Source organism: Pseudomassariella vexata (genome assembly GCF_002105095.1).
Source record: "Pseudomassariella vexata strain CBS 129021 chromosome Unknown BCR38scaffold_7, whole genome shotgun sequence".
NCBI lineage: Eukaryota > Fungi > Ascomycota > Sordariomycetes > Amphisphaeriales > Pseudomassariaceae > Pseudomassariella > Pseudomassariella vexata.
The window spans coordinates 2,394,774-2,529,893 of NW_024467962.1; the positions used below are offsets into that span (position 1 = coordinate 2,394,774).

The 135,120-nt window shown below is 50.4% G+C and overlaps 34 protein-coding genes and 1 non-coding gene across 35 annotated transcripts in view; 18 read left to right on the forward strand and 17 right to left on the reverse strand.

Moving 5' to 3' along the window:
* Positions 1–1,272: 1,272 nt before the first annotated feature.
* BCR38DRAFT_215758 (uncharacterized protein) lies at positions 1,273–2,499 on the reverse strand. The gene has a single exon (XM_040854196.1). It carries the CDS (start codon positions 2,256–2,258, stop codon positions 1,434–1,436), a length of 825 nt encoding a protein of 274 aa, XP_040715892.1. The 5' UTR covers positions 2,259–2,499; the 3' UTR covers positions 1,273–1,433.
* A 12,413-nt stretch (positions 2,500–14,912) lies between these two features.
* Positions 14,913–17,144, reverse strand: BCR38DRAFT_344050 (amino acid permease-domain-containing protein; the record flags this gene model as incomplete). Its single annotated transcript, XM_040856076.1, has 9 exons — positions 14,913–15,162; positions 15,236–15,488; positions 15,546–15,682; positions 15,737–15,911; positions 15,985–16,078; positions 16,136–16,392; positions 16,451–16,546; positions 16,597–16,836; positions 16,892–17,144. 9 exons carry the CDS (start codon positions 17,142–17,144, stop codon positions 14,913–14,915), a joined length of 1,755 nt encoding a protein of 584 aa, XP_040715893.1.
* Positions 17,145–25,803: 8,659 nt separating this feature from the next.
* BCR38DRAFT_393249 (hsp60 mitochondrial precursor-like protein) lies at positions 25,804–28,103 on the forward strand. The gene is made up of 3 exons (XM_040857597.1): positions 25,804–26,049; positions 26,127–26,268; positions 26,328–28,103. The coding sequence occupies exons 1-3, from the start codon at positions 25,939–25,941 to the stop codon at positions 27,833–27,835; spliced, it is 1,761 nt and encodes a 586-aa protein (XP_040715894.1). The 5' UTR covers positions 25,804–25,938; the 3' UTR covers positions 27,836–28,103.
* Positions 28,104–29,029: 926 nt separating this feature from the next.
* BCR38DRAFT_343762 (cofilin/tropomyosin-type actin-binding protein) lies at positions 29,030–29,689 on the forward strand (the record flags this gene model as incomplete). Its single annotated transcript, XM_040856061.1, has 5 exons — positions 29,030–29,146; positions 29,189–29,270; positions 29,312–29,375; positions 29,424–29,472; positions 29,543–29,689. Coding segments are annotated over 5 exons (459 nt in total), but the record flags the coding sequence as incomplete, so codon positions are not given.
* A 343-nt stretch (positions 29,690–30,032) lies between these two features.
* On the reverse strand, positions 30,033–30,709 carry BCR38DRAFT_458140 (cell-cycle control medial ring component-domain-containing protein; the record flags this gene model as incomplete). The annotated part of the gene is made up of 2 exons (XM_040862122.1): positions 30,033–30,545; positions 30,599–30,709. The coding sequence occupies 2 exons, from the start codon at positions 30,707–30,709 to the stop codon at positions 30,033–30,035; spliced, it is 624 nt and encodes a 207-aa protein (XP_040715896.1).
* A 255-nt stretch (positions 30,710–30,964) lies between these two features.
* Positions 30,965–33,994, forward strand: BCR38DRAFT_215908 (NOL1/NOP2/sun family-domain-containing protein). Its single transcript, XM_040854197.1, has 6 exons — positions 30,965–32,169; positions 32,311–32,391; positions 32,484–32,603; positions 32,743–32,850; positions 32,905–32,956; positions 33,082–33,994. The coding sequence occupies exons 1-6, from the start codon at positions 31,101–31,103 to the stop codon at positions 33,896–33,898; spliced, it is 2,247 nt and encodes a 748-aa protein (XP_040715897.1). The 5' UTR covers positions 30,965–31,100; the 3' UTR covers positions 33,899–33,994.
* A 369-nt stretch (positions 33,995–34,363) lies between these two features.
* On the reverse strand, positions 34,364–34,669 carry BCR38DRAFT_297005 (uncharacterized protein; the record flags this gene model as incomplete). The annotated part of the gene is made up of 1 exon (XM_040854508.1): positions 34,364–34,669. A coding segment is annotated over one exon (306 nt), but the record flags the coding sequence as incomplete, so codon positions are not given.
* A 2,120-nt stretch (positions 34,670–36,789) lies between these two features.
* Positions 36,790–37,815, forward strand: BCR38DRAFT_343436 (pectinesterase; the record flags this gene model as incomplete). The annotated part of the gene is made up of 1 exon (XM_040856033.1): positions 36,790–37,815. One exon carries the CDS (start codon positions 36,790–36,792, stop codon positions 37,813–37,815), a length of 1,026 nt encoding a protein of 341 aa, XP_040715899.1.
* Positions 37,816–38,469: 654 nt separating this feature from the next.
* Positions 38,470–38,572, forward strand: BCR38DRAFT_t182. Its single transcript has one exon. It is a non-coding gene; the product is annotated as a tRNA-Thr (tRNA).
* Positions 38,573–40,307: 1,735 nt separating this feature from the next.
* Positions 40,308–41,823, forward strand: BCR38DRAFT_435264 (CVNH domain-containing protein). Its single transcript, XM_040860359.1, has one exon. The coding sequence runs from the start codon at positions 40,400–40,402 to the stop codon at positions 41,363–41,365; it is 966 nt and encodes a 321-aa protein (XP_040715900.1). The 5' UTR covers positions 40,308–40,399; the 3' UTR covers positions 41,366–41,823.
* Positions 41,824–45,003: 3,180 nt separating this feature from the next.
* On the reverse strand, positions 45,004–46,647 carry BCR38DRAFT_370176 (uncharacterized protein). The gene is made up of 3 exons (XM_040857271.1): positions 46,151–46,647; positions 45,917–45,975; positions 45,004–45,862 (listed from the first exon to the last, which is right to left on the reverse strand). Exons 1-3 carry the CDS (start codon positions 46,379–46,381, stop codon positions 45,322–45,324), a joined length of 831 nt encoding a protein of 276 aa, XP_040715901.1. The 5' UTR covers positions 46,382–46,647; the 3' UTR covers positions 45,004–45,321.
* A 1,129-nt stretch (positions 46,648–47,776) lies between these two features.
* Positions 47,777–49,541, forward strand: BCR38DRAFT_435275 (polynucleotide kinase 3 phosphatase-domain-containing protein). The gene is made up of 3 exons (XM_040860360.1): positions 47,777–47,993; positions 48,045–49,028; positions 49,083–49,541. The coding sequence occupies exons 1-3, from the start codon at positions 47,798–47,800 to the stop codon at positions 49,391–49,393; spliced, it is 1,491 nt and encodes a 496-aa protein (XP_040715902.1). The 5' UTR covers positions 47,777–47,797; the 3' UTR covers positions 49,394–49,541.
* Positions 49,542–50,023: 482 nt separating this feature from the next.
* BCR38DRAFT_485637 (uncharacterized protein) lies at positions 50,024–50,461 on the reverse strand (the record flags this gene model as incomplete). The annotated part of the gene is made up of 2 exons (XM_040863922.1): positions 50,024–50,319; positions 50,374–50,461. 2 exons carry the CDS (start codon positions 50,459–50,461, stop codon positions 50,024–50,026), a joined length of 384 nt encoding a protein of 127 aa, XP_040715903.1.
* A 2,623-nt stretch (positions 50,462–53,084) lies between these two features.
* BCR38DRAFT_485638 (argininosuccinate lyase) lies at positions 53,085–54,698 on the reverse strand (the record flags this gene model as incomplete). The annotated part of the gene is made up of 2 exons (XM_040863923.1): positions 53,085–54,433; positions 54,650–54,698. 2 exons carry the CDS (start codon positions 54,696–54,698, stop codon positions 53,085–53,087), a joined length of 1,398 nt encoding a protein of 465 aa, XP_040715904.1.
* Positions 54,699–55,759: 1,061 nt separating this feature from the next.
* BCR38DRAFT_343887 (acyl-CoA N-acyltransferase) lies at positions 55,760–57,379 on the forward strand (the record flags this gene model as incomplete). The annotated part of the gene is made up of 2 exons (XM_040856069.1): positions 55,760–57,207; positions 57,262–57,379. The coding sequence occupies 2 exons, from the start codon at positions 55,760–55,762 to the stop codon at positions 57,377–57,379; spliced, it is 1,566 nt and encodes a 521-aa protein (XP_040715905.1).
* A 1,709-nt stretch (positions 57,380–59,088) lies between these two features.
* BCR38DRAFT_435285 (uncharacterized protein) lies at positions 59,089–60,294 on the forward strand. Its single transcript, XM_040860361.1, has one exon. The coding sequence runs from the start codon at positions 59,235–59,237 to the stop codon at positions 60,159–60,161; it is 927 nt and encodes a 308-aa protein (XP_040715906.1). The 5' UTR covers positions 59,089–59,234; the 3' UTR covers positions 60,162–60,294.
* A 1,573-nt stretch (positions 60,295–61,867) lies between these two features.
* BCR38DRAFT_474945 (uncharacterized protein) lies at positions 61,868–63,596 on the forward strand (the record flags this gene model as incomplete). Its single annotated transcript, XM_040862990.1, has 1 exon — positions 61,868–63,596. The coding sequence occupies one exon, from the start codon at positions 61,868–61,870 to the stop codon at positions 63,572–63,574; it is 1,707 nt and encodes a 568-aa protein (XP_040715907.1). The 3' UTR covers positions 63,575–63,596.
* Positions 63,597–64,392: 796 nt separating this feature from the next.
* BCR38DRAFT_435288 (diphosphomevalonate decarboxylase) lies at positions 64,393–66,087 on the forward strand. The gene has a single exon (XM_040860362.1). The coding sequence runs from the start codon at positions 64,524–64,526 to the stop codon at positions 65,700–65,702; it is 1,179 nt and encodes a 392-aa protein (XP_040715908.1). The 5' UTR covers positions 64,393–64,523; the 3' UTR covers positions 65,703–66,087.
* Positions 66,088–67,005: 918 nt separating this feature from the next.
* BCR38DRAFT_435291 (uncharacterized protein) lies at positions 67,006–68,668 on the reverse strand. Its single transcript, XM_040860363.1, has one exon. The coding sequence runs from the start codon at positions 68,330–68,332 to the stop codon at positions 67,169–67,171; it is 1,164 nt and encodes a 387-aa protein (XP_040715909.1). The 5' UTR covers positions 68,333–68,668; the 3' UTR covers positions 67,006–67,168.
* Positions 68,669–69,046: 378 nt separating this feature from the next.
* On the forward strand, positions 69,047–70,250 carry BCR38DRAFT_343502 (cytochrome c/c1 heme-lyase; the record flags this gene model as incomplete). The annotated part of the gene is made up of 2 exons (XM_040856038.1): positions 69,047–69,690; positions 69,974–70,250. The coding sequence occupies 2 exons, from the start codon at positions 69,047–69,049 to the stop codon at positions 70,248–70,250; spliced, it is 921 nt and encodes a 306-aa protein (XP_040715910.1).
* Positions 70,251–70,823: 573 nt separating this feature from the next.
* Positions 70,824–71,799, reverse strand: BCR38DRAFT_309099 (root UVB sensitive family; the record flags this gene model as incomplete). The annotated part of the gene is made up of 3 exons (XM_040854641.1): positions 70,824–71,489; positions 71,554–71,652; positions 71,731–71,799. Coding segments are annotated over 3 exons (834 nt in total), but the record flags the coding sequence as incomplete, so codon positions are not given.
* Positions 71,800–74,318: 2,519 nt separating this feature from the next.
* On the reverse strand, positions 74,319–75,821 carry BCR38DRAFT_342782 (uncharacterized protein; the record flags this gene model as incomplete). Its single annotated transcript, XM_040855970.1, has 2 exons — positions 74,319–75,409; positions 75,482–75,821. 2 exons carry the CDS (start codon positions 75,819–75,821, stop codon positions 74,319–74,321), a joined length of 1,431 nt encoding a protein of 476 aa, XP_040715912.1.
* Positions 75,822–77,138: 1,317 nt separating this feature from the next.
* Positions 77,139–77,621, forward strand: BCR38DRAFT_485647 (uncharacterized protein; the record flags this gene model as incomplete). Its single annotated transcript, XM_040863924.1, has 2 exons — positions 77,139–77,163; positions 77,236–77,621. 2 exons carry the CDS (start codon positions 77,139–77,141, stop codon positions 77,619–77,621), a joined length of 411 nt encoding a protein of 136 aa, XP_040715913.1.
* Positions 77,622–79,584: 1,963 nt separating this feature from the next.
* Positions 79,585–80,823, reverse strand: BCR38DRAFT_343268 (aspartic peptidase domain-containing protein; the record flags this gene model as incomplete). The annotated part of the gene is made up of 5 exons (XM_040856018.1): positions 79,585–79,679; positions 79,737–80,113; positions 80,174–80,267; positions 80,324–80,515; positions 80,571–80,823. Coding segments are annotated over 5 exons (1,011 nt in total), but the record flags the coding sequence as incomplete, so codon positions are not given.
* A 3,773-nt stretch (positions 80,824–84,596) lies between these two features.
* On the reverse strand, positions 84,597–85,521 carry BCR38DRAFT_458152 (mediator complex, subunit Med18; the record flags this gene model as incomplete). Its single annotated transcript, XM_040862123.1, has 2 exons — positions 84,597–84,945; positions 85,007–85,521. 2 exons carry the CDS (start codon positions 85,519–85,521, stop codon positions 84,597–84,599), a joined length of 864 nt encoding a protein of 287 aa, XP_040715915.1.
* Positions 85,522–107,853: 22,332 nt separating this feature from the next.
* Positions 107,854–109,813, forward strand: BCR38DRAFT_458158 (uncharacterized protein; the record flags this gene model as incomplete). The annotated part of the gene is made up of 3 exons (XM_040862124.1): positions 107,854–108,113; positions 108,174–109,262; positions 109,363–109,813. The coding sequence occupies 3 exons, from the start codon at positions 107,854–107,856 to the stop codon at positions 109,811–109,813; spliced, it is 1,800 nt and encodes a 599-aa protein (XP_040715916.1).
* A 1,730-nt stretch (positions 109,814–111,543) lies between these two features.
* On the forward strand, positions 111,544–112,724 carry BCR38DRAFT_458159 (protein-tyrosine phosphatase-like protein; the record flags this gene model as incomplete). The annotated part of the gene is made up of 2 exons (XM_040862125.1): positions 111,544–111,590; positions 111,647–112,724. 2 exons carry the CDS (start codon positions 111,544–111,546, stop codon positions 112,722–112,724), a joined length of 1,125 nt encoding a protein of 374 aa, XP_040715917.1.
* Positions 112,725–115,076: 2,352 nt separating this feature from the next.
* BCR38DRAFT_435320 (uncharacterized protein) lies at positions 115,077–115,630 on the forward strand. Its single transcript, XM_040860364.1, has one exon. The coding sequence runs from the start codon at positions 115,351–115,353 to the stop codon at positions 115,621–115,623; it is 273 nt and encodes a 90-aa protein (XP_040715918.1). The 5' UTR covers positions 115,077–115,350; the 3' UTR covers positions 115,624–115,630.
* Positions 115,631–118,175: 2,545 nt separating this feature from the next.
* On the reverse strand, positions 118,176–118,863 carry BCR38DRAFT_343144 (VPS4-associated protein 1; the record flags this gene model as incomplete). Its single annotated transcript, XM_040856007.1, has 3 exons — positions 118,176–118,296; positions 118,352–118,404; positions 118,465–118,863. 3 exons carry the CDS (start codon positions 118,861–118,863, stop codon positions 118,176–118,178), a joined length of 573 nt encoding a protein of 190 aa, XP_040715919.1.
* A 593-nt stretch (positions 118,864–119,456) lies between these two features.
* BCR38DRAFT_342747 (uncharacterized protein) lies at positions 119,457–120,797 on the forward strand (the record flags this gene model as incomplete). Its single annotated transcript, XM_040855968.1, has 1 exon — positions 119,457–120,797. One exon carries the CDS (start codon positions 119,457–119,459, stop codon positions 120,795–120,797), a length of 1,341 nt encoding a protein of 446 aa, XP_040715920.1.
* Positions 120,798–122,685: 1,888 nt separating this feature from the next.
* Positions 122,686–123,567, reverse strand: BCR38DRAFT_409864 (uncharacterized protein; the record flags this gene model as incomplete). The annotated part of the gene is made up of 3 exons (XM_040858407.1): positions 122,686–122,712; positions 122,911–123,073; positions 123,158–123,567. 3 exons carry the CDS (start codon positions 123,565–123,567, stop codon positions 122,686–122,688), a joined length of 600 nt encoding a protein of 199 aa, XP_040715921.1.
* Positions 123,568–126,698: 3,131 nt separating this feature from the next.
* On the reverse strand, positions 126,699–128,598 carry BCR38DRAFT_485657 (siderophore iron transporter; the record flags this gene model as incomplete). The annotated part of the gene is made up of 3 exons (XM_040863925.1): positions 126,699–127,965; positions 128,016–128,303; positions 128,357–128,598. 3 exons carry the CDS (start codon positions 128,596–128,598, stop codon positions 126,699–126,701), a joined length of 1,797 nt encoding a protein of 598 aa, XP_040715922.1.
* A 1,714-nt stretch (positions 128,599–130,312) lies between these two features.
* On the forward strand, positions 130,313–130,662 carry BCR38DRAFT_343209 (uncharacterized protein; the record flags this gene model as incomplete). Its single annotated transcript, XM_040856011.1, has 2 exons — positions 130,313–130,424; positions 130,493–130,662. The coding sequence occupies 2 exons, from the start codon at positions 130,313–130,315 to the stop codon at positions 130,660–130,662; spliced, it is 282 nt and encodes a 93-aa protein (XP_040715923.1).
* A 659-nt stretch (positions 130,663–131,321) lies between these two features.
* On the reverse strand, positions 131,322–132,430 carry BCR38DRAFT_474960 (uncharacterized protein). Its single transcript, XM_040862991.1, has 3 exons — positions 132,010–132,430; positions 131,649–131,858; positions 131,322–131,567 (listed from the first exon to the last, which is right to left on the reverse strand). The coding sequence occupies exons 1-3, from the start codon at positions 132,134–132,136 to the stop codon at positions 131,440–131,442; spliced, it is 465 nt and encodes a 154-aa protein (XP_040715924.1). The 5' UTR covers positions 132,137–132,430; the 3' UTR covers positions 131,322–131,439.
* A 1,022-nt stretch (positions 132,431–133,452) lies between these two features.
* The window catches only part of BCR38DRAFT_343191 (Pleckstrin homology domain-containing protein), a gene marked incomplete at both ends in the record, with an annotated part of 3,161 nt that continues 1,493 nt past the window's right edge, over positions 133,453–135,120 (reverse strand). Inside the window, one exon of the mRNA XM_040856008.1 lies at positions 133,453–135,120. This exon is cut by the window's right edge and continues 39 nt beyond it. Coding sequence (XP_040715925.1) covers positions 133,453–135,120 — 1,668 coding nt within the window.

Here is a 135,120-nt window from a genome sequence, read left to right on the forward strand (position 1 = left end):
TCTTTTGTCCGAAACACCCCTCCGGCGCCCCACCGGTGTCTTGCGTTCAGTGTCCTGACACCCACTGGTGCCTATGGCATTCTGTTCTCTGACAATGCCAGCATTAACTTCGGGTTGCCCTTGTTGATATCCGTTGTTCGGAGGCTAACCTGCTCCACGATGCTCCTCGTTGCTTTGTGGTCTGTCAATACCACTACAGGATCTTCGCATGATTGTATGTGAATACGCAGTTGTCGACAGATCCACACCAAACAGGCTACTTCGTTTTCCGTGGAGCCGTAATGTCTCTCGGCTCTTGAGAGTCGTTTGCTGTGGAACATAATGGGTTGTACATCCTCGGTGTGTACTATGTTGCCGTCCCATTCATTTCTGAGGTGAAATATCATTACGCCGTAGCCTCTTTCTTGAGAGGCGTCGATCTTGAAGAATGTTTGCTGCCTATAATTCCAATGAATCAGATTGTCTGGATCACATAATTGATCTTGTAGGATTTCAAAGCTGCTTTGTTCCAAAGCCGTGGGCTCGAAGCGTCGCTTTGAGGTGTATTTCTTCCTTGCTGCCGGCTTGGAAGGGATTTCTTTCGCTTTGCGGCCTTCTGCAAGCATCGCTGTCTTGCGGTCTTGCAATGGTTTGATCTTTTGTGCGTAGTAGGGGATGTAATGAGAGAGGTAGCTTGTCATGCCGATGTATGTTTCGAGGGCGCCCAGTGTTTCTGGCATTTTCAGCTTACGGATCGCCTCAACGCGTTCCTCCGTGATAGCTTTACCGTATCCGTTGATAGTGAAACCAAGCAGATTGATGGATGGGTATCCGACAAATGTTTTCTTAGGGTTCACGGCAAGACCAACTTTGTCGAATAACTCCAGGATCTGTTTCAAGTGTTCCAGATGTTCCTCCCGGGTGTCGGAAAAGATGACTACATCATCAATGTATGCTGCCGCAAACTTGGCATGGTCGCGCAAAAGCCTATTCATAAACCTTTGCGCATATGCAGGGCTGTTGACGTAACCCATGAGACATACGTTCGACTGTTCCAGACGCCTTGGAGAACATATGACCATTCTATCGCGGTGCGGTGGGTAGACTGGCAATTGGTAGAAGAATTGTGCCATGTCCGCAATTGTGAAATATCTCTTGTCTTGACATTTCTCCACGATTTCGTCGACTGGGCATTGGTTGCCTATCCGGCACTGCGAGTCTGTTTAGTGGTCTGAGATCCACGACAACTCGTCCTTCACGGACACCTGCCACAGTGCGGTATGTGACAAAGGCTGGGCAGCCAAATGGGGTTGGTCCCTTGCGAAATTGAAGCTTGCCTTCGGCATGCATAGGGTCAAATGTGTTGTCGAGAATCTCCTTGTCTTTGGTGCCTAGGGGATAGTGTTTTGCGCCCAATTTCTGATTCTGCCAGCCTTCGACAAGGTCGATTCTTATCATGTCTTCCTCCGGCATCTTGATGATACCTCGTTGCCGAATACAGCTTTGTGAGCGCGAATAGCCTTCCTGGCTTCCGCACTCCATTTTTCATTTGTCCCACATATGTGTATGCCTTCTTCCGTGATAACTTCCTCGATGTTTGTGGGTGGCTTCGGTTTATGGGCATTTTCGGACATTTCTTTTTTCTTGATTTTCTTCCAAAGGTCGTCTGGTGTACAGTCTTCTGATTGCAACATTGCCATCATGTCATCCGTCAGAGTGAATTCCTGAGATATCCATACGTCGTTGTCTTCGTCGTTGTCCGTTGGTGCCGGCTTGTTGGACATCTCCTCTGTCCGTTGTTCGTCTTGGATGATGCACGCAGTCTGTACCATGTTGGCTCGTTCCCAAGATGTCGCAATGAATCCGTCTTCGCCTATGTCGGTAAGGTGCCCCACTTTTTGCTTTCTTGTCAAACGAATGGCTTTATCGGACAGGTTGGTGTATGGCACGACCTTTGCTGACCTTGCATCGGTCACGCAATTGCTGAATCCTTTGGCGGATGCTATAAATTGGTAGTCTCGTCTTGAGCCGTAGTCATCGAACTCGTCCACATCTGCATAGCAGACGTGTATGAGTGTTCGCGAGTTCGCTGGCACAACCGTTGCGGCTTCAACCAACACTCTGCGACGTATTGTATTTCGCTTCCGATATACCGTGATATCGGTTTCCATGCCGTTACAAGAGCTGAAGGTAGCTTTGTTGCGCCCGTAATCGATTGTCACTCCGTGCTCTGCCAGGAAGCTAGAGCCTAGAAGGATGTTTGGCTTGAGGTTGTCCATGATCCACACCTCCGCTGTAATAAGGCAATGTGTCGGTTTGCCCCGCTTGTTGCCTCGCAGAACAAATGTGAGTATTGCTCGTTCTGTCAAAGTCAGTGTTCCTCCTATGCCTCGTATGCGTAGAGTGTCGTTAGTCAGTATTTCCGCTTCTGGTGCGTACTTTTGCACCCACTTACGATCCGCTAATGTGTTAGTAGCTCCGGTATCTAAACATCCGGTTGTTGGTTCGTGGCCTTCGTATTCTATGTTCACCTGACAGTACGTAATACTTGCGATGCCTTTGTCGATCTTCCCAATCTTCTTGGGCTTCGCTTTCATGATGATCTCGCCGGATTCCGGAATTTTGTAGGCTACATGTATCTGTGCTGATTGCTTTTTTGGTTCGTTGTGTTTAGTTGATTTGCAAGTGTTTGATAGCTCGTGTACGAACCATGCTTGTTCTGTTGGGAATGGCTTTGCGCATTTCGAACATGCGAACTTGTGTGTCTCATCACTTTCATTATCTTTGCGGTTTTGCGGCTGCGAAGGTGCCTCCTCGGCATGGCCTTCATATCCATCATCAGAGTGGTCGATATCAGAGTTTATTGAGCTGCTATCATTCTCGCATCCGACAAAACGTCCGTCATCCTCCTCTTCACCAACGTAGATGAAACCCTCTTTGTTCAGGGTTTGTTCTTGTTCGTCAAATTCGCTATCATTAGGGTCCAAGTAATGATTTTCTTCGGCAATGTAGGCTCTGCCTTCGTATCTTGCTGTGCGGTGATACTTGCGGAATCGGCGGTTGCGTCCTTGCCTTCTGTTTCGGAAATCGCTGCGCCCACGTCTGCGAAATCCTAATCTTCTGTTTGAACGGCGGTAAAAGGGCCTTCTGTCGCCGCGTTCGTCACGGTTGTCACGGTTGTGACGGGGTTCGGCGTGACCTTTGAAGCGGTCACTGGGACCGTAGTTGTCGTTTCCACGCCAATTCCTTCGGTTTGGGTTGAAATAGTTTGCGTGTTCGTCATCACCGATTGTGATGTTTTCGTCGTTGTTGAGATGGTACGTTGCGTTAGCTGCTTGCAGCATCCTTTGTGGCTTCGCCGCATCAATGAGAGCTGGCGCCATCGGAAGCTGGCCTCGCACCACCATCTGACTGATTGTGGGCTTCTTATCTTTGTGTCCGCTGTACACCAGTTCGTCCCGATGTGATCGGACCTTTCTTTCGATATAGTCCAGATAGTCGTCGACTTCCAGACCTTCGGCATCTTCGGGGATGTGTACTTTCAGTCCTGGGTACAGACGATTGTATATATTATTCAAGGGCCTGTTGAGGTTCCTTTTCTTCCCTAGCCTGCTGAGGCTCTAGTTGTTCGTACCTGTTGAGGTACTTGTTGTTCTGATCAGAGCTAGAAGAGCTCTTGATCTTGTTATTTCTTTCCACCTCCCGGATAGTAAGGTCTTGTTGAGGATCTTGTTGTCCGTTGCCATCATCTTACACCTTAACCTGCGGGTGGTTTCACTGCCCGTCGTCAATATAGAACACGCTAGCTCTATAAACATTACAGTTAACGCCTTAAATTACCTAGCTCCCCTGTTTCCTAGGACATCGATTCTATTTGTTTAAGGAAAAAGTCCCGTGTAATATTATTTTTATTATTATTAAATACGCCGTAGGCTCGAAGCCCCCGGTACCTCTACCAGTACTCCCGTATGTCAAACCGTGCCCTAATGGCTGGACTAAATACATACGCTGCGTCGTCGGTTCGCTCTATTGGCGACTGCGTTGCGTTCACTACCATACTACGTTGGTTCTCAACCTACCAACTAAGTCCCCCCTGAGAAGCCGTGTAATATATAAGCTTCATCATTAGTCTTACTCAAATCTATCACCGGCAATAACATGTGTGATACGAAAAGGTAGGGGGATCTACTAGTTAGGTGAATCCCTTCAATTAGATACTATAACTTCGCGCACTGCTGCATTATAGCATCCTCCCCCCTAGGTGCACGTATTAAGTGCCGGGGTCTGGTTAATTGAAACTATTATCCATAATAGGCTTATAGCTCGCAGGTCTTATTGCTAGAGTAGGTCCGTAATCCTCCCTAAGTGGTTTAGTGCTTCCGCCGGGAATTGAACCCGGTACTACCCCTATAGTGGTCTATTCGTCAGGGCGCGACAGCCATTCGCCGGATGCGTTGCGGACTTGGTAGCCATACGTCCTAAACCCTACTAAATCGTCTATACGACCGTTTGACTAAATAACGGAAGAGATGCTACCATTTGATACGAAAAGGTAGGGGGACCTACTGGTTAGATGAATCCCTTCAATTAGATACTATAACGTTGCGCACTTCTGTATTATAGCATCCTCCCCCCTAGATGCACGCATCAATATGCTTCTAGAAACTAGTACACCACAGTAACTTCTATTTACTTTCGACGGTTATATGTAATTTCAGAGGAAGAGCTAACTCTGGAGTAATAAGGTTAAACCCTACTATTATGTGACCTATTAGAGCCTATGTCTTAGTTCATAAGTTTTACAGGGTAATTTCGATTTATTCAGGCTGGTTTACAGTTAAATAATACATCAAGTTAATACTTTCAGAATAACGTAGTCCACGGTCCAATTGCACACTTCGGCAGATTTTCGTACGCTACCACTTTGACCTGCGGTTTTTCACCACATAACTATGGTTGGTTCTTGGAATGAAAGTGATATGATTCTAGCATTACATGCGCTTCAATCTGATCCAAAATTAAGTGTACGTCGGGCTGGTCAGATCTATAACGTACCTTTTAGAACGCTTGCGTATCGACGCGACGGTAAAACCGCTCGAGCGATTACGCGATCGCCAACGCAAAAGTTGACTCCTTCCGAAGAAGATACAATCGTACGACATATAACCGACCTAGGTTCGCGAGAATTCCCTCCCCGATTGAGTGGTGTTGAAGATATGGCCAACCGATTATTCGAAGTCGCGTCGGCGTCAACTGGGCCTCGAGCTTCGTAAGACGACAACCAGACCTCCGGACGCGTTTAAATCGAAGGATCGACTATCAGAGAGTCCTCTGCGAAGACCCCGACGCGTATCGCGCGTGGTTTGACCTGGTACGGAATACAATTGCGAAATATGCGATCCAGGAGGAGGATATCTACAACTTCGACGAGACCGGTTTTGTGATGGGCCAAAGCTCGTCCGAAATGGTCGTGACGACTTCTGATCGGCGCGGAAGGCCTAGAGAATCTCAGCAAGGAAATCGGGAATGGGTTACAGTTATTCAAGGCGTTGGGTCGTCCGGTTATGCCCTCCCTCCGTACATCATTTTCGCCGGCAAAACCCACCTCTCGTCATGGTACGAAAACAGCCCATTACCGCCTGATTGGGTTATCGCAGTTACTAAAAATGGCTGGAATACGAACGAGAGAGGCGAAGATTGGATAAAACACTTCGATAATCACACCAAGTCTCGTACGAAAGGTACTCATCACCTATTGATCCTCGACGGTCACGAAAGCCATCACTCGACCGATTTCGTGGTATATTGCAAAGCGAACAATATCATCACGCTTTGTATGCCTCCTTATTCGTCGCATAAGCTCCAGCCTCTTGATGTTGGTTGTTTTCGCGGGTTAAAAAGAGCGTACGGAAAAGAAATCGAAGATCTCATGCGAGCACATATAAGTCATATCTCGAAAGAAGACTTTTTACCGGCGTTTTTAAACGCGTACAACGCAACTTTCACGGTTTCAAATATCCAAGGAGGTTTCCGAGGGGTAGTAATAGTTCCGTACGATGCAGATTATGTCATATCACAGCTCGATGTGAGATTACATACGCCAACACCTCCGGGTAGCTCGGCTGGTCTCCCTGTCCCTTGGGAATCAAAGACTCCGAACAACCCAACCGAAGCCCAATCACAAAGCGATTATGTGAAAAATAGGATTGTACAACATCAAAATAGCTCACCAACGTCAATTTTTGCTGGAATAGATCAGATTGCGCGAGGTACAACAAAGGTTATGCATCGGCTTGCCCTTTTAGAAGGCGAGGTCGAATCACTTCGAAAGGCAAATGAGACCTTAAGTCGACGTCGCCGTGCGAAGAAAAAACAGCTACAGAGTGGAGGGTCACTTCGTATACAAGCTGGACAGGACCTACAGTCTCAACGAGAGGTTGATGGGCAGTTACATGACGAATTTCGTCAAATTGGTGGTCGTACGAGGCGGCGAATTGCGCGTGTACTGCGCTGTAGAATCTGCGGCGAGCCCGGACATAATGCGCGCACTTGTGGAAATGATGTAGAGACGTCTGAAGATAATGATTCTGAGTAGTTTCAATTGATGATAGGCGTTGTGGTTGAATTAACTTATACATTGTCGTATAAGGTCTGCCAAAGTGTGCAATTGGACCGTGGACTACGTTATTCCATACAACAGTAGCTGATAGTGTTAGGTGTGTTTAATTATATGGTCAAGAAAGTATTTCCGCGTCTACACCTAGCAACCACAAGTGTGTTTTACAAGTCTGTCCGTCGCGACTCCCCGCGAAGGCAGCCTTTTCTTCAACCCGTCCAATAATGTTGACCTACCATTTCTAGTTCCCTCAAACAAGCAAATCAGAAAATTCAGTCGGCCAGAGCTACAAGCTACAAAACCTTTGACCAACCATCCACTCTAAGTAAGTTGAGCATTAAAGCAATCTTCCTTACGTGATTCTTTCCTTCAAAATCGACAGCAAAATGACTCTCTAGCAGCTCTTACTACAAAGTTCTACCGCCACGATCTTGCCCTCTGATCCAGGCCAGTCAATCCTCTGTCCAGGAGAAGAAGCCTTGATTATCCCCTCCCTCTATCACGCCTTGTCTCTTCCCTTCTCTTACCTTGGCGTCATTCACAGATTGACTGTTCGGTAAGTTGCAACAGCATTCACATTCTTGCCCTGGATTGTGGGTACTCTGCATCAATAACACTGCCAAACACGAAAAACGCAACTCTGCGAAAACCCCGGATCAATGTCGCGATCTCGGGTTAATCTGCGGAATTTTGTTGTCTCTTCAAGTCGCCTGTGTCCCCTCCTCCACTCTCTATTCTTATCGCGTCCATTCTCACAGTCAAGGCTTTCTATATTCGCAATATTTCATGCACGCGGGCTAACACAACTTTCAGCAGTAAGGTTTCTTCTCCCAGCAGATATACACATGGGCTCTGTCCTAGCCCTTCTCCCGGCCACGGTCGACCCGTCCAACGAAACAACAGATAATCCGTTTCCAGTACAAACTAACTCCCGCGATTGATACAAATCCATCCCTCACAATACCAGCTTCACACCATCCATTCAATCAGTCAACACTCTCCGCTTGACTTTCGACCATTAGCTGATTCATCACAGCAAAGCCCTCGAGGCTTGCCTCGCCAACAATTATACGTACGTCAAAGTTTATCTTCCATTTTTCGCGGTTTGTCCAACTGCCCTGCTGTCACTGCCCGCGTTACCCTGGAGGTTCATGCCATTTTTTTTCTTTCCGTTGCCCAGTCAGCCCCCTCTGGAGCGGATGACGCACGGATCACTATAGTGTCCCACTCCCACATTTTCAAGGTTGAACAACGCTGTAACACGGACCACCTGAATAGTCACCCCACCATCCATCTGACAACCAACAACGCCTTCCGCACCCAATTCATACACACATCCGAATTTAATCTCATCCCATCAACCAACAGAATTTTCTCGAGGAAACACTTGAAAATTTTGTTGGCTATTGTTCGCTTCAGTCAAGGTACGTACTACGTTTCTTCTGCTTGGAAATTGGTCTTGAGTTTCTCCCGCACCTATCTCATTTTCAGAAACAGCAAGTTAACCTGTTTAAATTGGACAGCTCACTCTTGTCGGCTTGTTTCGCCTGAAACATCGCGACCGTCTACGATCTCTTGTTTGTCTCCACTGGTAGGTATTCATATTCTTATCGCGCTCCATCAAAACCTTCGTTGTCATCCAAAGTCCCTTCCGATCCGGGCACTTCCACTTGATCGCGGGTGCTGGGTCGCGTCGCGGTCAATCAACTACCGCGCCCCACTTTCTTGCTCATACCCTTTCTGCTTCACTTGCACCCATTTCCCCCGCGCCAAGCAAATGATACCTTCCAATCTGATAGCATGCTTACGAAACCCCTTGGCTGTTAGTAACTGCAAGCACGCGTCAACTCACATGCGATGGCTCCCCACAAGATGTCTGGTCGCGGCAAGTACGCCGGCAAGAGTCTACCCACATCTTCTGTTTCGTCGGATGCTTCAACCACTTCCAGCGATAACAATGAGCACTCCGCTGATGTGCCCCACGTTTTGAAAGCGAAGCGTGCCGTTGGAGTCACGAAGCCAAAGGCTACCTTCACGAAGGCCAAAGCCAATGCTGACGTAGACGACTGGCCCTGGACCCACGAGCTGCCTAAGACCACCAGTCCCCATGGCCGTGTGCGCGGTCGAAAGACCAATTGCAACAAACGTGAGAATTTATGAGTTCCTGTCATCATTTGATCATCTCTTCAGACGAATTGACTTACCTGTGCAGGCCTCATCGCGGAGAGAATTCTGCTCAACCTGGAATACGAGTGTAGCCGCCGGGGCATTGAGCTTCCTTGGGATCATGTTGCCCATCGATACACGCCCGGAACTACCGCAAGCGCAGTCACGCAGAAGCTTGGACGTATGAGAAAGCAACTTGCTGTAGCAGGTCACATTGTGCCCCCGCCCGTCACCGACAACCAGAAAGGTCTGGATGGTGTCAAAGTTCGCGGCTTCGTACGAATGTACCCGGAAGTGCCGGACCGGAGCAAGCTCTGCATTCTCCGTCAACTTCGGTACGACGAGCCATTTGAGCACAGCGACAAAGATGACTCGACCGCCAAACTATTCCATTTTAACCCCAGAAATGGCGAGGGACCCACCCCAATTCAATACATCCGCGATCCTGCCAACCAAGATTCCTCCGATGAGGTCGCTAATGATGTTGAAATAGAGCATGACGAGGAGGAGGAAGATGAGCAGGAAGTCGATGAGCAGCAGGGGCCCGTAAGTTGATATGTAAATCCCAACATTTACATTGACTCAAGACAGCTGACTGATACACAGATGACGCCCACGAACACCCCGCGATCCCGTGTTACCAGTGCCTCTCGTTCCAGTGCAATGGGTCGTTTTGCTTGCAGTTTCGTGTCTGACTCTCCCGCTGCGAGTGTTGAAGGTGGAGAGTGCCGCGTGGATTCCGCTCTCTATGACGCTCAGGGTGAACGAGTCGACCCCTTTGTCCACGTATTCAGTACCATGGGTCGTTCTGTCTCTGAACACTACCAAAAGCATGGCAGCTTGGACCCCCGCTTCATCAGCTCAATGTTCATGCCCATAATGCAAGCTTCCGCTCCGGTCGACCCCTTCATCGCATCCAACTATACCCAGGATGCATCTTCGCCTATTCACAATGACTCAATGAAACCGATGGACGCTCAGCAGAAGCCTCCCGTTCACCATTCCATGAAGCCTCGCGAGCAGAGCGGTTTTGACCAACCTCATGTCACCGATTTTAAGCAAGTTTCTCCGTTCCAAATGGCAGTCGATCCTGGATTCCCGGCGGGTTACACAGCAGCTGATTTGCCCGAGGACCACAGGGTAGGTCTGCACGCGCACTTTGGTTCTTCATCCTATGTTAACATTTGATGACAGCAGCTGGGGCAGACCTCCAGATTCTTCGAGAACAACTACCACTTGCGTATGTACGACAACGACAATGTTGGTAATAACTCTCTGATGGGTACCAATATCCCCGCTGGCGAGAACATGGCTGGCGGCATCAACGTCAATGCTGCTCTTCACAAGGACAAGAACGCTTTGCGCAACCCCGCTGTTAACCCTGTTCTCTACAATAATGACATGTACCATGATGACGCTGTCTCTGGAAGTGGTGGAGAGGGTCTTTCTGACTCCTCCAACTAGATCCGTCTCACTTCTCCGCCAGTGGTTCACAATCTCATCTGCTTTCTTCTTGCTAGGGCAATACGAATCACTCGGCCCAGGTCCATTATGGAATGGAGACATAGGCTCACACACCAACCTTTCCAGCAGTATTGGCACAAAATCATTGTATCAATGGATCTTTGATTCACAAGTGGAGTGATTCCTGCTTCGGCATTGAAATCGCTTGGCATATGAGAATTTCAGACACATTGGTTCTCTTACCAGTACTTCCAGCTTATTACATTTCACTACGTCGACTCGGCAGTTCCACCATTACAAATATCCGACTGCATCATAAATTTCTGGCCCACCATACCAGCTCTTCATGTCTTACGGACCCATTGGTCTTTGGCTGACTCTTACTGGTTCCGACCGAGCATCACCGAATGTCGACAACCTCGGAGTAGCTAGTGACTACACGGCAACCTTCGGCACACCGCTTTCACACAAGAAGGCCTCAGTAGGGCTCAGTTTCTCGACCGACTTTCTTCATGATCCAAGGTGATTCTGCCCAAACCTTATGGTTTCGCTCATCTAGAGGTCTTCAAGTATTCCAACCCGCTGGTTGACTATCGACGAGCTCATTTCTTCGATTGCCCGCCCTTTGGGAACCTCAAGCAGACGATTTCTCGCAACATTGTTTTTCATTTCCTTGCATCTCGACATTGGAGCGTTTCTGAGAGCTTTTAGCATCACGACTCACGACGTTGCCATTCTCTCGACAGTTGATCATTGAGAGAGCCTTTTGCGTCATAATATACGACGTTACGACATAGCGATTGATATCCGGTTTCGCGAACCCTTCATTCCCATTTGCACTTTGACATGCATTTTCATTCTTGTACATCGCCACTTCCGACGATACCTCATGGGTTTCTAGCATTGCCTACTCAGCCCGCACCCCGCCTAGCCCTACAGCCGCCAAAAAGGGAGGAGGATAAGTCAGATGAACGACCCCGCAGTTTCTGGTTGCTTGTTTGATGACACCACAGTGGCTCATCATGCTTCTAGGAAGGGGCTAGCATATGAATGTACGAGAAGACTAGATGGATGGCCGGCTTCCCTTGATCTAGTAGACACTTGGATGATGTCCTTCATTGGACATGGAAAAAGGACGAAGGCCTCTGGCATTGGACTAGAGGATGGATTGCGAGACGGTGGGTATACCCTTTGGCTTTTCTTGCACATTGATGACCTGGTAGGGTCGGTACTACCTGACTTCTGAAGAGAAGAATGACCTTGGCAGGGTCGATTCTGTCATGACCTCTGAACAGAAGACTTTAATTGTATTTTGATACGTCCATAGTCTAATGGACTCAAGAATAGTCCAACCTACCTGATAATCTGACGCAAGTGAATATTTGAGTGTTATCTTGTACAGTTGAACTGTCTGACTCTGAGATGCATACTTCTGCAAGGGGTGGAAAATCGCAAAGAAGAGAAAGGCACCAACCGTACTTATCCCCTCATTTACAACAATGTTAAACCCCAAACCCCAAACACAACAACTTTCTCAACCAATTTCTTCATAACCACTCCTTGTTTTGTAATGCAATCAGAGAAGGACCCGACGATTTTAAGTAGCGCGTGACGGACGCCGTTTCTTTCATTAAAAAAGGTAATGTGGAATCGGTGACCTGAGGTCGTGGTGAGATACACCTGAGATACTTTAGTGCCCCCTTGTGTGGCTTGGACACCCGTACCTCCCACCCCCAGCACTCCCCTTCTTTACCTTTATATGTAGTCGGAATACCAATTTTAATCCGATCCCACTTGTAATATAAAAGCCGCTATGTCCTTACGCTATGGTATTTACCCTTCTGCAACGCTTGTCACATGGAAGATAGACAGGGATACCCCTGGATAGGCTGTCCCACCTATATATACTCGTAGCCCTTTCTCTCTTTTCTTTGGTATCGGACTTATTGCAAGCTACAACAAGGCATGTGACTGAATATGTCTCTAATCTCCTCAACTCCAAAGAATTGAAGGTGGTTATAAGGGCCTTAAATACAGAAAAGTGTGCCTCTTAGCTGCTAGTAATAGAACTTTAAATTAGCTGCCGAGTACGAAAGAGCAAAGAAAGAGCTGGAAAAGAAAACGTTGAAGCTAGAAAGGCCGGTGCAGTCCGACATTCGGTTTAGTCTGCTTTACTACAGATAGACTAATATCGTAACTGTGGAATTGGTAGCCTACGGTCACGTGGGATACGGGCAAGATACTTAAGTGCCTTTGTGCGGCTTAGACCCCTCACCTGTACTTCCCTTCTTCACCTTCGTATGTAGCTGGAATACTAGTACCAGTGCGATCCCACAGTAACTTCATTATAGAATGCTGCATTTTAAAACATAGCCTAAAGAAACCTATAACTATGTCGAAACAATAACGAACAAATTACTTCGTCAGCTATCCACCTCCGATTATTGTATCGACGTAAACCTAACTTAAGAGGTAATTTCAGAGTGTATAATTACCAAGTTTATAATCGTAGTCCCTATAGAGAGAACTTTAAATCGGATTAGAAATAATTAGCTAATATACACTAAGAATCTCTAAACATAAAACTTCTCCAGGATAATCAAGACTCTGTCGATTCGATTGGAAATTGTACGAAGCGCACCTTCAATGATACTGGGCCTCATGGGACACTAAGCCTCCCGTATATATTGTGAAGGCGGTATGGTTGGTCAAATTTGTGCCAGTCAGCGGTTCGATTTGCGACCAGAGCCAGGTAGCATGGGAACTCACACTTGAAATAGCCGAACAAAGGGGCGAGCATCTTGATTGCGGCGAACCTACCTACTGATGTGGCCGTAGTGTGGCCACAGCACAAGCCAGAGACGCAACTACCTTCATATCCAGCTTCGTATTGAGGATCTGCAGGAAGCTTTTAATTACGAGTACTTGGTTTTGATGTCACGTTGCGATATACCTAAAGGCAAGTCAGACAAGTGCAAGACCTCAACACCCTCTCCACTGAGTTGCAGTTTGTTCGCATTGGCCGACTTCAGCTTGGGAAACGTAGCCTTGCACGGAGCAAGAACAGGCGCATCTTCAAGATACGTCGGTGCCAACATTGTTGTCATCTAGCCTACCACTAATACAGCGACGCACATGGAGCAGTTGGATGATACCGTCAGAGGATCCGACAGGTTCAGTGAAAATGTTATATACAATACTAGGCTGAAAAGAGCTGGTTGAGGTTCATTAGTGGGCTTTATTTTGATTATTTACTTCAATTCCCACTTGCAGCCTCTAGTCCGCATGAACATCGCCGGCATCATGCCTAAACTCGAAACATCTGCGCTTCTAGATCGAAAATTGTCGAAAAGCGTTGTTTCCGAGGCTCATCATACACATGGGTTAAGAGAAGGACCGAGAGCTTTTACCGGCATTTTCAGTATCGTACTTATTGTGCGCAAATAGAGTTGCATTTGCATTGAAGTGGTCTCTGTCCCACCAAAAGGTCAAAGGAGTGAAGGTGGCCGGCCATAAGAGCCTCGAGTAAAGAATAACATGCCTCTCAGCTGCCTTGTGAGGGCTAATCATGTCTGAGCATATCAGAGGTGCTATTCCTAAAGGTCCAACGTTTAGAGACCCGCTTTCAATTGACTTGCTCGCTAAGCCGAGGCGATTCCTCGCTATCCTGCTGGTATACCTGCTCACAAATTTAAGGGTTGTCACATGAAGAATCTCTGAGCTCCCGGTCGAAGACGTTATACTTGAGGTAGTGGAATGGCTCTATGACGTAGAAGTGTGACATGTCAGGCCCCCGTTTCCTTTGCGTCACACAAGCGAAGTGATACAATTGAATAATCGCATTGGTTTGTGACGGTGACTGATGAAGTGGCTGATCACGAACTTGACATCGTGTTGCTTGGTAGAGACTTGTTATAGAATAAAGGAAAGACTTATCAAGGATACGCCAATAGCCAGAGGAACTTGCATACAAATTTGAGCACACCAGAACATTCGCATCATGAACTATGATATCTTCTACGGGCAAAGCATTCGATTATCTGAAGCCTTCGGTCACTCCTGTCCAAACATTTCCGGATGTAGACAGCATAGTGCCGGCCATTATTCACCAAAAGCAGTGTGACCTCGTAAGAGACGCACAATATTACCCCATGGACAAATGTTTACTACCAAGCATTCTTCATAGACCACGCTTTTCCTTACCGGATGATGGATAGCATTAACGACCTCACTAAGACAGATCATATGGCTTAGTATGGAGAGATGTAGATAGTGTCAGATATATATTATGCCAGCAGTCAACATATTGGACCCACTTGCAAGCGCAAAGATTGAGCCTCTGTGAACTGAGCGCTCCTGGGTAGCTCTAGGGTGGGGATGTAGTATGGACGAGCAAGGAAGGACAACACAAGAGAGCAGTCTGATAACCAGCGTTCATTGCATACAACCAAAACTATCCAATGGGCCATCATGCGATGCATTATGTCTAGGGTCGGGTATGAGGGATTCGTAGAATACAGAAGCATACCACTTCAGTATGAAGACTGTTCCCCTCGGCACGGTAGACGACGTTAGTATCCAGGCTAAGTTGCATCACCAAATGAAGTTGGCCACAAAGTAATGCTAAGCCAAGTCCATCCCATCGCAACGCAATGGCAGGCTGCGTCCCCAGCCTACTTACAGAGGGTTAGTTCTCTGAAGATGCACGTGCAGCCTTCTCTTCATCATGTGGACTATTCGTGACCCCTCGATCCAGAGGCCGGCCGACCGCATCATGGGTCGAATCCCACTCCACTACATCATCAACGGGTACTTTCACAATTTTATGACTCTGCGCACCATTGCCGAGATTGAGAACCTCCTGTCGAAGTTCGTAACAGCGTAGCTTGGGAAGAGCCTTGGACCAGACGAAGTAGTAAACACCGCAGGCAATCAGACTATACGTTTTGAGAGTCTAATCAGCATGATGTACGGGAGCCGTTCGTATTAGCTAGAGGTGGTGGAACTCACATTCCAATCCCACTGACAACGTAAGTTCCATACCAGAAACTGACATCACCTGCATACTGTCCACCATTCGGTGGCCACCAGGGCATAACGAGGAGATACAACTGGACAAGAATGTTGAAGATTACAACTGGGTCCCAAGCTCGGAATTGAGGACGGGGCAGGTTGGCTTTTCTCCGTCGCCAGCGTACGACATATAGTCCCACAGCCATGGCGAGGGAGAAGGCGGCGGTCGGATAGACGGACAAATCACTGACTGCAGCCATGTCAGCACTATCCCTAAGATTTTACACTTTTTATTCCAAAGACTTACCAAAGTTGAAAGCATCTCCTGTCGGCAGCGCGAGAATCATCAATGCTGTGAGAAACCACTTAACAAAGTACGGGCCCAACGGAGTGCCGAAAGGTCTAGTGGAGGCCCAGAAACTGGTAAACGGCAAGACTCCTTGTCTGTTCAATGTGTCAGCGTCATGCGTGTCTTGGCACCGTCAATTATTTACTGACCGCCCACACTCCCGAATCATGCGAGACGAGCCCAAGAGAACAGCAATCAGGTTTCCGAACGAGCTCAAGGCAATGAGAAAGTTGAGTCCTCGCACGGCACCGCTGGAGCCAAACACGGCTCGAAAGAACAGGCTAGCTGCGATGGTGCCGGAACTCTGCAACTCTTCTTTCGAGACTAAGTAGTGAGCGTTAGCAATCTCTCTGTCTCATGAGTTGAGAATCGGACATGTGCTGGATTATTCACTAACCTGAAGCGAAAAATGCTATATTTGTCAAGAGATACAGCACGGTGACAATCATTAGAGCGATGAATCCATGTTTACGGATTGTTTTGATCGGGTTCTGTGACACTGTCAGACTCCTGTGATGGAAACAGATGGGTCAGACTTAACAACATACCTTGACTTCATTGACAACATTGAAAGCGTTCTCATAGCCAGCATAGGAAAATATGATCCTGTATAGGGCGTTGGTGAGCCCATAGGGGGTGGGCGACCCTTCCCACGCGGTCCGAAAGTTCGCCTGAGGATCGGCCACTGAGGTATGGCCACCTAGGACAACCAGGCCAGTAATGGCAACAAAGGCCAGTGTCAGAACTTTTACTACACCGATGCCGTTTGAGAGCAGATATGAAAACCTGGTGTGAAAAGACACAGCTGAGTATAGTCAGCTATTTCGTGTATCTTCTTCGACTGGAGAAACAGTATTACTTACCAAGCACGGCAACAGTGTATCCAGCAAGGGCAACTCCTTTTACTTGCCAATCTGTGCCTTTCGTGTCGGCGCACTGAAAGAGGTAGTTGGCGAGAACTGATAAAGATATCAGAAATGGTGACTTCTAGGGAATTGGGGATATTTACCAATAGCATTGCTACTACTAAAAGACAGAAGAACAGATTGAACTGCAAACGTCGTGGGGAAGAAATATAACGGGCGCGGGTAGGCTTGTTCAAGGAAGACTACTTCAGACCCTGATCTGCTGGGGAAGTACGAAGCGAATTCTAGATAGACAGAACCTGACGAGATGGAGGTCAAGAAACCGATGGCCCAGTAGATCATGCTCAACCCAATGGAGCCGGTGCCAGCTAGAATGGCCGATGCTGCAAACGAAATCAGTCGACTGGTAGCCTGCACGGAGCTCGTCGGCTTTCTTACGAGTTGAGTAGATGCCTGTGCCAACCATCTTACTGATGTTGAGAAAAATGATGGTAATGGGTCCGACCGAGTAACCCAGGGGAGAGTTGTTCTCGACCGGGGCACCGGTCGCTTCTTGACATGTGGCCGGGGCATCGTTGCCGCCCTTCTCGAAGACATACTTGATGCTCCCATCGGAGATCTCTCCCTCCTCTTGCTCAAAGACTGTACTTGTGCTGTGACTTGTGCTGAACGGGCGTCGCCATATCGCCATGATGAGTTAGAGTTGCACCACTGAGGGCGACTGCAATTGCAGGATACCGAACCAAACGATTGTTGTTGTGAGTTGGTACATGAGACAAACTGTCCAGCAAAACGAGCGTTGTTCGAAAGCTATATAACCACTGCATTGGCCCCCTGCCGTCGATCAACCAAATGACCCCAAACACAGCCAAGCAGGACGCCATTGGCCCAGACACGCAAGGTAGGATCCATTGCGAGAAGTTGAATACGGCTGCGGCCAGCAGATCTGCCAACGCTGGCGCACTCACCCCTTGTGTGACTACCGGTTGGGGGTCATAACAGGGATTAGGCGATGACGGGACTTGCGCGAAAATGGTATAATCCTAGTACCACCGTCCACGGCGTCTAAAATATCGAAACCCCCAACAAGACCAGTAGATAATGTTCTTGACCTCTTTTCTGTTCCACTGCAGGGAATACGAAACCCGGCATCTGAATATGCTGCATTGTAACCCAAAAGGGACTGGAGACGTGCCGTGGAGTGATAACCACAAATGACCGTTGAACGAGCTACCGGTCCGACTTCTTTCTCTTGGCATCTGTGACTGCTCAAATGCCAGGCATGGAATCTCCCGTGCTCGTCAAGTAGGATTTGAACTACGCGACAAAAATGCTGCTGCTTCTGCAAAACACTAATTCACCAGGAAAGAAGTATCTGTCGACAGACCATCTAGCTAGTCTGCCACAGCATATTGGAATTCGATATGGTTCATCAGCAAAGGTGGACAAGAAAGGAAAACATTGGGTAATACTTTCTTTACAATTGGATTAGATTGCCCAGTCTTTACAAAAGGGGAAATCGACCCAGTCTGGCGGGAACTGTCGTGGGGAGCTGACCCCTGGAGCACCCTTGCAATGCCAGCATTGGTATTGATCACGACATCTGAGGCCGGACAAACGCCTTGCGGGATTGCATTATGTCCAATACCTGAATTTCATTTGCGAGGAACAGTTCGATCGTATATCGCGCAAATGACACTTGAGGAAAGATTAAACCGTAAGCAAGGCATTATAAAGCAGCTGAATAACAGGAGATGCACGAAAAAGCTTTACGTAACCATAACAATTAGGATGCCCGAGCTGAGAGACGACAGAATAGGAAGGAAACAGCTTTCTGAGTCTAAGCGCAAAGACGGGCTGATTTCTCATGATATATTATGTCTAGCCAAGCCTCGAGACCACCCAACCACTTCAATCTGGTTGCCCAGGGGTTTGAAATCCCATGAATGTTGGCTTCGAAGCACCACGTTGTTTCTTGAGTTCTTCGGGAAGGTTCCTACTCCCCGGATAAAATTCTGTTCCTGGAACCGATACTCATTTAAATTATAGGGCTATTTGTGAGAATGGTAGCTTTTATCATAAATACGCTGCTTGTGACTAGGATCTTCCATTGCTTAGGTCAAGCTGGTGTGGAGCCTTACCGGGTTTTCTTTGTCTTTACTTCGAACAGGTCAGTGTCGAGAACGTCCAATGGCTTCTAACTAAGGTCTGAATTATTTCCATATATCGCGGCTTTGTTTTCACTGGCTATTGTAGATATACGAGAACTGTGATGCCACAATTCAGCCTGTTGACAGCAGTTTAAATAGAAAGCTGGAGGACACGGGCTCGAATTCAGTTAGAACAAAAATTCTTTGTAATCAGAGACCAGCATCACAGTCACCCTCCGTTTCAACAGAAGCATTTCCGCGTTTGGGATTGTGATTAATCTCTTCTTCAAGCTTGTTTGGTTACGGGATGGGTTAGGTGGATGACCGAGAGTAGGCGGCGTTGCAGGGCGGTTGCAAGTCTTCCAAGCAGTAAACATCAATACCGTATCCGCAGGCGTTTCTGATGATTCTGTCGTGTCCTACCCTCACGTCCATAAGGGTCGCTTTAACAATAAGTGTTCACACTTCATGATCGCATGCTATTGCAGTGAGCATACGAGAATATACCCTGCTACCGAAGTACGCTAACCCCTATGGAGCCTCCATTTCCAAGCCACACGATGCTGCATTTAGGTACGGTACCAAATTGACCGCGAGATTTAGCGAGGAATGAATACTTTTGCTCGTATGCTATGGGAATGGTTTCTTCGATTTTCTCCACTAAATATCACATTTGTGCGAACGCAAAATGTGCCAGATAACATACGAAATTTTAATGAATTACTTTTCTGATCTGTTTATTGACGGAAAAACTACTTCCAGCTGAATGATTCATGCTCAATTTGACACCGGATGGCATTTTCCCAGTTATTTCCACATGCTATCGTGGTTGAGGCCTAGTTGTGACACTTGTCGGGCGTTTGATATCGCATGAGCCCAAGCAGCCTGTTTCAATCATTTACTGGTAGCATTTTATTTTGAGATTTACTACTTATCAACCACGCTGGTAATTGCTAAAATAAATAATTGATTTGGCAGAAATTATACCAGCAACGATAGGGATTTCTTTTGAGCCGAGACAATATCGATAGTCCTGAAGTTCAAGGCCGTTACAGAGTTTGGCCACAGAATTTATCTTTACTTGAAGACAAATCTAGTCCCCACCAATATGTGCGACTACCGCGACACTCTCCAGTCCCACGAGTTAGAACTTGGAAGAGTGCTAGGGATGAGGCAGCGCGGTCACGGACATTTCTAATAGACATAGTACCTTCCGGCAGCAAAACGACATCCGGTACCTCACGGCTATGGAAGCAATGTCACCGTCGACCTCTCGAATTTCAGCGCTGTACCCATTTCTTTCAGTGGCTCGGCCGTTGCTCAGTATACCAGAGACCATTGAAACAGAAGATGTCACCACGAAATCGAACTTCTCATAGACTATTAGGAACATTGGAAAACTGCTATTGCGCATTCTTCACTCCATTATCCTCAGTTTCTACCTGTCCGGAACTCGGAAACTTTGTCTGCATGTTTTGTGGGAAAAGTCAAGCTTCGGAACCACATCAACCAAGATCAACATATTGATGTTGAGAGACAACAGATTGACATTTCCCAGTCTACTAAGGGGGCTTGGTGGATTGAAATAATAGCTGTAACCAGAGTGGTACGGAATCCGTTCTTGTACTTCCAATTTATGGTTGTTAGCATGAGCCATGCTTCCAGTCAATAAAAGGAGCTGGCCCACCACCATCTCCCGTCGTACAGCCCTTGAACGTGATAATAGCAGATTCGACTCGCCCATTTTCCTGATCGATCAAATTAATTTTAATGTCGGGCCGGCGAGGAGTAAGCGGGCCTCGCCACTACTCCGACCGGCGGGGTACACTATGGAGAAGGAGGCCCAGGGCTCGGAGTGGATGGGCGAGGAAAAGGAGGTCCCGGTTGCCCTCCTCGGCCACTGAAGAGGTGGCTCGCCGAAGCAGCGCAGCATGATTATCAGCGCCGCGCTATCGCTGAGGAACCGGAGGGCCCTTTGATGCGGATACCACAAAGTGGCATTCCGGACTGGACCGACTGGAGGCGACTACCCCGTGCCAGAATAGGTCCGGCAAAATAGGATTAGCAGCCTTCTTATTCAAGATAGGGGCTTTTGGCGTGTACTCGCCGCTATGCCTCTGCAGTAACGTCCCGAAGACGGCAGAGCACGTAATCCTCTTTTACGGATTGTTGGAAGGACCGAGGGAACGGCTACGGCTCACTGTCACACCGCGGCTGCTATACTCTCGCAAAGACTTCGTAACAGCAACAGGAAAACCAGTAGTTAGTGGGACTATTGTAAGGTGGCTTCTAGGGACGGGTTGGACAGATTTAGGGCCTCGATAGCATCGATCTTCTCAGGGGGACTTTTCGTGGGTTGGGAACCAACGCAGCATAGCAGTGAACGCAACGCAGTAGGTACAAGGGCGAACCGACCAAGCAGCGTATATATTTTTACCAGCCATTAGGGTACGGTTTAACATACTTGAGTACTAGTAGAGGTACCCAGGGCCTCGAGCCTACGGCGTATTTAATGATAATAATAATATTAACGTTTTCGATATGCATGGGTGTTTCACTGTCCCAGGAAGTGATAACTCGGTTTACACAACCATTGAAAATAGCCCAAATCCAAGTGGGTGCACGATATTGCACCGAACGGCGACATCCAGAATCATCCGCTTTCCATCCATCCCAAACTCAACGGGAGATTCCTTTGAAAGTGTCCAGCGTAGTCCTCTTCGCCTAAATTCCGGGATGATTGTTCGTCTATGGCGGCAAATGCAATCAGCTTGTCTTTTGATGGATAGGACAGGGCAAGAGTAGAATTCTGCGTGACAAGGGGCTATAGTTCCAAGGTGTTGCCGTCATATACTGTACGGGGGATGAACGTTAGGAAACAAGTTACATTTCTAGTGAAGGTCTGGAACTGGAACGGGTGGTACATCCTCTGAAGATGTTTCATATACTCGCTGACAGTTGGATCGTGTCCACATGACCACCCAATTTGGTCGTGGCAGAACATGAGCCTCCTGGGAGAGCAATCGCTCTTGGAAGAACCAATCACGGCCCCCTAGAGGCTGTCCTCTTCATGAGCCGGAGGTATCCGCAAGTGTATTAATGGCAAACATCGTTCTAAATCGTTTAGCTGGGGTTTTTGGTTTGCCCGAGGATGTGTGGGGGACGGAGGGGGGAAAGGAGATCGTCCACGCGACTCCAGTCTCCAATTTAGCAATACTGAATGAAGTTGGTGTTTCATGAAACAAAAGCTACAGCGTGGGGTTATCGGCATGCTCAAACGAATATATTGAGTACGCAGTTAAGATAGAGAACTTGCATTTCTGTTGAGTGCATCAGCTAGTCGCCCGTAAAGCTGTCGCTAGATTGAAGAATATATAACGTTAAGCTATTGATTTATATGTAATATATACCAAGCTGTCGACAAACTCGGATTCAAGGTTCAGACTAACCTCACTAACCTCACTATCCCCCTTTGGTTGGTTAGTGATCAGATTAGTAAGGAAGTCGCTGTGGTAGGATTTACTGCTAAGAGATGAAGCCAACGCTAACCTCGCCGGCACGGTCACCCAGGAATATGCTAGCGGAGTTGGCTATAGCCTCCTCTATGCCTCGTCCGATTCATCCAGCTAGTTATTTTCCATATCTACCCGGAGTGGGTTCAGGAGTGGGTACGCAGCTTCGTGGAGGATAGGACGGTACGCCTCCGGTTCGATGGCAAGGAGTCAGAGCCAATCCCCCTACGAGCTGGCGTCCCCCAGGGGTCACCGCTATCCCCGATACTGTTTATATTATACATTTCAACGCTGTACGAGGAGCTAGCGGAGCAGCACCCACTACTTTTAGTAGTCGGGTTCGCGGACGACACGAACCTGCTAAGCGTCGGCACCGATCCAGACACGACCTGCCGCCGGTTGGAGGGCGCATGGGCTACGTGTCAGCGGTGGGCAGTGAGGCACGGGATGGAGTTCGCCCCTGACAAGAGTGAGCTAATGCACTTTACTAGGGCCCGAGAGCCCTTGCCGCAAAGTATTCGCCTTGGGGACGCCACAGTGTCGCCGGTAGTCTCAGCGAGGTTCCTAGGAGTCTGGTTCGACCGCAAACTGACGTGGCACGCCCATGTTGAGCGTGTTAAAACAAAAATGGCAACTCAAAAGCTAGCCCTGACAAAGCTAGTCAATATGTCGTGGGGCTGCGATCTTATACGAGCGAGGCTGTTATATACGGTGGTTATCCGTAGCGCGATCGCCTTCGGGGCGACTGCGTGGCATACTATAAGTGAGGAACCGGCAGGGCCAGCTAAGAGCCTGATGGGGATACAGAACGAGTGCCTCCGGGTAGTCTGTGGCGCCCACAAAGCGACGTCGGTTCGCCACCTGGAAGCAGAAGCAGCAATCCCGCCACTAGACCTCTATCTTAGTGCCCGGGCTGCTAAGTTTGAAGAACGGCTACGGCTTAGCGGGAAGAGAAATCTACTTCGCAGCGCGAGCGCTAAAGCGTCACATATACTCCGGCAGGATAGGCCGGCGAAGAGGAAGCAGACGTCGCAGCTACTCCGACCGGCAGGGTACACTATGGAGAAGGAGGCCCGGGGCTCCGAGTGGATGAGTGAGGAGAAGGAGGTCCCGGCTGCCCTCCTCGGCCACTGGAGGAAGAGATGGCTCACCGGAGCAGAGCATCACGATCGCCAGCGACGCGCTATCGCTGAGGAACCGGAGGGCCCTTCGATGCAGATATCGAAAGGAGGCAAGTATTTCGGCCTCAACCGACTGGAGGCGTCCACGCTGTGCCAGATCAGGACGGAAAAAATAGGACTAGCAGCCTTCTTATTCAAGACAGGGGCTTTTGGCGTGTACTCGCCGCTATGCCGCTGTGGCGACGCCCCTGAGACGGCAGAACACGTAATCCTCTTTTGCGGGCTGTTGGAAGGACCGAGGGAACGATTACGGGCCGCTATCGCACCAGGGCCACTATACTCTCGCAGAGACCTCGCAACGGCAACAGGAGAACCAGTAGTCAGTGGGACTATTGTAAGGTGGCTGCTAGGGACGGGTCGGACAGCTTCAAGGCCCAGATAGCATCGATCTTCTCAGGGGGACTTCGTTGGTAGGTTGAGAACCAACGTAGTATGGTAGTGAACGCAACGCAGTCGCCAATAGGGCGAACCGACGACGCAGCGTATGTATTTAGTCCAGCAATTAGGGCACGGTTTAACATACGGGAGTACTGGTAGAGGGGGTGCCGGAGCAGCCTTAGCCGAGGCCTAGCGAGATAGAGATACTACCGGAGTCGGCGTTATATGGGCAATTAGACCCTCTAAAGTATGAAGGCAGCGGCTTAAGCGTTAGAGGATGTGACAGGCTGTGCCTGAAATGGGATCCGGAGCTGCAAGAACCTTGCGTCCGGATCCAACAAAGGAACCATCGAGGGCATATAAAAACATAGTTTGTGTTCTCGGAAAACTCGCTTATTTTACTTTCCTCCTCAGTTAGATAATTAACAGTATTTGGCCATGTTGAGCTGTATAGTTTCGCAGTGAGCCCGTCACAGAGGAATTCCAAGATAACAGCCAAGTTTCAAAGTGCTAGATATTTTCCAGAGATTCGTGAGCTAATAAGTCTTATAGGGGGTCTTACAAGGCTAGTAGGGACCTTAGCACCTTCAGTTACCCAAAACTACGGCTATTAGGGACCGCTAGCACGGTCAAAATAGCTATTTAAGCCTTAGCAATCATACCCCAACTAGGTTGCCCAACCAGGGCCTCCGGTGAGGTTACCATTAGCAACCAAAGTCTGGAGAATAGTGAGGGTATTAGTGTAAATACACGCCAACCCTAGCTCACCAGGTTAGCACGTTGAGGTTATTACGACCCTCGCTCGGATTGCATCATGGACATCATGGAACCTTCGCGGTAGCTCAGCAAGGTGAATTTCCCTCTGAAACGCGGCTGACCTGTCAATGGAGAACATTAAGGATGGTAGCGTTCCCCAGCAATGACTCAAAGATGCATAGGCTTAGCCATGGGCTTCATCCACCCCGAAGCACCAGTGGGGTGTCATAGTTTTCAACGTGAATAAGACGTTGGGAGCACCAATTGTTGTCTGTTAGTCTGCATGAAAAACCTGAAGACTCATTCATAGTCGTCCTTACAACTTTCAAGCCACCTTCTGGCGGTTTCGTGGACGGTCGAGTGACCAGTTTTGCTGGGCAATTCCCGCAACAGAAAAGAAGTCTCGTCAGAATCGAGATCAGTCATCAAAAGTTGCACAAATCGAGAATATATTTCCGGTGTAGCAGTATCGTAGCGGTGTCGGTGACCTCGAAGGTGACTTCGTCTCCATCCATAGGGAGACCGTCTCCGTGATCTACCTCTCTCAAACCATTATGCCTAGCTTTCCTTCAAACGCCACCCAACCACCATTTCGGCTGACTCTTTCATTTGCCCCAATCTGAAAGGTCAGGTAGAAGGATAGGTGCGTGACAGTACCACCCCTGAATTTCCAATTCGCCGGTACTCTATTGTTCAGGTGATAACATATCTTGAATACTTGTTTGGCGGCCTCGCTTAGGTCCTCGAGGCTGGGATGATATCAACAGTTTTCCCTTCCGCAGTTCATTGTTCAAACTTGAAACATTGACACACAATTTCCGCAAAGTATGTCGAGGCCACTAGAAGAAGATAGGCGTCGCAAGCTGTTGACGAAGGTTAAGCAATCAGGGTGGGATATTCAGTGGAACATGAATGTGTAGATGGATCGCGCATGTAGGCGACAATATCTTATATCATCGTGAAGTACGACGAAGCAGAGAAAGAGAATACGATGCCCATGAGTCATAACCTTGCAAACAGGGGTCATGATGAGTGCTTGTTCAACGTTGCGGTGCAATCTGAATTGCCCTGGCGGCTATTGACTGCTAGAAAATCGTGGCCTTGTCATTTTGACTTGTTCATCATGTAACTCGCCGCTACTGATGATCAATCTACATGATACTTGAATAGGGACTAATAAGCACCCTTCTACCTACCCACAGTATCCAGTATATTGATGTATACAGGTGTTGCACCCCGCAGGAGCGCGCACAGTGGATTGACGTTCCACGGTTTTCCACCCGGAGAACACTATCCCGTATTTAGCCTAGTGCAGCTACCTCGGCTTTGGAATTGATTCCATGGAAGCTTCAGCCGAAATTTTTGAAGCTTTCCCCCAGATTCGATGTTGAATTCGACGTTTTTCTCCTCCCAAACCACACCAACCCTCCTCTCCGTTTCCATTACTGCCATTCAATTCCTCTTTGGTCTCGGTCCCGGAGTCTCTCAGTCCTCATAATCAGCCCATTATGCAGCGTGCTCTGTCATCCCGAGCAAGGGCCTCGGTCCTCTCGTCTGCTGCTGCTTCTAAGTTTAGGCCTGGTGCAGGTCTTTCGCAACAGCTTCGATTTGCGCACAAGGTATTTCAGGCCGCTGCAGATCACTTCATAGGTACCATTGACGCACAAGGACTTGTTTACTGACAGGCTTACTCCAGGAATTGAAGTTCGGTGTCGAAGCGCGCGCCTCGCTATTGGCCGGCGTTGAGACTTTGGCCAAAGCTGTTGCCACAACACTCGGCCCCAAAGGACGAAATGTCCTCATTGAGTCAAGTTATGGCTCACCTAAGATTACAAAGGGTATGTGTTCGAAACTAGGCGTCTCCGAGCCGTGCTGCGGAATAGCTGACTCGATCTAGACGGTGTCACGGTTGCACGAGCAATCAGCTTACAGGACAAGTTTGAAAACCTCGGTGCCAAGTTGTTACAAGACGTTGCATCGAAAACGAACGAATCTGCCGGTGATGGCACCACCAGTGCTACAGTCCTCGCACGAGCTATCTTCTCAGAGACCGTTAAGAATGTGGCTGCAGGATGCAATCCCATGGACTTGCGCCGCGGCACTCAAGCGGCCGTCGAGGCTGTGGTCGAGTATCTACAGAAGAACAAGAGAGTCATCACGACCAGCGCTGAGATTGCCCAGGTTGCTACCATCAGTGCCAATGGCGATACTCACATCGGTAAGCTGATCGCCAACGCCATGGAGAAGGTCGGCAAGGAGGGTGTCATTACAGTTAAGGAGGGCAAGACCATGAGTGATGAGTTAGAGGTTACTGAGGGCATGCGCTTCGACCGTGGCTTTGTGTCACCATACTTCATCACAGACGCCAAGTCGCAAAAGGTCGAGTTTGAAAAGCCCTTGATTCTCCTGTCCGAGAAGAAGATCTCTGCCGTCCAAGACATCATTCCAGCTCTCGAGGCCTCTACCCAACTGCGACGGCCTCTGGTCATCATTGCTGAGGATATTGACGGCGAGGCTCTGGCGGTCTGCATTCTGAACAAGCTCCGCGGACAGCTGCAAGTTGCCGCTGTGAAGGCTCCCGGATTTGGTGACAACCGAAAGTCCATCCTCGGCGACATCGCTGTCCTTACAAACGGCACCGTTTTTACAGATGAGTTGGACATCAAGCTCGAGAAGGCCACTCCCGACATGCTTGGCACGACCGGCTCTATTACTATCACCAAGGAGGACACCATCATTCTTAACGGAGAGGGAAGCAAAGATTCTATTGCGCAGCGTTGTGAGCAGATCCGCGGTGTTATGAGCGACCCTACCACATCAGACTACGAGAAGGAAAAGCTCCAAGAGCGTCTGGCCAAGCTGTCTGGTGGTGTTGCCGTCATCAAAGTCGGTGGCTCCTCTGAAGTCGAGGTCGGCGAGAAGAAGGACCGCTTTGTGGATGCTCTGAACGCCACCCGTGCTGCTGTCGAGGAAGGTATCCTGCCTGGTGGTGGCACAGCTCTCCTCAAGGCGGCTAGCAACGCCCTCAAGGACATCAAGTCTGCCAACTTTGACCAACAGCTCGGTGTCAGCATCGTCAAGAACGCCATCACCCGCCCCGCAAGGACCATTGTTGAGAACGCCGGCCTTGAAGGCTCAGTTGTTGTGGGCAAGCTTATGGACGAGTTCGGCAACGACTTCCACAAGGGCTTCGACAGCGCTAAGGGCGAGTACGTGGACATGATCGAGGCCGGTATCCTTGACCCTCTCAAGGTTGTCCGCACCGGCCTTGTCGATGCGAGCGGTGTTGCCTCACTACTTGGCACAACCGAGGTGGCGATTGTTGAGGCTCCCGAGGAGAAGGGCCCTGCCCCTGGTGGCATGGGGGGTATGGGAGGTATGGGAGGTATGGGCGGCATGATGTAAAACAACGGTAAAGCCTGATTCTTAATTTCCTTGTACCAAAACTTTGGGCTAGGGGTATTCGGCTTCGGTGTTACGACGTACGGATACATATGTGGCCATGTAATCTCTCCTCTCTGCTCTCCCGTACACATGTACCTCGTTGTTGTTTTGATATCCCGAGAGGCGTTGCAAGAGTTGTATAATAGTCTAGAGCCACAAAATCACGCAATAGATTCTCTATGTCGATATGATTTTGACACAATCATACGTCTTGCACCTTCAGGCATGAAGAAACCCTTGACTGCCTAACATTGTACTTTTACCTTGTCCGCTTGTCCGCGTGCTCATCAACCAATTAGTCCCGCGGCGGTGATTTGAGACACGGCCGTGCTTCCTCAGGTAGGTGGGAAATTCTTTGATGCCTAGCAAGGTCATTAGAAATTGCCACGTCCCGTCTTTTCGAAGGCGAAGGCTGCAGCAATGAGGGCCATTGCCGATTGGTGAAAATTACTTGAGTACTTGGACGATGCAGCAACTCGGAATCAATTTGCAGCACTAGAGGTTGCGCAAGCCAATCACGTGCCCGGGCATGATCTCACCAGCAACCCGCGCCTGCCAAGTGGGTAAAAATCATAGCAACCCCACCAAGGCTCCTTCCTGTGTTGTGTTGATTGACCCTCTTCAGCCCGACCTTCGTTCCTTCCCCTCCATTTGAGAAACACTCCGCCCATCTCTCTTGTGCGCAATAATTCAACTCTTGCAAATCAGCCTTCCCCTTTTCCGACTCTCAACCCCAGAGCTGGAAGCCCATAGAGACGCATCTTCGTCATTGTTAGTCTCCTGCCCAAATCGCACTTACCACACCACCCCACATCCTCAAAATCGTCGCCTCTTACTCCCTGCTACCAGCTCTGCTGACCGCTTGCCATCGCAGCTCATACCCAAATTGTTTGCTTCTGCAATCTAGCATTTACCACCACAATGGTGAGAATCGAGCCCGGAAACGCATGAGGAAGCTCTACTGATAGTCATTTCTGAACACAGTCTCAATCAGGGTTCGTGCCTCTCTCTTACCGTACTCGAAGCCTCGCTGTCTCGGTTCTTGCATCGCGATCCGCATACCCCATACTCGCCCGAAGAAGACCATTTACTTGCATGTCGTGATGAGTCGACGGGGATTTCTGCTGACCTGTGCCTATTTACAGTGTGGCCGCATCGCAAGAGTGCATCACGGCTTTCAACGACCTGAAGCTTGCCAAGAAGTACAAGTACGTCATCTTCAAGCTGTCGGACGACAACCGCGAGATCGTCGTCGAAGACGCTGCTGGCGGAGTTGATCCTTCCGGCGAAGATGCGACGACTCGGTTCGAAGAGAGAAGAAAGGATTGGGATGAAGGCTTTGCGGCAAAGCTTATGAACGCCAAGACCAAGACTGTACGTGCAGATGGGACCGAACGTTTGTGGCCGTACACATACTCATATGCCGTTGCCAGGGAGCCGCCGACTGTCGCTACGCTGTGTATGACCTTCAGTACGATCTCGCATCCGGCGAGGGCGTCCGGTTAGTGGACCTGTACCCGCATAATTGAAGGATCCTAATGGTGCGCAGAAACAAGATTGCCTTCATCACATGGTCACCGGATACTGCATCTGTCAGAGTGCGCTCCCCCTCTCTCTACCCCCTTTCAACATATCCGCGGCAAATCCTCTATTAACACCACCATATAGACCAAGATGACCTACTCCTCGTCGAAGACTGCTTTAGAGCGTGCTCTCACTGGCATCGCAGAGAATCACCATGCGTCTGACAGTAGCGAAATTGAATTCGCTTATGTAGTGAACAAGGTTAGCAGAAACAAGGGCTTGGTAGTGTAAAACATCCTGCACCAAGAACCTGGGAATAGTTCTGCAACGGAGGCATGCCAACGTTCATGAAGCTTCGACGGTCGATGGCTTGAGCCCCTTACTGTTCACCTAGGACAGTACGGGGGCAACCTAGACCTGACGGATGAGACGCAATTCCAAATATGATGATAGTCGAGGTCTACACACTACACAGGACAGTGACGACGGGGTGGATCGCGAGCATTCTTGTTACGTCGGTTTGAGAATAAACCCTTGTCTATTCCAATAATGATCATTTTACGACTAGCGTTGACACGATAGACCTCGTGACTTACCGGTTATAAATCTGATACTGTTTTTAGTGGAGGAACTCTCACGAATTCGCCTTCCACGCCTCCTGGAAGGTGCGAAATAGTTCTCCGGTCTGCTTTTCGTCCCGTATCCTCTGCGACAAAAATCCTTTCAAATCATCCCAAAACTCGGCCGACTCAATTGTTTCCTGTCCGCTTTGACCCTGGGCAACATCGGTCTGGACGTCTGCCTCTGCGTCGAGTTTCTTCGCAGTCGCCGCCGCCCCTCCTAGGATCATGACAGAGAATTCTACGCTCGTCTCGCCCTCGGCCACAAGGTCCTTGAGTACTTTGCTGTCGACCACAGGCTTCTTCTTGTACAGCATCTTGATCTTGTCCACCGGTATGCTCGTCTGCTCTGCGACGACGTTCTTGACATCTAGGATGGACGTGTTAAGGGTCTGCGAGGACAGCTTGATGTCGAGGGGCGGGTTGCGGAGCGACTTGATGGCGACGGTGAGGGAACGTTCGGAGCCAGGAGCCGTGGGAACGGCCTTCCTCTTACTCATTTGGCGAGACATCTTAGGGAGGATATACTGTGTTGCTGTTAAACGAATGTCTATAGGATGTCGGGAGGTGCACCACATACGGCGCTCCGCGGCGGATAGCTCTTGGGATCCTCGACATGATCGGCTGATAGCTTGATAGGTCGTGCATCAAGCGCCGAGAGAAAGGTTTTGGCAAATGCTACTTCGGTCATGATAGCGAGATCTGTGGTGCTGTAGATAGGGTATGGGTAGGAAGAGTAGAGGGTTTGCTGGTTTGTGTCTCTGTTGTTCGGCATTGAGCGTTCAAGCGTCACGTCAATCCCTCAAATCCAAGTGGTGCCTGATGCCGGAAGTCTCAAACTGTCGATGTTGTTTGTCGTCACCGTTTTGATGCGCCACGATTTGTCCCGCTTTGTGGCTGGAGCTCAAGCTGCCGCGTTCAATCGAAGCAGGCATTGAAGCGCTAACGTTATCTTATCGCCCTGGCAGCAAAAAAAGTTCCCATTTGACTTGGGAAGGTGGGAGCGACTTGATTTCTCGACGGACATCGTAATATAACAGAACGTATCGCCCATACGTTCCTTGATCTAACTGCCAGTCAAAATGGGTGTCGGACGCCGTATGAAGAAACAGGGAGCACCTGAGCCCCTGTCCGAGGAGCATTTCGCCAGACTTAAGCGCAAAGCGGGTCTTCCAGTCGACGACACACCTAGGGATGCGCCCAGCAAGAAAAAGAGACGAACGTCGCAGGACGCTGGCCCAAAGAGCAATGTAGCTGCAGCGCAGAAACCCAAAAATTCTAATGGCAAGGGCAAAGGGGCAAATTCCACGCCGCTTGCAAAGCCGAACGGCAAAGCCTTGAAGTCGAAGGGCAAAGTCACAGCCCAAGAGCCGGAACTCGATGAGGATGTTAGCGATGGGCTTGGAGATTTTGATCTCGAGGACGACGAATTCCCCGATCTAGAAATGGACGGTGCCCAAGGCCTTGAAGATGATTTCCTAAACTCCGACAACTCGGTGTACGACTCGGACGACGGAGGCGACAAGAGGGCCATGTTCTCGGAAGATGAAGACGACTCGGATGCCGAAGACAAACTCACAGCGGCCAACATCGCAGGTTTATCGAGGAAACTCGATATGAAAAAAGCCGAGGAAGATGCAGAAGCTCAAGCAGAACTCGAGGAGGCGGCGTTGCAGACCAACATCGACGGCGACAAGCCCAATGTCTTCGACAATGAGGAGGAGGATGGTCTAGCTGCCAAGACCAAAGCCCTGCTGGCTCCCGATTTGCAATTGCTGCGGAACAGAATCACGGACACGATACGTGTACTAGGCGACTTCGCAAAGCTGGCTGAGACGGGCAAATCGAGGGCCGAGTACATCTCAAAGCTACTCAAGGACATCTGTGCATATTATGGCTACAACGAATACCTGTGTGACAAACTGTTCCATTTGTTTTCACCAGACGAAGCCTTTGCTTTCTTCGAAGCCAACGAAACGGCAAGACCTGTCGTCATCCGAACGAACACACTTAGGACACATCGTCGAGAGCTGGCCCAAGCCCTCATCAACCGCGGTGTCGTTTTGGAACCCGTGGGTAAATGGTCCAAGGTTGGACTGCAGATCTTTGAAAGTAACGTGCCTCTCGGAGCTACTCCAGAGTACCTCGCCGGTAAGCCACAAGCTCCTTCCTATCGCAGTTCTACTTTTGTCTTGGAAGTCGTGAACTTTTCGAAGAGTAGTCTCTCCCAAGATAGGACTTGAACCCCCAGACAGGCTCTAGGTGACAACTACTGACACTGAAGTGCATTAGGACATTACATTCTTCAAGCAGCCTCCTCCTTCCTACCCGTTATGGCTCTCGCTCCCCAAGAAAACGAACGGGTTCTTGACAGTAAGTGACTTCGAAACTGGAAACCCAACCCAACCCCCAAATTTTCATCAAATGAATAAGTTGCACGTACTAATCTACCTCCCTTGTTACAGTGGCTGCGGCTCCCGGCGGCAAGACCACGCATATTTCCGCTTTGATGAAGAATACTGGCGTGGTGTTCGCCAACGATCCAAGTAAAGCCCGTTCAAAGGGTCTCATAGGAAATATACATCGTACGTCTCTCCATTTCTACTCGTTGGTAGTCACTCCTGAGAACACCGCTGCAAAGTTTTCAACGATGAGTTTTGACGCTGAAACCGCTCTTTCTGCTCGGCGGTACCAAACCATACTTGCTAACGTTTCTTGTTGCAGGTCTTGGCGCTCGCAATGTTGTAGTCTGCAACTACGATGCGAGAGAATTTCCTCGCGTGCTTGGTGGATTTGACCGAGTACTTCTTGATGCGCCTTGCTCGGGGACAGGTTAGTGTTTCCTCAGCCTGGGTTTTATTTATTGCTTAGCCTAACACGCTACAGGTGTCATCGCAAAAGACCCAAGTGTGAAGACCAACAAGAGTGAAAAGGACTTGTAAGCAGATTTCATATGTCTCCAACATCCTTTTCGTTCTGTCTCGGCAAATTCCTACTCTCGAGACTCAATTTCCCCAGTTCCTAGCCACATGGCCCAAATAGGAGTCACTAACCCTCGTCAAGCATGACTTTACCTCACACGCAGAAACAACTTCTCCTTGCCGCAATAGACTCGGTTAATCACGCTTCGAAGACCGGTGGCTATATCGTATACTCGACATGCTCAGTCACGGTGGAGGAAAATGAGCAGGTCGTGCATTACGCACTCACCCGACGGCCTAATGTGAAGCTCGTTTCTACTGGCTTGACTTTTGGGAAGGAGGGTTTCACTCAATTCCGCGGCAAGCAGTTCGACCAGTCCCTTAGCCTGACACGCCGTTTTTACCCCCACACCACGAACATGGACGGCTTCTTTGTTGCCAAGTTCCAAAAGGTCGGTCCGTCCCCCACTGGAGTGGCGGCCAAGGACAAGACTACATCTGAAAATGTGGAACGCGAGGAGGTTATTGACAAGACACCTATCGCCGCTGATGAAAATATGGGTGGCGTGGAGCAGAATGACTTCGGGGGCTTTGATGAAGGCGAGGATCAGGAGTACATCAACAAGGCGAAGAGGAACGCAATGAGGAGGCGAGGATTGGACCCTCATGCATTGGATAAGACAAAGGCCACCAAGGTCGAAGCGGCGGATAAGAAGCCTGATGAAGTGCAGAGTGACGAGCCAGCAAAATCCAAGAAGGTGGCCAAGAAGGAGAAGAAGGTCGAAGTTGTGGAGAGCAAGCCTGCTGAGGTACAGAAGGATGCTCCAGCAAAGTCTCCCAAGGGGGGCAAGAAGGAGAAGAAGGTCGAAAATGTGGAGAGCAAAGGCAGTGTTATCAAGAAGGCTGAACCAGTAAATCTTGCGAAACGTGGCAAGGAGAAGAAGGGCACCAGGGTGTAGCGACTACACTGCACGGTAAGATCTGTGACATTCGCATGTTCGTTCCAGAGCACTAGCGCTAGAAGTTATTTTACATAATAGTGTTTATCATCGCAGCTTCATTTGCATGCTTAATGTTCTTCCAAACGGAGAAAGCCAATGTTGGGTCATATATGCCTGAACTGCGCAAACTATCAAGTTTAGAAGAAGCTGCCCATGACGCTTTTTTGCCTTTAGGGACGAAGCAAAAGCTGACGAGGCGAACATAGTGATTCCAGGGTTCATTGTGGTACGCAGCAGCATTGGTTCAGCGACTTAACATATAAGTTCGAGGACCAAAAGTCTCGCCCGAGTTGTGGTGCTACACTGCTATCTCTCCCTCGCACCTTGCATTAAGAAAGTAGAGCTTCGCTCATACCTTCCGAAGCCCATATCGCGCAACTCTTCTCGCATCGGCACGAATGATTCAACTCTACAAACCCAAAATAGCGCCATGATCTCGTTCCCCACAGCCTCGAAGGGGTCAAGTTTGGCAGACTCGCACCTGAACTCTTGAATACGGTTCTTGCACTTTTCCTCTCCCAGAATCTGTTCCACCGCTGTCCTCGCCGTCTTCGGTCTGGGCTGTTGCGGCAATAAAACCCCCAGGCCAGAACATTCCACCCTCCTCCCAAAGTCGGGCTTGTCAAATCGATTCCCCGTCTGGACCATGGGAACGCCGTTAGCGATAGCGTGCGTCAAGCCCCAATATCTGCTGTTGGACAAAAATAAATCTACATGTTCCAGCACCGCATCATAGAAATAATCAAGAACTCGGGCGTAGAACGCCTCCAGGAAGGTTGCTTGTATCGAGAATGTCCCAGAGACGCACAATTTTGCGATTGCAAGTTCATCGTCTCGGTCTGCAAGACATTTTATGGTTGGGACGATGAGTTCGTCATAGTCGAGGACTTCGGGGCCTTGGGCTACGAAGATGACTACTTTTCAGGCAGCCCCTGGAATAACACTTGCGCTATGCTGCAGCACTTTGTCGAACCAATCTGAGTAGGCGAGATTGGACGGCGATGGCTTCACTGGAAGGGCACTAGTGAATATGAAGTTGGGTGGCCAGGTAGATGCCGGAAATTCCAGATCCGGCAATCCCATCTGCAACGCAGCGTCATGGCAAACGGTCGAAGCCTCTGAAAACAGCGAGTTCAACCCATCCGTCCTAAACGCCTCATAGAGCGAGTCAACGGACCTGGTGAAAGCCAATATACAGTACGCTTCTTGCCCGATCCTTAGCATCCTTATTCCAAGCGTTGCCATATGCTTGCAAAACCCTCTTCTTCCCAGCCTCATCATCATCAAGCGGCAACCCCGGTCCCCACGGCGGCCTCTCAGGAATAGCTCAGTGCACAGGGTACAGCGCCTATCCCCAGCGTCCTAATTTCATGCTCCGTCTCAACCCCAGACGGCAAATGATTCCCTTACTTAAGCGCTAAGGTCCCGGAGAAGCACATATCCGTCGGCAGCACGATCCGCTTCCCCGGCTCGCGCCGCCGCACGCCGCCGATGCGAAGCGTTTCGATTCCAGACCACTGGGTAATAGACTACAAATGCTTCATCGAGAGGCGCGGCGAGGTCAGGCGCATTCACAATGGTTGGTCACCGGCACGTGTCATCGAGACTGGACCAGAAACCGGTGATGGGGCCGAATTGGTCCCCAATGGCTTCGAGGCGGAATTCCATTTGACTGTGCCCAAAATTGTGACGCTGAAGCTGAGGGAGACGAGATAAGTGCTAATTTGCAGGGCGGGCCTTGTGTGGCTTTCCCGTGAAGCGATAATGTCGAAGATGGGACGGCGAGACGGCGGGTTTGCTGGACACAGCTGGATTTTATTGAGGTTGACTAAAATGGGTGTCGTCAGGGTTGACGGAGGTGGGCGAGGTCTTACATGTCGTTCAATGGGGATGGCCTCTCCTCTTCGAGTGCCCTGGGTCGTCTGCTTGATTATCCGTGCACCGCTTCGATGCCGCTGGATTGGGTGCTTGTTTCAACTTGTCATGACCAATGGTGTGATGAAATGGCAGATGGCTTTCAGTTATTTCCAGAGGCCGATGACGCTTGGTGCTCGGGAGACTGACTCGTGTAGTGGACAAGGTTCCGGGAAACGGGCTCGCAATGTTTAGAGAAACTCCAAGTCGCTCTAGACATGTGGAGGATCATATAAGACGAAACTTGTGAGAATATGGAGCCATGTGGACTATCCTTTCCATTCCCCACAACTGGATATTTATGTCTGACAGATATATCAAACCTCCAATCGCGGTGACAGGGCGGTGACAGAATTTCCAGAACTTCTGAAGAACTGAACTGTCATGACCTGGACAAAAAGCTATTTATTTATTCGGTATAGGGAGCGCCATGGACGAGATATGACCTTTCACCATACGTTGTATAGTTCGGTGCTTATAGACATACTCATCACAACAAGCCGCTGTGCTAGAAAGTCACAGAATCCGTCATCGCCCGCCACTGCTAGATGACAGCAAAACCTAGTCTCAAATGCTTGAAATGGAGCTCGGATCTGGCTCAAGACATTCTTCGTTTGCTAAATCTAGCAACTAGCACATCATGTTCTGGGCAAAATGTGCTCGTTTACTATTCCGCGGAGCAATCCCGTCCCGCCGCATGCTCTTGGGAGTCTAATATGCTTCAGGCGACCCCATCATGATTGCTTGGCCAATTTCCCATAACGGTACAACCCCACATATACACTGAAGACAAATTGGAAGGGATGCATGCGATGCTGTGCTCAATGGGAGTAGCCGAGTTGGTCTTGGATACAAATGTCTACTTAAACTATGGAGCTGCTTCCATCTTATGAATCTCTATCGATTTTCCTATTTCAAGCTCAAGTAGATTTGCGATGTGGGCACAAGTGTTGATGACTTTGGCGTTTGCCATGCCCAACATCGTCGCTGCTAGTGGGACCAATTGTAGTGGAACATATGCGCGAACGATTCCTCCACAAGGTTCTCTAGTTGTCGATGCCACGGACGAATATCCCGAAAGCTTCTCCAGCGTCAGTGCAGCCGTGGCCAACCTGAATAATGCCACTACAGACCAACAGACAATCTTTATCCTGCCGGGAGTATATTCAGAGCAGGTCTACATCCCCTTCCTAGACGGCCCTCTCATAATCCAAGGCTACACCTGCGATACACGCTCCTACGCCAGCAACTTCGCCACCCTAACCGGCAACCTCTCCCGGCAAACCCCCAACATAACCAACAACGACGGGACCGCCACCCTGCGCCTGTGGTCCGCAAACGTCAAAGTCTACAACCTAAACATAGCCAATACCTTCGGTGAAGCCCTCTCCAACGGTCAGGCCCTAGCCCTTAGCGCGCAGGCAACCAACCAGGGGTTTTATGGGTGCAACTTCACCGGCTACCAAGACACCATCTACGCTAACGAGGGGCGACAAATCTACGCCAAATCGTACATTAACGGCGCGATAGATTTCATTTTTGGCCAACGAGCGGCCGCTTGGTTCGAGGGGTGTGATATCGAAACTATAGGCAACGGATACATCACGGCTAATGGAAGGGAGGCGGAGAACAATACGAGTTTTTATGTGTTTAACAGCTGCGCAGTAAATGGGACGAGCGGGGTGAACTCGACGTATTTGGGAAGGCCGTGGAGGCCGTATAGTCGAGTTGTGTTTCAGGAGAGCCATTTGGAGGATGTGGTCAGCCCTGAGGGTTGGGTTCGGTGGGATGATACGCAGAGTTTGGATAATGTCTATTATCGCGAGTTTGGGAACATGGGGCCGGGTGCTGCTGGGCCGAGGGCGAACTTTACTGCATCGTTGGATGAGCCGGTGAGGCTGGCGGAGGTTTTGGGCGATGGGTTTGAGAGCGAGTGGTGGGTTCACATGGATTATTTGTGAAGTAGAACAAGTGGTGGGAGCGGAAGATGCACGCACAGATCTGCAAAGTGATGGTTCGAATATACGTTTCGAGGAAATCCGTTGTAGATTCCTCATATCAGCTCATATCATTTTGTCGTCGTTCGTAGGTCAATAACAGACCAGACGTGGAAAGCCTCTTCCCTGTTAAGTCTCACTCCGAAGCAAGGCCATTTTCTGATGATGTGGGGGGTTGAAGAATAAGCGTGAAAGAAACAACTTGAGTTGTATGTAAGTCGTCTATAGGCCAGCTTACGAAAACTTGATGCAGCAGGTGGTTTTATCAAAGCATCACTAATATTTTGCATTTGAAAACATATTGTGGTACCAACGAGAAAGCTAGCTATAGATAATCCCATCATCAACAAGCTGAAAATTGCATATGTCGGCCAGTGACTTGAACCTATTACTCGTTATAGATGGTCTGTGTATAACCAGATCTGCCTTTGAGCCTATAGCACATGCGCCATCGTAAATCCTGTCGTCTAGTCGACAATTCACAACTTGGCTTAGTATCCAAGCGGCGACACTTTGAGAACTACCAGTGCCTTTGAGGTCCATTTAGTTTGGATGCCTGCTAGTTATATTTCACCTTCGTTTCCATAGCTCCTCATCGTAGTGGCGCTACTTATTAGCGTCGGCTGGTGTAGTTGGTCACTTCGCTGGTAGATAAGTCCCGATTTGAGCCTCGCCCACTTGGGTCGGTGACGAGTCGCGGGTTCGAATCCCGCAGCTGACACACAAGGGGGTTTAGTCAACCCTTACGGCGCGCTGCCCACCTTGTTGACTTCGCCTACCTAGCGATAATAGGGAGATTGGTGCAGTTTAGGATTACGAGCATCCTAGCCAGTCGACCGTCAAGCACTACGTCGGCGGAATATAACTCGACAGCCGGTCCAGAATTCGAATCGTTAATCCGACCCCTTATCGGACCCCCTCTCGCCGCGATTCTTGCGAGCGTCTAGACCACGTTACGGTCTATCCACTTGAGCGTATGGTTGAGATGTATACGCTCGACGAGAACCCCAATTAGCAGATACTACGACTTGTCGCGACAAAAAATAGTCGAGCATCTTCTGCACATCAGCAGCATCCCATCCCTGAGGACGAATTTAAGTGCCACATTACCACGCTTATCGGTAGTTCAGGCAGGGGTTGTAGCACAGACTTAGGGAGGGACAGGAGGTTTAGTAGTCGTTTGGCTACAAGTTTACCTGTATAACCGCCCGACGCGGCTTAAGGGCCCGCTATATCATCTATAGCCCCTTAAGGGAGTACTTGTAGAGGTACCGAGGGTTAACACCTACGGCGTATTTAATATTATATTATTTTATTTCACCTTGCTCTAATGACAGCTAGTACTGGTGATTGCGCAGAAAGAACTGAAATTGCCACTTCTATTGCATGTAATTTCTTCTTGTGTCTTGCAATATCTCTGGAGGCCTACATCACGATTGGAATGTTCTGGTATCCGGCTCGTATTATTGCTGTCATTGCTAAAGGCCGTTATACTAACAGGAATATCAGCACCTCCCCGGCATAGTTACCCCTCCACACGCTTGTATGTTGATTTAGGTTTTCACAGGGTCCAGGGTTCCGGCTTGCTAGTGTCGAATCCCAACCATCGGCTAGCATACGTGTCGGCCGAGTCTGTCGGTCCACTTGATCTCAAGGACGCTTAATATCCTTAACTCAGCTTGCTCCCGACGTTTCCATAGCTCCTCATCGTAGTGGCGCTACTTATTAGCACTATCAGACCACATCTCGCTGGAATTGCATCAGAGCGCGTGTCGCCAACATGTCGCCAACACACATACGTGTCCACTTAAATACCCCGTATGCTATTTTGCCACTTGCTACCTTCAGTTTCATAACCGACCGTGCCCAGCCTCACCGCCATGTCTATGAGCCACAGACTAGCAAGGGCTAACATATTCCAGAGCAGTCTCCGCCAGTGCCCGTGGTCGTCCGTTCTTTCAGCCAGCCCTTCTGAGCATATCGTATTCATTGAGGCAGTGACTGGAGCATTGCCTGGGAGGGCCAAGACCCAAGGCAGCCAAGGCGCTATACGTTCTTGCCGAACTTCCGCTCTTCTCCACTAAATAAACCGCCTGTGGCGTAGATATAGACGTAGGCTAGAGATATACTTCGAAGCACGAGCGGTTTAATGATGTCATCACGCGAATATTGGCAACTAACAATCCTATTAGATTCGCTATTGCACACATAGTGCTGAACCTTCGACAAACCATCTACTGCAAATCATGCATCTTTGCCTGGTGATTGGGGATGTGGAACTCGTTCGCTCGCTCTCGGACAGGTATGGCGGAAGTCAATATAGACCCACTTAGTCTGTATAGTCAGGGGCAGTGCTCTAAGACGTGTAACAATGTAGCAACAAGGGGGTAACGCGTCCATAGTGGCCAAAGGTATTTATACCATGAAGGTCTCCCACTTGCGATCAAAGTTTGCCACCCAGGTCCACACTTTTGCGATCTAAATTTCATCATCCAAAGGAACCAAACAATTATCTCTTTCACATTTTCCACCAGATACATCTTACAAGATGGATCACGGTTACGGCAATCATAATCCTCAGCACGATGGCCGACCTGGCGAGGCTGCGTCATACTACGGTGGCATGCCGGAAACGCAACACGGTTCTGATGGACCAGGAGGCTATGGCCAGCAGCACCGGGAAGGGTATGGTCGTAACTCGTCGTACCCAGGGGATGGCCAAGGCTTTGAAGGCGACGGTGAGCGCGGTCTCATGGGAGCTGCGGCTGGTGGTGCCGCTGGTGCCTTTGCTGGCCACCAAGCCGGACACGGCGTCCTTGGGGCGCTAGGCGGTGCTTTCGCCGGCCACAAGTTGGAAGACTTCGCCAAAGATCGTAGGGAAAGTAAGAAAGAGGAAGAGCAGCGAAAACACCAGATGCACTCCCCGCCTCCGCCTCCTCCTGCTTACAACTCGGGTGAACATCGCCAGCATGAACCCCACGGCAACCAGCAATCTCAAGATTCTCACAGCCAAAGCCGCTCCATGGGCGGCGGCGGCCTTGCCGGCAACTTCTCGGCTTCGTCGCACGACGTCCATCTTGAAGGTAATTTAATCCTTCGCGCCACGTGCCGACGCCCGGGCGGCGCGGATGAGCATAGCTCCATCGATCTCAATCGTGTCCTCGGAAACCAGGACGGCCATTTCCATTGGGTGAGCGGCTCGGGCACTACGAACTATCAAGTGAAGCAAGGTGATACGTTGCGGGACATTGCCCGTCAGTACCATTGCGGATTTGGAGATATTGCTAAGATTAACCACCTCGACAACCCGGACTTAATCTATCCTGGGCAGAATTTGCAGGTCCCGCGCCATGAGGGTGGGAACTTTGGCGCGTCTGCGAGGGATGTGCATTTGGTGGATGGGGGACGGGTTTTGGAGGCGGAGTTAAAAAATGTTAGAGGAGACTGGCATAGAAGTCGGGTTGATCTGAACGAGCGCATATCCAATAACAACGGCCATCTGTGCCTAGTTTGAAAGAACTCTGGTGTAAGCATCGAATCAGTCGTAAGAAGCTGAGTATAGTTTTGAAACCCCCATATTTAGCCAGCTCATCAAATTTGTTAACTTAAGTCCCTTTCTAATCTTTAGAAATCGAGTCCGTCAATGGTTGTGAAATACACTCTGCTCCGACAGGAAGTAACTAAAACTTGGAAAAGGATGAATTTACACTCTAAAACTCGCAGCATTCATTGTAAATATGGTTCGTTAGGTGAAAGTTTCTTTGTCGCATGTATTTCGAATAGTTCGCACTATGCAACACAGTTATGAATAAGGAGTTTTCTTCCCTTGCTGCTGGAGGTTTAAATTATAAAGACGCGGCGCTCCTCGAGCGAACCTCGGATGGGGACATTTTACCATTACCCATTTCGGGACAAATGGGTCACGGAAATACTTAGTAGCCCTCGACTCCACGTTTCTTCGTGGAAGCGGAGAGAACGGGTCGACTTAGACTATTCGTATAAACTGCCTTGGCCACATCCAACATGTAAACTTGCCTGCGATTGAGCTACGGCATTAAGTTCGAAAATTATACTATATTAAGATATGGTTGCAACTACATCGGCTTGTTGATTAGGTACTGCTTAAACGCCATGATGCCGACTTCATGTTTCTTTCATTCCTTCCCGTAACCATGCTATTGAACTGTTCAATCTCTGTGTAGTCAAATTTCTCGCAGTTGAGATAAGCAATAGTCTCATGTACCTCGTTAGCAAGTCCCCAGGACGACTTAAGATAATTGTAAACCCGAAAGCCTGCAGAAACAAGGTGTAAGTGAACAGAGATACAACCACTATCTGAAACATCTATCGCTCTAACGTCCCACACCCACATCCGGGACACACCCACATGTGGGACGCCCTAAAAATGATGCTGTATATTATAACCATTGACTTCAACCTTTTTTTACACTTATTCTGATGCGACTACAATACAGATTTCACCGTCACTAGGGTTTTCAGACTCGCTAGACTTATCTGTACTATCCTCAATTTCACCAGCCTCGATTTGAGCCTTCCGAATAGCCTTGATATTAGTAAACTTCGAATTAGGGCTCATCTTGACCTTCCTCCGCTTTCTAGCCCTACTAGCCTCAAGCTCTGCCTCTATTGCCTCAATCTTTCGCTGTGCGACAGCTAACTGGTAGTCCTTCTCATCAAAGCCCTTTTGAACTTTCCGAAAGAGTAGCCGCTGGGTATTTGGATCACTATCAAGCTTGCTGTATAAGCTGAGTTGATCTTGGAGCTCACCTCTCCTCTTAGGCGTTGACCAGGCTACTGCTGATGTCTCTAACGCCCAGTTCTGACTACTAGAGTGCCCTTTGCAAGTCTGACTAGGCTGTTTGATTGGTGCTGACGTATTCTCAAGGAGCAGGGGGCTCATAAGGGGTCTAGCTATGCTCGAAGGCAGAGACCAGTATATTTCCATCCACTGATAATGTTCTTAACGGTCAATGCTGCTAGACGTGCCTTTCTATAGCAGAGGAGAAAGTTTCTCTTCCCTACGACAGTAGTAGTATCCCATTGGTTAAGGTAACCAAGCTCTTTCTTATAGGCTGCCTTGAGGGGTCCAAAGACTGACTGATCGAGAGGCTGGAGAACGTGGGATGTGTGTGGCGGTAAGAAAAGCAAGTGTATCTTGTTTATGAAGCAGAGGTACATAAACTCTGTCGTTTCGTGGCTACTATGCCAATCTAGGATAAGTAACCTAGTCTCTTCAGGGTCCTCTGGTTAAGTCAAAGGAATAAAGATCTTTTGTAGCCACTCAATAGCCGTAGAGTCTGACGTCCACCAATTCTCTGTTGCTGTAAACCTCCAGGCTTCGTATGGAGTCAATTCCAGAGGAAACCACTGCTGCTGGACAGACTTCCCCTTGTATATCACAAGTGGGGGTAGTGCAGTACCAGTCGCAGAGATACACTCTATAAGAGATGTCCAAGCTCGAGATCCAGGCTGTTTCTTCCGTATAGAACGAGTCTCAGATGATCCTAGAACAAGACCATTTGATCCTCTACCTTCTAGAATACCTGTCTCATCCATATTGTATCGATTCGAGGCCTTAATAGCTTTGATCTCAGGGATAGCGAGGTATTTGAACCATTGCCTGATCACATTAGCTGAGGCTCCATTAATACGCTGGGAATCGATAGCTCTGCTTCTCTGGACCTTGACTGAAGGGTTCCTCTTGATAAAAGCCTGGACCCAGTTCTTTCCAAGTGCTTCGGTGTCTCCGTGGATCTGTAGGATACGCTCGGCGAAGTCTTTGAGCTGTTGATGGGTTGGTGGGAGGCCTAGGGCAGCCTGGATTCGAACCCATTCAGCCAGATGGGATTCCTGGGCTGGAGAGAGCCTCTGTTAGTCAGCGAAGGCTATATCTCTTGACTGGGCTCCCTGAATCCGTCGTGAAAGAGTAGACCTTGGGACACCATGCTCATATGCTGCTTTTCGGAGGCTTTGACCGGTAGCTATTGCTTGAAGAGCTCGATAAATATCATCTTCGGTATATTGACTCATATTGGTGTAAAGAAGACGTACGTGAAATTTCGTAACGATAGAATTGATATTGGTAAAGAAAAAAGAGGTTGAAGTTAGAGGCTAGCGGTGTTGATGAGGCATTTTTGGGTGTCCCACATGTGGGGGTGTCCCGGATGTGGGAGTGTCCCGGATGTGGGAGTGTCCCGGATGTGGGAGTGGGACGTTAAATCATCTCGAAACGTATGCAGATATTCGTCTTTATTCTCCGAGCGCGTATCTGAAGACTCTACCCTAACGTCCCGTTTCATCAGAAGATTAATCTTATCATCAAATGGAAACTCGGGAGCATTCTCACCACTACTGGTACTACTGACCTGGCTCTAATTCGCAATCTCCTCGCTACCGCGACACAGGATGGTGACACCGTTATCCCGCGTTTCCCATTGTGGGCTAACTTGGACGAGGGCGCCATGAGGAACATGGCGAATTTCCCAAGGTGGCTCTGGTCGTATCCACATTGACTTGTCGGATAGCCGTTCGACATTCTATGGCGCTGCGACGTGGTAGTGCCCCAGGGTCTGAAAAGATAAGTTCTGATGAAGATCCTGAAGGTGGAAACCGAGCCGCCGATGATGGCCTAGTACAGCTCGATCCTGCACCAGTTGAGGGAAGCGGCCAGGTAGCAGTTATAGTCGATGCCCGTATTCAGTTTGTCGTCGTGGTAATACTGCACACATCCTGTAAAGACGACAATGGAACCTCCGTTGAAGAGGCCGGTCAAGGCGGTGGCAGCGGGTGTCACTGCCGGTTTCATCCCGGTGTTGGAGAGAGTTTTGGCTGGTCACGAGGGCATGTCGGGTACTATAGCGAAGAACAATCTTGGTGGGAATCCTACGCGGCTGCAGGAGGGAAGACGGGGTGTTTTGGGAAGGATCGCTACTGTTATTGGACCGAAGTAATAGACTGTCGAACAAATCTGTTTGGAGCAGACCCATTCAGTTGACCTACCAAACTTAGGAGTAAATAAATATTTAAACTCCGCAGAACATTGAAAACTATATCGAAGCACATTGTGGTTCGTCTTCTGCAAAATATGGCAACCACCATTAGCATAAGGATGTAGACATCGGAGTCCAGCTTCACGGATATATTAGTGTACTGAACACGAATGAGATGGTCATAGCTCTAATGTCTATATTAGCGCGATTACTATATCTTGCAAGAATATGACCAATCGCTATTCTATACCAGTCCTCTGAATTGGAACCATCCATAGCTCCAAGCGTCGTGCAGTGCCCCCTGGTGAGCAGAAACTGAAAGTTAGATCAAGGAAACCATGAGAGGCACTCCCTACATTTTTAAGAGGCCAGCCGTTATAAGTGTGGCCCGATCATCTCGGCTCCGTAGCCAAATGGTGTTTGCTCACTCCTCTCCGAAATTCCCATCATATTGGCGGACCTATACAGACTCCCCACGGCCTCGCCGCTTCTGCTTCTGGAGCTTCACACTATCGGCACCCTCCTCGTCATTATTATCAGCATTGTTCTTAGGCAGGATCCTAAGCCTCATGCCCGTCACAATCGTAAACCCAACCACCACAATCTCCTCCAGCACCGCCATAACCAAGAAAATGGTCACATTGCCAAATAGCGCACTAAATTGGAGATTCCCTGTGAAATTTCCAATAATGCTGTATAGCAGCCGTACGATAATAAATGGTGCGCACACAGCGAAGCAGATGAGCAGCTTGTGCTCGGGCTTGGGGATGGCCTGCCACTTGCGTAGCATCAGCAGGAACATGATGACGCTGGCGAGATAGGTGGCTAGGAAGAGCATGGTGGCCGCTTTGGTCTCAGCGTTGCTTTGGAGGGTTGTTGCGGTCGAGCCGTAGGCTTCGGCAGCTTGCGTGCCGCCGTGGATAGCGAGGGCGATAGCGGTGAAGCCGGTGAGAGAAATTCCAGTGAATAATTTGGGGTCAACGGCGTTAACGAAGCGGTTTCTGTCAGTGAATGGTTAGTGATTTTGCTGAGTAGGGGTTGATGAAGAAAATTACCCTCGTAATAAAAGTCCCAAGTTGAGGACCGTTAGGGGTGAGAGACCGATATTTTGACACTAGAGCAAATATTAGCAACTGGGACGGACTTGTGGCTACAAAGTGAGCTGGGGGGGGAAGTTTCAGTCGTGCTTCAAGCGCAAACACACTTGAAGTAGACTCATGAGGCCTTGGAGGAGTGTGTGATCTAGAGATGAAACACGAGTGAAGGGATGTAAATCTGAAGTTGCTTACAATGAGTGCGCCGCCATAGATTGAGCGCGAAGGGAAGTGGATCGTAGCGAGTTGGAATGAGGCAGCCAGTAGTCGGATGATTGAAAATGGGATCAATATGAACCAGCCTGAACTCCTACCAAAGCCATGCCGAGAACACAGAACGAAAGCAAAAGCTAGGAAAACAGCAAAGCTAACGAGCTGTATCACAGCCACGCCGTCACGGTATGTGAAAACGCCAGTACCGTCCATGTCTGTAGCTGCACTGCAAAAGAATTGCACAGGTACGGGTGTCAGCCACCAATGGAGAGTTCCAGAGATCGTGCAAAGAATTGGAAGAAAGACTCGGTAGATATAGAACTCGGTGAGGTATTCGAGGCTCGGAGCTTGGTAAGTGTATACCAAGGGCAAAGTGAGAGAACAAGCATGGAAAGTGCCAAGCTATATAATTGTTGTCTCTTCCTCAAAACACCACTTAATGAGGTAACCCAACTTCATGGTCATCGCTTTCGTAGGCATGCGCCTCGCAACAGTTTCGTTTAATTCATTCCAACCCAAACGGGGAACTACACATGAACGAACTTTCTGGGAACGAAAGCGAGAAACGGGTCGATGTGGGATTTAAGCAAGGGTTTGATTGGCTGCCACTCAATTAGGCGACTATGCAGTGCTACGTTGGTGCATCTAGACCACGACTTGATGACAACTGGGATTGCGCCTCCACTGGCTTGTACGCAGAAAGATTTGTGTGCTGACACTGATAGTGAACCACGAAACCGGATGCGGTTCCAGTTTCCGATGACTCTCCTCGTGAAATGGCATGCATATTCCAGAGACTACAAGATCAGACAGCGATGAAGTCGAGTACCGATGGTCTGACCGTCAGCACCGGCATGTCAGGAATTACAGAGGTTAACCGCTTATGCGGTCATCCTGATACCCAGTTTTGGCAAGTGGAATGGTTATAGTGATTTGCGGCCGTGTCATTCGTCTGATCAGAATGTCAGCCAGGCAACGTTGAAACTCCAGGATATTGACTTTATCCCGAGTCGCAGAGCTAAGAAAGACTGCGTTGGCGCTCCTGCTGAAGCCCTGGGTCCGACAGACATCAAAATAGGGCGGGGATGGTCATGTTGATGAGATGCGCGATCAACCAGTACAAATTGTACTACTCGAGCTCAAAAACACCATCTATGTGACTAATGAAGGAAGTCATGTAGCCTACCAGCGTCAAGGCTGACACCTTCGGTAGGAATCCTAGAAAATGACTCTAGATACGCTGCAGTATCTCCGACGAGCTGGATTCTTTCTGCGAGGAAACGTCCCAGTTGGAATTTCGATTGTTTGGAGTTCCTTTTCCTGTTTGCATAGGATTCCTGTGATGTGTTGGGCATGTTGAGACACGCGATACTTAATGGAAAGGATGAGCAGCAATGTGTGCCCTTGTGCATTACTGAGACTCACACTCATATAATTTCGAGGAACTTTGGAGAATTGGTTATTAATTCAATGTCAATCTGAACGACTGCACAGAAGCTTGAGGAATAGAGGTGTTGCTAGCCTTACAGGGTAGCTTTGACGCAACTTTGGTCGGGCAATCCTTGCATCCCGTCGCGTAAAGCAGTCGCGTTCCACTTTACGGCTTCCAACGTCACTTCTGGAAATGCAATGATCAAGACAAGAATTCCTCACGCCCGAACACATATACGTTTTATTATATCGAGAGAATACCGCAAAATTAGATTTGCTTATGTGACCATGCCTTCCCCCAAGGCGGCAGAAGCAAAGCCGTCAGCTAAACGAAAGAACGATTCCATCTCTCCACCCCCCCTACTGAAGCGCAAAGCACAAAGCAGCATATCCAGTGAGTTGATTCACCACCGTGGAGATTTTCGCTGCTGACCACCTTGGCCAGAAAATGCTGTAGCAAATTTCTTCACTCCGACCTCTCAGAAATCCAAAGAGCGAACGAATTGGTCCGAACGTGCGCCAGACGATGACACACCTGCCACACTTCTCGTGGCCCGCTACAAACCCGAGAATGCAGAAGGACCCGAGCAACGGAGGAGACGAAAGATTGCCGCGTTCGACCTAGACTCGACGCTGATCACCACGGCTTCGGGCAAGACGCATGCCAACGACCCGAACGATTGGAAGTGGTGGGACTCTTCGGTGCCGACGAAGCTGAGGCAACTGTACACTGAAGACGATTACAGGGTCGTCATACTGAGCAACCAAGCGGGTCTAACCTTGCACCCTGACCCGAAATCCAAAGCCCCCAAGAACCTAGGGAAGGACCGGCTCGCAAATTTCAAGCAGAAGTGCAGCGCTGTGCTCACGAAGCTTGACCTGCCCACGGCCATATACGCTGCGACCGGGAAGGACATCTATCGAAAGCCGCGACCTGGCATGTGGCGCGCATTGTGCGAAGACTACAACATCTCGGAAGCCGATGTTGATCTTGAGAATAGTATATTTGTTGGCGACGCAGGGGGTCGCACAGCGCAGCTCAAAAAGGGCGAATCTGGATCTGCGACGGTCAAAGATTTCAGTTGTTCTGATCGCAACTTTGCGCACAACGTTGGCATCACGTACAAGACCCCCGAAGAGTTCTTCCTGTGCGAGAAACCACGCGAATTCACGAGGGATTTCGATCTTGCCAATCACCCATACCCCGAACACGGGGAAGACGGAACAGGCGATATTATATTTGAGAAGAAGACTAAGCAGGAAATCGTCTTGTTTTGCGGCCCGCCGGGTGGTGGGAAGAGCACTTTCTACTGGAAATATCTCAAGCCGCTGGGCTACGAGAGGGTAAATCAAGATACACTCAAGACCCGAGCGAAGTGTTTCAAGGCAACAGGAGACTTGCTCAACGGAGGACATTCCGTTGCCATTGGTGAGATCACTCTAATTTCTGCCTATTGAATGGCAGTGTCTTATGTCTTCGCAGATAACACAAATCCCGATCCAGATGGCCGCGCCGAGTGGATAAAGTTTGCTGAGAAGCACAAAGTGCCTATCCGTTGTGTATGGTTCAAGGCGTCACAAGAGCTGTGCGAACACAATGCTGCTGTGAGAGCCCTTAATAAACCCCTAAACCCTGAGGCTAGGGAGGCGTTACCTAAGATTGCCTTTAGCGGCTTCTTCTCGCGATTCAAAGAGCCTAAGGTCAAGGAGGGGTTTGGAGACGTGGTTGAGGTCGAGTTCAAGTTCCGGGGTACCGAGGCAGAGTATGCGATATGGGGACGATATTGGAACTAGATGATTAAGTTGAGAGTGTTTGCCTGATTGAGGGGGAGCTCATCTGGTGAGACAACGCCAAGCTGCGGAACACAGAATTGTTTCACGAACGCGTTTAGCTTGTCATCAGCAAGTATGAAACGAGGCCACGATAACGGGATAGAAGAGTCTATGTCGTACACGAATCTCGTCCTGCCAAGTTGCGTGTGTGCAAGCATGTTGAATGGTTTTTTATAAATCATCGTAGGCTATCTACAGGGTTATACGTAAGGGCATCGTACACACAGAAAACAAGGTTGACGTGACCTATCCGCGCTCCCGCGGGACAGCTACCGTAATAAGCACGCACACGTCTGGACTTACTCCCGCGATATAAGCAAACCAAGCGCCTAGAAATGCGTGACCAGTAACTGTTTTTTCTTTCCCCCTTCTCGACCCGACCCAAGTCCGATTGAATCATAGTCTCTCACTTGGTTGACTCGTTCGGACATGAATTGTCTTTTCCATCCGCGCCGCTGTCGTCAACGTCTCCCTTTCCCTGTGCGCATCAAGTATGATGCCGCATCAGTTTATGTATAACGTGTGGATGAGCTTGTCATAGCGCTCATCATGTCGTCATTGTTCCACCCCACTCGGCCACCCCACGGCCCCTCAACCGAACAGGGCAGCACCACCGCTCTCGACGGCCTCGATCTCGGACATTTCGATGGGTGCACGTCGGAACCGCACGGGCAGCTCGCTTCGGTCGAAGTACATACCCTTGGGAGCGGCTACGGGGCCCAGCTTGGCACCGGGCTGGCTGCCAATTCGGCCCGTGTCAATGGTCTTGCGCAGGGGGCCGTGTTGTTGGGCGTGGTCGCGGTAGCTGCTGAAGGTGCTGTGCGAGTTGCCGGGCAGGGCACCCGTGGGCGAAGCGGGGTGAGGTTGAGGGGTGTGGTCGACCTTGGCTGTGACGAGGTTAGTACGGGGATTGAAATTGAAGAGGGTGAAGATATGCATACAGGGAATTTGGTGCTTGCCGATAAATCGGATCAGAGGGGTGCGCTCAGCAGCTTGTGCCGCTTGACGGAGGGCGCGGGTTGCGAACATCGTGAGTGTTTGCGTTGATGTTGGTTCGAGACAGAGTCGACGTTTGTAATTTTTTTGGTCGCGATTTATTGGCGCGCGGCGGAGCGAGCTCGAATTTCTGTTGCGTAAGAGGTACCTCGACGTCGAATTTTCAGGCAATGGCGCAATTTTCGTAGTATTGAGCACAACTGGGGTATTTGTATGCTTGTGCAGCTCGGATTGGTAATGAGGAGTGATCGAAGAAGAGGAAGGGAGTGAGCACGAAAGTAATCGCGGGACTGGAGTTTGGTGAAATACTTAAAAGGTGGCGCTCGAGGGGAATTGTGTGGGATGATTTGAGACGGTCAGGATGGATAGACACCGCGGGCTTCGGGTGATAAGCAGACCCCTGGTCATAGACCGTTGCCTTGCTTTTTTGGGGAGCGCGAAGCACTGGAGTTTGCGGTTTTCGGACTTTGGGTTTCTAAGACCCCAGACCCCTCACCCCAGACATGCAGGAGGCAAGACTGACCGTACGTTGGTGGTCTGACACAGGTTTACGAAGACGCCTTCATATAGCTATTGCCAATAGATCTCGGGAAGTATTTACAGTAGAGTTGTCCTTCTTGGGTTTCTGATTACCCAGACAGACGTGGTCGGGAGTTTACGGGGCCTCTGTTGAGAATTTGCAGGTCCAAGAGTTTATGAGCACGAATTACCTCGGCCAACATCTGATTAACTGAAAAGCCACCCAAACTTTGAACCTTAACGGGCACATGGAAGCTTTCATAAGCATTATCCAGGATAAGAGAGCTATCCATACTCCCAACATTCCACCGTCTTGCATATGGACGTCGCACCAGCAAATTATCGGCCAGCTCCTTGCAGTCCCAAGTGCATCAAGGTCGGGAGAGCGCCGAGTGTGAAAACACAATTGCAGCATTCACCGTTGCACTGTCGCCGCAGACGTGCTTGCCGTTTGCTTGCAACGTCCTGCGGTGACCGTAGCTCATTGCGCCTCTAGAACCCTCACGAATCCTGCCGGGAGTTTTTGATGGAGGATGGCTAAAGATGCCTATTGGGCTAGAGCCACGGGAGTCAAGATGTTTCCCAGCCCATTTTTCTCATCTCGTCTCATGCATCTAGCAGACAAGCTTCCCGCATTACACATGCGGAAGTGGGGGGAATGCCTGCAGCAACCAGCTGGGCACTGACTGCCTGCTTGATAACAGCCCGACCCGAGTATTGGAGTAACTTCAATCTGACCCGACGAGGAGCTCCACACCACCAATTGGGATATTTATAACGAGAAGTCGCAGCTCCATCCTGGTAAGAAAAAAGCTGCAAACCCATTGCATCATGCGATATCGGCACAACGGATTTGTGATCGTTGGATCTGTCCGAATCCGCTTGGCTGGCTGGCTGGCTGCCATTGTCTCTTGCATCATCCCGAGAGAATTCTTTACGCGTCACCCTGAAAGGATATCGTCGTCATAAAATGCGCAATTGAGTTTCCTGTTCGAGCAATAGAGCAAACGGATGGTTGGTTCATCATGGGATCAGGGTTACCCGGGGAGTGATTTGATTTTCCATGCGGGATGATGGGACCTTGTTCAGGAATATTTGCAATGGTTGAATTCATTCTCGATGCATGATTCAAGGGCTCCCGCCAAAAGATAGTGCTGATGACTTTTTTTTTTCAAATTTCACTGCCCCATTCTTGACTCGTTGAAGTTGAAGTCGCCACTAATATGAGGATATTTCTGCCGTAGCGCTCAAAGTCTTTACAAGGTGCCACTCTTCGTGAATTACTGCGTAGGGCTGCGAACTTCATTACACAACATCGTGCAGTACCCTCCAGACGGCTATGGGCCTTGCTTGGTGTCTAGCAATGAATACTCTCTGCCAACAGGTTAACCAATTAACATCGCCACAACTCGATGCCCGCCAGTTCGAGCCTGAAAGTGACCACATCTTAAACGTGATAGTTTCCCGAAAGATACTATCTCCGGCTACGGATCTCCACTAGACCGCAAAGTATGCAATGATACCTTCTCGAATTGCGTGGGCTATATCAGGTGCTCCACTGCTGTCATGCCCGCCCTTGTCTTCCCCCACCCATTTTCTCAGCCTGCATCTAAAATTGCCAGATCTGGCAGGTACAGGACATAAGGCTGGAGATAACATGCTCCACTCCGGTGTTATACTACGATGTTACAGCCCGACGCTATACTCTTGTCCATTTGTGTTTGACAGCATACGTGGTTCATGCCGTACGGGAAATTTCCTTTTTTAGTTATCCTGCCTACTTACTGCGCGAACTGTATTTCAACTATGACCACATTGCAACTTTTACCTAGTCCTGAAGGCACTGGAATATCAGCAGTTGGATGAGTACTGTTACGGGGACGTATAACCTCCCTGAGGCAAACAACGCGGGTCAGATATTTGAGACTACGACTTCATTACCGAAGGCTACCGGTTTCAACAGGACCTGTGATACCCCCGAGGTCAACACGATAGCCACTACGAAGACGTGCGCTACCTGAGGCTTTGAATAGACTTGGTTCATTCTGCTGAATCCTTGTGATTGTTTTCTCTAATATTTTTGTCTAAACTTTGGACGAGCACCCAACAAGCTACAACAGAAAGCTGCTTCAGAACCTTAAGCGTCCAGCATCTGCTTCAGAACTTTGATCTGCTCCAGCACGCTCTCCTTGCTGGTGCCGCCCTTGGCCGAGCGCATCTCCACGCTCTTCTCGTAGTCGAAGCTGTCGCTGATGTCCTGCTCGAAGCGGGCATCCACGGACTTGAGCTGCTCAAAAGTAAGCTGGTCCATCGGCGTATTCGTATTCTCGGACAAGGCGACGACCTGGCCGGAAATGTGATGTGTTTCTCGGAAAGGCACCCCCTTTCGGACAAGATAGTCGGCGATATCCGTAGCGAGCATGAATGGGTCCAGAGCCGCCTTCATCTTCTCGGGCTTGGTGTCCAGAGTGGCCAACACGCCTTCGGCGATGCGGATGCTGTCGCTGACCGACTTGACCGTGTCGAGCATAGGCTCCCAGCTCTCCTGCAGGTCCTTGTTGTACGTGCTAGCGAGGCCCTTGAGCGTCATCATGAAGCCGGCCGAGCGGCCGAAGACGCGTCCGCTCTTGCCGCGGAGCAGCTCCAGGCTGTCGGGGTTCTTCTTCTGCGGCATCAGGGAGCTGCCCGTTGAGTAGGCATCTGCCAGTCGGACGAAGCCAAACTCGGCCGTCGAGTACAGAATGAGATCCTCCGACCACCGCGAAATGTGCATCATGAGCATAGTGCTCCATTGTAGCGTCTCAGCGACGAAGTCCCGGTCTGCCACCCCGCCCATCGAGTTCCACAGCAGCCCCTCGAACCCCAGCTCCTTGGCCATCATGTCGCGGTCGATGTTAAACGGGTTGCCCGCCAATGCACCGCAACCCAACGGACTCTTATTGACGCGCTTGATCGTCTCCCGCAGCCTCTCCAGATCCCCGGCAAACGCTAAACCATACGAGAGCATCCAGTGACTCCAGCGAATCGGCTGCGCCCGCTGCAAATGCGTGTACCCCGGCATGACATAGTCGACCTCGCTCTCAGCACGCGCAGCAATGACCTTGAGGAAGCTAACCAGGTACCCTTCGATCTTGCGCAGCTCGTCGCGCAACCACATGCGCATGTCGCAGGCGACCTGCTCGTTGCGGCTGCGGCCCGTGTGCAGTTTCCCCGCGACGTCCTTCCCGATTATCTCGCCCAGGCGGCGCTCGTTGGCCGTGTGGATGTCCTCGTCCACCCCCGGGATGATGGTGAACTTGTTGGCGTCCCACTCCTTCATCACCTCGCGCAGACCCGCTTCGATCTTGTTGAACTCGGCTTCCGTTAGGATCCCGCCTTTGCAGTTGGCCCGGGCGAAAGCGATGCTGCCGAGGATGTCCTCCTTGTAGAGAGCCTTGTCGAAGTAGATGCTCTCGTTGTACTCGACCATGAGGGGGTCGAGGCCGCCTGGGGTGGGGTCAGTGGAATCCTCTTCGTTTCGGTGTGCATGATGAAGAAAGTGGCTCGTAGGAGAGGAGACGAAGTGCAATTCCACGATTTGATTCAGACATGGCCATGATAGCTATTTCTTTACAGTTATCAGACTGCTGAAAGAGGGCTGGTTCTAGATACCCCGCCAAATGAAGTAGATGCCTGCGGGTTTCATTATATCGTCGTACTCACCAGTGAAGCGACCTCCCCAGAGCATGTTCTCTTGCTTGTTGGGCGCCATTCTGAAAGATCGTGTTGGGTATTTGAAATTGTTGAAAGCTTCAATACGCTCCGGTGTTCGCTATCGATGAGATCTCAAATTTGTGAGGTCGAGTCAGAGGTCTCAATTGGTGAAGACAAGGGTTTAGATGCATATTTGGCTTCAATGCAATCTTCTCAATAATATGCAATTGGTCAAGCTCGCACAGTAACATTTTATTACTCCAAACACGGCTCATTGTCACTCAACCGTCAGCTGATCAGTCCAAATGAATGCAGCCCGAAACACGGTCACCCCGAAGCCACGGGGCTGGGCGGCGGGGTGATGCCTCTGGTCACTGTCTTTTCGGAATTGGAAGTCTCCAATTCAAGGTCACCGGCGTGTTAGTCTGTCTACTTTGGTGGTAGGGTCCAACTTCCGGCGAGTTCCTGCCGTCCACCCGTCAACACCATCCAACTTGACCAGTACAAGCCGAAGCCTGGCCAATGAATGTCCATCAAGATGTGCTTATCATCAGCCGGACTCTGTTGACAAGGTTTGCACTGTTTCTTCACTTCGGCCAGTCCCGCTAGGGCTCTTTCTTTTCCAAGCTGAGCAATCCCTTCATGTCCATTGGCTACGAGCTCTTTAATTCAGTGGATGAACTGAAATCAAAAGTTAGGATATGGCGTATTGACCCCTGGTCCTCACTAGATCAAGCTCCACGTCTGGGCTGACAGCAAGGGAAAGGCCGATAGACCCCTGTACTGAGTATGATAAAGTGATGACCAAGGCTTCCCGCCTGCAGCATCCGGTCCAGGTGACATTTCTAAAGGAACCAGTACAAAACATCTCGGTTGCTCAACGTCCCACCATGAGGTGACGATTGCCTGACTGTTTTCATTGCTTGCCCCAAGATCCTCTGCTCTCATGACCGGCGTGTGCAAGACGCCTTTGCCCAACATTTGCGCGTTGCCTTGAAATTCCCTTATCTTCAAAGAGCGTGACAGATCCGTCGGGGCTGGAGTTAGATCCACCCCGCATTCCAAGAGCTCCAAACTTCACGATTGCCCCTCATCGCAACGGATGATCGATCATTGAAGATGACTCCCACGACTATCTACCTGCCCGACGGCCAAACCTTCACCGTGAAACCTGTTTATGGTGGCTATTTCTTCAGTTCGAATGAACTCAACAGTCGTCACACGCCTTTTCCCTCTGGTTGGACCCTTAATCTACACACTGAGGACGATGCTACGGCATATCTCAACGGACTCACTCTGGAGAAATCTGATGCATTGGACGAGCCGGTGCAAACTTATGTTCACAAGTACAAACATCCAACATTGCAACATGACATCATGTTCATTTCCAGCATTTCACAGCCCTCAAGTCAAGACTATCAGCCGGCGTCAAGCCCATCACGCGAGATAGCATTGATGCTTTGGATCTCGCTGTACTGGTATTTCCAACAACCCGAGCCTTCCCCGTACTTGGACACTGCACAGTCTGAGTTTACGCCGGATGTTGCGAAACCCAAGGGTGACTGGCGCATTCGAATCAAGCGGGACGGGGTGTTCCGCACCCGGAATATGATCCCGAAGCTTGAGAGAATGGGCCTGATATCGACCTTGGATTCTGCCGTTGGCACTAGTACCGTGGAGAACGCCGAAGGCTGGGATAAAATGTATGTAACGAGACGGAGCTTCTGGCAAATACCGTTTGGGCTATACTTGTTCAGTCTCCAACCGAAGAGAGCAAGTTCCCACCCAGGATCCCCCATTAGCAGCCGACCAACCTCTCCAACCAGCGGCGAGGCCGGCTTAAGACTCAGCATGAATTCAATCCAAGCATCTGGTATGCACCTGCTTTCTGATATACCTGGTGGCACTATACCAATTAGCCTCGCCAACCGCCCTAGTTCTCCTGTTGGGCCCTATTTTTCCGCATCACGACAGCCGACTTATTATCCGCCGCCGCCGCTGCAGTACATAATGACCAATGGTTTGCGGCATCCCCTCCGCCCCAAACCACCTCGCATGGGCGAAATCTTCTATACACGCTTTTTGCCGAGTGTTGGTAAATACTTGTCCTTCCGCGTGGCATCCGCTTCGACCAAACCCGTCCCTTCCCTGGGACCCGTAGGTCCTGACGAGAAGGAACGCCAGGAGCACGCACATCTCACCGGACTAGATGACCAAAGCCTTCTACAGAGGTGGCTATCCAATGACCGGGTCGCGGCCTTCTGGGGAAACTACCATCCCAAGTTCTTGACTGACGCCTTGGAATCGAAGCACTCGTTTCCAGCCATTGGCATGTGGGATGGGGTGCCATTTGGATACTTTGAGATATACTGGGTGAAGGAGGACCCCCTAGGCCACCAAATGGGGGGCGATGCGGAGGACTGGGATCGAGGGTTGCATGCCCTTATCGGTGAGGAGTGGGCAAGAGGTAGGGTTTCATACTGGCTTTCCAGCTTGGTCCACTGGTGTTGGCAGGCAGACAACCGGACGATGAATGTCTGCCTTGAGCCGAGAGTTGACAATGAGAGGTGAGTTCTGTTGTTCAACTGGTACCCAAGAGACACGAAGCTAATGCTAGGCAGGTTCATCCAGCACCTCCAAGTGGAAGGCTTCTCAAAAGATCGGCAAATCTCTTTCCCACACAAGCAGGCGTGGCTATTGCGACTCAAGAGAGAAGTCTGGAAAGGAGCAGCAACGTAGGACGTTGTTAAAAATATTCGGCACCTTCTGGTTTGGCTCCACCGGCACAAGCAAACGGGGCGGCTGTATCGAGTGAAGAGAGAAGACTGGGAGAAGCCGGAGTTGTGAGGCTGGTTGACTGGTATGAAGACCTAAGTTTAGACATGTCACCTTGACGTTACCAGCAATTGAGGATCATTCGATGACATTAGATTAATAGGAGGGCAACAGCAAACCTCTAGTCTTCGGGAACAGGTCGGAGACAGACCGGAACAGAATATTATGCGCAAGTAACAGAGAATTTTAACAAAGAGCCTTCAGGGCTGGCTTATTGGGTTCGCAATTGTTTATCCAGGCCTCCAAGGCCTCCATGGCAACATTTTCAGGATCAACTGCCACACAGTCGGGGTAGCGATTCTGTAACAGAAGAACATACCGCACGTATGTTCCTGAGGTTCTCACACCAGTAATCTCGCCTTGGAGTAGCCAGATTGGTTGATTGGAATAGTTGTTGTACCAGGCATGCACCAAACCATCCAAGCGCTTGTCCACAATTAGTCGGCTTTCCGAAGTGCAGCAGGAGCATATTTGGTAAGTGACTTTGCAGGTGGTCTCACTTGTTGATGTCAAATAAGTAATGTTTCCGAGTCGATGCCCGATCTCTGAAGTGTCCGCCATTGGCAATGCGCTCCGATCCGCAAGTGGTGTTGTGGAGCTATAGATTTTCTATTACATGGTGGTGCCGCCGTCGAGGTGGAAGAAAATGTAATCATCATACCGAAAGGAGGCATGATTTGTGAGCAGTTTGACTTGATAGTGGCTGTGCGTTCTCTCATCGGAAATACTCACACCGTCGCCATCAAGGTCGGCAAATCGAACATGAGCACCAGTGTTCAGATATACGGCGAACTTGCCGGTATTGGAGTCCAGAACCACGTACTCATCCTTGCCGTCTCCGCTTCTGACTTTAACACGGTACACTTCACGACTGGGAACAACCCACGAACGAGCTACCGACCCATCTATATCGGCGAACTGCGAATTGGATTGAAATTGATGCTATTTAACTGTGAAGTTACTTTTCACTTCTTATGAATCTGCTTGACGATAAAAACTTGCTAAACAGCTGAAGCACCCGTGGCGGGACCAAGCCAGGCATAGTCGTGTTTCTATGGCATTAGTGTTAGAGCAACACCCGATGACAGTTCTTGACGACCTCGTCATCAGGACGTCCCTCATTCGATTTGCTGATATATATGGTGATAACATCCATGTCCACGTTGGTATTAGCACTTCCGCGATCCCTTTCCGTCCATATCTGAATAGTCGTCTTTGCCGTATGGTGTGCGTTGGTCAGGTTTACGGTTGGAATCAGAAATAGCAATAATACGAACCTATCTATGTTGGCGAGTCTGATAGAACTTCGTTTCTGGTTGTGACATCGGCAATGGCTTTCCCTGGCCTTTGATGGTTACAGCAGAATGCTCCTTTCCCCTGTGTGCGCTGGCTGAGGAACCCGGTAAGGCCGGTTTGTTAATCCCAGATCAGATAGTATGGTATTTATCAATGCTAGTTACGAATAATCAGCTTAAATAACTCGTCTTCTCAGTCGATGCTCGGTTCGTCCAGGGGTCGTGTCCGGACATTTATGTGGGGGATGACCGATGACCTCATCGAAATGCGAATGACGGGATGTGCGGAAAGGAATTGGATTTTTTTCCCAAATCAATGTTCAAGCTATACACGGTCAGTATAATTAGTAAAAATAACAGTCACGAGAGTCACAAGTATTCAGTGCTCAGTAAAACCATCACTCTTCATCGTTAAGACACACGACTACTTGACACCAAGAACAGAGATACTGCAGCGGTACACCATGGCAGCCCGCACCTTCCTCATCGTCGGCGCGACCGGCCAGCAAGGCAGTTCCGTCCTCTCAGCGTTATCCAAGCTGCTCTCCTTATCCTCATTCTCATCCAGCCCGGCCCCCAAGATCCTAGCCTTGACTCGTTCGGCAAAATCGGCCAAAGCCCAGACTCTAACGACCAAGTACCCCCAACTGAACATCACGGTTGTGGAAGGCGACGTCAAAGACCCCACGCCCATCTTCGAGGCCCACCCGGGGATCAACTCCGTCTTTGCCTACACTAAGCCGCCCAACGAGGAACCGCAGGCCATCCCATTGATCGACGCCGCGGCGGCGGCGGGCTTGTCCCAAATCGTCTTCTCGTCTGTCGAGCGAGGCGGCGACAAAAGGTCGTGGGACAATCCCACAGATGTACCGCATTTCCTACAGAAGCACAACATCGAACTGCATCTGAAGCAGAAAGCGGAGCAGAGCCACGGCAAATTGGATTGGACCATCCTCCGCCCCACAGCATTCTTTGATAACCTCAATCCGGGAACGTTCGGCAAGGTGTTTGCGAGTCTATGGGCGACGATGCCGGAGACTACGAAGTTGCAATTGGTAAGCTGCCGGGATATTGGGCTGTTTGCTGCGAAGGCGCTGTTGGAGCCGGAGAAGTGGAGTGGGAGGGCGGTCGGGTTAGCAGGGGATGAGATGACGCTAGGAGAAGCGAGGAATATTTATAGACGAGTGGTGGGAAGAGAGTTGCCCGAGGCATGGGGTCCCGTGGGTCAGGGAGTTCGATGGGCAATTGGGGATTTGAGCAAGATGTTTAATTTCTTCGAGAAAAACGGGTATGGGGTTGATATTAAGAATTTGAGGGAAGAGGAGTCAGAGCTACAGGATTTTGAGACGTGGTTGAAGCAGAGTAGTAAACATGAGGTCAGGGAGGATTGATTCAGGGGGTAAACTGATGTGTCCCGTGATAGGTTTTGGCTGATTTGGCTTGTACAAGGCTTGTACGATATGACGAGGGCTCCCGAATTAGGTATATGTGTCTCGCATTCACGAAATCACGGTGTTTTATGAGGTTTTGAATGGTAAACCTTTTTCAAAATTGCGTTAATTGCCAGGTGCTAACTTAGCTGCTACCGATAGTCAAATTAAGCATGGCTACGCGCATAAGGTATTATAACGCTCTGCAGATTAACATCAGATTCTCGGCAAGAATAAACTGACATTAAATAGGCATAACGATCACAATGAAGAATTTGGATTCACAATTTGCCGCTCTTGCGCTACGTGCGGTACAAGATTTGACCCTATATCTCGCCTAAACAGCCAGTTCTAGGCCTGCTATTTTCCTTGAAAATACTGGCGTTAAGAGTTTCTTCTTCCGTATGCTTCAGATGGGAATGCAGCGCTGGATATAGCCATTTCCACGAACAGCGCAGACGAGACGTAGATAGCGGCTGATATTGAAGTAACAGCCGCCGTAGCAACAGCTAAGATAATACCCATCACATGATTACAGTCAAAATGATCCATCGAAAGGTTAATATCTTTCCTGCGGACCTCTATGGCTTAATTAAGTACCCTAAACAACAACACAACTCAACTGAAAAGTGGATTTATAAATATTATGGGACTGGTTCCATAGTTCAGAGTTTCTAAGCGTAAGGTACCAGAACTCTGGGTCTGTGGCTCGGTAAGGTTCCGAACGGTTATGACTCGTCGACATTCAATATCTACAAACCCGACTTGATCGGAAGACTAAGATAGTCACCTAAGTATTGAACGGCTCAATTGGGGAGCAACATGTGGTTGAAATGCGTATACGAGAGTCTGTTGGGTCGTTCCTGGGCAACGCGTACCGCATCATGCCACTCAAAACTAAGTCCACTTCGTGCAGCTGTTGCAAGAATACTGAAGCGACCAGCCACTGCTCCAAACACTGTATTGCTCTGTTCATGATATAATCCCCACTACTTCCCAGCTATTACACAAATTATTTGTGCTCATTGATCTTATTCCTACTGTTGTCTCGTGGAGTGTCAACACTGCGCGGTCCCGATATTGTTTATACCAAGTGCTTGTTAACTAAGTTTTCACCGTTTCTAAAACTATATTCCATTTTCAATCATATAACTTCCTGTTATATGGGTAGATAACTTGAGATTGCGTTAATCTGTACCCGGTTCAACGAATGGAATGGAAATACACGAGTATGTACCTTTTTATACCCCTATAAATTGGCATACCCCAACGAGTACAGTGACTCATGATTTCCAGGCTCTAAGCATACGTCTTGATATTCATGAATCGATATTCAACAGTCTGTCAATCACAAAGGACGCCGTGAATTTGACTTCGAACACCGTGGATAAGTAAACGGGACTGCTTTTTTGGATCAACGACGGAATTTCCACCCGTTTCGTGGTGTATAAATTTACTGATTTCTTCCTGCCACATATCTGGGTTTCCATCACAGTCAATCTCCCGTACATGTCATTTTCTTGGCCACATTTGTCAAGACTTGCCATGTACCGTCCTTAACTGTACATCCGCATGCGGTAGCACGATCTACCAAAACCTCCGGCCGTGTCATCGTTGCACTACCAGACATACCTCCATTCAAAACCATCATCATACAGCAATCAAAAATGGCTGAAGCTACCGCACTATTGGAGTGGATCTCCTTAGCTCAGATCTTGCACCAGGTCAACGACAACTTCGACCTTCTGGGCAAGCTCATCAAGCGTGAGAACCTGGGGTTGGAACGACGCCAAGCCGAAGAGGTGCGACGTGAAGTTCTGGCGGCTCTTCAAGAACTTGTGCATCCTAGTGTCGAGCTCTTCTGGACTGGCACAGCGTTCCAGCAAGACGTACTTGCGGAGTCGCTTGCCTCGAGGCAGCTTGCCACTGGAAACTACCAGGTCAGCTACCCAAACCTTCAAGGAAGTCATAAACACCTCTGCCTTATCGATGACTTCGGGTTTAACTACCCCTTCAGTGCCGCCAGATTCGACTCTACGTCTGGACTTCCAGAATGGCTGCTTTACGCCAAAGCCAGAGGCCAGCAACACGCTAAGACGCAGGGAGTAATAACCCAAACGACTATCCAAGACCTATGGAATGACTTTACGCGGCTTTCAGCCCTTCAAACTCGACGAACTCAACCATCAGCCGATGCACTTGTCTCCTATCCAACAGCTCACCTCATGCGAAAACCACGGGACAGGCTCTCGGAGACTCACTATGACTCCACTCGTTTAAGACAACTTCGACGACTTGCCAGACCGTGGCTGCGTCTCACACCTTCCGGTGACATCATTTACTCCCCCACCGCTGAGATTATGAATCGAACACCCGAGACCATCTCGGAGAATCACTACGATGAATCTCACCACCGACAACTTCGACGTCCTGTCCGTCTGACAAAAACCCGCCAACATCAATATTCCATAGTGCAGAGAGCCAGTTCCAGTTTACCATACAGATGTGTACCTTCAGTTCATACTGACACAGCCGGGTTGACCTTTACATCAACGCAACAACACCACATTTCTGCACCATCACGGTCAGCAAAAAACCGCCTGGTCATGGTTCAGTCATGCCAAAAAGCTATCCAATGGCCATCCTTGGAGGCCGATGCCTTCGATGACACTCATGCCTACCAAGCAATCAACCGCGCCGGTGCACACAACTTTTTGCAGCTCCTCGAATGGGTCCCTCCGCCTCCCAGACAGTTCACACAAGACCAGATCCTACATGAGATTTGGCTGTGTTGCTGGAATGAGTACAAATACACGCCACTCAACTGCAACATATGCCGCACAATCTACGACGCCAACCTCCTCATGGCACGCAGGCGCATCTTACCGGCCTCCAACAACATCGCCTATAATGCTGGCCCCACCGATATCAGGAAACTTATTTACTACCGACTGAAAATCGAAGAGACGCCCCCGCCAGCTTCCGTGAGCTTTTGCGTCCCCCGAACACAATCCATCCCAGATCAACTCGACGACCTCAGACGCTGCCTCGAACGGTACATGGAATGCAGCCAGGAAAGGAGGGGTGCCCAGAACAGCTTCGGAGACATCACCTACGAGGTTAACCTCATCAATGAGCAGACTTTCGACGACCCATGGGACGTGAGTTATCCAACGGAAATCATGCCCCCCAGACCTCCACTCCTCTGCGTCACCAATCGGCATGAGTTCTGCCCACGTCGACTTACCGCGCTTCGTCCAGAGAATAGTGAGAACGACATCCCGGCCAATAGCCCAACAAGGCAGAATAGCCGACGAAGTGACAATGCCAGCCCAAGCAACACACTGCACCGATCGATGCTGCAGTTCAGATAAATGTAAACTATTCACTCGTCGTCCTTGAGTACTACGCCACAATGATATGAGCCTCCGATGGGAATATCGACAGATTTGGAAGGATACTATGGACCAATCTCACACCTTGAGTGGATAATGGCCGCACGTGGAGGAATATAAAAGAGTCCGAGACGCCTAAGAAATTTGGATTCCATCAGTACAGGCATTTTGACTAACACAACACGTGTTATTTGAGGAATCATTGGCTTGGATTGACTTCAGGGAGGATCAAATTTGGAAATCCTACATCACATATAGCACACAACGGACATTGAGAGGGAGTTAGGCACAGTCAAGTGGCTGGCGTCTGGGTTAACGGCGGGCTTCCAAATTCAACGTACTTTGTCAGCAGTCACAATCTGTGCCAACTCAATTGCGTACACAATGCATCGTGCTATGGCTGATTTGTTACCTTAATCGCCCACCCACCTCAACCACGAAGAGAGCCAAAGTGAGATCATCGCGTAGTGGCTTCCGGAGTTCTGTGACCACGCATCGCCTTCCCCAAGAGGATCAGGACTGAATGCTTGCTGGATAGGAATGGAGGAGTTGGGAGGGGCATTGCTCGCATTTGGTTTACTCAGAGCGAGTACGGCGTCTCTAAGTAGTTGGTGGACGCACATCTCAAGTTTGACATGTTCATGAATTGATAAAGATGAACTACGGAGTACGTTCGTAATTCGAGCTCCCGTCTCTCGGAAGCTGATATCTGTCTATCAAGACACTAAGCTGCATTTAATATACAATCAGTGGAACACCCCTGTCGATACACTGAATTCAATTGACTATTGACCCCACCAACCCCGAATATGGGTCGTGAGGGGTCGCAACCTTTGGGCCATTACCTGCTACGAAAACTTCCATTTCATACCTTTGCTCAAGCCTCCTCATCCTGCCTACCTTTCCTTACAATAACCTCGCCCTCAAAATGGCCGACACCAAAGTCTACCGCGCCAGCACAACGGCCCCCGTCAACATCGCCGTGGTCAAATACTGGGGCAAGCGCGACCCCAAGCTCAACCTGCCTACCAACTCATCCCTGTCGGTAACCCTCTCGCAAGACGATCTACGCACCCTAACCACGGCCTCTTGCTCCTCTGCTTACAAAGAAGACACGCTCCTCCTCAACGGCTCGCCGTCCGACCTCACGGGCGCACGAACCCAGGCCTGCCTCCGCGAGCTGCGTTCCCGCCGCGCCGCCCTTGAGTCTAACGATGCATCGCTGCCCAAGCTCTCCACCATGCCGCTCCTCCTTGTCTCCGAGAACAACTTCCCCACCGCCGCCGGTCTCGCATCCTCGGCCGCTGGCTTCGCGGCTCTGGTTCGTGCTACCGCCGATTTGTACGAGTTGCCCGCTTCGCCCACGGAATTATCCCTTATCGCGCGCCAGGGCAGCGGGTCGGCCTGCCGTAGTTTGTTTGGAGGGTACGTGGCATGGCGCCATGGGTCACAGGCCGACGGTTTGGACTCGAAGGCCGTCGAGGTTGCGCCGGCGTCGCATTGGCCGACTATGCGTGCGTTGATTCTTGTGGTGTCGGCGGCGAAGAAGGGGGTTAGTTCGACGAGTGGGATGCAGCAGACAGTCGCCACGTCGGGACTGTTCAAGCAGCGCATAGCTGATGTGGTGCCGGCAAACATGGAGACGATGGAGGCGGCGATTGCGGCGAAGGACTTTGCCAAATTTGCCGAGGTCACGATGCGGGATTCCAACTCGTTTCATGCTACGTGTGCGGACACGTACCCGCCTATTTTCTACATGAACGATGTTTCGAGAGCGGCGGTGAGGGCGGTTGAGGCGATCAATGCCGCGGCGGGGAGGACGGTGGCGGCTTATACCTTTGACGCTGGTCCGAACGCTGTGATTTACTATTTGGAGGAGGACAAGGAGACAATCCTGGGAACTTTCTACCCGTTGTTGCAGGACACTGATGGGTGGAAGGATGGTGCAAAGGTTTTCAAGACTAGTGTGGAGTTGGATGAAGCCGTCGCAGGCCAGTTGAAGGCTGGTGTTAGCCGGGTCATCATGACGGGTGTTGGTGAAGGGCCTACGAAAACGGATGTTTACTTGGTTTCTGAAGAGGGTAAGCCTCTGTCGACTGAGTCATGATGCGGTGCAATTTAGATAGCTTGGAGTGAATCCAGGCAATAGCTATGTTGTGGAGCAATTGGGAAGTCTACCATTCATGAGACCAGATGGGGGATGTAAGCTACTGCTGTATGCCTCTGACGCGGTATGGTCATGTGCTTATAAAAAGGTCCAGCATTAACCGGATTGCTCTTGCAGACTGCATCAAACCGAGCAGCTGGAGTTGATCCGTGAGGAACTGGCTGCCATGGAGAGCAAACGGCAGCATTTGTTTGCATGGCCAAGGGGTCAACATATCTACCTATTCATACTACCTATGGCCGTTAAGAGGGCGCCTTCTGTTCAATGCCCACGATGACGAAAGATGTGCCTTATACCGTATAGTCGAATGGAAGTATTTATATCATGATAACATTCATTTCAAGTGTGTTCGTTATTTTGCCTTTCTCATATGTTAGCCTGACATCCATCCTCTTGCCCCTCGGACTGTAAACGAGTGGCCTGATCTCCCCCCAGTCCAACTACTTGGCCATGAAATACGGTGACCCCATTCGCTTAACGATCTTGAAATCCCGCGGCTTCAAGAACATCGGCTCGGTGATGTCGAGGTACTCATTGTAATATTCCTCGGTGAGTGGATTCTGGCGGTTATGTAAGCATCGCGTTTTCTCCAATCAATCTCTTACGTCTTGACGAACCTGCACAAGCCATTCCATTGGCTTCGTCTTATACGTATAAGTAATTCCAGCTGTGTGGTGTCCAACAGATCATACATAGTGTAAGTTAGAGTCAGGTATTTACCAATTCCCAGCCCACGAGAGCGTCCCTGGAGACTCCGCGGGTTGGTATAACCCGAAGAAGACCGCATTCGGGCTCCCTGACGACTTTCTCGTAGACGGACTTGAAGGCCTCGAAGAAATTGGCACGTTCTCGGGCGCGATTTGGATGGTTACGTGAAGGCGGATGCCTCCAGAGGGTTCTGTCTTGTTGCTGGATTTTTAGCTTCCGACTCAGGTTTGAATTTAGGTGTGTTGAATCGAAGGGACCAAAGCAAGAATGGTATTCTTGTAATTCTTTTTTGGGGGGTGGGGCTACAGCCTGGTTTATACATATATTGACTGAGCAACATTGTACTGAGCCAGGATGGCACAATCGGACGTTGATGCTACCTATATCCAAGAACAGAACTAGCTTGCGCATTTCCCTCTGATTTCGCCTCTTATCTCCTGCTCAACAGCATTGTGAGAGGATTTGCAGAGATAGGTATTCGGTGCTGAGTAGACTCGCCGACATAGTGATCCCCTAACAGGTAGTGCATGTTTGCCTGGGACTTCTGGTTTTTGGAACTTGCGTATTGACTCACTAGCTACAGTATATCCCTCTGAAAAGCGACCCGTAACAGCTTTGTGCACAGTTTATACATTTCCCACTAGTTTCCGTCCTCTAGCTAGAACTAACTATATTGCTTCAATCCGACTTTTCGTATCTTACAGCGAGGAAAAACCAACCTCAGCATGCCGCCATGCATAGGGAACAGACCTCTGACCCGCCAGGAAGTCCGATGGAAGTAATCCAGACCTAGTGTATCTCTTTCTGATATCAGTTTTTTCAGGCCGCACCTTGAGAAGCTGTTGGTCGACAAAGAATCCTTGCGAGTAAGACTGCGCTGCAGCGTAGCAGTCTCCCCAACGGTCCCAGCACTTGACCTCGCCCACCCGTTCCTGCCAGAAGTAACCAGTATCCGCCGGCTCAAACTCTTCGTCCTCATCCCATTTTATCCCCGGGTTAGCGGCCGTCCAAGCCGCTGCATCCGCACGACTAGTGACGGCTGTCTCGGCATCAAGCATGACCCACGCTTTATCCGTGAGCAGCCACTCTTCTTCTTCGGAAATACGGCCGGGTCCGACGCCAGCTACTCCGCAGACAGACTCGAGGAAAGATGGAAGAATCTCTGATATAGCCCAGCTCAGAGCGGGTCCATGATCGTCGCGCGTCAAGCTCAGACAGAACTTGTCTTCGGCGATGCCGAGGCAGCTGCTCGGGTCATTGAAGAGCGGTACGTACGCCTCGCCCATATCACTCTCGGTCAGTGCCGGGAAGTCTGCTTTTCGTTCTCTGCGGATGACCGGCGAGTGCTCGAAGGGTAAGTTTAAACTGCAGTTTTGAATAGACAAAGACACAATCTCATCCGCGTGAAATTGGATCTCGCGTGACACGCGCGGTTCGCGATCTGGCAGAGCGTCTTCTTCGACTAATGGCGTCTCTGATCTTAGCCGGTCGTCGCCAGCCTTCAGGTACAAGCCCCTTTTGGGCCTGGTCATCTTAAGTGTCTTGACTTTGTCGGAGGGGATGGCGCACATCCTCCGTGCCTCGCGGCAGGTCTGTCTGAGCGCATAACGCACTTGCCATGTTGAAGGGTCGTATCGGGATACGGCCTCGTCGTCATCCTCGATAGCCATGCGACGCAGGTCAAGATACAGATGCGGAGGGGTGGTTTCCTTGTTGCAGCCTTCGTGATCCTTGAGCCAGGTGTGGACGTTGAAGAAATTGATGCCAGGGCTGGGGATGGCTTCCAGGTAGATCTGGTGACGGAGTTCAGGTGGTAGGAGAGTAAATTTGGGGAACACAGCTAACGATGATGTTGCCGACATGGCTGCATTCGGTAGTCTGTTCTTCAGATGTGTTGCTTAGGGAGTAGGTGAAGATGAGTATCTCAGTAATCCCCACCAAGATGTAGATCGGGACCAGGAAAAGGAAGGGAGCCCGGCAGATCAGCTGCAGTCTGATAGTGCTTTCTTGACAGTGATTACAGGCAATGCGGAGTGGTGTATCAAATATGCCTGCAAGGTGACGTGCCGATTGTCAGATTCTTATTGCATGTGAAACATACGATGTGATGCTCAAATCTTTGCTTGCTCGATTCCCAGCCCAAATACGTGTTGCAATCCCTCAGAGGTAAAGCACTTGATGCTTACAGAAGCAAAATGCCCTCTAGAAACCTACATTGCAAGATAAAATCCATTATGCCGTTGCTAGGCAGGGGTAATTCCTAAAAATTCCGACCTATGAGCACATGCATCTAAGCCCATTCATGATGCCTGTTGAGATGTTTTGGCCAATCAACGACGGGTTAAGATCCCTTACGAGCCGCAGGCGCTACCCGGGAGCGCAGACAAATTTTTCCTCCGTTAAGATGCCTGCCGATCTCCGTGAAAAGTTCCATGACACGCTTTCGCTTGCACTCCCCAGTCCCTCCCGTGGCCCAGCTAGAATAAAATGATTCCAGCATGCTACTCGACTTGCTAGACCAGATTTTCCTCAATCGCAAAGCTCCCGCAGCTTCCGATAGCCCCATCCGCGGCACTATGCCCGATTCAAAAACAGCAGATGTGTGTCCGGTAGACCACACAAGTCGGCAGGCTTGGCTATCGCAAGCCAAGTCTGCGCAAGCGGAATCGAAAACGGTCCCTCGGCAGCATCCGCCAACGTCTAAAGATGAGGAGGAAGCTTGTCCCGTGGACCACAAGGCACGCGAGGCATGGTTGCAGCAAGCCCGAGCTGCATCAGAAAGCACAGCAGCAAAACCGGCGCAACCAACTCCATCACAACCACAACCACAGCCGCAAGCGGCCTCGTCTTCATGGGCGTCCTCTTTACGCTTGTGGATACCCTTCTCCTCCTCCTCGTCCACATCCTCGCCATCCACAACACCATTTCGACCGACGCCATCACTAGGCACTGACCGCGTAATCTCCACGATACCGCGTTCCTCGACCCCTGGCGAAGCCGCCTGTCCGCCAGCGAATCAAGAACTAGAAACAGGCTCGGATAGCAAGACAGGGAACTGGATCTACCCATCCGAGAAGATGTTCTTCGAGGCTATGAAACGGAAAGGCCACGATCCGCAGTCGACGGATATGCAGACGGTCGTGCCTATCCACAATGCAGTCAACGAGCGAGCGTGGGCTGAGATCAAGAAGTGGGAGGGTCCTTGGGTCAAGGAATCGAGGTTAGTTCCATCGAGCTTTATAGCAATAGAGCACCATATCGGTCTCTTTCCCACTGCACATCCATACATACACCATGATGATATACCAGCTGGCACCAGTCATAGGGTTACTTGTACTCCCTCCTTTGATGACCAAAATGCTGTGGTCTTAAGACCCATTTCTGATACCCCTACTCTGAGAGTTTCCCAAATTACTCGCCCACACACCACCTCGCCTACGCTCTTTCCGCAGACGGGTCTGTTCAATCAAGCCAAGCAGCTTACTGACTTAAGATCTTGCTAGTTGCGACGGCCCTCGGTTACACTCATTCTCTGGTTTAGGAAGCACCAAGCTGTCACCTAGGGCACGAATCAATACAATGCTGGGGTACAGCGCACCTTTCGACCGTCATGACTGGGTGGTCGATCGGTGTGGGAAAGAGGTCGAATACATCATCGACTTCTATGCCGGGAAAAGCACCGGTGATGGCAGGCCTTCCTTCTACCTCGACGTACGGCCAAAGTTGAACAGCTGGGAGGGTATTAAAATGCGCGCAACGCGTGGTTTGGGTGTTGTATGAAATGTGGTGTATGTGTATGTGTATGTGTAAGGATCAGGGAAGTTACGAGATCACATTCTCCCCTCATCCCATTGGAGGGTTGGGGGCATGGCCTGCAGCGAGTTGTTCTCGCAGGGCCTTTGGTTCTTTTATGCGATTGGTCAAAATGGTAGCAGAGGCGCTTGGAGTTCTGGCAAGGCACGGTCGTATTTGGACTCATTTCTCCCAAAACTTGAGATCGAAGGGAAAGCTACAAACAGCAGTAGGGTATCATACATCCACTCAACTCCTTCACTCAACAACGATACGAATGGCAGGTCCTGTCTCCACGGCCCCCGTGTCCAGGTTCCAGCCAGCACTTGACAGCGCCTTCCACAACTCTTCGCCACCAAAGGGCTCCTTCCCAGCCAAGGCCGTCATGTATCCCTTGAGCGCATCTTGTGCCGTTGCTCCTTTCTTGAGGAAGATCAGCTTGCAATCGCCCATGTCGGCTATGACGAAACTCTCGTCTCGGAACTTGCGAAGGTCCTGAACCTGGATCTGGTTGTTCTGCGGGAATGTGCGGCTGAAAATGACACGAGGAGCCTTCCAAGAGATGATGCTCTCTCGTCTCGCAACGTCCCGAGGGTTCAAGACACGGCCACTTCGTTGGTACTCCTTGACGACGATTTCAGCCCGCTGGCGGTTCAAGCTTCGCATCTGCACGGCACGAACGGCCCTGTAGTTCGTCCACAGATGGATGCCAACCAGGATGAACATCCAGGTCCAGACGGCAGCTCGGCCTTCGACGACGCGAACGAAGAGACTACCAGCCAGCATGCCCATGAGGGAAATGACCGTCTCCTGGCTCCCGTCCTTCGCGTTCAGCTCAGCGAGGTTGCCATTTTTGGCGAAGTGGGCGCTCAAGCTTGCCTTCGCCGCACCTGCCGCTACACCGCAGAGGGATCGCAAGATACCAGCGGCACACAGGGCGAGGATCTTGGGGTAGGTGGGAAGAGCTGGTGTCAGGACATCAAGCAGCAGTGCCGAATCGTTCAACAGATCAGCCAGGAACCGGTAGTACTTGCATTCGGGTTCAATAGCCTGGCCAAACCGATGAGCGAACACAATAGTAGCCAGTCGGCCAGTGGATTCTTGCAGAACGGAGAGCAGAACTGCTCCGGTCGCTGAGCCGGCGTCGTCGCCTACACCGAGGCTTTGGAGCACAGCTCTGTTGGACAGCAGCCCGGCGATTGAACTAGAAAATGCCTGCAGCGAATCCTGTGACTTGTTAGTGAATGCGACCAATTGAGCGACCAAATATAAGACATGTGGGATATCTTACGTAGATCTGGTAGGGCATGTAATCCGCCGTGACCGTATGGGGATAACCGGCGGGGAGAAAGACATCCAGGACATCTTTCGCATAGCTGCTGCTCGTCTTCTTGGGGGGCTGCGTGTGTCGCGTATTAGCCATGTCACGATCATAAAAGGTGGAAGCAAGAGTTTGGGGCAGTCGCACAATGGCTTTCCAGGATCCGGTCTTGTCGTCCCCGGTGTACGCGCAGAGGACGGTGCCAGACTCATCGATGGCGCAAACAAGCGTAGGCGAAGACGGCTCCATAGTGATATGCTTTTTGTTGCGCGCCGCTCATGGAGATTTGACGGATAGACGTTGTGGTAGAGGCAGAGGTGGCATTTGCAACTACCCATAAATGGTAATTAAGTGGGACCAAGAGCTCTGAAGTAGCTGCCTCATTGGACGCTTTCCAACTTCGCGCCTCAGGCCAGTGGAATAAACCAGCTAAGCTCTACACTTCAGAGGCCTTTGGTCTGCCTCGGATGGGATTATATGTGCCTCAGAGTAATGAAGATGAATGTGTGGTTGCCAGGTAGGCAGAAACAATCAACCTTCAAGGTCGTTCACCTTCCCGAGCCATGTCCAAGTTACATGTCAATCGCCTGCATTGCTGTAAACTAGTCAGGTATGTCAATAGGAGGTATGAAGCTGTCGTTTACAGTTGATCTTTCCAACCGTTCAAATACAAATAGAAAGCATGCCAATCAACATTTCTCCTTGGTGAGCAGGCAGGGTGCATATATTGTATTCTGGGATGAAAGATGCAACGAAGGGTTTATGGGAGAAATTAAGCAACTGAAAATAAAACGGAGAAATAATATCGAAAGCTTGATAAGCCGTAGAGGACCCCGGCAATACACTCCTGTACCTATAGCAAGGTATCTAGGTCATGAAGAGCAGCCAAAGGCCATGACTATCAATGCCCTAATTCGCATATAATACTATGACTTTATAAGCACCTTCGGCCACTGTTCAACCTGGGCTCTCTGGGATCCCCCAGTGTCAATTGTTCTCGTGGGATTTGGCTTGAGTTGTCTGGCTGGAATTTGCAACAAGTCACAAATTAAAGATGTTTTCGTGTCTTGCGTCGTTGCACAATGGAATCATGCGTCCTTGCAGAAATCGCCGTTATTGTGCATAGAAGCAATATGTTACTCAGACAAATAATCAATCCCTCGAGAACCTGGCGAGGTTCATATCCTCGTACTGGTGTGCTGATCTTATTTTCTTCCTTATCAAGTTCCTTGACAAATCCCGTCATTGCTTGCCTTGCCACGTCTGTCGTGGATTTTCGGTTGGATTTAAGATACCTCTTCTACCGAGTAACGCGGGTTTGGGAAGTCACATCCTGCGTTGAACGACGAAAAGTAGGACAAGCACCAAGACCTTCGTTTGCGGCTGCGGATTAATCATTATACGCCCTCCCATGACATAAGAAACATCAATCCGTTATCTTCAACGCTTGCAGTCGGTTCGACTCACACCTACCCTCTGAAGAACTATCGAAACTGCGGTGATTAGCTCGTATGTCTCAGCGTGGCGCGAGAAAGACAGTCGGAAATGAATGCACCCGAAAGATAAATACTGCAAGCATTTGCCATCTCAGGCTTGCTCATCCCTCTCGCAGGTGGAAGAGCACTTTGCTACAAACTCAACGATATTCTCTCCAAGCCCTCAGACGACGATGCAGAGACGCAATGGCTGTCCGAGCTCGCCTCCAAACCCCTCACCAATCCGTCGTCATATCGCCTCTCCAAACCCTGTGGCCTTGTGACCAACCCAGATGTCCTTGTCCTTTCTTCAAAGGATGACCCGCTTCTTCGCTCCTCCAACCACAATGGTCACTTCGAGAACACTCTTCGAGTCTGCCATGCTTTCCACGCCGACCTTGCATCACGGTATATTGAAAAACTAAATTTCATGGATAAAAGATGGAACCGCTAGTATGGAGCAGATCGCGGGACTTGGGGTGATAGCACGCTTGAGGATGTTCCGAACATCAAAGAGAAGATGCTGGTGCCCTTCCAACCAGTCCTCCAGAGATTGAAAAGTCGGATGAAGCTGTTGCCGGGGCCTTTGCCCGACCAATTGATTCATGTAGCCTTGCTGCGAATGTGCTGTTTGACGGAGAAACGGGGCAACCGCTGTGAATGATCGACATGACCCCGTACTGGGGACCAGTCGAGTACGCGGAGGGAGAGAACTGATGGCACTCCACGGGATAGATGAGTATCGGCTACAGCTGCTTGTCAGAGCGACGTGCTGGCTATGTGTCCCTTGGACTATTGACACAGGTATACCCTGGGACAAGAAATGTTTTTCAACCGTGAGTTTTCAGCGAGGTCTGGATATTATGTCCCATGTTATTCCATCTTTATAAAAAAGATGAATCTTGCAGTGGCGGGATAACATAGTTTAGGGGGTTTAGTGGTGCTGTCCTTGTCTTGGAAGGACCATAGGCTCATGCGATGGAAGCAATAACGCCTAAGATATAACTATTGAGGATATAATTCTACCGCGTGCTTATGCAAATATCAGCTCCGAACAGGTTCAGCACGTACTTGAGCTGCTTCCGGAAACACTCAAGATTTTCGTCTAACAGACCTGGTGCCGTCACGTTACGCTCCGAGTTGCATAAGGTTTACTTCAGCTTCAGGCAAAAGTCAAAGCTAAATAAATGCGGAAGACAGAAGCACTCCGTCTAAGTGATGTATGTATACGGGTATCGTCGCCTACACCACTCGCGAGCATTACTCTTGTTTTCCTGTCTTCTCCGTATCCTTTTCCTTGTCCTTCTTCTTATCCTTGGCCTCGGCGTCCCCGTCGTCATCGCCCTTGCGATTTTGCTTTTCTTCCTCGGTGTCCAACACTTCCTGCACCTCGTCGGTCATGCCTAAGTCCTTGTACTCATCGTAATCGACATCGTACTCCTGCGCAATGACGCGAATCTCGTGCCGCAAGCCGTTCGCATCCTGAACTAACGTCTCCCACTTCGCCGGGTCGAAGCCCCGGGTCTCGTACAGCGCGTTCTGGCGGCGGGTGATGGTCATGTTTAGCGCGGCCCGGTAACTGAGATCCTTGCTGATGAAGAGGAACCACAAATAACCCCCCATGATGGTCGTTAGGCCTGCCAGATAGGTGACGGGCTCGACGAGATCCCAGCCGGCGTCCGTGTGGAAGGTGACGAAGTACACTACTCCCCACCACCCCGTGAGGGCCCCAAAGCCAGCTTTAGCCAAGCGGTGAGCGCCGCGGTGGGCAAGCTCGTCGCACTCCTGCTTTATTTTGGACAAGTCCTCGATCCGGTGCGACAGGCGCCGAAGTCGAACCCGCATGAAATGCGTGCGGTCGTTGAAGCTGGGCACACCGACTCGCATCTCGGTGTCGTGCCCGTCGATGTCAATAGCAAACTCTCGGCCTCGAGCCGCATCACGAATGAAGTCGCCAATCTCGGTCGAGCTCGACCAACGGACCCAGTCCTTATCCTTTGCTGGAGTGGCTGGTCCTTCACGGCCCAGTCCAGATTGCGTTGCTACGTGCGAGTTGTCCTTGTGCCTGACCTCGCCGTCTTCATCTCTGTCCGAGCCCTCGGCACGGAAGTACACGTTGGGCATCTTCTCGCGGCCATTTTTGTCGTATATCGGTGGCAGCTCGGCTTGGATCAGGCGTTCAAGGTAGGAGAGGGGCTGTTGGGGGTGGACGAGGAGGGCCAGTGGCTGGATGTCTTCGTTCTGGGCTAGGGATCGGAATTCACCTTTGTTCCCCTTTTCATCATGAGTTGCATCGACGGGTAACGGCAAGATGAGCTTGAGGAGGCGAGTTGGCGTCGTCAGGAGCTTGCCTGTTGATTGCAACCGTCAGTATTCTGCTGACAGCGATTTGCACCGCAAATATGAAGTGAAAAGTTGCTCACCCTTTGCCATGGTCTTGTTAGCATTGCGTGCCTCCTGATCGACGGGCGGCTTATCGGCGCCTTCGCGCTGCCACGGTCTTTTGATCTGGCTCTTCGTGGCCGCCTGGATACCAGCTCTGACCTCATTCTCGTGCGCATCTTGATCTCGCTGGTTTGTTTCTCTGGCTGTCTCGTTGGCAAGAGTTCTTGCCGGCGATGTTGTCGTCAGGCGTCGAAGCACCTGGGCACTGCATCTGATGTTCTGCAGCCGCCCTACGCCATTTCTGCTGACGGCTGGCAATTGCCACAGCGAAAGAGGAGTGTTTAGTTGTAAACACCCTCGACGAAACACGTAGCTCATTGCTGCTACTATCTCGCCAATTGCGAAGAAAGATGATGGCGAATTTGCATTGAGTTACTGGACTCATTCCTGGCTCCCACATGTTCTCAGGCATGGCACTGGACGCGGAGGAAAGCTCCTGGGCGCACCGAAAGTGACGTCACTGCCTTGTATACCTTTGTCCAGCTGATGCCACGCCACGCCACGCCAACCTCCCATTGAATGATCTTCGTTGAAAAACGCGAGTATGATCTAAATATCATCATGTAGACTTGAAAGCCGGGTATCGTAACTGCTCGGGTCGCAGCTGGTGTCGCCATCACCAAGCAAACGTCACTTTCCACCATGGAGCTTCCGGATAACCAGAGACTTTCGGCTAGCAAGCTAGTGCCCCAGTAGTCCGGTAAGTTTCTTCCTGCATCATCATCGATGCTTATTTTCGCTGTCGTCAAAGCCATTACCTGCTATGCGGGCCGGTGATTTTGTTCGGGGAGCCCAAAGTCGTCATGACGCCTTGGTTCGACATGTTAATGCGAATTAGCAGATACTGCGCTGCCAATGATCTGAGTAAGGATCAAGTGTCATAGCGCGAGATCGGCTAAGATCGGCTAAGATCGTGTTATCCCCATTTACATGGTAGAGAAGGTCTCGAGAATCCGCAGAACCAAGTCAAGGGTCCAGATGCTCCAGATTCAACAGACGGTCTACCTTTTTAGCTGGTGCGCTGGGTCCATATGGAAGAGTCAACTGCGAACGTTATGCAACCCCCCCCCTCATTGAAGTGCCATCGAGCTCCATGAAGCCGTTGTGCTTAGCTGGCCCAGCCCACTTTCTGTACGGCGCCAAAGAGGACGGTCACTTATAGGCGACGCCGAGAAATAGTGGCACCAGGTACAGGGGTTGATCTGTGATGTGTGATGTGTTGGCGTCTCAAGAGTACGCAATACCGCCAGCTCTGGCCCCAGAGCTCTGGCCCCAGCCATCCGACATAACCTCTACAGCGAGAGGCGGGCGTCGGAGCGGGCGTCAGAACAGGCGTCAGAACGGGCGTGGGTATTTCCACAATGGGTAACACGCGCGCAACCAGCCAATCAGATATGACCAAGCCAATAGAGCCAGTGCAGTTTGCGGCAGTGTCAGATCCCAGCTCACGTCTGCCCAATTGTCGGCTTCACGGCCTATTGATGTCGCGGTGAGTTGAAGGCGCTGGTTCGGCATCGTCAGCAGCTGCAGTCTTGGCTGAGGAATGGTTGGGAATGCTGACCCTGCAGGCCGTACCATCCTGCTTTTTTATTTTCAATTTGCCTATGTTTTAACCTGGGCTGTGTCTGAGCCACTATGCCCGACGAATCGATCCTTTCGAGTTTGATCTCTTACGGAGCTATGAAAGCTCTTGGTTCCCGCGACCTCTGACGTATAAGACTAACAAGACTAGTAACTCATCACCCGCACGTCCTACACACCACACCACATCATACCACGTATAAGTACTTTGCCTTATTTCGGTACTCCTACTGCTTTCCTCCTCCGCATCCAATCCCAACGACCAAACACGAATCCACCAGTCCTCACACACTTCTATCGCCCATCATCATGTCGACTGGGAATTTCTCCAGAGACTTCATCGTTGCCATTGCCGCGGCAGCGTCGGCAACCATCGCCTTCACCATCCTGATCTGCGTCTGTGCCCAATGCGGACCGAATCTGCTGGGCCGTGTGTCAGTGGGTGAGAACTGGTTCCAACCGGGCAAAAAGGACGAAAAGAGAGATCTGCCATTCGTGCAGAGTAGCAAAACTCTGACGCCTGGGGAATACGTCTAAAGAGCAGCGGCCCGGCATCTGTGAACGATACATCAATATGAACAAACGCCGAGCCCGAGGAGGGTACGGCTCCCACGCGGTAGATGGACGGGACTCGATCGACCCACCACGGGGGTTCATGAAAAATCGTATGCTGCTTTTCGATGGCAATGGCCCTTGTCGAGACTTGTCTTGAAAATGGGTACTACGATTTATGAGCTATTAACGGCTTGAACATGTCGCAGCGAATCTGCATTGCCACAGCGCCGCTGTCAGTTCGTACTTAGCGTTCCCAAAGTACACCCAAAGACGCGAGCAAGTTGCGTCGAGCTGCTCTCTGTCGCATTGATGGTAACGGCAAACGCGGACTATTCAAATTCAAATCCTCGCTGCAAATTCAAGAGGCTCCCTCGAGAATGAGTCAACGTCTGCAAGAGAAACAAAGAACGGCGCCGAGTGGAGGTGTTTGAACGCCAAGTGGGACGACGAAGGCTGCTTCTCATTGGGGCCGGCTCACCCGGATTGTAATATTGTGGTTACGCGCCACTACTTTTAAACAAAGTTCGACAATGCTCAGGCGGATTGCGAATAGCGTGCAAAAATTGCTTGTAATATGCACAAGAAACTGGTTTTCATTGTAGTTTTAATTTAGCTATGTTAACACGACTATATCTTACATGCAAACGTCCGCCTCCAATCGCTAGGTTTGTGGCCAACGACCGTCGACCACCACTATCTATTTTGCTGTCGCCTTGAGTCCAATTGCTCAATTACCCGGAAACGCCGTTGAGCAAGTGGCGCTGTTCCACTTGGTTACAGTCACCGTTGGATTACTAGTTCCGCCGCCACCATACTGTCCAGGCGGCGCGCAGCTCATAGTTAACAAAGAAACAGAAGTAATCGTCCGGGTCTGGATACTTGTCTGGGTGCTGATCAAGGTGACCGTAATGCTGGTGCTGGGCGAAATACCTGTGCCTGTCGGGTTGAACAAGGTGGAGGTGTCGGACGACATGGTGGTGTTGACCCACTGGGTGAAAGATGACGTAGTCGTGGCGCTGGACCCCGTGGCTGGCTGAGCAGACGCTGTAGTCCAGCCCCTGGATGGGGTTAAGGTGACTCGGGTAGTGGTCGTGAGGTCGGTCGTGACGACAATGGTTGTTGGCAGATCTGTCGTGGTGGACGAAGGCACCGACGTGGTGAAGATGTCGGTCAATGAAAAAGTGGTGGGGATGGAAAATGTGTAGCTAATCGGCTTAGAAGTGGATTGCCAAGTAGACGGGTGGGCGGCGCCGCTCGAGCCAGTGACGGTCGAATTTGGTTTGTATGTTGATTGCCATGTGTAAGTGTACGCAGGGGCAGAAGCTGAAGGGGCAGAAGTAGTGGCTGAAGACCCTGTAATGGCATCAGCGCTTCCTGTTGTGAATCCAGTGGAGGAACCAGTGCAGGAAGTAGAAGTAGTGAAGGTCAAAGACTGGGTTGAAGAACCAGTCGCCGGCTTGGCGCTCTGTGTTGTGAACCCAGTGGAAGTTTCAGTACTGTAAGTTGAAGTGGTAGAGCCAGTAGCAGCCAGCGTGTCGCTCGTGGAAGTCCCTGATCCTCCGATAGTGGATGTCATGGTGCTAGGGAGGGGGGCCACAGTTCTGGTTTGGATAATTGTGATGGCTGCCGAGTCCCAGATCGACGACGGGATGGATCCAGTTCCTGCGGCAGTGCTCGCTGCAGTGGTACCCAAAGAATCAGTGCATGTTGTTGAATTTGCCCAGGGTCCTTGTGAGCCCGATGGGTTGGTCGAAGCCGGCGAATTGGACGTAACCGTCGACCCCGTCCCGTATCCGACAGAGCTGGTGCTAGACGAGGATGCAGTGCCTGTGGAGAACACAGCCGTGGTGCTCGAGGGAATCACGGACCCAGTGGAACTCATCACGACCGAGGAGGTCGACGGGGTACAGGAAGAAGCAGGGGTAGGGGCAAGGCAGCGGCCGGGCTTCAGCATCAAGTCCTCGGTCGAAGCAAGTATCTCAGAACCACAGTCCTTGTAATTTGCCATGAATACCGACCTCTTCTCCTGATCAAAGACCACTAAGAATCATCGTTAGCATGCCTTTCACCGCCTCATGTACGTGTTCGGACACTTACCATAAGCTGCTCGCATGAAGTTGTCACCGATGATTGCAGAAACACCGGGCATGGCCTCCGCCAGTCCCAGGAGACACTGATTGGGCTCCCTCTCCCAGATTAACTCGTGGAAAGGAACATTGATGATTGCATCACCAAAGCCGAAGTCGAGAGTGGCATCTCGGTCCCGGTATTGGCAGTCGATAGTCCATGCACCAACGTTCTCGTTGAAGACAGCAGCAGGGAAGTAAGCCAATGCGGCCTTCATCACATCTTCGGGTAAGATGGTGAAGCTCGCGCCCGTATCAATGATGGCCGAGAACTCCTGACGACTGAGCTCTTGAGATTGGCAACTTGTTTGCGACGAAACGCCCAAGTATGTCTGGTTGACCCAGTATCTTCAACCAATTAGCTCGTCGTGCCTTAAAGCCGAGGATATCTCGGGAGTAGGAACTTACGTCTTGTGCCCGTCAGGGCCAGGGAAGATCAGCGGCACCTCTTGCAGAGTTCCAGCGAACTTTTTGACATCCAAACCGGAGAAGAGCAGGTCGCCTGTATGTGCGTTAGCCAAGTAACACGCAAAAGGACATAACGTGGGTAGCACTCACCAGACTCGTTGTCAACGCTTCCAGCTGCAACGCTGAACTGTCTGCGTGTAATGTACGACTGGTCGTAGAGCTGGTCCAGGACATTGTTGTAGTTGATGTTCTCGCCCGAACCGTAAGATAAGCCCAGGATACCAGTGTCCACAATAGAACTGTTGGTAGCAACTCCGAATTGAGTATGCGTGAGATTTGCCCCTGTTGGACAGTCAGAGAAATAGCAATCGACACTGTTGGAACGGCAATAGCATACCGCCGATCAGGACATTATCCTCGTAGTAGTCTCCCACCGCGCTTCCGATCTCATAGAAGATAGTAAAGCCATTGAAAGAAGGGACGACCGATGAACTGTTCGAAGCGCCCGGATCGTAGAATCCGGCGCCATGGCAGAACTCTGGGTCTGCAGCCTTCGTGCAGTTAGGGTTAACCCAAAGCTCATCGGAACCAGTGTCGAGTTGCACAGTGACATGCTGGACAGGAGTGCCAATTAGCACTATCAAATGCATGTCAGCACTCTATATCAAGTATTTGGGTTGGGTGTCACATACGCTCCACTGTATACACAGTTCCCCGGTATTGTGTCAGGGTGGTGTTGATTGGTTCATCTCGCGAGACCAGCGACAGAGAAGACGAAGAGCGGACCAAAGAGTTTCGCCTCATCGGCAGTCGCATGAAGCCCTCATCCTTCGGAGATGCAAGACTTGCGGTGCCGATAGAGGCAAGACCGAGAATCAGAAGAGGCAACATGGTGCCTGGTGAGATGGTGTTAACGAATGAATGAGCACAGAAGACTCCGGGCAACACAGGTCAGACGGAGACTGACTCTCGTGAAGTGATCACGGTTGAACATTCAAATCTTCTTCAACAGCCGATGCCACCTCACATCGACAGGTCTTATACCAACGCAAATGCACCAACACTCGGAAATTCAACCAGGTCAGCAAACTTGAGCGAGGCTGCCCACAGGGCAAACGGATGCTCGATGCCCAATTTGTTGGGTGATCGTCTCACATCGCGGCAGGACAGCAGCATGCGGCAAGGAGACGGTGGGAGTTTTCGGCTCTACTAGCCTACGGACAATCCATTAAGGAGCTCCATGGCAAGGGGTAGCTTAGCTGAGTGAAGCAAGGACGTTGTGTTGGAGCGCAAGCTTTGAATTGGCATGTGGCACAAAAGATCTGGTAAGGAGATGTCATCCCAGACGTTTGTTAGCTCCCGGCAAACATTGTGGCACAACTCATTTCGATCCTGTAGTCTTTTAGCGGAGTGCAGCAGCGTCATGTACCACTATAGGGGAAATTACTGTTTGCTTGCAAATCTGACCGCGCTCGGTACGATCCGTATTGCCCTTCACCCCCAAATCTTCTCGGCAGCACTCAAGCGTGGCAGATGGAATGCTGTTTGACAGCCATTTCTCCAGGATATTCTTCGCAGGATGATTTTGATTGACTATTCTTGAATCGCTTCTCAAGTAGCCTTATTGTCCACTTGCTCACGCTGTGGCTTACTGTGCTCAATATCACCTGTCACCGAAATCGCTTCGTTCGGTCGCTCGCTACCCTCTGCCAGAGGGCTTGGCAAGCAGGCACCCGAGTTGACAGACTCAAGCGAAAGACCATCATCATCATGTGCCATGTTGGTCAAGTAAGACCTTCCGACACGTTCTAATGATCAATCTCAGATGTACGACCCAGCAGCTGATACACAGGTTTCGTTGATATTTGGTCTAGTTGTGACGACTCTTTCTTCTATGGCCATGCGATATACCGTGTACGAGCCGCTGCAAATGGAATATCTGGAATACCACGTCCAGATCCTCCGAACTTAAGTTGAAATCACGCCGAGTGACTTCTTCCTGTGGTAACTTGTGTTCCGGTGTAATTGACCGCCTCCCTCGTGTCCGCGAAACAGCCCGAGGTGGATCAACATCTGATCCAAATTGCGCAAGTTGTGTTTGTGTTGAGGATGCAGAATACTCGAAGTCAGCCTTGATTCCCTCGACTAGGTGTTCAATGCAGCTTGTGTTGTAAGGTAAAGTCAACTCGAACCTTTGCAATCATGGTCGAGAACACGTGCACTCGACTGATCAAAGGTATCAAGCTGGACGAGGCTCGTCACCAAGGCGGGGATACTGTTTGAAAAAGCAACAACATCGTGTGAGCCCATTCGGCTTCATCTATATTATCGGTAGGAACTCGGTGCCGTGTTCTGGGGTACTGCTTCCGTATATGGTGACATCAAAGTACTCATTGGCAAATGGTACAAGCTGCACCCGGAAAGACGCCAAGAAATCTTCCTCGCAATCACATTCGCCCTCAAGCCCTGCGCCTTCTTGGTGTTGATAGCATCGGTTTGTTCTACATCCACAGGTTCTATGACGTGACGCCCGTTGAAAAGCACCATTGAAGGCTTTGGTGGAGCTGAAGAAGTGATCACTTCTGAACTCTGTTACGAATAAGTGACATATTGAATCTCACATAGCGAAGGAAAGATTAAACTCATCAGGATGTCTAAGTACTCGGCATCGAGAATGACTCAGGCATTCAGCTGCTCGAGACGTGTCGAGAGCTCGGGGGCGCCATTGTCCCATACTGTCCTCTGGGCGGAGGGTTCCTGACAGGCCGTCACCGGTCTCTGAATGGTTTCGGAGAGAGCGATAGCCGGCGTTACTTGCCCAGATTTACTCCTGAGAACTTCCCGAAGAATCTGGAGCTGGTCAAAAATTTGGAGAGATGGCGGTCGAGAGAAACGCCACCTCGGCGCGAGTAGTCCTGGCTTGGATCATGGCTCAAGGCGACGATTTCTTCCCAATTCCGGGTACCAAGTCGGCGAAGTACCTGGAGCAGAACCTAGGTTCGGTGGATGAGCAGATATGCGAACTAGTAGATAGCATAGGGGGGTTTGGCAGTAGGCAGTCGGTTGGCACGTCCATCGCCGACACACAGCCCTTTGAGATAACTCACCCTTCTGTGTTCCTCGACTTCATAAATTCCGTAGCAGTTTTGCATGAACACGGTTGTCCCTTATAATACACGCGCATACTCAACCCCAGTCTCTTGAATTTGGCGGTTGTGTGGGGTCGTAGGAAATCATGTGCAAAGAACGATTTGGCGATTGGTTCCATATTATCAATCCATCAAAAATATGTGGCACTTGAAGGTACCGATATTTGATTAATTGTACCAGGGGTCGCATACGTAGGTTTGTCCAAGAAGCTCGAGTTGGTGAAACTGTATTATGGCCTGCGCAACGGCTGAGAGCGATCCTTGCCTCTAGGAAAGAAGGTAGGGGCTTTCAATTGAAGATTCAGGCATCATAAAATCGACACTTCTGCGCTACTGTACCGTACTGTAACTGAGTAATGATCGTGACGGTTCCGACAACCCTTCATTAGCATGCGGGCGAACTCATGCTGTCAATATGAAGTTCACCAACAGAATCTTATTCAACTCCAATTTATTCGAGGGCTCTGTGGACTGCGAAAGATCAAATTTGAGGAACGAGCGACAGCGATTCCAAATTGACAGCCGCCATCATGTATTCGGCTCAGCCCCGGACACGGTTCGAGAGCCCTCTTTCGCGGGCGGAGTCTCTCGTCTAGAATGCTACGGCGATGGACCTGTAGTCCATATGGCGACATTTGTCGACAATGAGTGTTTCCATTGCTGAAATGGTGAAATCGCCAATATTTTATTGTGGTAAGAGGATTCCCCAAACACACACGACAGATTTGACGACCCCCCCCTTCGCGACCCCTTCATGGTCGGCATCGAGCTCTGCAATCGCCATCGGTGAAGTTATCCTATGCGATGCCAAAAATGGAAGCTGCTGGTATACGTGTTCGTAAGTCGGTGGACTTTGTCATTGTTGCAATGCTAGTGTATTTGGCCCAGTGGAGTAGCAAATGATACAAAACAAGCAACAACCACATTTCATCGGTGCACATCGAAAACGATAACGATCCTAAGCCAGTGTGCTTCCTCGAGCATCACCTGAGGAGCAGGCAAGGATAGGTTTGCTCGTAAAGCACTAATCGTATTGTGACGATGACGGGCGCGGTCTTTTCCTGGCACAATTTCACCTGCACCGACCAAAAGTTCAGATCCAGTGTTGTTCTTCGTAAATGGTGTCAGGATTCCATTGTTGGCTCTGCAAGGTTCTCCATCATGGGCGCGATTGCTGCCTACAGTGACACATGCGAATACTGCATAGTCCAGCGTTTCCATGTCAGTCTTTCTCCCAGGTAGTGACGCATTGGCTGGCTGTAATCTGTTGTTTCCTAAACACGAATCGGAAGCGTCGGCGGTGCCACAATTCTCGTGTCGAAGATGCGTCTGTCAAGGACCTTGAAGTCGAATAACTGGTCGAGCTCCCCCTTGACATTCATGAGCTCCTCCGCGGCCTTCCTCATCTTTTCGGGCTGGGTGTCCTCAATAACGTTCAGTTTTACGTGAAGCGTCCACTTCCGAGAGGGGTCAAGTGGTCGGAGATCCGACCAAGGCGGCAAAGTGGGCGAAGGCGCTGACTGTTCAAGGGATGATGATGGTAGATAGTAATATCTGTTGAGTGAGAACTCGATGGTTTCTCTGACATATGTGTATGTCTCCTGTATCATCTCTGTCTTGTATCTGTTGCCCGACTGTTAACAAACCGCTGCCAGACTTCTACTCGCAATGTGGAGCAACTTACACATGATCGTTGTCGCTCATGATAGTAAGCAGATTCCGCTGATCAGGGATGTCTATCCTCTTCCTTTGCGTGATGGGCAAATCAGGAATCTCGACACGGGCCCTTTGAATTCCAGGCGTGTTGGTTTCCATCTTCTTTCTAACGTTATCGCGTAAGAGATCAGGGAAATCCAACCATCGCAGCGTACCAGGCACATTGTTGAGGTCCACTACATTGCCATTGCTAAAGTCCGTGTCGGTGAAAACTTCATGCGCAAGCTGCAGGACGTAAGACGTTCGAGTCAACGGCTTGCTTAGCTCATTCCATGTCGCCTGAAGTGCAGCACGGGCTTGCGGATTGGAAATTTTCGGCAATGATTTCAACACGGTAAGACCTTTTGGTTGCGGTTGGCCGGCGTAGAAGGAGACACGGTAGACGTTGTGACGTGCTTGCATCCACGAGAGCCCCTGGAGTACTGCGCAAGCCGTGTCAAAGTCGACTTCCCTCACAGCAGCGGTCAAAAAGAGTTCGTGCATCTTGATGTTCTGGCACTGCTGCAAAGATGGGGCAAGATCGGGACAAAGCTAGCAATTGATGGAGGCTTCAAGTAAATTTATGATGGACCGAAATACAAGGTAGAAATTGCAATAGGGCAGTGCACTTCTGTCTGGAATTTGCTCTGGATTAAAGATCGGGGTCAAGTCGGGGTCGAGCAACGACACAATCATGGATACGCAAGGAGACCTGGTGATGACCTCTTCAAGTGCTTGTTCGCGGTATGAGGTTTGAAAGCAACAGCAACGAGACCAGCTAATTGCCCCACTTTGACAAGTCAACCATTAAAGCAAAATCAAAATGGAACGCGGAACCACGCACGGCCACTTCAGCCACATGTCGGACCCCAAAATTACTTCACTCGAAATCCTAACACAACTCTGACGAGCCTCTCCTTGCAATAGACACCTCTCGTTTCTGTCTCGCTGACACCGCTAGGTGAATAAACCAGGAGGCGTAGTCATAGGCCTATTAGGTTTAATTCGGAATTTGATTGAAAGCATCCCTCACCGAATCGCTGTTATACCTAAGGCAACGGGCTGCTATAGATATTATTGAAAATATGAAGTTCTCAGCATAGGGTCTTTCATTATATAGCGATTGACCGTAAGGAAGGAAGGTGAAAGGTCTTACTCAATCGTCCAGCTATGTACAGGTGCGTGCGCAGAGGCTCAAAGGCTCGGCAAATATATCATCCGGTGGGCCTTCCTCAGAGCGGGTGAGAGCCGTGGTAGAGGAGGACCTTTAAATAGCCATCTGCATGTGTCCCCGGCGGCTATTTGAGTGAGAAATGGTAGAGGGCTGCCCGACTGAAGATGTTGGTCACTTGGTTTGTTAAGCGCGGGGTGGGTGGACTTCAGTGCATACGGAGACTTATATCCCCTGATTGCAGTAAATTTAGAAGTAAATTCCGATGAGAGTTGCAGTGCATATGCCAGCTCCATGTGCTAGGGTTGCACAGCATAACAGTATCTTTTTATAGCGACTGTTTTTCTCGCGCACAGGTAGGAACAACTATCAGTCTTGCGTGACTACCATGTGCGTTATACATTTCCCAGAATTGTTGCCTGTCTAGATTTAGGTTTGGAGTGTCTACAGAAAAGAAGCGATCTTACTAATCATGGGTCAAAGCTGTTATCAAATAATATACCCCGGAACCTATGCTATTGCAAGTGGTTTTACCGAGGCATGTAGTTAGAGTCAGACTCCCTGGGTTTCTCTGAATAGGTTGTGAGTGGCCTCCATAGTTGTATTTGTGATTTATTTAGACTAATATTCAAAAACTGTTTAAGGTCACTCAGCTGTGATTTGAAGTGATATTGGCTAAGTATTCTGATCTCTTTTGCACGTACTGTACTTCTGCAGGAAGTGTGGGTAACATTCCACATAGTCTGGTTCCCGATCCACCAACATGCCGGATGGGCCGAATGCATAGTGAAACACTTGCTGCCTGGCCATTTACATGCGACTATTTCCAAGCAAAGCCACTCGGGACTTGAAAATATTATTATTATTAAATACGCCGTAGGCTCGAAGCCCCCGGTACCTCTGCTAGTACTCCCGTATGTCAAACCGTGCCCTAATGGCTGGACTAAATACATACGCTGCGTCGTCGGTTCGCCCTATTGGCGACTGCGTTGCGTTCACTACCATACTACGTTGGTTCTCAACCTACCAACAAAGTCCCCCCTGAGAAGATCGATGCTATCTGGGCCTTGAAGCTGTCCGACCCGTCCCTAGCAGCCACCTTACAATAGTCCCACTAACTACTGGTTCTCCTGTTGCCGTTGCGAGGTCTCTGCGAGAGTATAGTGGCCGTGGTGCGATGGCGGCCCGTAATCGTTCCCTCGGTCCTTCCAACAGCCCGCAAAAGAGGATTACGTGCTCTGCCGTCTCAGGGGCGTCGCCACAGCGGCATAGCGGCGAGTACACGCCAAAAGCCCCTGTCTTGAATAAGAAGGCTGCTAGTCCTATTTTTTCCGTCCTGATCTGGCACAGCGTAAACGCCTCCAGTCGGTTCAGGCCGAAATACCTGCCCCCTTTCGGTATCTGCATCGAAGGGCCCTCCGGTTCCTCAGCGATAGCGCGTCGCTGGCGATCGTGATGCTCTGCTCCGGTGAGCCATCTCTTCCTCCAGTGGCCGAGGAGGGCAGCCGGGACCTCCTTTTCCTCACTCATCCACTCGGAGCCCCGGGCCTCCTTCCTAAGATAGAGGTCTAGTGGCGGGATTGCTGCTTCTGCTTCCAGGTGGCGAACCGGCGTCGCTTTGTGGGCACCACAGACTACCCGGAGGCACTCGTTCTGTATCCCCATCAGGCTCTTAGCTGGCCCTGCCGGTTCCTCACTTATAGTATGCCACGCAGTCGCCCCGAAGGCGATCGCGCTACGGATAACCACCGTATATAACAGCCTCGCCCGTATAAGATCGCAGCCCCACGACATATTGACTAGCTTTGTCAGGGCTAGCTTTTGAGTTGCCATTTTTGTTTTAACACGCTCAACATGGGCGTGCCACGTCAGTTTGCGGTCGAACCAGACTCCTAGGAACCTCGCTGAGACTACCGGCGACACTGTGGCGTCCCCAAGGCGAATACTTTGCGGCAAGGGCTCTCGGGCCCTAGTAAAGTGCATTAGCTCACTCTTGTCAGGAGCGAACTCCATCCCGTGCCTCACTGCCCACCGCTGACACGTAGCCCATGCGCATGATTCAGCGTTGCAAGTGCATTCTTGAAAATATGTGTAGTGCTTCATGGCCCTTCGTCCTACTGCACTGCAGCAGGACGAGGTGTTGAATTTATCCAGTGCCAATTCTGCGCCGCGGACTTCTGAACTTGTAAAGCTTGCAGCGCCGTGATCCTGCCGAAGATGCGGAGACGGTTAGAGCCAAGTTTAGAGACGCAAGCCTACCCAAGCTGCATGGACGAGGCCAGGCGATTTCGATGGTATTCTTTGACTCCATCGTATCTCGTCCAATAGTTGATCATATAGATCCGCTATCAAAAACTATGTAAATGCGTCGGTTCGAATCCGGCGGCGGTTACAGGGACCACGCATGCCCACTGCGAAAGTGATACGGAAAGAATTTAGTAGAGTTGGGTATCCTATTAAAAGAATCTACAGCCCTACACCGATATTATACTTCACCTCCGGGTTAAATTCAGAAAGCTTATAGTGCGAGGGAAGAAATGGTTACGGAGGATACAAATTTGTAGTACAGGGTTATACTTGTATGTAGGACTGGGTAGTTTGCCCGCTATACCTCGGGTCTTCGGACCTACTGTCTTCATAAGCCGTAAGCTTGCATAGGACAGTATAATAAACGAGATTAACAAAAACTATGTAAATGCATGCCCACTATGGAGTGCATAATATTGAGGGCTCTTCCTTCGTTGTAATGTGTGGTTCGATTTTCAGAAAGCCCCGTTACTCTAACCCGGAATGATTGACGATATAGTTAAGATTCAGTATACATAGTAGTGTCGCAATATGGACCTGCCGCCTCCTCATCCTCAGCTCAGGAACGGTTTCATCCTTATCGTTCAAGGTTGTTGGAGCCAAATCGGTTCCTAGCCAATGATAGGCCAGTATTGTCAGGATATGTAACAAGCAGGGCTCGCCAGCACAGCCCCGACACCATGTCAAATGTATAGCTGCGATAGCTGGCGCTGAGAACTAGAGCCATGGTATATGAATGCGGCGATGATCAACAGACGCTCTTTGCTGAGTTCATCAGGATTGCCATCCTGCCTAAGAATCTGCAACCCTGCACATAAGTATCATGCCAATAAAGGTCATGACCTATCGGTATTCGCAACCAGATTAATCACTTAAAGCTACGTAGCAGACTCAGCCACCTAATAGCCGCTATCCATAGTGGCGCAACGCCTCGACCAATTCGAAGTCCCTCAGTTGGACTAGGGAGGGTCAACTTGGAACGGTCAGACGCGGGATGCATCCAGTACATTCTTTACGAATCCTGTGCTGCCTACCCCCAAAACACTAGATTTATCCGAGTGTTATATGCGTACAGGGCGCAATCAGCATTAAGAACCAAGCTGTGACTTGAGATATTCCGAATTATAGATCCTCACTCCAGGAATTAGATCATTGTAACGATAATACCACTTGTGATTTGTTCATCTAGTGGCCCTGCCTTTGTGACCTTCTCAGATAGACTCGGTATCGCGTAGCTTAGCAAATAGAAAGAAACACTGTGCCGCAAGCTTGCCTCTTGCTACATGGACCGTGCCATGGGTTTTTCTCTGGAAAGAAAGTCCGTGTTGGGAAAGATCATCGAGTTCTGCTTGAGAATGTTACTCACGTCGTACGGGAAATCACCGTAAAATATGAATTATGAACTAAAAACTATACGCCGCAGGATCGTTCCTTTGGACAGCGTGGTGACTTAGTAGGACGAAGGATTTGCTCTTTTCACCTCTGGTGTGTCTACAGAAGCGAAACGCCCAGTACTACACCGACGCGTGCCGTGAACTTGTCACTCAAAAGGCCTCTCCAATGGCTATGAGGAACGCTGTCAAGTTGTAGGGATTGCATTCCTCTAGCCATTTTGGGACGCTATGATACCCAATCTTTGGCAGCTCGGGGTCTTCCACAACAAACCTATGATCCTTCGGGCTATCTGCTTTTGAATTCACAACATTTGGCAGCACCTTCGGGCTACCCATTCGCCGCCGTGATCAAGTAGTTCTATTTATTGTGATACTAGACCACGCTTTCATGACTTCTTGCAACTCTCTCCTTGGCCAGTCGTGCTACAGCTTGGTGTTGGATATCCTGGGAGATGCAGGAACTTGTGCTACTGCCATCTCGATAAACCTGCCACAGGGTTCGGCGTTAGGCGATCAAGTCGCGGGGGTGGGTTGGGCTGTTACTTAATCAAAGCTTTTTGAATCCTTCGCCAACGTATAGGGTGCAAACGTCACATGATATGTCAGAAAGTGATGCAGCCGAAAAGCCAGGGTCCATCATAACTTGGGACCAGCAGCTGAGTTTGGCTTAAGTCGTAAATCGACCCACTTACAAATGACTCGACTGGAGTATGCCAAAGGTGGTGCAAGAAGTGGGACACAGGTGTAAACACATAGATTAGTTGTGCCACGGACGTACCTATAACTGTGACTCGTCGCAAACATGCATCCAACCTTGCAGCCGTATTAATAGAGATGGAGGGGAGATTACAGAAGTGTGGGACGTATCGATAACTTCTCATCAACAGCAGGGGTACTTCACTATTGATTTTATAGTTTTATCTAAAATGCTTGCTTATATAGCTAATGAACTTTGAGTTCAGTTAATCGGACTTATTAAGTATTAAAAGACGCTAAGATTTTTTAAATAAATACGGCGCCGTAGGCTTGAACCCCCCGGCACCTCTACTAGAACTCCGCTATGTTGAACCGTGCTCTAGTGGCTAGACTAAATACATACGCTACTTAGTCAGTTCGCACTATTAGCGACTACATTGGTTCTTAACCTACCAAGAAAGTCCCCCTAAGAATATCGATGCTATCCGGGCCCTAAAGCTGTCCGATCTGTGCTTAGTAGCTACCTTATAATACTCCTACTAACTACCGGTTCTTCTATTACCGTTACGAGGTCCCTACGATAGTATAGCTGTCACAAAAGTTGTTAGTATGACGGCCTGGAAGACTCAAGTAGGGTCACCCTGGATAGGCGGGCGAAATCATGACGGTCCAAGGGCGTTTCAGGAAACCCTTCTAGGCCCTTCAAATGGTGCTCGAGGCACCATACAAACTTGGAGTGGCAAGTTTCCTTCTTTTTATCCCATTACTACTAGCGTTAGGAATTGATGATTATGCCTGGCCTCCCCCAAATCTGTATATGTCGTTACAAGACTCTAAGAGAGGAAGTAGGGAAGAAGAACCGAGGATTAGGCGCTCTCTATAGGAAAATAACCCGAGACTCTTCTAAAATCTCTACTAAGGGCTCCCTAGACCCTATTATCCCTGGGGCTACCTGTCACGGTCTATGACCGGTGTGAAGGTCAACCCTCGCAGACTCACTACAACCAGGTGACTTACAGCTGGAACACCTGCCGTGGCAGTGTCAGATGGGAAGCCAATCATAACCCTTGTAGGAGCCCCGCCAAGCGTGGATGACTTAGTCGCGCTCCCTCAAACCTAAGTTGTCATCTTCTTTCCTTAGCTCCTTAGAGTAGAATCTTCGTCGATAGCACCTAATCGAGGTCTCTACCAATGCGATGCAACCCAGGTCGTGACAGCAATTAGCCTAGCCTACTCTACGAGTACTATCTATCTATGAAGAGAAAAACATTAGATACATTCAGTGTGGTGAAACCTTCTCCCTTTTATCCTTCTGTCCTCCCGTCTCGTTATTTCAGGAATCTCCGAGAAGTGAAGCTATTCGGAGATAGCTATTCGGAGATTTCTGTGAGTCCAAGTGCTGTCGAGAATCTTCTGTGGGTCTTTCTGGCCGAAGGCGTCGCAGAGGCCACATACCGGTTGTCACGACCTGGGTTGCATCGCATTGGTAGAGACCTCGATTAGGTGCTATCGACGAAGATTCTACTCTAAGGAGCGAAGGAAAGAAGATGACAACTTAGGTTTGAGGGAGCGCGACTAAGTCATCCACGCTTGGCGGGGCTCCTACAAGGGTTATGATTGGCTTCCCATCTGACACTGCCCCGGCAGGTGTTCCAGCTGTAAGTCACCTGGTTGTAGTGAGTCTGCGAGGGTTGACCTTCACAATTGCATCGACATTACCCTTGACCCTTACACTACCTACGCGGCATATATTTAGCTTAACACAGATATATATAGGCTATTTAAAGGCCTACCAGTTTAAGCTAAGCAATAGTTCTGATAGTAGGTGTATTTGTGGTTAATATAACTAAAATACAGCTCACTTGTGACGGGCTCACTGCGAAACTATACAGCTCAACATGGCCAAATACTGTTAATTATCTAACTGAGGAGGAAAGTAAAATATGCGAGTTGTCCCGGGAACACGGACTATGTTTTGTATGCCCTCGATGGTTCCTTTGGTGGATCCGGACGCACGGTCCTTGCAGCTCCGGATCCCATATCAGGCACAGCCTGTCACATCACTTAATCCTTTACTATAAACTATATAGTAGGGAAAGAGATACCCTTAGGGCAGACCCGAAAGTCCTACCGCTCTCCTTATACACTCTATTAATACTACACTAGGTATATAAGGGCTACTTAACTACCTAGATAGTACGAAAATAACTACAAGGAATTAGTATTTACTAATAATAGCTAGACTACGCGGGAAATGTTTCTAGTATTTACGGAGGAAGAAGCGAGACAGAATTTATCCTCCTTTCTAGGTCTTGACAGCCTAGGAGAGACTATAGGAGCACAGGCCTGTCACAAGGGAGGACCAAGCCCCTAGGCCTATAGACCAAAAGATCTAGGTTAGAATGCCAGTGGATCACTGACATTTGGTCCAACTAACTGCTATATACAGCACTCTATGGCTCTGTAATTGACAGCGCTGTGGCAAGGCCCCTGTTGCTTTTTGTCAGAGAACTGAATACAGGTCACCGGTAGGGCACCGGCGAAGGAGTTCGCGAGTCAGGATTCCAAATATTAAAGCTTCGGGATGCCGAAAGACTAAGCGTTTGGCAGTACCGGACTAGCACCTACGCCGGTTCGAGGAGGTACTAGCAATCTATTTAAGGACTATCTTGAAGGAGGATAGGAAAGAGGGTAGAGATCAATGAACTATCGTGGGCGCCCCTACCTGAGACTACCTGTGATCGCCAGTGACCACCCGGTGCCAACCAGGAGGGACGCCCATTACCCCCCTTCACTCCGTACTATCGCCTTCGGCCTAGCCGTACCCTGACACTTTTTCATAGTTATTAGCTAGTCTACTTCACTGCCTTCATATCACGTTACGCCCTTAATTCGCGTACGATGCGAGGTCGCTGCCCGACGTAAACGCTCGTTAAAAATCGATTAATGTAATCGGTTTGATAGTTGTACGCTATTCGGGGAAGTTATCGACGACAGTCAAAGACTCCGCTCACCTATTTTAGGTAATTAATTGACTTATAGGTTGCGTTGACTCTGCAATTTAAAAGATACTAATTTAAAAGACAAAGTCCCTATGAAGTAATAAAAGACAAACTGTTAAATACTAGAAAAATAAAGTGAAAAGTGTTAACGATTTGGAGTTTCAATAGGGGTGTCAATGCGGTTGAATAAGTTCATTCAGACTTCTTCCCAAGTTTCGGCAGGTCTGGTTGACAGAAATTCAAAGACTCAAGTCACGCCGTAGTTTGCTGGAAACGTCGAAACTTTGTAACCTCAGCTTCCAGAGAAAAAACCCACACCGAACATTCTCTCCCGCTCTCTGGTTCAAAACAACCAAGCCGCAAGCAAGACTACAGCGCGCAAGACGTTGGCCATCACCACTCAGGAATTTCCCACGTCAGCTTGCTCATTCAACACACCCCTAAAGCAACCAGGTGCCCTCTCTCACGCTTCGGTGGGAAGGCTACAAGACCTAGTATGGTGATTCGTATTAGACTAATTATGCAATTTCTACTGCATTGAAAGTTGGTAAATCTCTGTCCATCCTCTTCTTCAAAAGAGTACTGTGACCATAAGGACCTTATGTAGGTAGATATGAAACATGTCTGCCCCACAGGCAATTATTGTGTGGTAGGGCGGGTGATGATCGCATGGCGGCACAAACTAGCAATTCGGTTGTAATGGCCTTGAAGGCCCAACGCGTTGCGTATCTAGGGGAATTGCTACAGTTGATCCACTTTCACTCAAGAGGCCGCGGGCATACAGGCGATCATACACCAGGACATTGTCCGTACCTGTTGAGGTACTGTTATTGTTCCCATAGATCTGCTTGTGCCTGCTGAGGGATAGCCTGCTGAGGTACTTGTTGTTCTGATCGGAGCGAGAAGGCTCGCGATTTTTGTTATTCTTTCCACCTCCCGGATAGTAAGGTCTTGTTGAGGATCTTGTTTTCCGTTGCCATCATCACCACACCTTGAACCTTCGGGCATCCACTTCCCGTCGTCAACATACGAAGCTATCCACCATCTTGCACGTCTTTATAGCTTCCTATATGCAGGTGTGAATGGATTCTATTCATGTCTCCTTCAAGCTCAGCTGCCTCGCCATCGACAACAACACTGCATTTCGCTCTCTGTAAGGAAATCACCGGTCTGGCCATCGGCACCTACTCTTCGTGCTGGCCAGATTTCAAACATTCGATGCGAAACCGTAATGTTTTGTTCCGACTCAAGAATATCTATGTAAACATAGAAGTTACGGCATGGATAGGAAAGCGGCTGAGCAAACATCATAGATCGTCGAACCAGGAGATACGTGGTATTTACACGACCAAAGGCTCCATCAAAGGACTAAATAAGGACAAAGAAGAGGACAGAGAACGGCTGCATATGCTGTCATTATGTAAATTTTGGATGCGTCAAGCTGGATCTTTGGCTCAGTACGAAGGGCTGCGCGGAAGTCATGAGCTTCAGGCAGCCCAGCGGTCAGCTCAACCATAAAGTATGGCACAAATGACAGCCCGTAGACCAGAGGCAATAAAGTGAATGCTGATGGGAGTGATACTGGAAGAACTAGGAATTTGTAAGAGTTTCAAAAGGTACTGGCCAGGATGAGATGGACAATATTGGGAAACTTTACAAGTACTTTTTTATGTATTCTGTTTTTCTTCGTTCTTTTAAACATGTTGTTTGTCAGCGTGATCTTGATCACACACATCAAGTCATGGAGCATGTCCGAGCTTCCTATACACATTTGACAAGTCTGCTAGGGAGGTAAACCAGAGTACCTCTTCGTGACCAGATATCGGACACTGCTAGGTGCTTAATTCTGAGACATGTAATTAGCACAATCAGATCGACTAGTCATTGTGTTCTTGGCCTAGAGGTAAGATGCTGTTGTTTATTATAGGGGTCAAGTGAAACCAACGACGTGGAAGTAGCGCTCGTAAGTAGTCGCGCGCCTCCCCGATCATTGATCCATCCATATAGGCATACGGCCTTCACTTGCTTTCAAAACATTCAATTATAGTGATGCTATTGGCCTTGATGTGCAGTTCATTGGCTATCCTTATGTCCACTCACACCAAAGCCTGCTGCTTGCAGGTGCCCCATGGGGAATATCATAAAGTCCATGTCCACTCAGCCTGGGCGATCGCCTCCATGATGGCTCTTGAAACATCATAATAAAACAAACTCTAGCTGTCTATATCTGATGCCAAGAACGGCCGATTCAAGCATTCCAGGCCGTTAGAGGCGGAGTATAGCAACATCCGGAGCCGCGTGGCATCTGACGACACCATCATTGCTTGGTCTGACTCGTCACTGCTTATTATCGCCAAAATTGGGATATCTAATCGAGCAACCTACCGAGCGATCACTGGCTACGTGAATATTTGACATGAATTCGATCTCAAGGAAAGCCCACCTTATACTGTGGGACGATGTGATTTGACCCTTGGCTTGATGTAGGTCAATATCGTCCCTAGCACGGACCTGCTAATATACTTAGACTATAACAGCCAGCTGGGTATAGTCGGCGTAAGCACTTTATGATAAATTATTTGCGTACACATTCTCACGTGAACACGTAAGATTGTGAAGACTAGGAGCTACCTAAAGCAGCAATCCACTATCGGGAATACTTCCAAAGTTGTCTGTGTCTTGACGTGCGGGTTCGCCCAGCCAGACTTATTCCCGCCGGTTAATATCACACCTGCCATCACTCATAAATTGCTTCTGTGCTGTTAGTGCTTGGTGCTGCGTGCCTGAACTAATAGATAGCTAAGACGAGGACAGTCAAGATGCTCTCGTCATAACCAGACTCGACTGGACAGCAGACGCGACTACCCCGACGCGGACGACGAACGAATAACAAAGGATATCCCGTTGCGAATGACGGGTGCAAGCCGGCGCCGTTGCTCCGGCGGCAATTTATTGATCCGCGGAGGCAATAATTTAGTCATGTGCGGCACGTAATTGAATTGCTGTCACTCATCTCTCATCCCGCACGCGATGCATGCACTGTACGTAACTACATAGATCAATGGAGTAGAGAGTGGGTGGTGCAAGATTTCCGACGACGCACGCTTGACAACAACACCCCCAACTAAGGAAAAACAAGGCTGGTTGGTGTTCATCACTAAATGCACTCCTTAGACTACCCCTACCTGTCCCCTGCGAGCCATAGGGCCAGAGTGCTTGATATCCAGCGTCTCATCTTGTTCCATGATGGCCGCTGGCCCTGGAGCCACTAACGGGCATGTCGCCTATTCCAGCTAGGTGCCACACCACTACTGCCCACAATTTCCATGCGAAGAGCCCCTAGGCCCTGAAGAAAACCAGTTCGGAATCCACGGCGGTGCGGGGACGGTATGGAGACCTTTGGACACAGGGGCGGGCAAAAGAGGCGCGCGACAGGCCCTCAGGGTCTTCCCTTAGAGCGGCTCGGACGAGATTTATTGGAGTTCGCTTCGGAAGGAGGTCAGGATTTTCTTCGTGTCGAACGTTGACTCCACGATGTCGAGTACAGTGCAGAGTAAAGGGTACGGATATTTACGTCCACACCAGACTGACCGGTCCGATGCGGAAGTTGCCGTGTGAAGTTGACCTAGCCCTATAGCGGGCACTGATATAAATATTGCCAAGAGGGAGATAACCGACTGCAATGGAACGTTATAATGCACACTGCAGCAGTGTTGTGGTGTCTCTGCATCGTTGGGCTGCTTTGCAAGTCTTGGGAGTATCCATCCTGTCTGCCTGTCAGCGCTGTCAACTCTGCATGGCCACGATGATTTGGATATGCTCTCCTAGTACAACGGTTGGTTGGTGGACTGGACACGAGGTTTCGCAGGAAGGTCCATTTTCCTTTGGTGACAGGCGGCGGGACATTGAGCAGCGGGCGCGGTGTCAATTTCCGCACCTTTTCAGCAACCAACATCAGGGCTGCTAGGCCTCTGCGAAATAATGAGCGGGGTTAATGTATATGAGGGTGGGTAAGGTGAAAATTGGACTTGGCCAGCCTTGGGGTAAAGAAAGAGCCTTGCTGTCCTACATCGTACAACGTATATTGGGTAAAGATAACACGCCTATATGTTTTCGGTTTCAATGGGGCTGGCAGCTGGCAGATCCAAAGCCGTGTATCTGGCTCGTGAACTACCTGACAGGAAGGGCTTTTATTCGGCCTCCTACATCGTACACAATCTGATAGCGCGATACGAGTCCGGTGGGGTGTACATTCGCATCAAGCTCCTTTCCGCCAACTGGGAAATACGTTGTATTCATGAAAAGAAACATGAAACGATGAGGTGAAAAGACACCGCCCACCATCATGCACTGGTTGGCCAGGGCTGCTTGGCCACTATCACCACATACCGAGCGTGCACCGAGGCAGTTAGTTTGACAGAGAATGTAACAATAGGGCCCAATGTGACAACAAGGCGGTCTGGTAACACATAAGACTGTATTGAGTCCCAGAGTAACGGTGGTACAACAAGGAAACAGGGGCCATCGGAGGTACCTCCAGGCCTTGCCTTTGAGCGGCCAAGGGGGTGCCGTAGTCTTCGGGACTCCCAGCCGTCTCGGCCCTACCCGGGGCTAGATTCAACTTGATTCATTCTTCACCAACCTAGAAGATCAGCTTGATCGTCAACCATCGAAAGGAGAACGGTCATGCCGCTGGAGGGGGGGGGGGTGTGTACCATAAATCAAGGGCTGGTTGTCGGTGGTATTGACATCGCTACTTCGTAGTAACAAGACCACGCGTTGGCAGTGCATGTGGTGGAGATGATGAGCACATACTCAACTAGGTAGGTACGCGATCCAAATTATTAGGTGCTGACTTTATGCATCTCAAGTTGGGGGGTCAGCAATTTGAATTACTTCCAGAAGCTCATGCCCCACCAAGGGTCCATAAACGGTAATATTCTAGAAGAGCGACCGAAAGGTTCTGCCGACCTTCCCCAGCGGGCTACGATGACAAGGAACCTGGGCTGTGCCCCTGAGGTCCATCTCGCCGCAACGGGACCGTCGGTAGCTGAATCTGGCAGGAAGACTCCCTAGAATGTTCGGCCGTCAGACTGCGACATATTTGGTTGCAATCTCTGATGGAGACTGGAATGAATGCCTTGGCGCTCTCGGGGCAGTTCAGATGAACTATGGTCAGATCTCCCGTAATCGTAATTCAAACGACGCCCACCTCTCCAGGCATAAAGACTTTTAGCGAATGCGATACCCCATTTTAAGCGACCGATCAACGCATATAAATTGCGTGAGAGGTGAAGTACCCGTTTAGTTCGACAAGGGTACCCATTAACCTTCACAGCACTCGAAACGAGTGGAAGACCAAATACTATGGGGGGTGTAATCCGCTAACAATCTGCATGCCTGGAGAGGTGGAGTCAGTCGTGAGCTACTTCGGGTACAAGTACCCGCTGGGGCTAGGGGTTTTCCGGGGATTGCAACCAAACTGGAGATGCCGGTACATCTGCGTAAAAGGCGATGGTTCCAAGGACCAACGTTGCACACGAATTGGATAGTGTAGAGGCGGTGAAATTTCCTGCTTAACTCATGACATGATCTTGTCACCGCTGCGAGCTAGGTCGTCGCGGCAGTTGAGAACAGAGTTGGAAGTTTTATGAGGCCGGTGATCAGCAACATCTTGGGGTTGTGATGCTTTCGTCCAAACGACCCGAGTCAAGTTTATGCGGCGGCGTGCATATCTCCATTTTAGCGCACCGAGCGGCGAGTGCCTCATGATCAATCCCCGGCAGGCCATCCCAACCCGCCGCCGAGGAGCCGCCAGTGCGGGCATTGGCGACCCAAACAATACGGCAACATGTCCATTCATGTCGGGGCATTGAAACCTCACAACGCTTGGCGGCCGGGATGCCGAGCTTACTATTGAGTACGACGTGACCAGTTATCGTCGTCTGCTTATTGTTTCGAAACAGCCCTCGACGTCAGTTGTGAGGCGGCGGGCGGGGAATGGCTTACACGATTACTGCCTTGAGTTTTCTTGACGAGCTACGCACGTTTCAAGAAAGAGATCCCTCGGTCTGGGGCTTCCTGACTCGCGTCCCGGCCATTGACGGTGCGGTTGGGGCATGCAGGACAATCAGGGCTACTGGAAATGTTGCGAGTCCGATTTGATGGAATTTGATAAACGATGCAAGACTTTGGAGATCAACATGTTGGCTACATATGCAAGACTCTGGTCAATTCCCCATACCGAATCCTGGCGTTGTAAGCCGCGCATCGACATCTCGTCAAAGCCTGTTTCTCGGAGGGGCAATCTCATGGATGAGGGGGTGGAAATAAATGCGCTGACAACCTTACACGAGATGCCGCAGCCTGGAAGCCGACAATCACTTACTGAGTCGGAGCCTCATGACCAAGCGCAACAGGGAATTCATGTCAAGCTCCGGTGTTTCTGAGAACATCGTTGCTTGAAGACCGAGCTAATGGCTGGTAAACGCAAGTACAATGGTCGTTGCGACGGCACAGCGCTCGGCGTGCCTTTCAGTGCAATTGATCCGTGGGCCCCGGTGAGTCGTGTACCATAGTATGTGGGCTGCCTCAATGCTGACACTGGGTTCCTTGCCGAGTATTTCGATCTCTTGCCTCACACAACCGGGTTCCAGAAGCGGACGGCCGGGATACGTGCGGACTGGAGCTTGACGTTGCAAGTATATTTGCGTTGCCGAATCGAATAATGTGTAGTTTTGAAACGGCTGAAGAGGAGCAAAACAGTTCTGGACCTGGTTGCCACGCTGCTTCAATTCCGCATGTGTGTCCCGCCACTCGGCTAATACTCAGCCCAGTCACGTAGCGGCCGCAGCTGTATAATCGTTGTCTTAAAAGGGGAAGGGATCATACCTCGAAACACGTTTGATGCAGCCTTGTAGGGTTGTGGTGACATGTGCTAAGATCTCGCGGGTAGTTACAGCGGATTATCTGCAGCCGCAACCTGAGGGTGGGATTTCATGTAACTGAAAAAGTCTTTTGCCGCCTGGACGCCCAATCCAGACGACTCATATCCCTTGCAGGCAATAGGCTGGCAATCAAGGGAGTCATAATACGCTATGCCCCTTCCTAAAAATGGTAACTTAGCCGCTACCGAATGAGTACTGCTGATTGGCACTTTAACAAATACATACAAACAAACCCCAATATTTGCGGTGTTTGCAGGTTGCGATACTGGTTTAACCAGATGCGAGTGTGCTGACAAGCAGATACAAGTCGTATTTGGTGTATTGTGACACTACATCTCGTATGGGCTTGGGTAGGTGAGTTGGTGCGATGAACTGCTATCTGATTTTGGCCGTAGTTCGTTCAGCTGAAAAGTGCATGATGCCCATACACACCAATCTGAGAACGTTTCCGCGCCATACCTTCCGTATTGCGTATGGTTAGGCAGCAACATTGATTGGATGAATGAATATGCCCAAGAATCCCATGCACAACACCGCGTAAGGCTGTTGGACTTCGGCGTCAGAGCCCTTAGTGCTTTAGATGGTTCGGCTTACACGTCATGTTGGACCCCACCCGGGACGCCGATGCAGGACCATCGACGCCGCTGGGCGCGGAACCGGCACCGGTGTTGACTTGCATCTTCCATCCATGGCTTGTAATGAACGCGGGCAGAGCCGTTTGTATCGTCGCCATGACGGCTCAAGAACAAGTAGCGACATATCATCCGAGACTGGGAAAAGCTCACTGGCAGTAGTTGCACAACTCCAGTGAGTCCATACGCAGAGACTTGTCCCGACCAGTGACCAATGTCGCAATACCGAGTACCGTATTAAGTATTTAGCCCCAATCTAAGGGCTAGAAAGAGCACTTTGGCGTGAAAGTCTAGCTGGTAAGGCTGAGACTTCTCGGAGATAACGTACCTGTGGCTAATAAGTACGCATGCCGACCCCACGAATGGCTGCATATCGTTTAAATCGACTTTCTGGTCGTTGATGCACGACTGGCGGTAAGCTAGCGGGCAGCTGAAACCTGACAACCGCCCAATTGACCGATGCTATTTGGCCAATCTATGTTCTTGTAATACATTTGACACAGCCAACATGCAGAATCAAGATCCAGGCCACTCACCTGCCGCCGCGAGCTGCCTCAAGGAAGACCGATGGTGATTGTGTCGGTGTGACTATATTTTAGAGTCTTTAGGTCTACAGAGAAGCCGTACGCTGGCATGGTATTCTCGCCACACTACCGGTGACAAGGTTCTTGACCGCCAACAATGGAATACGGAACAGACAACATCTAACAATGTGCGATTTGAAGCTGAAAATAAGTGTCTCGTCCGTTCGTCACGCCAATCGTGTCACGAACCGACAGTGGGACATGATAGTGCCCAGCTGGCTTTACGCGGCGGGGCGTCCAGTATGTAGCTGATCTGAAGGCTCATTAGGGGGATGAGCTCTATCAACATCCAAATCGACAACGCTGCACACGTCGTCAGCTGTTTCGCTTACCACGCAGCATGAATAGCTTATTGACAAGCCATAAACGTCCATATTGCCATGCTTTGCAGTCCGACAATCGTATACAGCCGACAGGGCGATTTGCGAGGCCGGTTTTCGACGTTGCCTCAGAGGAAGCCCATTGGCGTCCGGCTCTCAAGGCCGATGCACCGCCATCCGCTCCTGCACGTGTGCAACAAGGGAGGGAAAAGCCTGGCAAGGCGACGGACAAACGGGACTCTACAATTCGGGAAAGGAGTAAGTAGATCTTGTATGGTCAAACCAAGATCTCCCTCTAGCGCCGCGGTTGTGAGCAGAGATTGCACACCATTCGGCCCTTCGTTAGTTGAGTACCAATATTGGCATTCAAGGGTGTGTATGTATTTAATGTACTACTTGAACTTGGTTCGGTCACGGTCATGGCGGATGCGGGGCCTGAGGTCCTGTTTGACGGGTCCCGAATGTTTAGTGTAGTTAAGTGTAGAGGTCGCTGACTGCGCGGGGCAAAGGAACAGCGCAACGTCTCAGGGCGTTACGCCGACAATACCTTGGTGCTTTCTGGCTCACCGTTTTCAGGCGTGATACACGTACCCCGGCTGATTGGGTATTGTTCGGCGTATGTATTACCCTAATCTTTGCAGCGATGCTGCGTGCGTCGCATTGCGGCCGAGTTGCGTAGACTTCTTAAGCATGACCGACTGGGCTATCGTCCGGAGAGAAGCTATATTCGGGAGTTAGAACGAGATTCGTTGTGATTGGACTGAACAACGGGCAATGCTTCGGAGATGAGAGCTTTGCGTCCACCGCGGCCCTAAACGGTGACAAGGTCTAACCTTGCACATAACCAACCTCGGGAGCAAGAGAGTCCAGCCTTGTCTAGAGTCCGTCCCGAGTAAGGGTGATATCCGTGTCTTGTCGACAGACCATCATTTGAGAGGCTAATAAGCCGCATTTTATTTTTATTTTTTTCCGCATTTTTCATGTGGTATCAGCTGTTTAATATCGTTGTTACTCAAATTCAGTTGTGCGGTGATTACTGAGCGTACTCGCAGCTCCCATTCTCAGGCCCTTAAGACGAGCTAATAAGGACTCGAGGCATTGAGTGGAGTCGTGCCGGATGGAATCGTTCGTACGTCGTACGTCCACCACGAGAAATCTTGTCTGGTACCATACGCTGAACAGTTAAATCCAGTTTCCTGACTGGGTACATACGAGTGCTATCTCTTCGCATCCGTCATGGTCCGGAGAAGTGGACAGGTACAAGTTCATGAATCGTGGAACCATCACGCTGCCGAGATTCTCGGAATGCGTTCCATGTCGGAGGGGCAAGTCGTGTCGACGGACTGAGGTACCGCTTGGGGCAACCGTACCGACAGCCCCAAACGCGGACGAATAAATGTTTTATGGAGATCAAAACCCTTCGTACGTCGCCAGCCTCATGATTGCATGTGTGATGCTTAAGTACGAGAGGCGCAGAGGCGCTACAAGACATCGGATGGACTCCGACGGACACCCAGGTGGGCCTTCAGCTTGAAGTGGGCGAACCGGTCTTTCGAAGTAGAAACTGGGCGTTTGCGGGTGGCAAACGCATGGACGGCAAGGAAAGAAGCCGAAGCGGTTTCATTTGTTGACCACCAGACCGAAATGCACTTGGCTTAAAATTAGAAATCGCAGAGTCGGTTTGAGCCAGATGTGGTGGTAGTATGCTGCAGCCCTATTCTTAGGCCTCCGATCCTCGCCCCGGTGGGCGTCAAGCCGTCTGGCGTGTGACAGGTGGAGGATAAGGACGATCTTGTTGCAGAGAAGGGAGGTGGTGTAGATGAACGTCAAGGTGTGTACACTTGTCGAGACGGCAAGGTCGTCCCATGCATACAACTCTTTGATCTTAAAGTCGCGGAGCCAAGGAAACTACGGAATCTCCGGCCAAAAGTGTGTGAACTAGCACGGTCCCCTTCAGCTGTGCATATATTCGGAGTTATCGCATAACTTCGACTAGTATACTTAGGTTAATTTCGTCTCTCGAGGGCATTAGTACGTTATAGGGGTTTATTCTAGGTGTGTTAGTAGGCACTAACTTTTAGGGTAGGGGATACCCTAAGTGCCCAGACAGTGTACCGTAATCTTCGGACGGTCGAAGACGGCCCTTCTGATTCACACCCTTTTGGCTTCAGACTCAGTATAGGAAACATAACGTGGCCTGGGTGAACTGCTCGCCCGGCCGCGGTTTCCGGCCACGGCACTCACTCCTCTATACCCAAGTTCACGTACCCACCCAGAGCAATTGAGATTGGGACTGGGGTTGACCCGTCTCAATTCAGGTAAGCTTGGTCATAGGGCTGAAAGCTTGCGAAACTGCTGGGGTTTTTAGCAAACAATACTGAAATTCATTCGAGTACCCCGCATCATAGGGCAGCTTTCCACACAAACTGCCGACGATATTCATCTACTACTATCTGACAATTATTGGAGTTCTCCTCGAGAACCAGATTCCTGGTTAGGCACTATCCATCATCCGACATGATTGTCTCGTGGTGCCAAAAAAAAAACTTACAGATGCAACCTATGTGTTACATTTACCAAGAGACGGTCCATACTCCGGTACTTACCTATGTGTTACAAGCCAGCCCTAAGCCCCCAAAATTGGACTGCCCGATACGGGCTCCGTTACCGGTTCGTTGCTCTTGAGTCATGTAAGGCAGCATCCAACATTGACAACAATATCGCCAACGAATCGATCTCACCGCAAGTGGGTAATCAAATTAGGGACGCTTGTCCTCAGTTACTACCGAATATGGAGATTCCCTATCATCAAGCATCCACGTCTGTGCCCGCATGGGTTTCGATGGTGAGTGACACTGGGTTGGAAGTAAAAATTTGGGCTTCAGATCAGGACAATCCAAGAACCTCGCCGCCTAGTTCTAGATCTTGATCATTAATCAACCGTGTGTCGCAACTTCATTATAATGTCATGGATGGAACTTTCCAAGTACACCACTGCACTGTTCTACATACTAGTGCCTATCATTGAAGATGGCGTAACTCAGTAGTTGCCGAAGATGCGGCCTTGCCAAACCTGGGCCATGTCGCGGGTCTACAAATGCTCAACACTATCACGCAGATGTTCATAAGCCTATGCGATCTATGACTGTTGTGTACATAGAAAGAGTGGGCGTCAGCATCACATTACAAGTAGTGGCGTCCGCCCAACGCGAGGCAGTAGTAGACGCAACATCAAAGATTCCAGCATAAACAACTCAAGCGGAAGAAGTTCAGGCCGGAACGCTGACATGTACACCAGACATGCTCACTCTCTATTCTATAGCTGCTTGAGGCTTCGTCAGATCAGAACTTTGAACCTGGTAGATCTCACGCCAAGACATGCTCGGTCTATGTAGTTCGACAACCCGAGTCCAAAACCTGTTGTTGTAGGTTTGGAATAAAGATGATGGCGCATTGATAGGTTACCCTTTATTCATAAAAAACAGAATGAAGTCGTGTTAGGCTCCCTCAGTACTCATCGGCAGAGTTGACAACGTCGGCGACCTACCTAGGTACATACTAGTTATACAGGGCTGAAGGTGAAGCGCATTGTTCATTGCCGAGCAAGCGGCCTCGACTGCAATTCGGCACCGCACTATACATGGGCATTACTCATAGATTTAGACTTGAAATTATAAAGATGATCTATTTAATGGATGGACATATTACTCAGGAATCATGGTACACGTAATGCGCGTCAGCGCTATAATCGAATATCAGACGAAGTCATCTTCGTAGCAATTTGTACACAGGCAGTAATCGGAAGCGGGAGTTCTACTACTGCGCTAATACCTAGGTAGTTTCTGCTCACCAGATGAACATGTTAACGAGCCGCGTACACGCAATTCAATGTTACCCCACTGTGGCGCAGCTTCCCAGATGTCAATTTTGTAAGTACAACGTACTAACCGGTATACGAATCGGACTGTTGTTTCTCTTGACTTGGCTATCTCGAATATCCACAATGAACATGGTCATCTTCTTAGGCAATCCCACGAACTATTCATCAAGTCTAAAAACGGCAGCGTGAACCACTGCGCGAGCAGTGCGTCCAAAGCCGCCTTTGGCTTTTTCGTTGGATACTTCTAAGCGTTATATTCGAATTTAGAGAGATACTTCCGAATTTGCGGTTAATTGGTGACGTTCGGAAGTACATATTTACCAAAAAAGTAATATAGCTGAAAAAGGACAATCCGTTTTTAGGGTTGACGAGTACCCTGGATGAGCAAATACTCACATACTTAATTGTTGTTGAGTCAGCAAACAGCTCAGTGGAAGCCGGGGCAATTTCGAGCTGGTACAGAGAAACTCCACATGATACCTCGACCAAAAGTACAATCATGATGGCTCCAAAGGTACCAAAGAGAGTCCGAAACGGCAAGCCACATGCGCTTGCAGCCCTGTACATTGCAATTGTACCCTCACACTACATCACCGCGCTTCTTAGTGGGCAAATTCCGCCCTGTTCGATCTTAGTCAAGCTTCTAACATATTATGTACAAAGTACTCAAGTAGCCTTCCTGTGTAGGCGTCATTGTACGTTCGCATCCACCCACACCCCAAGTCTCTCCTCAGGCCACCCCCCCCGTCTCCAACAAACTCCCCTGTCTCTTGGTGGAACCCAGCCGTTCACCACAATCCCACCGAAATACCCTGTCAAGGGAGTTTCCCAACTCCACCATAATGGCCAGAGAGACACCCTTCACATACCCTGTACAGGCGCTAGAGCCTAATCTTTGAAGGCCCTGGTTCCCTGCACTGTCGAAGGGCTGAAGACTGAAGTACACTACTGCGGACGTTTTTTTTTGCGTGCTGCTTCTCTCAAACTAATACTGCCACCGCCGCCCCTCTTGTTGAACTTTGTCCGACTTTGACATAAACGCCTCTTCACCGTGGCCGTTGCGACAAACAACATCAATAATTCGCTTTGGAGCTTCTGTCTCTCACAGAGCGTATATCACACAATCTAAGAGCAGTCAAAATTCAACGTCCATTAAGTCCAGAGCAAATTGTCAATTCTGACTGGCACGCGGCCCAGCTCATGACACAAGCTTGCCACGCCGATTCGGGTCTGTTGAAGGCATCGAGGCCGGTTACTGATTGCTGGCATTACGTGGGCTCAGTACTTTGCAGTTTTCAATCTTCAACCCCACGAACGCTGCCCATTCACCTACAGCCGTGTTGTATTTGGAATTATTCACAATGATATTTCAATTGTGTTGAATACCTTCAACTGCAACTTCTGTACAATCCGAGGGTTTGGTTTACCGCAAAAAACTTCGGGGCCACCGATACGGCCATTGCCACCAACATCCCTACGAACTCTTCTCCTCGATCCAGGAACAACGCAATCAAGCCAATTCATGCTTCCCGTGCCGCCAAACCACGGGCCTTACCCAACTTTATGACATTTCTCTTTTGAGACGAATTGCCGCCCGCAATCTATTTGGATCAATCAGGAACTGTCCTCCCAGAAGTCCACCGATTCAGATCGCCGCGTGTCGACCTAAACAGTACCGAACACGGCATTGCATTGCATAGACGTCCTTCAGCTCTCCGTGTCCCCCCCCCAAGCCGTTGAATAGGAGAAAAAAAAATACACCAAGATGGAGATCCCGTATCCGCCGAGGGAGCGCGGGACGCCCTCGATAAATATCGAGTTCTCCAACCACTACGACCCATTCAGAAGCTCTGGCAGATCATACCATTCTTCTCAACTGTCGCCCATATCAGCGTCGAATCCAATGTCAATAAGGGCAACTCGACACACTGAGGATGAATTGGCACCTCCCCCCTTACCACCGCCTCGAATTATACCCGGCCTTGGGCCGCCTCCTAGCGACTTCACACCATTCGAGCGACGTCACACTCGCGATATGTCAGGAAATTCGGATTACAGCAGTCCCGGGCATAGTTTTGACCTAGAAAGACCAGATTACTCAAGGAAGAGAAGTGATATCACAGTCAAGCCAGATGAAGGTTACCACAGTCTGGCATCGACCCAGTATGTAGACCAAAATTGCTCTATTGGCTCTTGTTGTTCATACTGATTTGCACCGCACAGACCCGCAACGCAAGAGTCTCTCCCCAGGCTCGGCTTCATGTCCCACGATCAGTTTCGGTTCAGGCCCAACGGAGGGAACGACTACGATAGTTCCATGTTGAAGAAGTTTGATGCGAAAAGAACTCTCGACACCCACTCACCACCCCGGCGATCCGGCCTCAGCTTGTCTGTAAATGATGCCGTGTCAAGATGTGCCCCCTCGGAGAACCGCATGCATGCACAACTGCCACAGCTCTCGCTGCCCATTAGGTCAAGTAAAAAGATGACCATCGAGTCTCCCGGCCACTTGACCGAGACACCGCTACAATCCGCTGTCTCGTCTCGGAGCACGCCCTTCTATGGAGTTGGCAGCAACGAGTATCGCTCTCCCATTGAGCCGATGGATCCAGAAAGATCCCCGCGTCTTCGCTCCAGGAGGACCAATAGTGGATCAGTACCAGATGACGCAACTGTTTCGACACAGAGCAGCTATGATTACAGTACGGAGGACATTGATTTCCCCATGGAGGCGGAGGCATCTGGCATCAGAAGACTGCACATTAACGACTCGTCGATGCGCCACGAGTATCATACTATTGGTCAGAAACGACGTGCGTCCTCACCGCCTGGGGATGAGCCGCCGTTACAGGGTCTGCCTGGTGGGGGTGAGCTGCTTCGACGTCGCGAAGGAAACATGCGGGCATCCCCAACGCCGAGGCTTACGGTTAATGCCCAGGGTGGCTCCATGTCGTCTGTGTCATCCGCAGGACGCAATAACTCCTACGCCTCGAGCATTTCACTGACTACCAGCGCCACAAGCATGAGCTCATTCGGGCGAAGATCGCCGGGTGGCCCGTCACCCGGGGGTCTCTCGCCGGTCGACGGCATCTGTCATTCGCCATTCACCACGCCCGTCTCTCTTGCCCACTCGCCTCGCGCTGGCATCGCTCGTGCTCCGCATCAGCGGGTTCCCAGCGACAACAGGCCTCTCGCCTCGCCTCGAAAGCTCACCGAAGTGCCCAAGGCCAGCATCTCCAGGATACAGGGATTCTTTATGTGCGAGTGTTGTCCGAAGAAGCCAAAGAAGTTCGACACGGCTGAAGAACTAAAGTAAGCTGCGGGGATTTATTTGGTCATGTGCATTGTCATTATTCCCATCCGGGATTAACTCTGTGTGCTCCGTACAATGTGCTGACTCGATCCTCTACAGCGCCCACGAGGCAGAGAAACAATATGAGTGCAACTTTTGCGGCAACCGGTTTAAGAACAAGAACGAGGCAGAACGCCACCAAAACAGCTTACACGTCAGACGACATAGCTGGTCGTGTTCGGCGCTCCACATTACTGGCTACGATAAGGCGTTCCATGATAGCACTAACCGGCCAGGTGAGGCCGACGCCTGTGGATACTGTGGAGATGAGTTCGCGCGAAACGGCGGTGTTGGCCGTGCCCGTCATCCCACCGAGCAAGACTGGGACGAACGACTGCGACATTTGCAAGAAGTTCACAAGTTCAGGGAATGCAATTCGAGTAAGAAGTTCTATCGCGCCGACCATTTCAGACAGCATTTGAAACATAGTCACGCGGGAACCAGTGGAAAGTGGACAAACATGTTGGAAACGGCATGCATGATTGAAGAAGAGCCCCCTCAACCACGTTAAGGGGGCCAGGTGTCGTGGATGAGACGATTGGTATGACGAGACAAATACACATGCTTGCAAACTCGAACAAGAGACCCATTTGGCGGCCGGAGATAAATCAGCAGACGCCTCCATGCCAGAGCCTGGTTGGAAACCCCAGGAAATTCAATCTGTCAATCGGCTGGGTTGCCGATCTCCCGCTCGAACTGAATTCACCTAACGCGTACTGCACCCGATGCAGATTCGGCACCAAATACAGCGCCATCGCTCAACATGGCATCTTGAACCCGCACGCATCCGTCCAAAATCGGCTCATATATTGAATGTTGGATCGGCTCTGACTAACGTAGTTGGGGGTGGCGCAGCTGAGCCCTTCTTAATGGTTGGATTACGAGGGCAATTGTTACCAGCCAGAATCAGTGCATGATGACCGCAGACTGGACGGCCCGATCTGGAGATGTCAGCCTCCCTTATATGCCGACACACCTCAGGGCCAGAAATCCTGTTGTAGTCGGATTGCAGCCAGAACCACACCGCATCCCACCAGCTGGCCCTAATAGGCATTGTGGAAAGTGAAGGAACTTTAGGATCTATTATCCCATCTATACACTCCTCTGGGACAGCAAAACATCCGTGGAACCGACTATGGTGTATAGGTTGCTGTCCTGTCTTACGTGGCTTTCACCATGTTGCCTGCGCAACGGATTCCAAGTACGGTAGCATGTATCGCAGCCTAGTACTGAACCACGCCTCGACTGTCACCACTATTGTACTGCTCAACGCCAACTATGTGAAATCGGTCCAATATCCTTATGCCTAATGCAAGGCATACACCACATCGACTCCCGTCACGCCTCATCAATTGACCTCTGTAAGCGAGAATAAACGACATAGTGTAATATAGCTTGCTGGTTGCAAAAGGCTATTCACCCTGACAAGTCTCCATGTCGAACTGAGTGATAGAAGTAACATGGGTGCCTCGGACGGAGTCCAGAAGTCAAGTCTGCAGATGATTCAGTCGGCCGAACTGGACAAGAATCTACATTTTAGGGATAGCAATAGTCCTGTCCAGAACGTAGAGAAGATGCATGTACATGGCGCAACCCCAAAATGTTGATACTCAAGCTGATCACAGAAATCTGAAATATATCAAATGTCTCGAGCTCCCGTGCTATGGTGAGGAACGTAGACCTAATAACTCCCATTGTTAATTTCCATTGTCAAGAAAAAACAAACCAAATTTTCATTGCCTCCAAACGGCTCATTCTCAATGCAGCACCTGAAAATTTCTCCTTTGAGTCTTCAACAAGGTTGAGCCGTCATAAAGTGGACCCAGACAATGAATGTGGGCCCGTAACAAGCCGCCATGGGGACTGTCACATGATTTTCTCAGCCCTACGCAAAAGAAATTTTCGTTGGGGTACGTACACTTTCAAGGCCAAGTCCCGAGGTCGCGGATCACAGCTGCACCTTCGAACCCCGGGTCCAAGCCACCAACAACATCGTAACCCTGTACCACAGAGCGATCCGGCATTGAACGGCATCATTGACATCGAGGAACTCAAAGAGATTCGTTCACTTTGCTTCACAGGCGAGACAGTTTTATTTTGAAACCTGAAGGCTGGATTGAAGGAGATAAACCGTCTATTGACCGAGCTGGACTTTCCCAATTGGGACGCCAGCCTTTTTATCCCCCACGGTAATCCGATTCTCTAGTTGGAATATCTGCTCTTCCACGCGCACTTTACACCATGGCGTTTTCTAAGGTACCCGGAAAGGAGGACCTGTACGTTGGCGGGTAGGTGCTCCATACTCACATGCTCACATTGTCCTTATTATGCTGACCGTCCCAAGCATATTTGCCCTTCGGAAGCCCGAGACGTTCTTGGAGAAGAACTTCACATCCGTGCTCTCCGTAATCAAATACTCATTTGCTGGCTGGGGCGAGGAGGCCAATCGCTTTCAGCATATGAGCATTGACATCGACGACATGGATGATCAGGACCTATTGGTGCATTTGTCGTCCGCAGTTCGGTTCATCGAGCGCGGACTTTATCCGCCGGTAGCGCCTGATGAGTCCACGTCGGGCCAGAAGCAACGTGTTGATATCATCAATGCTGGTCCGCAATCGTCTCCAGGTTCTGTCTACGTGCATTGTGCTATGGGAAAGTCGCGCTCGGTTAGCTGTGTGGTAGCGTATTTGCTATGGAAACATCCGCACCGCTTTGGTGGAAAGCAGACAGCTTCCTCCACTGCGTCTACTGCCCAGCGTCGTAAAAGTGCTGCTGACGCAGTAGAGAAGGCTGTGAAGTGGGTGCGCGAAGGCCGCCCCATCGCAGAGCCAAATCCGGGGTTCATGCGCCAGCTGGAATTATGGTGGGAGATGGGATGTCCGGTAGACCACGACGGGGCAGTTGAGAGTCACCCAATCTATCAAAAGTGGCTCTACGAAACCAAACTAAAAGAGGCGCGGGATCTCGGTATGGCTCCTGAGGCCGACTGGATCCGGTTTGTGGATGAAGAAGCAGAAACTGAAAAGAACGAACCGAAGCCCGAGGTACCAGAAGAACCAAAAGGAGAGCTGAGATGCAAGAAGTGCCGACGCATCCTTGCAACCTCGAAATTCGTGGTAGAGCATCAAGGTACGGGGAACAAAGGAAGTTCGAATGCACCGTGTCCTCACATCTTTATCGAGACGCTTTCGTGGATGCGGCCGGCTCTTGAAGATGGAGCGCTGGACGGGCGTCTCAACTGCCCAAACGCGAAATGCGGTGCCACTGTCGGCAGGTTTGCTTGGCAAGGATTTAAATGTGCTTGCCGCGAGTGGATATGCCCTGCGTTTTCATTGAACCGGGGCCGAGTCGATGAGGTCGATATCCGACGCGGGGTCCTGGGAATCCGTAATCCCCCAGGCCGAAACGGCAGTTTGTGAAACGGTCGATGGATCCCCATCGACCCATCGAACTCGTATGGACATATCCCGTCGTCGTGTCGTCTTGGTTGATAAGCTACACTCAGTTTCAAGCGAGGTCAGGTGAGCTGCCCAGAGGACGGCGCCGGGAGCAATGGCTTGCTGACGTGGGACCGGCACACACGCAAACCACCCCTTTCCCACCACTAGCAATCTTCCCTAACCCGCCCCATTAAAGACCCATGACATCTATGCAAAGTGAAGGGTGTCTCGGTCAAAATTTGCTGGGTACACACCATTCGTGGCCGCAAACAGTGACGCAGCCTCCTGCGGGTCTAACACGGATAAGCTCGTCACATGCTAGCCGGAGAACTATTCTGGAGCACTCAAGTTGATTATCCGGCAATGCCAGATCTGGAGGTTTCCGCTGATGAAACCCTACCTAGCGCTTACAGCTCCCTTATCACCCTCAAGCATGGACGCTCGTGGCCAACTCCTCATTCTTCACCTTCGGAGGTGGTCGTTATGAGTGGTACATTTCTGCACAAGATACTTTAATCACAACTAGGGGTCTTTGTGTTCAAGCCCGTCACGATGCCCGTCATGATGCGAGAATTGCCTGCTAGCCGCTCATAACTTTCTCGCGCTCATCTGTGTCTCACATACCCCCAAACTATGGACGCCGATGAGTTCACTCTTCCTCACGGGGCGGGAACTTTGTACAACGGGAACTTTGTACAAGAGGACTGTTTTCCGATTGTGGAAATTCCGCCTCTGTGTTCCAGCCTACGATGCATCTTGGATCCACCATCGTCTGGATATTACCTATCGGGGGGTTCCCTCCCCGACTGAGACCTGCTGACGTCGGCACCGCATATTAGAGCAGATCCACGATTGGATGAGAGGCCATCCACAACAACAACAACAACAACGTACAGTTCTTGTTACTACCGAATAATAATAAGTTATATGGATTATATTATTTTCACTGTGATCGGTACCACCGTCGGCAAGACTATGGATATATTTCCATTTTGGACAGGTTCGGCCCCATGTACAAGTTCTTTCCAAGTTCAGTTCCAGTCGCAGACCTTCTCCGCAGGCAATAAGGGATTGCTGACTTATACGATCTGCCTCCCTCGTCTGTTCCTGATTTATTCCTGTGTTACAGTAACATCGACCAACGCCATTCGTAGTCCATAGCTTATGTGAAGGCTCATTGCCGGAAATGTAGCCAGTGACAACAACAAAGACCACGCCTGACGCACGCCTGACGCAGCAGGCTGGCTGACTGACTGGCTCACTGCAACCATAAATCCGAATTCATCCGTGTGCAGATCTCGAAACGATCCACGCGATTGCCATCATTACCGACGTATTGTCGTGGTCATGTGATCAGAAGATGGGTGCGCATTTCGACATAAAAGGACATAAGATGCTTTCTTACTTTCTCCATAGCCTATCTTTGTCCCGTCGCTGACTGCCAAGAACTCGCAGCTTTTCTCTACAAGAGGCAAGATGAGTCGATTGGGTTGTCTGGAAACCCGGCGGAGGCCGGGTCAACCAGATAAGTCGTCATTTCTGGGGAGCAGCGGGATTCCGGCAGGATTTGGGATCGATAAAGTTGCATACGATACGGGATCCGATGTCAGACTTCTGTCGGTGGGCTTGACGTCCTTTCTGCCGATGATGCCTCCGCCATTTTTCTTGGAATGCGAGAGAATCCTCCAGACAAACCCTCACATTCGACGTATGGGTTATAGCAAGAATGGAACGAGGCGATAGTAAAGAATCGTGTACTTGAAGAATCGAAATACTTTCGGTTGAAACAGCTGTCGTGGACCCTCGAGGCTGCAAGTTTGAGCGGCCTCGTGCATGCGGTAGCTCACTTGAACTTGATTGACTCGAAATATGGTGTGCAAAATATTATTCCTGGTTCTTGATCTGCCACAAGGGGGTTTAAGGGGCACGCGGTTACGGTCGATAACTGTGTATGTACAGTATGGCCCCAATCCGGTCCGGATGAGATTTTCTACATGTATAATACCAGTCAGAGTCTGATTTAGTTGATGTCGTAATGGAAAGCAATCTCACTACGCACTGGTGATATCGCCGTTGCTGCCGGAAGTCATTCCGTAAGCTCATTCCGAAATGCCTCGCCTTCAGCCGTCCATCAGACGCAGACGTATTGATTTTTTTACACCACGCTAGTGAGAATTATTCAGCTACCTTTATGCACGGTACTCGTTTAGATGCCCGTCTTAGCTGCCGCTTTTCCCCGGCTACACAGGAACATACGAGGGAAAGAAGCTCATATTCAAGGTCAAGGTCATCGGGAGATACCCGTCAAGCCACATCACGCTATATTTTTATCCCAGAGGTTGCACGATGAGGCGGTCGCTGTAACTAAGCAGGGTCCAAGAATAGCGAAAGACATAATATCCCACAGGCACCGGGACGGTAGATTGGCGGCTTGTGACCAGGCCATGTGTAAGCGCCGAGGTTTACCGGGCGCGGTATTTCTCCTTGGAGGCATTCCGGCGATTGCCGGCCGTTGCTGACTCTCAGGGTACCTGCGTTCACCTCATGTACTCGTAGATGAAGTTGGACTCCGACGACACTCGGCCGGTAGGTCGACGCGACCCACATGAACACCGAACGGCAGTCCGGCCCCGGTGCTTCAAAGAAGTTGCGGTCTCGGACATGGCATCGGCTGCACAACTTCTTATTCTGGCTGCTTTATAGCCCGGTACTTACAGCATGGCAGAATGGCCTTAGTACCGCAACCAGCGGCAACCGAAGCCGGATTACCAGGCGGAACCTAAGGTGGATCTTGAATGAAAAAAGGCTACCGTCTATGAAGCGACTACCAAGAGCAGTATCCAGAGACTCGTGTACGAGGAGCAATTGTAGTCTGTAAGCATGCGTAAACCAAGTAGAACGACAACGTGGGAGAGTTAGAAGACTCAAAATGCAGCCCAAGACCAGCAGAGCAAGGAGAATGCTCATCCCTCAAAGGGGGTAAGGAATTCTTGGCACGAGACCAAACCGGATTGAATCCTGGTGCCATTGAACTTGTTGCTGCATTGGTACAGGCCGTGTAGCCCGCGAGCTGAACCACGGTCTGCACGATTGCGGCGCCGCAGCACCTGCTAGTAAGTATGGCATATATATTTGCGGTCGCGCGGGGTTCCAGGGGAGCAATCCTGAGTTCGCTACCGTTGGTGTAGTGGTACGCGATGTAGTACAGTACAACTTGAGCCTCTTCAGCGTGTCAGCGTAGACTGGATTGAGTAGTTCCGTAATTTGTAGGGCTCAGTTGAACTGGCCCCCACAGTGGCGCTTACCCCTTAGCACTGCGATGGAACCACGCCAAGCTGAGGCATGCATTGGCGAAGCTGCCATGCTTGAATGGCAATAGACATTGAGTATTGATCGGCAGCGTTTGAAGGATCCGGCTCAATCCCCGCTATTCCTCGAGCCGATTTAGGCACTCTATAGCGGTCAGGGCTAGTGTGACCTCCAGCCTGGTCAGCTATCAGTCGAGCTGTTACACAAGTCGGTCCCAAAATATTACAAGATCTGACACCGAAGATCTGGCGTCGTCTTTGTCCTTGTCCTGCCGATTTTCCGGAACAAGGCGCCGGTTGTCCAGGGTAGCGCAGCAGGCAAAGCTTACGATTAAGCTGGTGTGATCGGTTTTGTACAACTCAGATGGATGATGTTGCGCATGTCAGTGTTACTTGTTGCGACCCACCAATCCACCTGATGAATGACTTAAATTAGTTTGGTGTCGCATACGAAGGTTGCAGCCTACTGAGATATGCATGTCGTCGAAAACTGGACATACATCCGAGTGCGTGCAATTTTATCATGACTGCATGCCATACTTTCGAGTTGTCTCTGGTCACACCTCAAGCCGATCGGGATTGTCCAGGACGGAATGTGCACTGGGGCAGATGTGATGATGTTTCCGAACGAACACGCTGGGGCTGTCGTTTATTCGGCTTCCAATATTGGACTGCAGCGACGTGGCGGTTGACCGCATATTAGAGGGGCACAGGATCAACGTCCACAAGTATCTGTCAGTCGAGCTCAAAGCACTTCTCGTCGCGCCTCTTGGCGTGACCTGGCTATAGTCGTAGGAGCGTGATATGCGATGCACGTACGTCGACCATCTTGGCCATGTATGCATGCACCTAGAGTAGCAGAACAACCACTCCGGAAGAGCAAAGACAGGTTGATCTGACATCCGGCAGTTGCGGGGAACTGCAACTGGATATCAAAACACATAGGCCCTACGACTTGGCAACCGATGCTGAGGGCCAAATCGGTGAGGGGCTATGTTTGGTGAGCTAGTACGGCTTGAGGTGTTGGTCCATCTTCATGATGCCAAGGTGTACAGATAGACAGGCTGCAGGGAGCCCAGGAGCGAGTCTGCCCGTGATCGCGACGCAGGCTTCTGGCGGTATGTAGGTAGGCGGGCACAGTTCACAGGTTGGTACCAATGATCCGCAGGATGATGATGCATGCAATGATGCTCGACAAATACGCGGATGGAATAGCTAATCCCAGGCATTAGCTCTGGGGTCTAGCAGGACCCGACTGTTTGAGGACACTCACATCTCTTTTGTGGCTGCCTGTTAACGCAGAGTAAGCACTAGTCCTGTTAACGGGTGGAACGACTTGGCTGAAGGATATGATAGTCCACCAGAGGTGGGACACCAAACGATCAAAGCTTGTGGTCCTACGAATATTTGCCATTGTATGTAATCTGTGGTCTTCGAGAGTGGTGAGGGTGATATATGGGCCAAGACCACGCAGAGTAGCACAATGTTAGTGGAGAATGCCTAGCTAGATCCCAGGACTCGCTCCTAGTGGATTCCACGAGGCATCCACGCTGTGTGACGTTGAAGACGCCGTATAACGCTTCTCGTAGGGCAGGCACATTTAATCGAATAAAGACCTCATCCAAGCTTCGGGTCAGTCCGTCATGGCCTTGAACTACGCTAGGAAACAAGCGGGGGTGATTCTATCATGCGAGGTTCACATCGGCATCTCATGAAGACCACTGGAGGAAATAGACGGTGTAGGGGCGCCTCTAGCACACTATTACTTGCCGTACAGCAGCGCAAACTGCCTGAGTGGGAGAAAGTAATGGCCGCTTTCCTGCGACCATCAGAATGAAAACTTCCCGTAGCCCACCAGTAAATCACACCTACACGTGGCGGCCATCTGTGACTTATTGGGACACACTTGCAGAGGCTAGAAAATAGGATACTTTGACTGAAGGTACCCGAGATGATTTGAGAAAAGACCCACTGACAACCCGTAGGCCGATGGCGCAGAGGGAGGGTATAGTTTCGTTCTCCGCACAATGCTAGGGCTAAATCCTGCGCCGGATTCCCTTTTATCCGGGCTCGAAGACTCGGAGTGCAAGCTGATGACGATGGTGATGATACTTGGCCGACTCTACGATCCAGGTGGACCCTTGGGTACCGAAGGAAAGTAGCTAGGATCACTCAAGCGCTCACGATTTCTTTTGGCCATTTCTACTTGTCTCTTCTTGTCGAGTCGCGCCTGGTAGAAGTTTCTAAATGGCGTCAGTAGACGAGTTAGCTGCTAGCAAGATGCGGAAAGGGGCGAACCTCTGCAATGCAAACACACGTGGCTCGTCTTCCACGGGAGGTGTCTTCACTTCCTTTGAAGCATCCTAGAGAATACGGTCAATTCCCCAACAGGAACCTCGATACTGGAAGACGGGCTTGCTTACCTTGTCCTTCGACTTCGCTTCCCCTTCCTTCTTCTCGTCGTCTGTTTTGGGGTCCTTGTCTCTGTCCTTCTCGTCATCTTTTGATTTATCCTTCTCACTGTCCTTTGCCTTCTCCTTCTGCTTCTTCTTGCGTTGCTTCTCCTCATACTCCTGCTTCACACGCTCAATCTCCTCTTCCATCTCTTTCTTTTTCTTGGCAGCAACAGCCACCTCGTCTACGATGGATGTGCAGAATTTATTGTCTTTCAGATGAGCCGGACAAACGTAGAAGTAGTCCTGCTTTTCTGGAGTGACCAAGACGCTGGAGCTGGGTTTGAAGCAGATGTCGCATCCTCTGGCAGCCGTGTCGGCCACCTTGCGGTGATGCCAGATGTTGGGAAACGACATCACGAGGGTCCCCAACGGCAGGAAATCCAAGACAATAGTGTTTGGACTAATCAAAGTAAAGAGCTTGCTTTGACGAGTTTGGTGAATGTCATGCCTCGATGGTGATTGAGGGGCATGGCGCTGAGCAGGCGCGGGTGGTGGGGCCTGACTGGGATAAACGAGGGAGCTGTGGCTGGACTGTGGCCCACAAACACCAAACCAACCAAATTTGATTTGATAAGGAAGGTCCAAGTCTGGGACATCGACAATTTGAACTTTTTCAGTTGCAGCTTCCCTTCAACTCGGAAACACAACAATCCTCAGCGTGGTAATGGGAGAAAGTTGCCTGGTACTAGATTGTGACTGTTAGGCAGCAATGAAGATGTTCTCCAATACGCATCACGTCCCCATCCGCCGTTGGGAAACCCTGGCAAGTCTACCAGGCGCCCAATGACGTTGAGGTCAACTTTGGAAAGAGAAACCCAACGTCTCTGATCTGTACCTTTCAGGTGGCCCGTGCCGTGCCCAAAGTGCCCAAAGTCGCGTTTTACGCTTGTCAAACCTTGAATTTGCAGCCCAGAATCCAAGTGACGTCCCGTCGCCATCACGTAGCCATGTCGAGTGGATTGGACGCACAGAAGCTGGAGCTTGTCTTCAAGTCGAGACCCGACATTCTTCAGGGTATCGAGAAAGAAGCCAACTCGGCACCGCGCATCAAGCTCTTCAACAACATCGTCAACTTCGTCTACGAACAAATCGGCAACCCATCCTCGTCAGAACCCTCCCTCAAACGTCGTCGGGTCGACATAGAACCCAGCCAAAATGGGAAAACCACCTCCAATGGGTCCATAGCAGCGGCGTCTATTGCAGATGTTGCGGAGGAGAGCATCCTGCTAGAAATCAAGGGCATTTCTGTCTCGGTGCCGCAGCGCAAGAAGTTCGACCTGTGCCTCACTGCACAACACCTCTACGCCCGAGTCCCCAACACAACAACGCCGGTGCAAGGCGCCATCTACGCCTGGAAGGACATCGAGTATGCCTTCTGCGTCCCCGTGCCCGAAAAAGCCCAGCTGCAATACAACTACATCCTCTTCCCCCGCGGCTCCTGCCTCTCCTCGCTCTCGAAAGCCGCCACAGCGGGCGACGCCGAACCCCTCGTCTTCACCGTCTCCGCGGGCGCGCCGGCACCTAGCTCGATCGGCGGACCGAATGCGGGCGCTGCATCATCCGTGGCGGACACATACCGGGGTTTGATGGACTGGGCGATTGGCAAGTGTCTGGAGGCGTCGTCGAACACGGTGAAACTGGTGGCGGCGGATCCGGCCAAGTTCCACAGTATGGTAAAGCAGCCGCACCGGCCCAACGAGAAGGCGGTGCATGTGAAGGCGTTCCGGGGCGCCAAGGACGGCTACTTGTTCTTCTTGGAGAACGGCATCTTGTGGGGCTTCAAGAAGCCGCTCATGTTCCTCCCGATGCACCGCATGGCCGCAGTGAGCTACACGAGCGTGCTGCAACGGACCTTCAACATGGTGGTTGAGGTGTTCACCAGCGAGGACGGTGATGCTGAGGCTACGGAAGAGGTCGAGTTCGCTATGCTGGATCAGGAAGACTACGGCGGAATCAACGAGAAGTACGTTGTGCCGAAGGGTCTCCAGGACAGAAGCATGGCAGATCAACGCAAGGCGAAGCAGGAGTTGGCTGAGAATGCCAAGGGTGGGAAGAAGGGGACTGAGGGCGCTGATGGGGCGAATGATGCGGTAGGAGACGATGGTCTGACGGAGCTACAGAGAGCTGAGCAGCAATTACAGGACGAAGAGGATGAGGAAGAAGAGGACTATGACCCTGGGAGCGACGATGATTCTGAAGGGTCCGGTGAGAGCTCTGATGACGATGAGGACGACGAAGATGGTGAAGGCGGCGAGGATTCTGACGATGCCGAGGATGACGATGAATAGTCAAGGCTTGCACGTGGATGGCAATTGATGTCGAATTGCTATGCTACGGAGGCTTCTGTACATGGCTGGGATGAAGGGAAGCTACTCCTCATCGTCATTTTTGCTGACAAATACGCCTTCATAATCTCCTTGCCTCTGCTCGTCATCTGCAGCCAAATTAAACTGCGACACACTAAATATGAGAAGTTGGGAAGAGGATCGCCTTCGCTGGGCTTAAAAGTAGATTGGGCAGACTTATGAATGGGTGTTATCTGGTCTGCTCGAGAGCTGGAAAGATCACATGTGGTGCGACACGGTCATATTCACGAGTTGGGGTGATAGAGATACAGCTAGCTACTCTTAGCAACTAATGTTATGTACAATATGATGACCCTACTTAATGACCAAATCATTATTATTATTATTAAATACGCCGTAGGCTCGAAGCCCCCGGTACCTCTACTAGTACTCCCGTATGTCAAACCGTGCCCTAATGGCTGGACTAAATACATACGCTGCGTCGTCGGTTCGCCCTATTGGCGACTGCGTTGCGTTCACTACCATACTACGTTGGTTCTCAACCTACCAACAAAGTCCCCCCTGAGAAGATCGATGCTATCTGGGCCTTGAAGCTGTCCGACCCGTCCCTAGCAGCCATCTTACAATAGTCCCACTAACTACTGGTTCTCCTGTTGCCGTTGCGAGGTCTCTGCGAGAGTATAGTGGCCGTGGTGCGATGGCGGCCCATAATCGTTCCCTCGGTCCTTCCAACAGCCCGCAAAAGAGGATTACGTGCTCTGCCGTCTCAGGGGCATCGCCACAGCGGCATAGCGGCGAGTACACGCCAAAAGCCCCTGTCTTGAATAAGAAGGCTGCTAGTCCTATTTTTCCGTCCTGATCTGGCACAGCGTAGACGCCTCCAGTCGGTTCAGGCCGAAATACTTGCCCCCTTTCGGTATCTGCATCGAAGGGCCCTCCGGTTCCTCAGCGATAGCGCGTCGCTGGCGATCGTGATGCTCTGCTCCGGTGAGCCATCTCTTCCTCCAGTGGTCGAGGAGGGCAGCCGGGACCTCCTTTTCCTCACTCATCCACTCGGAGCCCCGGGCCTCCTTCTCCATAGTGTACCCTGCCGGTCGGAGTAGCTGCGACGCCTGCTTCCTCTTCGCCGGCCTATCCTGCCGGAGTATATGTGACGCTTTAGCGCTCGCGCTGCGAAGCAGATTTCTCTTCCCGCTAAGTCGTAGCCGTTCTTCAAACTTAGCAGCCCGGGCACTAAGATAGAGGTCTAGTGGCGGGATTGCTGCTTCTGCTTCCAGGTGGCGAACCGGCGTCGCTTTGTGGGCGCCACAGACTACCCGGAGGCACTCGTTCTGTATCCCCATCAGGCTCTTAGCTGGCCCTGCCGGTTCCTCACTTATAGTATGCCACGCAGTCGCCCCGAAGGCGATCGCGCTACGGATAACCACCGTCGATAGATCTATACACGGGTCTGGGAAGAACCTCTCAGCTAGTAATTTTGCCTTCTCATCATGTGTACGTGCCGTAAGCGTGTCGCCGGCGTCCCTCCGGAGATCTGGCAAGCCGTGGGCCTCAGGGGGGGCCCAGCTCCGTAGCCTAGCCCACGACCAAATCAATAATTGCTAGTTTGGTAGCCTACCACCAAGTGCATACCAAATATACTTCGGAGGCGAAGAAATTTCATAGAATGTATATAACGTCCTCAAGCCCCATGGGACTTTGGTTGCAGGAATTGAACAAACCAAAGCCAGAAACAGCTTTTCACGCACGCATTGTCGGACTAGAAGGTCCATGAGTTGGAGTAGGTGTTAACCGTCAAATTAGTATTACATCATAGCCAGCAATATCTTTTGCTTTATCTAGCCGGCTTTCCCTGAATGTTACGCTTTGCTCAGCCCAGATTTTCATCCTCAAGCCACTGGGCAAATGCAAGGTATTACGAAACATACATGGTCAGAATAAGAGCCCCAAATTTGCATAGGTCCAGAGTCGGCACAATGAAAACGAAATGCCATAGGAAGAAGAAGAAAAAGAAACACAAAACGACAACAGCCCATATTGCCTCGCGCTCTTGCTATTGGCGATAATCTCCGCAGCTTGCTCAGCCATGGCATACGTCGCCACCTGCATGTGAGCGGATACGACCACGGAAAACATGGAAGCGTCCACGCAGGCCGGCTACCCCCTCGACTCTCAGGTTGGTATCGACGACTTTGCCCATGGCGGCGGGTCCTATGACGTGGTAACATGAACTGGGGAAGGGGAAGAGAAACAGGCCGCTATAAAGATAAACAGTATGCTCATCGTGTAAGGTACCGAACGTGGACTCGTACCAGTCGAACTCTATAATGGCTTTGACTTACAGAGTGATCACCACAGTTTCTCCCAACCTCTGGCGAGTTGACTTGAACCGTGATGCCGAGCCAGATAGCATGCGAATCTGCGGGGTGCGAATTGCACCTGGGGACAGGATGATCTCTCGACCAAACAGTTGCGTCCCGTTAACCAGTTGGACCCCCGAAGCTCGACGCGTAGCATTTTGGCCCGCGGGATGCAGGAGAACCTTTTGTACCATAGTGACAGTGAGAACAGTGACGCCACCCAGCGGGTACACAGCCGAAGCGATTTCGCGCCTCCCGTTGTGCTTGTTTTCGTTGAGCTCCCCGACGCCCAAGAGGTGGCGGGCGTTGGCGTCCAAGTGCGGCACAGGTGATACGCCCAGTTCACACCATGACTCGAGCTGCTTCTCTCGCATGGGGAAGGGCTGGCGCATGGAGGTGGTGGACTGGACAAACACGTTTCCTTGCAGGCCATGCTGGTCGGGATTAATGGTTGCATTCCAGTATTCCTCCGTTTTTTCATGAAAGGTAGCTGGCCATCGTAAGTCCAGCGGGCATCACCAACTTGCTCTCCCCAGAGGCCGTAGTCAGTCTCGTCACTCCGGCACCAGGCTCCTGTGGTCGTGTCAGGTGCTGCCACTCCTTGCATAAGTTTGCGTGATGGGTTATGCCACCTTATCACTGTTGTTTAGTTCCAATTGAATTTGCCCCCAACGGTGTTGGATGAGTTGGGCCACACGATATCTTGGCATTGTTGACATTGGGGCCGGCTTCGACGACCAGAAGCCGGTTGGATACGACAGACCCAGCAAGTCCTCCGCCAACAACGATGTAGTCCCACAGCATAGTTCGTTTAAGCAGAGTTTTTGCGCCGCCAGTTAAAGGCGTTGGCCTGATGGGGGGACCCAGAAGTGTTTCGTCCTAGGTGGTTGAGCAGCGAAATAAACGATGGTGGCCTTCTCTAGACGGGTCGGAATGCTTATGGTCATTTGTACACCCTCAGTCTTCTGCTTTTCTTCCTCCCAATTGGTAGCAGGGATTGCAGGCGGGTGGCGTAAGTATTGTATGGACGTTTTCGATGACGTGGTTCCAGATGCTTATGTGGGGAGTAACACGGAAGGACAAGAGTGGTGAAATATTGCCCAAGACGTCGTATTTGGCCGTATCAAATCTCGGTTAGATATAGCACTTCGGACCCAATAAGTCTCAAGGTTGGCGCGATCTAGTGCAGGATCGATGCAAGAGATTCCGCACATGCGATCCAAGCCCACGTGTCCGGAGTTCGCGATACCCCTTGGATCTCGCAGGTTCCGACCCTCCTCCCCCTTCCCCGAGCTGAGCTGCATTCAATATATGATGCACAACTGCAACCCTAATCTAGCATCAGCACATGACACCTTACTGGTTGCGCGACATTTCCACAGGGCTCTGCTACTCACAATGCTACCGAGTCGAGTAAGCTGCGTTTTGTCTGCGTTGGAATGCGAACCTCACTGCTGACGAAGAGTTGGGAAAATTCGAACGAAAGCAAAGGTCATGTCCGCATCGGGTCTCTCTTCAGTCTTCGTATTCCTGTACCTTTGGCGGCGCTGTCCTAATTACTTTGCTGTTATAGGCCATCCCCTGTAAATATGAATATCTCCCGAATTTTGGAGTACCGCGGAGACGATGAGGGGATTGTTCCAGTATCGTCTGGCGGAGTCAGAGTAATCGTTGCAAATGTGGTGATGATCATCAGGTACTGGCCATACATTTTGGGAATGTGGGCGCGCCGGTGCAGGAAGCTTTCCGTGTTCATATTGGAGTATTCCAAGCCAAAAACGCCAGGGGCTTGCATAAGCTTACGATCTGTCAGCTGTTCTTCATGGGTTCCGCCGCAAGCTATATCCTATGTTGGTCTTTCCTATGTGTCTCATAAGCACTCGGACATATACGTCGGACATACGGATATGCCCAAGAACGACGATGACTGATTCCCGCTGCAGTGGTAACGACAGCCGGCGTGGGAAACCACCTAATAAGGCTCCAGCCTTTCCATATCGAACGATGTTACAAGATCCTCTTCGCCAACCAAACCCTCTACGCGCTGACGCTGGGCTTCGTCAAACCGAACATCACGCGGATGCTCCAGCGTGTCTTCTCGACACGCACCTTTCGATGGGTGGCATACGTCGTCATGGTCCTTTCGGCGGCCTGAATGACCCATACGATTCTCACTGACATTCTGCTCTGCCATCCCACCTCTTTGAGCTGGAACCCTAACGTGCGTGGCCACTACAGCAATCGACAGCTGGCTTAGAGCGCCGTTGGTGTCGTTCGCCTCATCACAGACTCCTTGTTTCTCATACTACCCGTGTGCATGATCTTTCGCCTGCACATCGGCACCGCGCATAAGGTCGCACTGGCGGGCATATTCGAATTGGGGACAATTTATGTATTATTTGCTATTTTCATGATGTCGTCAACCACACCCGTCCCTCCACCCCCCGCAAGCCTCGTACTCGAGTAATGCGAAGTTGACGGCGGTGTTCAGAACCATGGTCTTCACCGCATTACGTCTCTACTCGTCTCTACTACATCTACAATATCGACTTCGCAGATATAACCTAGTCCACTGTTACGCCCATCAGCTACGGTGCCATCCAAGTAGGCATCACCATCATGGTAGCGAGTAGCCCCTTATTGCGTCCCGTCTTGTACCGCACCTCCGGTTCGTGGCTGCCGCATTCCCTCTCCAGCGCTGGAATAAATTCCAAGAAATCAGCCAGTAATTGGAGAGGTGACAGGGCCGTCAAACCCGTCCCAGTTGAGCTGCAGCCAGGAGAACCTGCGATGGGAGCTTTCGAACATGGATTCCCACAAGGCGGCTCATGGCGAGTCGACGGTGCCATCCGTGAGAATATCGGACGACAGTGATCCAGTTTTCTGAGCCCGAAGAGCCTGAATCTTAGTTACTACATCGACATTTATTTCAGACTAGGAAAGGGGCAACAGAAGCTGATTGTCAATCCCACAAGGTTCATAGGGATTCAAAGCCGCAACCGATAAAAATCTAAGGTAATGGTGATATTATTGAATACCACGCCCCAAAGCGACATCTTGAAGCTAGGAAAGAAGCGATGGGATTTCAATGTGCTGAATTGGCAATGACCTGGGCTGGCTTGTGTGTGAAACGTTTCGAAGTTTCAGTAACTCATCAATCATGACTATCAGCCACTATCATCATGAATACAGATAATGGTATGTCCGAGAAGTGTAAGAAGTGTAATGTATGGTTGTGTGCCCCCCAGAGACCAACAGGGCTGGCTTGCCATTGTGCATTGGGCCAAGGCATCATCTCATTACAGCACGACATACCTCAACCTGTGCATGTAAAAGACAAAGATACAGCAGATAATACAAGATAATATTTTTGAGGTACCTTCCATTTAATGTGGTGCTAGGCAACTCCCAACTCATTGAGAAACTCACCAACCAGCGATAATCTTCAGAGGTATCTATGGTCATAGATAACAATTCAAACGATTTGAAATACATCCAAATCACAACGATATGAGAGATGCATCTAGAAGACCCGACCCTTGACCTGCTTGAACTCGATGACGTTGATGTTCCTCCAAACCATCACCGCGGGAATGGCGAGAACCAAGATGGCCGTTCCGCCGACCAACATCCACTTCTGCGCATCCCCGTAGGCCGCGTTGATGGCATCCCTCGTCGCTGAACCCACGGGGTAGCTGAGCTGTACGGTGAGATCGCCGTATATAGTGGTGAGGTTGCCCTGCTCTTCCTCTGGGAGGTACTTGGCAAGCGCGGCAGGGAAGACACTAGTCCAAGTCGCTCCTGCGACGGATTGGCCAATGGCACCACCGATGCTCGAGAACATGCCCTCCATGGCGAGGACGACGGCGACATACTGATGGCTCGTGGCGGCCATAACGGCCATTTGCTCGCAAATCACCAGAGTTCCTCCGGCAAAGGCAATAAAGATCTGGCACATGACAATGTACCCGACGTTGACGTGAGGCTGGCGGAAGGCAATCATCAGACCTACTCCTAGTATGGTCAGGGGAATGCCAAAGTAGAGAGCAAGGTTCTTGAACCTCCCTCGGTAGTGGATATAGACACCGATCAGGAGGGACCAGAAACAGGAGCCAATGCTGTAGATGTTGACAACGTAAGCGGTGTAGGTAGGGCTCAAGTTAGGTACGATCTGTAGGAACGACGAGAAGTAGCTGTCCCAGATGTAGAAGCTGATGAACAGGACGCAAGCCAGGACGTTGGCTCCGAGCACTGTCCGGTCCTTCAAAAGTTCCCAAGGCATGTAGTTGACAGGAGAATACCACGTTTCCCAGACGACGAAAAGGCAAAGCAGGACAAAGCCGCCGACGAGTGGACCGATTGTCATCTTGTCCTTCCACCCATAGTACTGATATGAGTAGATGTTGAAAGGCAGGAGGAACAGCGAGAAGCCGGCACAGAGACAGAGAACGCCGACGGCATCAAACTGTATGAAATAATACTTGATGGACTCCCAGGTCGTACGTCCACTTGACTTCTTGGGCAGCATGCCGGACTTGACCGCCTGACGTTGGTTGTACATGAAGAGGACCCATAACGGCAGACATACTACGGGCATGATGATGGCGAATATACCGAATCCCCATCGGAATCCCATGCCACCCGGTTTGACGATGGCATTGAAGAAAGGGCCGGTGATCCACACGGTGATGATATATGGAGACGACTGGAATGCGAACATGAATGATCGGTTCCTCAGCGAAGAGGTGTCGGCGACGAAAATTCCCATAATGTAGCTCAGGCCGTTATACCTAGAGAAGTCAGTCCGTGCTGGCTACGGCGGAGAGAGGGAATGACATACCCAACCCAGTAGAAAACCTGAGCAGCCGCGTACGTCTCAACGTTTTGGCACGCAGCCATCATAACGAGTCCAACGGTCAGTATAACCACCATCAGGATGTAACCGTGGGGTCGGCCCCAGATATCGATGAGTTTCGCGAGCGGAAGCTTGGTGACACCACCGATCAAGCTGGAAAAGACGCCGGCCGCGGCTGTCAAGGAGTGCTGGGAAAAGCCGCTAGTAACATACGGGGTCAGTAACCCCGTCGTGCCCTGTTGCATCGCATCGACGAAGGTGATGATCCATATGCTAGAAATCGTTAGCTAACTGCTTGATATACGCGCGTCGGCAGCATTGCTCACAAGATGTAAGCAAGGACGAGATTCGATTGAGACCAGTACTTGGTCGTCGCCTCGATTTTCTGGACGCCCCTTTGGGCTGTTGTATCAATGGCATCGATATCTGTGTCAGACTGACCATCTTGGGACTTGTTGTGAGGGTCCGAGCTGATAACGCCGGCTTCCTTGTCAGGCTCGGCTGGATGATTGGTCTTCTCTCCCACCGGCGCCTCTAACGGCGTCTTCCAGGCGAAAGAGGCCCTCATGTTCGGCTCTTTCTTTGATGGAAATATGTCCAAGATAGATAGGCCAGAAGAAGTCGGTACAGTTATACTGCAAGCCCCGTGGGCTGGATGGATGGGTGGATGAAGAAGGGAGAAACAAAACAGGTCCCTACACGACGAGCCGGGGCAGGTATTTGAACATTTTGTCGTTGCCCATGGCCGCATGGCTCGAACCTGATTACCGGGTCTCCAAGTTCAATGCATCCTGGTGGGTTACAACGGGACAAATCCTTAGCTTGAAGGGCGTTGAGTTCAGCTTGATTCCTCAGGGTCGAACTCGGCCGGGACATCTGATTCGCGATAAAAAGCCATTTGTCGGGATAGTATGCAGGCCTTGGCGGCGCAGTTTCCATAACGGTATGGTAGCCCGGACGGTCCGACTGAGTCTTCTTTATGATCGATGCCAGCGCAACACTTGTTGCAAAGCATCTCGGATACCGTCTACCACTTGCCGGAAGATGGGCTATCTCGCAGACTCTAGCAGCACCTGAGCTCAATAGATGGGCGTGGTGACCTGTACGGTTCCATGTCGATACTCTTGCTCAACATTACATGGAATTTGAGGTCGAACCGGCAACACCTGTACATGAGCGAGAGGCGACAAGCCCTGTTAAGGTGGGAACGCTTATTCAGGGGCCTCTCGACTTAGTGCCTCGGCTAGAGTGGCCAGATGAATGACAGCTACTTTTAAGCTGATGCCACCTTAAGCTCCCATTGGCAGCGCGATGATGCGATTGATAAGATAATTGTAAGCGCCTGGGATCAACCCACGTTGACCGAGGAGGTTGGCATCAATCAAGTCATCATGACCCTAGTTGCTGACATTCCGTCACGTACTAGCACTGAACAGAGGGGTCGACTTCCGCTGTCGGATTCATGCTGTGAGCAGTGAAAGAACTTGGAAGTTTGTCGGTGAACTTAGCTGGAAGAAGCTTGATCACGATTCAACGCCGTTCTGGAAGGTCGAGAATGTCCTAGTATGCACACAGAAGAAAAAACATGCGCACTTGGATGCAACAAGGTTAGGTCGACTTTCCCCAAATAGATAGCGGATGAAATGTGGGGGGTAGGAATGTACTGCAGATCTGCAGCGGGTCTGAGCTTCTTCCAAGTTTGTTCTTTGAAGTATGTTCTTTAAGTTCAACTTTGTGCCCTTTCAGGCCTGTCCAGGCGGCTTCGGGTACTGCCTGCCATGGAACGAGTTGTTGAAAATCCAGGCGATTACTTGTTTGGCGGCGGCGATCGATCATGTCAAATGCTCTCGAATACACCAGCCGTGAAGAACCGGGCCCACTATCGCGGGTGTCGGTGATGACAATTGGAAAGACAACATCATACGAGTGTCACACAGTACGCCAGCCATGTTCGTGTAACCTGGCAAGGTGTCACTGTCGAGATGCTGTTGGTTCGGTTATGAGAGCCAGAGAGCGTCGGGTCCCAAAAGTGTTTGCGAAGCATCTGGGGTTAGTCGCAAGGGCTAAAACGTTAACCCCGGCATCTTGCCAAGACACTGCACAGACCACAATGTGCTTCGACCACACGTCTCCGGTACCAACTCTCCAGAATTTTCCGAGTCTATAGGGAGCACTCTGACGCGAACGTCCAAGGGCTGCGAGTGCATTGCGATCCCCGACTTCGAGATCCCGACTTCGTTTCGTGTGCTTGGAACCAATCCGACAGCCTCGTCACCAACAAAATGACGGGCCACCAGAAGCCGATCCGTCTCCCTCCTCTACGGGTGCTGCGAGTACGCAACCCGAATCAGGAAGGCCCGCGTCCCTGCCTATCTGTCATGTCTTCTGTGCTGGGTACGTCCTTACTCTAGCAACAGCTTCGATACGCCCAAGGCGGCAGTTAACTAATGTCAAATACACAGCCTGTTGGGCGTCAGCAGGTTACAACACCGCAGGATGCGCCCAAGTCGAGACGGCTCTGAGAAACTGCATGGACGGCCCGCAGCCTCCCAAGGCCAAGCGCAACGAGATCAACTACCATTTGTCCAGAATGTACAAGCAAGTCGTGGGTCCCAAGTACAAGAAGAAGTAAACCATTCGAGAGGCAATATGGGTGCCGCGTACTCGCTGGGAGGTGGGATGGAACCACTTTGGATCGACCTCGAAACCCCCTTTTCAGGCGAGCAAAGTCCATAGTGACTTGAAATCCTTCAAACCCCATGCTGGTGATGGGAGTAACAACGCGAACCACGCCACTGTACAATACCATCGATATACAGGACGAGGTCCAACGGAAGCATGACGAGGCGTTCTGGTTGACTTTCAGGGATGGCAGATCTGTCTGTGCGGACGCCATCAAAACTTGTGTATAAACAAATGTACAAAGAACGGAGTTGACTCCCAATGCTTGCGTTGCTTCAAATCCTTGTGCACGGGAGGTGTGCCGAGTGAGATATCCTCTCTGAGTCTAGATAGATAGAAGGCAAGGTCAAAATTGGGCGCTCTCCGACATTTCAGTCTTGCTCGCAGTTGCGATATATGTTTCGTCCACGATCCAACTCTGAGGTCAGACCATATGGACTTGGGACTAGCTGCTCAAGCTCTCCCCCGCTCGGTTTATGATTTTCTCCCGTGGAAACATCCAGGGTACAGCAAGTAATTACCCTCACGTAGCAAAATGACAAATCAGAAACAACATAGATCATAATGGTACGAGCTCGTAACAATGCTTTGAATTCCATGATCCATGCCCTGGTTGTTGAGTTGCTCCACGGCAGTGTGAAGTTTGTTCAAATCGTGCAGCAATGACTGCTATCTTCTTGTCAACGAACCAATTTCTCATTCCAAACTACCGCTCGGTCCCTGTATCTCAGCACAGACACGGCAGATGCAACGACTGGTAATTGCTGCAATTCTTGTCACTGGGCGTAGCACTTCCCGTTTGTAGGTATATCTGCCAGTAGTTTCCATCCAACTCGCAAGCCAAGAAGTTGAGTTCTGTATCCTCGTTAGTGATCATGAGCAAATATGTATGTTGCACGGACGGAGTAGAGTACAAAAGAGAAGAAGGACACTTACGTCTCCCAAAGCTACTACTCGTCTTCGTAATAATCGTATCCCCCTCGAGGGCCCACACACTCGAGCTCGACGTATTCCCAAAGGTAAGCGTCTTATAGCTCATCGTATCGCTCCCGATGTTCAGGTACGCGCTCGTGTTGGTGCTCTGGATCGAGTCGGCGATGTTGAAGTACTCGCTGCTCGCCTCTGGGCCCATGACGGCGATGGTGGCTATAGTTTTGTATATGCGTTAGCTAGTGCCCTCGAAAATAACCCACGCGTGTTTTGATGAAGACTTTTCCGAGTACTTGATGTATATTCTGACGGAGAAGGCAATAGGAAGATGCAGTGGAGACAAGTGGAATTGGTGAGGTATCCGTACGGTCATTAGGGAAGGCCTGTAGGTAGCAATGGAAGATAGGGTCCTGGACAGCTCGAATTTTCTCGGGTTTGGCTGCCGCTGTGGCAGCGAAGACAGCGAAGACAAGCAGAGCCCGGGGGGAGCGCATATTGAATATCGTAAAGCCTTCTCAGCAGCTGTTGCAAAGTGAAAAACTTGACAACTGGTTGGCAACTTCGCGATTGACTTCAGGTAGAAACAATCGTCAGGGGCGTCTACTTCCTCGACTTATGAGTGAACTAGCTAGACTGCACACGCCGAGTTACGTCGATAGGGGGAGGGGATTCGCCATGGGCCCACGAAAATGTTTCCCCGGAGAGATTTTCCACGGAGTCACCAACTTTACGATTCATTTAATATACACATGCAATTTACATGGGAATAGAGCGACGTCGAGGTATCAGGTCCGGACAATGTGCATTCAAAACTAACTCAACCTGGGGGAAATGCATGGATCCGCTGGAGAATCCTAGTCCGTAGTTACACCTCACGGAGCTTGGTTCCGTTACGGTCCAATCAGCAAATGACTGGATAAATGCGGAAGACACTTCCCGTCGACAAGTCTATCCCGAATCGCAGTGGATTTCAACAGCATCCGGGCACGATCCATGATCTGTATCCAGGGCCAGACTGTACACGACAACTGTAGGTATGTAGTAGGGAACACCACAGCACCCAGAAATTAGGGATGGAAAGATCAACAAAAGGCATGCATGTGTGTGCAGAGTCATCGATTTAAATCCTGCCAACACGTATCTAGGCTCCCAGTAATCCTCTTACTCATCGCACCATCCATTGCACAGACGCTGACCCTTGAACGTGGACACTTTGAATCCTTTGTTCCGTGATCCCACGCTTTCTAGCACATCCTGCTCATCGCCAATGAGAAACGTCGAACGGCACCGCCGCCCTGGCGCTGATGCCATATTCGTGCAAAAGCGTATAGAAATAGGCAATGTGAGAGGAGTCTGATTTGATACCACCCACACTGTCCTTTCTCAACAACTAGCCACTACGGACCTCGTGGAATACGGTCTGCTGGGCTCCGCCGGGCTCCATCCTGTCCATAACGACCATTATTACCAACAACGTAGAAAACGAGCGTCAGGCCAGTTTCCCCCTTGCCCCCGAGCGCGCATGGTATCATCTAAAAATTATGTCCAAGAATGGTAGACATCAAATGAGTGCGTACGGCCGACGATGATGGAAAGTTGAAAGCAAGTTAACAGAAAAATGTGGTATCAATATGATGCATCGTCTATGCTGTAGGTTGTGCGCCGCCGCAATCAATGTCGTCCAATGATGAAAATGATGCATGACCTGCCTATCAGCGTCCTTTCAAGTCGTCGTCCCGTCTAGTGGTATCTCGTATGTGTTCAATTCGACCTCCGCCTCGCTTTTGTCATTGTTAGGCGCGTGTCGTCCTTAACACGTGTCGCCAACGCAGAACAGCTCTATTTCACCCACGCCACCAGGATTATACTGCTGTTGTTCTCTTATGGCTTCTCTGAAATCCATGAATGCGATCTGAATGTCCTCGTCGCTCTCGATGTTGACCGAGTCCCCATCCTCATCACGATACCGCAGCTTCAAATTACCCTTACCAATCGAGCTTTGGGTAAAGCGAGAGAGTTTGGCGTCGATACGATCAATCATGGACTGGTACGTGATGTTGAAGGCGACCACCAGTGTTTGGTAGGTGCCATCATCGCAGATAACTTTGACTTTCAGCTGGGTAGGACCGTCAGGGAGGGGGCTGAACAGAGGGTTGCCCTGTGTGGATGTCCCTAGAGGCGGCGACACAGGTATAGACCGATCTACCTGGAGGGGTTGTGGCATCGACGTGGGCGGCAGCCCTTGGCCCGGCCCTGGACCTGGCGTCGTCTGTCGGGGGTAAATGGGCTGTGATGGGAATTGGGACATCTTTCCACCATACGAGGCATGGGATTGATGCGCGCGATCCCGCTGTATACCCGGACTCTGCGTGTTGGTCCGTATAGGCACATCCTGCATCGGCGAGCCAGATTGAGACCGAGGGACGCCCGTGTCGCCATGCAGATGGGCCGGTATACCAGGAACCGCGGGCACAGGGGTGCTGTTGTTGGTCCTCCGCTGGGTCTGTTGCTGCCCATTAATGTCGGGGGTACTGAACGAGCGGCTGCGTTGCGCAGCAAGGCTTTGTTGCGACTGGTGGGATGACATAACGGGCATGGACGGACCGCGGGGGGTTCTCCCATTCATGCCGTAGGCGTTGACTGGAGACGACCCATCGCGGGAGGGTACTCGGGGCATTGCGGGAGCTGTGTAGCGGTTGTTGTCCTCCCCCCATCCTGGCTGTGGCGTTCCCGACTTGGGGAAATTGTACCCACCCGTCGAGAATTGCATGCTATTGGTCGCGCTCGTTCGCGTTGACGCTGGTGATTCCGCCGTGGGAGAGAAGTATGACTCGCCCCCACGAGGCCCGGGTGAGCCTCCGCCTTGAGTTACACCCTGCGTCTGTAGACTGAGCTGTCCGGGGGGGGGCGGTAGAGGGAATCGCGGAGGCGGCGCCCACGTCATGCCTGCAAGAGACTGCGTGCTTTCACCTGTCGCCGAACGGGCCCTCAAATTGTTGCTTGAGGCGTGGCGGGTCATTACACCGCCAGTCGAGGCCTGCTGGCTGCCAAATGAGAGACTTGGTGGTGCGCCCTGGGCAGGACCTTGCGGTTCGTCATCGTCACTCTCGGCCTGTTGAGCGTACGGGTTCTCCATGTTGCTCACAGTTCGCATCCAAGCGAAATCAGGCGGCGGCTGGTCAGGACTTGCAGCTAATATTGGTGCGTTGTCTTTCCTTTGCTGGTCCAATCCCGTTGCCCATTTCTTCATCATCTCCTCATTGGCAAATCTGATTACGAAGTTCTCCACCCCGGGGTCCCCTTTCCACCAGATTTGCACAGTGTAATGACCGGGCTTGGCGAACGAGAGAACTTCCGTGACATTTGTCATGAAAATCCTGCCTTTCAGCTGCAGCTTGTTATTCTTGTTTCGAACTTTGGGCGTGGTCGACTTCGCCTTGTCCTTCTTCTCCTTGCCCTTGTTTGGTTGCACCTCCTT

What these genes read in the sequence shown, in the direction of transcription:
- BCR38DRAFT_215758 (XM_040854196.1), bottom strand. Translation starts at nt 2,258, where the DNA reads ATGGACAACCTCAAGCCAAACATCCTTCTAGGCTCTAGCTTCCTGGCA.
- BCR38DRAFT_393249 (XM_040857597.1), top strand. Translation starts at nt 25,939, where the DNA reads ATGCAGCGTGCTCTGTCATCCCGAGCAAGGGCCTCGGTCCTCTCGTCT. An exon ending in AGCTTCGATTTGCGCACAAG is followed by an intron (nt 26,050 to 26,126) that starts GTATTTCAGGCC and finishes GGCTTACTCCAG; the next exon opens with GAATTGAAGTTCGGTGTCGA. An exon ending in CTCACCTAAGATTACAAAGG is followed by an intron (nt 26,269 to 26,327) that starts GTATGTGTTCGA and finishes GACTCGATCTAG; the next exon opens with ACGGTGTCACGGTTGCACGA.
- BCR38DRAFT_215908 (XM_040854197.1), top strand. Translation starts at nt 31,101, where the DNA reads ATGGGTGTCGGACGCCGTATGAAGAAACAGGGAGCACCTGAGCCCCTG. An exon ending in TACTCCAGAGTACCTCGCCG is followed by an intron (nt 32,170 to 32,310) that starts GTAAGCCACAAG and finishes GAAGTGCATTAG; the next exon opens with GACATTACATTCTTCAAGCA. An exon ending in AACAAGAGTGAAAAGGACTT is followed by an intron (nt 32,957 to 33,081) that starts GTAAGCAGATTT and finishes ACCCTCGTCAAG; the next exon opens with CATGACTTTACCTCACACGC.
- BCR38DRAFT_435264 (XM_040860359.1), top strand. Translation starts at nt 40,400, where the DNA reads ATGGATCACGGTTACGGCAATCATAATCCTCAGCACGATGGCCGACCT.
- BCR38DRAFT_370176 (XM_040857271.1), bottom strand. Translation starts at nt 46,381, where the DNA reads ATGGACGGTACTGGCGTTTTCACATACCGTGACGGCGTGGCTGTGATA. An exon ending in TCTATGGCGGCGCACTCATT is followed by an intron (nt 45,976 to 46,150) that starts GTAAGCAACTTC and finishes TATTTGCTCTAG; the next exon opens with TGTCAAAATATCGGTCTCTC. An exon ending in TTGGGACTTTTATTACGAGG is followed by an intron (nt 45,863 to 45,916) that starts GTAATTTTCTTC and finishes ATTCACTGACAG; the next exon opens with AAACCGCTTCGTTAACGCCG.
- BCR38DRAFT_435275 (XM_040860360.1), top strand. Translation starts at nt 47,798, where the DNA reads ATGATCAAGACAAGAATTCCTCACGCCCGAACACATATACGTTTTATT. An exon ending in AGCACAAAGCAGCATATCCA is followed by an intron (nt 47,994 to 48,044) that starts GTGAGTTGATTC and finishes CACCTTGGCCAG; the next exon opens with AAAATGCTGTAGCAAATTTC. An exon ending in AGGACATTCCGTTGCCATTG is followed by an intron (nt 49,029 to 49,082) that starts GTGAGATCACTC and finishes ATGTCTTCGCAG; the next exon opens with ATAACACAAATCCCGATCCA.
- BCR38DRAFT_435285 (XM_040860361.1), top strand. Translation starts at nt 59,235, where the DNA reads ATGGCAGCCCGCACCTTCCTCATCGTCGGCGCGACCGGCCAGCAAGGC.
- BCR38DRAFT_435288 (XM_040860362.1), top strand. Translation starts at nt 64,524, where the DNA reads ATGGCCGACACCAAAGTCTACCGCGCCAGCACAACGGCCCCCGTCAAC.
- BCR38DRAFT_435291 (XM_040860363.1), bottom strand. Translation starts at nt 68,332, where the DNA reads ATGTCGGCAACATCATCGTTAGCTGTGTTCCCCAAATTTACTCTCCTA.
- BCR38DRAFT_435320 (XM_040860364.1), top strand. Translation starts at nt 115,351, where the DNA reads ATGAACACCGAACGGCAGTCCGGCCCCGGTGCTTCAAAGAAGTTGCGG.
- BCR38DRAFT_474960 (XM_040862991.1), bottom strand. Translation starts at nt 132,136, where the DNA reads ATGCGCTCCCCCCGGGCTCTGCTTGTCTTCGCTGTCTTCGCTGCCACA. An exon ending in ACAGGCCTTCCCTAATGACC is followed by an intron (nt 131,859 to 132,009) that starts GTACGGATACCT and finishes ACAAAACTATAG; the next exon opens with CCACCATCGCCGTCATGGGC. An exon ending in GAGTAGTAGCTTTGGGAGAC is followed by an intron (nt 131,568 to 131,648) that starts GTAAGTGTCCTT and finishes ACGAGGATACAG; the next exon opens with AACTCAACTTCTTGGCTTGC.